Genomic DNA, 144179 nt, shown 5'->3' with positions numbered 1-144179 from the left:
ACTGTCGAGCAGACATACCGTAGCATCTCCCCTCCCATGCAGTGTTTCTCTGGCTCGAACGAGCTGTCAAAGCTCTTGAACTTCTTCTTATCATTGACTATGTGGGAAGAAGCCCCACAGTCCACAATCAATCCTGGTTTGAACTGTTGCCGTCGTCCTGGTCCTGCTGAGCTGGTCTCTCCAGCCTGCACTCTGAAGATGTAGTCCTCTTCTTTCGCAGCATTCCCCGGTCCCTGACCTCGACCTGCTCCGTGACCACCACCGCCGCCGCCACCTTGCTCGCGTGCACACCTGGCTCCATCAGCGCGGTCCTTCTTCTTGCACACTTTGCCCGTGTGACCCTTGACCCGGCAGAAGCTGCACCACACGCTGCGTGAACAGTCCGATTTCCGATGGCCTTTGTCACCGCATCGCCAGCACACCGTTTGTTCATCATCTCCCTCACAGCGTTTCACTGGCTTTTTCTTGGGCGCTGCGTGGGCCTTCATCACCCTCTCGGACGTCTCGTCCGATGCTGTAGCATTAGCTACATCTTCTGCCGCCTCAAAGTTTCTCAATTTGGCCTTAAATTGTCCCAATGTCAACTCACTGTCGCCATGTGTCACCATTAGAGTGAATGGCTTATATCTCTCAGGTAACCCCCTCATCACCATGGCCATCATTAGCCCCTCACTCGGTGCTTCTCCCGCCCCTTTGAGAGCCGTAATGATTTGTTCAGCTCGGATCATGTATTTGGTTATCGTCTCATTATCAGCTTTCTTTAGACCAGTCAATGTTACATACAGAGTGACAATCCGGGGTCTGCCCTTACCAATGTAATGTTCCCGCAACACCCGTAGACTCTCTCTACCGTTGTTCTTCGTTTCTCTGAAGATCAGTCCCAAGCTTGTGTTGTCCAATAAAGGCGCCAATGCGCAGTAGGCGTCCGCGTTCCGCTCCTCGTCTAGGGCCTGCTCTTCCGCTGTCAAAGGTCCCGCGGGCTCGGTAAGGATGGTGGTTTTCAGCCCCACACCATGCATGCAACAGAGCATTCGCTCTTCCCACAGTTCATACTCATCGGCCTGTCCGTTGAATGTGGGCCACCTGCTCTTCTTTAGCTCCATCTCCCTAGGTAGCGTTAGCTTAGCTTAGCGTTCCGTTAGCTTCCCGATAGCTTCTCTCGATGCTAACTAGCTTCACACTTGCTAACTTGCTACTCCGTGCTAACCTGCGCGCATCCCGCCATCCGAGGTTATCACACTTCGTGTACTTCTTTTATCAACTACTAAATAATCCAACGTTATCTGGACTCATAACCTGTTAGAAGACTAGACTAATACTTTATGTCTATCTCTGCGCAGATGAAGTGGATTATTAAACCGTTATAAAGAATCGTACTGACTACTGAACTTCTGCTTGAGGGAAAAAATGCAGCCTTCGTTTATTCGGTAGTTTGGGGAGAAGAAGAAAATGAACAGCGTCTCAGTGACGTAATCAATCCGCGCATGCAAGCGCAACACCGCCCACTTATGGACAAACAAAGTCGTAAACAAAATAATAGTACACAGTAACACATAGTCATACAAATACACTGGTGTCATATCTCAACAGAAGATCACGCCTGTCTCCGAAAAACACCACGCCTTGTTGTTTTAGTATTTAAGATTATGTTCTTCCACTATTTGGCAGACGACTCCCGGTTGCACCGAGGGTACGTCTCCAGCGTTGCAGCATTACCTGTGAACTATTTGTTGTGTGCCCAATAAAACATCACGAACCAGCAAGAAGCCGTCTGACTTCTTATTTGCCTATGTCGACCTGAATCAAAGAACCGGGTGAGCCTTTTGCAAAAGATAAGACTCAACAAGCCTTAGAAACCATGTGCAGGGGGGAGGCCCACGGGCTGTCCGAGCGGCGCACAATGCCGAGGCGTTCCATGATGGCAAACTCCTCCCTGGCGATCGCGAGCTTAGCAGAGTCGCGGCGCTGAGCACGTGCGTAGACCGGGGGGCCGTCGGTGGCAATATGGTGCCCCACGAGAGCGTAGGTGTGGTGAGGTCAGGGAACTCTGCGAGCACTCGTTGATACGTATCTCCGGCGGCGAGCATGTTTGACAGGCCGAGCGTCCCTGCACCTCCCAGTGTGCACGGGTATGTAGCGAAAGAGACAGCGTCGATCAAGCGACAGTTTGTAACATCCACCAGCAGCCTGAGGCGCACAGGAAGTCCGCGCCCAGGAGGGGAACCGACACCGCGGCCATAACGAAGTCCCAGCCGAAACGCCGCCCGCCGAAACACACCTCCACATACCTGAGGCCGTAGGTACGTATGGGCGTACCGTTCGCGGCATCTATCGGGGGGGCCTTGTCCGCCGGCCATGGTGTTCGCGGCCGATGCAGGCAGGATGCTACGCTGAGCGCCCGAATCGACCAGCAGCCGCCGGCCAGGTAAGGCGTCCTTGATAAACAATAGCCTGCTGTGAGCGCCGGCCCTGGCGTTTCCCTGGACGCTGAAGCTGCATGGCGCGCGACACTGCTTGGCCCTGGCCTGGGGCGGAGCGTGGGTCTCAGCACAAAGGGGGCGGAGCTTCTCGATGAGCCTTGTGATAGTCATTTTAAAATTCAAAACTGTAAACTAGCGGACATCTCATTCTATCCAGCAAACAACATAAATGGTCACTTATTGAGCCAAGCAGCCTACATGTCTAAGAAAGAATAGAAAAGCCACTTTTGTCAGACAAACCTGTTCAGAAGCTTGTTCTGAAGAACACAAAAAAGTGTTGCCAGTCACGCTCAAATATTTATGCAGAGGACAGCCCACAGACACCTCTTCGGTCACACACACACACACACACACACACACACACACACACACACACACACACACACACTGACAGCTGTCACTCAGTGACCGTCGCTGTCTATGGTGCTGAAAGCACATTAAAAATAGGATATATGTATATACAGCGGTCTATTACACAGGCTTATTCAAATAGAAAATAGACTCAGCGGTCTATCATAACAGGCATATTTAAAATCACAACAGACACGGTGGCCTATCACACAACGCATATTCAAATAGAAAATAGACTCGGCGGTCTATTACAGACAGTTTACAACAACACCAAGCATATTCAAATAGATAGGTGGTCAAGGCAACAACAACATTCTGACTTAATAAAGAGACCAGCACAATTGTGTTTGGGCGGGGTTGTTGCTGGTCCTCTGGTCTTTGATCAGTGACAGTGCTGCTAATGCTAACGTTACTGCTATTGCTAGCCTCGTCGTCAGTCGTCAGATCCACCCGATCTTCGCGGTTGTCCTGAGAGGTCGCGGCTGACTGAGATGAAAAATAATTTGGAAGAGGACGACACGACGCAATTAGCTTCTTCTTACTTTTTTGCTTCTTGCGTTTGAATGAGCCTGATTCATGTTTTTTCTTCTCCATTTTGAAGTTCCCTCAAATTCATTCATAAAACTGTCCAGTTCTGTCAAGTGTAAAAATGCTTACTCACTCCCCCTTCTGGCAGTGTGACGCAGTTATACCTCACAACCAATCACAGCTGGATCACAGCTCCGATGCATTCATGAATAGTCGTAAAAAAGGCCGTAGCCTTTATAGGGGCCGTTAATATCTATGTATAGGGGCCCCGTACTGCACTGTATTTTTTTATCATTAGCCGACTTTACGAGTGTGTCACTGAATGCGTTGGAGTCCCGAGACCCGGTGCGTTCACGGACGCTCGTAAACTCGGCAACAGAGCTCCAAACGGGGCCCCCCGACCTTGTGGGCCCTGGGGCGACCGCCCCCATGCCCCCGCTCTGGCTCCGCCACAGGCTCTGGCACCAAACCTGTTGTGGTAATAACACAACCCGCTGTCACGCTGGCGGAGGGCAGCCACCGCAGCCGCGGTGCCCGCTGCTGTTTCAGTAGGCTATCTTATAAAGAATGACACACACACGAGTTGCTCAGTGCAGCCAAGTATAATCAAAGTGATGTAACATGTTCCTGAGCGCGGGTCATGTGTGTCTAAGGTAAACTAGTGGATAGCCGATGGCATCGATCTATCTAGACCCGTAACATCCTCCTTTTCCAAGTATAAACACATACACATGAAGTTAGTGCAAAATAAAATTACTTTCATATACGAACAACCAATAACAGTGCAACAGCAGTAAATCTCTTCATATCTCATACCAGTGTAATAACCACAGTAGCGTATGATAACATTTCTCCTCTTTTCCCCCTCTCTCCCACATAGCAACCATCAACATTATTCAGATTACATAGTGAGTTTCAGTGGAGGTTTAGACAGCCGTCCAACCCTTGTGTAAGTGTGTCCATCCGAACGCGGAGCGCCAACAGGAGTAGATGGCGCCTTGGGCATGGACCTGATGGGGCTCGACTCGAACACAGCCTGAGGGGTCTCAATGACAGTTTCTGTAGCTGGATCCCCGTCCGGTGTGTGTGCCGCAGCGGGTTCAACAGGATCGTGCGCGGCTCGTGCAGCTGGCTCAGCCACTCTGAGATCGATCCTGTTACGACGGTACAGGGAGCCATCAATGTCCACAAGATAAGACCTCGGCGCAACCCTGCGGAGACAAGTTCCGACTCTCCAGCGGCCAGTGTTATCACCTGGCAGGGGCTTCATCCGTACGACTTCCCCAATTTCAAGTGCCGGCAATTCACGGGCAGATCTGTCATAGAAGGATTTGGCGAGTTGCTTCCTGTGGCGCAGCTTTTCAGTGACGCCCACGACAACAGCTGGTTCCAGGAGCTTGCTTGCCGCCGGGATGGACGTCTTCAACCGGCGGGACATGAGGCGTTGTGCTGGGCTGCTGCCCATGTTTTCCGTAGGTGTATTCCTCCAGTGAAGCACGGCTTTCCAGGGGTCTTCACCATCATGCGCGGCCTTACGCAGAAGATTTTTTACAATCTTCACGGCCGACTCGGCCTTGCCATTCGCTTTCGGGTGTCTGGGAGAGGAGGTCACGTGCTCAAATTCCCACTCAGAAGCGAACCGTGTGAACTGAGGGCCGTTGTCTGTAATAACCTTCTCTGGCTGACCATGTCGGGCGAACTGTGTCTTACATCGCTTGATGACTGTCTCTGCAGACATGTCGGGTAGAAGCTCAATCTCCCAAAAATCGGAATAGTGGTCGACTATTAGGAGATAGTCTTTCTGTCTGAAGCTGAATAGGTCCATGCTCAAGACCTGCCATGGCCTGGTTGGTACTTCGTGAGAGAGCATGGTCTCCTTTTGCTGATTGTGGGCGTACACATTGCAGGTCGAGCAGCTGCTTACAAAGTCCTTTATCTCTGACTGCATGTTGGGCCAGTACAATGTCTCTTGAGCGTGTCGGTAGCATGCATCACCCCCTATGTGACTTGAATGTATGCGCGTCAACATTTCTGGGCGGAGTGACTTTGGGATGATGACTTTTTGCCCCCGGAACAGAACTCCGTTCTGCACACTGATTTCATCCCTGAAGGGCCAGTACTCCCTAGCGATGAGGGGCGCTTCCTCCTTTACATCTGGCCAGCCCACGAGAACAGTGTTCTTCAGTGCCTGTAAGCATTCATCTCTGTCGGTGTGTCGTCTGATCTGTTCCAGCCGCTGGTTAGTCACATTCAGGTACTCTGCCTGGTTCACGTGCTGTATGTCTTCCTGCTCTTGTTGCAGAGAGCAGATAGCGTGTCGCTGATATGCAGTCCCTCTGCCGGAGCATCCAGCCGTAGCTCTGCTGAGCGTGTCGCTTATGAACATCTCTGGGCCTGGTTTGTAGATTACCCTCAGGTCGTAGTTCTGCAGAGTCATGAGCATGCTCTGGAGTCTCTTGGGCGCATTGAGAAGTGGCTTGCTGAAAATAGAGATCAGAGGCTTATGGTCCGTCTCTGCTGTGATTGGGTCGCGGCCATACAGGTAATGGTGAAACCTCTGGCAGGCGAAGACGATACTGAGACACTCCTTCTCAATTTGTGCATAGTTTTTTTCGGTGGGGGTAAGAGCCCTCGAGGCAAATGCGATGGGCTGACCTTCCTGCATGAGACAACAACCGAGACCGCTCTGGCTGGCGTCGCTCTGGATTGCGATTGGCTTAGTTACATCATAGTAGCGCAGGACGGGCATGGCTGTCGCCAGCGCCTTAAGCTCATGAACCGCCGCCTCGTGCTTAGGCAGCCAGTGCCAGGGTGTGTCCTTGTCCAACAGGCGTCGCAACGGCTCGCAGACAGTAGATAGATGAGGCATGAACTTGGCTAAATAGTTAGCGAAGCCAATGAGATGCTGCACACCCTTGGCATCTGTTGGGTTCGGCATGTCAATAATGGCTCTCACCTTCTCTGGATCGGGCTTCAGTCCAGCAGATGAGAGAATGTGGCCATGAAACTGCACCTCAGCCACCTTGAACTGCAACTTCTTCAGGCCGAGGCGAAGCTTGACCTCGCGGCAGCGTTCCATCAACGCCGCAAGCTTGACGTCGTGGTCGTCCCCAGCCTCCTTGTCTGTGTCCCCGCAGCCGACGACCAGGATATCGTCTGCAATGGGCTCAATGCCCTTCAGACCGGCCAGGAGCTCGTGCTGCTTGCGCTGATATACCTCGGGCGCCACCGATACTCCAAATGGTAGCTTGAGCCACCGCTTCCTCCCCCAGGGGGTCCAGAACGTGGTCATGAGGCTACTCTCATAGTCCAGTTTGCATTGCAGGAATGCATCCCGAGCGTCCACTAACGTGAAGACTCTGGCCTTGGGCAATTTATACAAAATGTCCTCCAAGGTAGGCATGATGTAGTGAGAGCGCTTTAGGGCTTTGTTCAATGGTTTAGGGTCAATGCATATTCTCAGCTTCTCCGGTTTTTTAACAATCACCATGTTGCTGATCCAATCTGTAGGATCTGTGACAGGCGCAAGGTGGCCGTCAGCCTCGTACTTGTCCAGCTGGGCTTTGACTGCTGCTTTCATTGCGATTGGGACATTGCGAGGGGCACTCTGTACTGCAGCAACACTAGGATCAAGGTCAAAATGGACCTCCCCAGGCACGGATTCCACAGGGGAGTTGAACACGTCACTGTATCTGTTGATAAGCTGTTCTTTCGTTAGGGCTCCTGGTTGTGTGTGTTCCATTTTGAGCACATCCTCTGGAATTGTGAAATGCATGAGCCCTAAGCGTTCACAGGTGGAGCCTGACAGAAGAGGATGTTGGCTGGTCCTCACTATTTCGAATGAGAGCTTGTGTGTTTGGCCTCTCACAGTACAGTCAGTCTCAAAGGTGCCCATAGAGCTCAGTGTTTCCCCCGAATACAGCTTCAGTCTGGTGTCACTCGGGCGGAGAGGTGTGTTTGGGGCCAGCCTTTTCTTGTCTTGAAAGCCCATTACATTGCAGGTGGCTCCAGAGTCCAGCTGACATTGTTGTGGCTTGTCGTGGAGTTTCAGAGTCACAAACCACTTCTTTCCTTTGGTGTGCACTGCGCCAATTGACTCAAACATGTACAGATCATCTGCATCATTACTATGCTCTGGGGGTTCTTCTGTGTATTCCACACAGTTTACCTTGCCCTCAGCATGCCCCTTTTTGCTCTTTAAGCACACTTTAGAAAAGTGATTAAGTGTCCCACATGACCTACATTGTTTCCCGAAGGCCGGGCAATGCTCTCTGCCCCTTGAATGCGAGCTGCCACAATATTTGCAATTGCCTGCATCTCCTGCTGTTCTGGGTGGATTGCTCTGTTTCCATTGGTTTTCTCTGGGTTGCCTAGCAACGGCATGCACTGCCTCCGGCTGCGGTGTTGTTGCAAACTCCATTGCTCTCATACGGATGTCATTTGCTCTGCTGTGCGACACATGTCAATAGCTGTGACCATGTTCAAATCCTTCTCTCTCAACAGCCTGCGCCTAACGGCCTCGCTTGCAACTCCCAGGACTATCTTATCACGGATCATTTCATCTTTCAACTGTCCATACTCACAGGTTGCTGCCCTCTCTCTCAGTCTCGTCACAAAGGTATCAAACGATTCTCCTTCCTCCTGCTTGCAACTCCCGAAAATGTACCTCTCGTATATTGTGTTTTTTGCTGGCTTGAAGTATTTCCCCAACTCTCTCAGTATGGCGTCAGGATCCCCTTGATCATCTTCTGAGAGGTTCAGATTGTGGCGGTAAATATGCCTGCATTCACTTCCCATCACACTCCTTAGAGTAGCCGCTTGTATTTTCTTGTCCTTGCCAAGTATGCCCGTGACGAGGACGTAGTCTTCATATTCGGCCCGAAAAATGTCCCAATTGACGCTCCAATCGCCTGTGAAGCTCATCGGGGACGGTGGTGGAATATTCACGTTAGCTGCCATTGTATGTGATGCTATCGGCGCCGGTAATGCTAGCGTTAGCTCCTCTGTGACAACGTCTTCAGCATTAGTACTTTGCTCTGAATCGGAATCCTCCGACATGTGACCTACTCAGGCCTACAAACTTAAACATGCGAGCTAGTAAAATAAGAAATAAGTTCTCCGACTTCTGGCACCATGTTTCAGTAGGCTATCTTATAAAGAATGACACACACACGAGTTGCTCAGTGCAGCCAAGTATAATCAAAGTGATGTAACATGTTCCTCAGCGCGGGTCATGTGTGTCTAAGGTAAACTAGTGGATAGCCGATGGCATCGATCTATCTAGACCCGTAACAGCTGCCTCCTCCAGCGGCGGGGGCGAGGTCTGGGTGGGGAGCATCGCATGAACGAACTACTGCCGGTTGGCAAGGAAAATCCTGTTCGCTTCCGCACCCAGAGCACGGTAGTCTTTGGTGGAGGAGAGGGGGGAGCTGGCTAGCGCTGTGCGCACATGTGCTGGGAGCTGCCGTAGAAAAATATGGGCGAAAATTAAGGAGGGGTCCGCCGAGCCCAAAACGGCCAACATCTTCTCCAGCAGCTTGGAAGGTTTGCTATCGACGAGTCCGTTGAGTGACAACAGGCGATTCGCCTTCTCCATCTCCGACAAGCTCGAAGAGCTGCAAAAGGAATGCCTTTGAGTGCGCCGTATTTTCCCACAGCCGGGGGGCTTCCAGTAGCCCCATAGCTCGGGCCCAGGGCTCTCAAGTCTCACGCACTGGGCGTGAGACACACGCATTTCAACTCGTTCACACGCTCAAACGCCACACCTTGTATTTCTCACGCAGAGAACCAGGGTAACGCCCACCAAGTTGCGCCGCTATTTTTTATAACAGTGCAACAGGTAGGAATCAAGTGGATTTCCCATAGCGCTGAGAAGGGCCTGCCACACACCAGCCAATCAAATTAAAGAATATAGCTGCCGAACAGCCAATCAAATAATAGCATTGGTGTATCCGGGTAAGATTTAGATATTCCCGCTACAACAACTTGACAGAAGAGGACAGCTATCTACTAACTTAGTCACAAATCCGAAGTAGGACGACAACGACGTGGGAGAAGACCATATCCTATGTGTACAGTAAGTTATCTCATCATTTGATTTCCGTTGCTGGGGAATATTGTCTCTTTTTACTCTCTATGAATATTGTGTCCAGGCAGTTGGAGTGTGTGATCTAGCCTAGCTAGCTTAGGGTGACCAAACGGCCTCTTTTCCCCGGACATGTCCTGGGGGGGGGGGGGGGGTGTGGTTATAAATTCATGAAAATGTCCGGTTTTCTGTGGTAGGTTTGCGTGTTGCTGAGCTGTTATATATTATATTTTTACCGATCTCAAGCAAGCCAGCTGCTTTATCAGCGATGTTAATGGCAAGACACTGCTACCTGTTGCCTAGCAACAGGTGCAGAGGAGTCTGTGAGGTGGAGAATCTGCAGCGGTCAGTATTTAAAGTTTAAATATTTCAAACGTCACAGAATTTAAAACGACTTCCCCTGAAGCTAAACTAAGATATTGATATTATATTAATTTCTGGCGTTAGGTGATGTTAGCTAATTTGCGATTGTTGCTCAGACATGTTGATAATTAAACAACTTTAGTGTTGGTGAAAATTCCTCTCAAAAGCAAATGAAGACATCTGATCCTTTTTAAAGAAGAACCAAAGTGTCAGTAACTGTTTACACATGATTAACTGAGAATGTTCAGTAATTAATCCAAATATTAATCTTTGAAATTAGTGTGAGAATTATTTACTATTTAATGCCAACCCTTCCTTTTCCATTAGTGGCTCAAGAGCAGAGTTATTATAGTATATGTGACATTAATGTGCTGCTACTTGTATTGTAGTAAGACATGAGTATTATTTATAAGCTAAACTAGTCACAGCTTGTCCAACTGATTTGCTTGACTATCAGGCATCATTTTATTCTGAAAAGCCTGTCAGCAGCAGCCTGAGCAGCACAGAGACACACAGACAGGTGAGCTGCAGCCTCTCAGGTGAGCTCTGATGTCATAGTGAAAGATCTGAGATCTTAGTTCAGGAGTTGAATGAAAGAAAAATGATACAAAGTTTTTGAGCTAGTGTGAGCATCACTGTGGGTCTGTGTCATGAAATACACAGACTGAAAGCCAGAATCTCAGGTGAGCTTATAAAAGCTCACAGCAGCTGTTACAGAGCAGCACATCACCTACAGGTTTCTATACATTTATGTTATTATAACATTTCATGTGACAGAAGTTATGTTATTTTTAAATATTAAGTGTGGTCTCAGATTTAAGTATTCTATCAAAATAAAATGTAAAAATCAGAGAAAGAGCCATGATAATAATTTAATATGCAGATCAGCACATGCATATTCATTAGTGAACATGTTGCAAGTGAGAATCTTTATGTGCCTGGAAGAGAAAAGAGACAGAGAACAGTTAAGTTAAAACCAAACCTACACCCACAGGACCATTAAGCATGTACTTGAATAATATAAATAATAATTTTCTATCCATACAGAGGAGGCCTACTTTAAATATATTCAAATTATAAGGTATCTTTGAGTAAACTCCGAGTATCATTGAAGTATATCTCGAGGCTGGAGGCAAAGTGTCCTCTTTTTTTTGGAACGCCAAATATGGTCACCCTACGCTAGCTAGTTGGATCCCTGCAAATTTCAGCAGCTATACTGACACTTGTTTTTTAGTCTTAGTTCAGGACCCATTATTCATAAATCTTTTCTCTTAGACCACCACTAAGAATACTTATACATTGCACTAAAAGTTTTTAGTTTTTTCTTAAGAGTAATTCACAAAGCATTTGAGACCAACTTCTAGGAGGACTTTACCAACTTAAGATGAGATAAAAGTTACGTTTTGTTTGACAGCTATTTTATGTGTCATTTATCAGGTCAGACCCCAGTCCCCACCCCAACCAAACCCCCACCACCGCCGCCGCCAAAATCTCACTCTGAACTCAGTTCAAAACTTGAGAGCCCTGCTCGGGCCGTCGTCTTGGCATCCAACGCCGCCACCACATGGAAATACTGCGTAACGTCCCGCGTTATTCCTCCCAACTCGAACTGGGTTTCAATGCGCAGAAACCATGGCCGGGGACTGTGCTGCCAAAAGTCGGGCAACTTCACCGTTGCTGCTGAGATGCTAGCGCTAACATGAGCGATTCCGTTAGCATCACTCAGAGCCGGAGCGGTGTCGTTATCGCTTTGGGTCGACATGTTCGTTGTCAACGTGCAGGGTCACCAATGTGGGAGTGCAGGAATGAGGAGACAGAGAGATCGAGTCGAGTCAATTCCGTTTACTCGCCACACAAAACAACACCGATACAGCACAATCTCTCGTGGCAACTAGCTAACCGCTAGGCTGCTGCAAACATGGCTCCTCCTCGGAAACTCTAAGCAGTGTATTGTATTTAGAAATCACGTCAGGACACAGCGCTGTCGCTCGACACAACCGCTACGTTGCATTCTTTATTTAGACTGACACAGCATCACAGGCAGACCCGATCAAACAACCCAGAGCCCGCAGGCATCACCAATCGATCCCAGCACAATAGAACAGCACCAAATCAAATGCAGCACTGTCGATGTGTGCAGACATAACGTCCCCCCCCCCCCCCACTGGCAGGATTTCAAACATGAAAGGTTGACACAAAGTCCTCTAGGTGGCCAGGGCGTAAACGTGTGCGAACAGGTCGCGGGGCGGCCTGAGGCTGGGCAGGCCGAGGTGGGGAGGGAGAAGGCAGGGGAAGCTGAGGCCCAGAAATGTCTGGGGCCCGTGTAGGAGCTGCATGAAGCCCCGGGGCGTCTCGCCATGCTGAGGGAATGGCTAAGGTTGTGTCACCAGCTGTGTGTGGCGGAGCTGACACCTTCCGTAGACGACTGGAGTGCCACCGAGTGCCATCGCTGAGGAGGTAAGTGGCTGGGCCCAGCTGACGGGTGACTTGGAGAGGAGAGGACCAGTATGAAGCCATTTTATTGTCCCTGTGGGGCCTGCGGACCCTGACCCAGTCTGACACATTTATGTCTGGCACCCTGGTTCGTTTTGACTGGTCAAACCGTTGCTTCATCCGCGTCTGCTGATGAGTGACTGAGGCTCTGACCCCAGAGGGAGGTGCCTGAGGTGTGGAGGGGCGGAGCCTGTCAAGGGGCATGCACAGTTCCCGGCCTAGCATGAGAGAGGCTGGGGAGACGCCTGTGGTCGAGTGCTGTGTGGCCCGATAGTGCAGCAGAGTGTGACGGATGGCCTGCGTGAAAGAGCACCCTTGGGCCATATGTGCCCTGAGGCCATTCTTCAGTGACTGGTGAAAACGTTCAACGCCGCCATTGGCCTGGGGGTGGTAGTACGCAGTGCGTATATGACGGATGCCCTTGCTTTCGAGATAAGCAGTGAACTCAGCAGAGACCAGCTGAGGGCCGTTGTCAGTGGTGATGGTCTTTGGGAGGCCCCAGCGAGAGAAAAGAGAGTCCAGGAAGTCGATGATGATCTGTGAGGTCACAGTGCCGGAAGTGGTGAGTTCAGTCCATTTTGAGTGTAGATCATAGGCGACCACCATGAAGCGTTGGTGGTGGGGAACTCCATGGATCTCACCACAAATGTCCAACTGCAGGTGTTCCCAGGGCTGAGAGGGCCAGGCGAGAGGTTGCAGGGGTGGGGGAGCCTGGTGGCCAGTCTTGCCACTCACAAGGCAGGCAGAACAGTCCTTCACCAGAGCCTCAATATCTCTGTCTATCCCCGGCCACCACACCAGGTCTCGGCAGCGCTGTTTCAGTTTCACAATGCCCAGGTGGCCTTCATGCGCCATATTCAAAACACGTGCACGGAGAGCAGCTGGGACCACTGTGCAAAACCCATGTGCCATGCAGGTGTCGTTCCAGCAGGAGAGCTCCTGTCTGACTCGGGCGAACACAGCCAGCTCCTCTGGGACCTTGTGAGGCCAGCCATTCTGGATGTAGGTGCGGAGCTGGGAGAGGACAGGGTCCTGTTCGGAGGCTGCCCTCAGCTTCTGCAGAGAGACAGTGGCCTGAAGGCGTGTGTGTAGCATTTGGACAATGTCCTTTTCCACACAGTCAGTGTCCGTCTGTGGAGCTGGGGTGGAGATAGAGCGAGAGAGCAGGTCGGCGACAACATTGTCTCTGCCAGGGGTGAACTGCAGGCTGAAGTTGTACTGGCGGAGGCAGTCAGACCAGCGGTGCAGCCTCAGGGGTTTGTGGCCTGTCCCAGATGTGGACAGCAGCGCTGTCAGGGCCTGGTGATCTGTCCTGAGGGTTAAGGAGCGGACATAGAGGTAGAGGTGCCACCTTTCACAAGCCCAGATACAGGCTAACGCCTCACGCTCACCCACGGAGTACCGCTGCTCGGTCAGGTTGAGGGCACGGGAGGCGAAGGCGATGGGCTTCTCCACACCGTTCTGGGTTTGAGACAGCACAGCCCCTTCGCTGTGGCTGATGCGTCACAGGTCACAAAGGTGGAGCTGGAGATGTCGAAGTGAGCCAACACTGGTGGTGAAGTCAATTGAGTCTTGAGATCACGCACAGCGTCACTGCATGCCTTTGACCACACCCATGGCTCGTCCTTACGCAGCAGCTGGCGCAGGGGGGCTGTGGTCGCAGAGTACTGGGGAAGAAACCTCAGGTAGTAGCCTGTCAGACCCAGGAAGGAGGCGACCTGGGCCGCCGAGCTGGGCTCAGGGATGGCCTGAATGGCGTCCACGTTGGATTGCAGTGGATTTACACCGCTCACTGACAGCCGGAACCCCACGAACTCGATGGCTGGCACAGAGAGGACACATTTCTCAGCATTGAGAGTTAGCTTGTGTTTGGACAGGGCTGCGAAGACCATGTTGAGGCGCTTGTCGTGGATTTCACTGGTGGGCCCGTGTACTATATCGTCCAGATAAATGGCCACGCCCAGTATGCCAGCCAGCATGGAGACCATGATTTTCTGGAAGCAGCTAGGGGCGGAGCTGAGACCGAAAGGCATCCTGGTGTAGCGAAACACTCCTGCATGTGTCACAAAGGCTGTGAGGTTTCGGCTGCTGGGGTGGAGGGACACCTGTAAGTACCCCTGTCTGAGGTCGAGCTTGGACAACACCTCAGAGCCATAGAACTGAGCAGTGAGTTCTTCTGAGGTGGGCAGTGGATACTTATGAGGGACCACTGCCTTATTTACTGCACGTAGATCGACGCAGACACGCAGGCCCCCCGACTTCTTCTTAGCCACCACGAGGTTTGAGACCCAAGGTGACGCGTCCACCGGTTCAATGATACCAGCTTCCAGCAGTTGTTGCAGCTCGGCGGAGACACCATCACGGAGAGCCAACGGGATGCGGCGCAGTAGTTGGATGACATATTTCACAGCAGGGTTGAGGAGAGGTTGACGGGCGAAGGCGGAGAGGCAGCCCAGCCCCATAAACAGCGATGGCCACTTCTGCTGCCAAGGTGTGGCAACAGTCAGGATTGCTGCCCCCTTGTGTCTAAGAGGGAGAACCCCAGAGCGGAGAACAGCTCCAGGCCCATCAGGTTGGCCCCACGGCGTGCCACATGAAAAACTGCATTGAGCACCAGCTTGGTTCCATAGCGGACAGTCACTTGAAGAGAGCCAACCAGATCGATTTTGGAGTCACCATACCCACAGAGGACAGCTGAGGGTGCGGACAGTGGCAGTGAACCGAAAAATTGACTGTAGGTATCAACATTCAGGAGAGACACACCTGCACCGGTGTCCAACAGCAGGGCGATGCACACATCATTGTGCATGATTTGAATGACACTGGCCCAGAGCTCACCTTGTGAATGACGGCGGTTGAAGACCGGGGGGTGTGGCCCTCTGACCCAGCCGGGGAAGATCGACAGACGTTGGCAAAGGGATTTTGCTTACCGCAGCTACGGCATGTCTGGCCACGGGCAGGGCAGTTCTGAGCCCTTGAAACATGAGACCGAGATCCACAGTTACCACAGGACTGTTGAGGGCGGGGCCGAAAACGCCGTCGTTGCAGTTGCAAGACGTCCCCAGTGGAGTCGGCGCCCGCCTCGCTCTGGCTGGGTTGCGTCATGAGGGGCAGCCGTGAGTAGAGGGAGGAGTCGTTGGCAGCTTGACTGGAGGTGGCCACTTGCTGTGTATTTAGCATTGCAGCACACTCAGCTGCTCCCTCAACCTGTAGTGCCATGGTAATTGCTCTGGACAGCAGCAGATCGTCTTTTTCCAGCAGGAGAGTCTCACGCACCTTTGCGTTGTTGGTGTGTTCGATTAGCTGGTCGAGAACCATCTCGTCCAGAAGCGCGCCAAACTTGCATGAGCTAGCTAGCCCTCGCAAATTAGCTACGTACTGCCACACAGACTCACCAGGCAGTTGGTGTCGCTGACGGAATATAAATCGCCGAAGGAGGGCACTCTGTGGAGCAGCGAAATGGGTGCTCATAAGTCCCACAGCTTCGTCAAAGTTTGTGACGTTCCCCAGAGTCCCGAGCACACGATGACCCTCTGCTCCCAAGCAGTGTAGCAACAGAGCCGTCTTCCTAGCCTGGCTCACGTCGTCGAGCCCTGAGGCGATGATGTAATTCTCAAAACTATGTAGCCAGCGAGTCCATGGTACCGGAGGCTCACCAGGTAATGCCAGTAAGGGGGCAGGTGGTGGGAGAGAGATATCAGCCATCCTCGTCGCCAGTATTGTATTTAGAAATCACGTCAGGACACAGCGCTGTCGCTCGACACAACCGCTACGTTGCATTCTTTATTTAGACTGACACAGCATCACAGGCAGACCCGATCAAACAACCCAGAGCCCGCAGGCGTCACCAATCGATCCCAGCACAATAGAACAGCACCAAATCAAATGCAGCACTGTCGATGTGTGCAGACATAACAGTCACGACTGGACAGTCTACCAACACATCGATGATTGTGCCCGTATGGGTGTCGTCCAAGAACAACTCAGGAACAGAAAAACTTGTCTACGCCCTGCTGGATACACAGAGTGACACCACATTCGTCGACCAGGAAGTGAGCAGCGCTCTAAAGGCAGAGTCCTGTCCAGTGAAACTGAAGTTAACGACAATGATAGGACGTGACACCATCGTCAAAAGCCAACGAGTCTCGGGGCTTCGTGTGTGCGGTTACAGATCTTCCCTCCACATCGACCTTCCTCCTGCCTATGCGAAGGACGGTATACCGGTGAACCGTCCCCACGTTCCTACAAGTGAAACAGCCAGACAATGGAATCATCTCTCCGCAGTCATAGACGAGATTCCGCCGCTGCAAGATTGTGATATTGGTCTTTTAATAGGATACAACTGTGCGAGGGCAATGGCACCAAGAGACGTAATAGCAGGAGGAAATGAAGAGCCTTACGCAATCCGAACCGACCTTGGATGGAGCATCGTGGGTTGCTCTTCACCGTGCCTTGACACTCCAAGCGTGGCGAGACAGTGTTTCCGGGTAGCTGTGAAGGAGCTCCCGCCAGTCACCCCTGCAGATGCTATTCGCATTCTGGAGTCCGACTTCAAAGATGCCAAGGAGGATGAAAAGACGGTGTCCCAGGAAGATATCTTGTTCCTGGACAAACTCAAAAACGGCATCCAGAAGAACAGTCAAGGTCACTACGAAATGCCCTTACCTTTTAAGGAGAGACCCAACCTACCTGACAACAAACAGCTTGCCATCGTTCGTCTCAGCCATCTGAAGCGGAAGCTGTCAAAGGATGAAAGATACAAAGAACAGTACATCAAGTTCATGGAGGATGTCATAGAAAAGGGTGACGCAGAGGAAGTACATGATGATGGGAAGGAAGGAGAAAAATGGTACATACCTCATCAGGGTGTCTACCACGCCAAGAAGCCAGACAAACTGCGCGTGGTATTCGACTGCTCTGCCAAATGCAAGGGAACCTGTTGTGGTTACACCACCCCGAGCTGCCTCCCCGGCACGTTCAAGCCACTCCCCCAGCTCGGACGTGCCGGAAACATCCGAGCGCTCGGCTCGCGCTCTGAGGAGACGAGCGCTGCACTGCACCAGGTGTTTGCCATCATCCATCAGGCACACCTGTGGCAATCAGGCAGCCTTCTACAAGAAGCCTCCCAGAACGTCTCTCAGTGCTTCGACGTACTGAACCCTGCGGTAAAGTTCTGACAAGCCCTCCAGCGTTCCTTGCATTCTGTTTATTCCCCAGTGTCTTATCTTCGTGTCTCTGTTTCCTCCCAAGACTCTCCCTCCGCGATTTCCACGGCTCCCCGCGTCTCCCTCGTCCCCAGCGACCTTCACGTTTCTCCCCGGACCTCTCCTGCGATCTCCCCCCTTGTCCCTCTATCTGGACCCCTCCTTTCGGACTCGACTTCCCGGATCTCGGACCTGGACTTTCTCGCCAGGTGCACGCACATTTTTTCAACACCTCCTGGTCATTTACATACCGCACCACACATTGGCTAAAAACACTCACACATAGTTATACACGCAAACCACGGGACACCACACATAGTTTATTCACACATCCCACTAACAGAACGCCTTTTTTTCACCATACATTTCCCTCCCACAATAAAACCTCCCTTTGTAGCTTTTGAAGTCATCTCGTGTCTATCTGTCTTGGGTTTCGCCACACCGGTCAGGTTCTGGTGCGCGAGCATAACAGAACCAGTCTAAACGATCATCTGCTCACCGGACCCGACTTGATGAACAATCTCAATGGTGTTCTCCTTCGCTTCCGACTGCATTCTACTGCGTTGATGTGCGACATAGAAAATATGTTTCACCAATTCCACGTGAGCGAGACGGATCAGGATTACCTGCGCTTCCTGTGGTGGAAGAAAGGAGATCTCAGCACGCAACCTCAAGAGTACCGAATGAGGGTGCATATCTTCAGTGCTGCCTCATCGCCTGGTTGCGCAAACTACGGCTTGAAGTACCTGGCTACTGAGAACAGAGACCTATACCCTCTAGGTTCACAGTTCATTCTGAGAGACTTTTATGTCGATGATGAAGTAATACTTGGGGTAGTATTGGTCGCGGATCAATGACCACACCGGGCTATAGAACTCAGGTTTAATCGTGGCTCAGTAGGCAGATGTAATAACCATACATGGTAGTAATGTAACCATAATAACAGTCAGGGTAGTACATAACAGTGTAGTTCCAGCGTATATACATGGCGTTATATCACTACAGATGACGGTGTCGCAAGTATGGACATTACAGAGAAGGCTATTCAGCTCGCTCGAGAAGCCAGAGAACTTTGTGCCCTGGGTGGCCTTAGACTCCACAAATTTGTGTCCAACGACAGAGCTGTAATAGAAAGCATACCGTCATCTGAACGTGCATCAGAAATCAAAGATCTTAACCTTACCTTGGATGACCTGCCTTCAGAAAGAGCGTTGGGGATCCAATGGCACATCGAGTCAGACTGCTTGAAGTTCAACGTCAATCTCAAGGCTCAACCTGCAACACGCCGTGGTATACTGTCTACAGTTGCCTCCTTGTATGACCCCCTAGGGTTTGTCGCCCCATTCTTGCTCATCGGAAAGGGAGTACTGCAGGAAATGTGCAGACATGGAACGGGTTGGGATGATCCTCTGACTGATGAACTTCGCCCACGGTGGGAGAGATGGAAAAATTACCTTACCAACATGGAGAAGATAGACAGTCCCCGGAGCTATGCACCTGCAAACTTTGGGAGGGTCACCAGACAGGAGTTACACCACTTCTCCGATGCAAGCACGACTGGCTACGGACAGTGTTCATATCTGAGACTCAGAAATGAATGGAGGTTGGGTAGAGTTTTAGAGACTGTAGTAGATAGAGATGGACTGGTTAGGAGGGTGAAGATCTGTCTAGGGGATAGAAACCTAGGCAAAAAAGGTGAAAAGCTCACCAAGCAGACAGTGCTTGAACGGCCAGTTCAAAAACTGGTCTTGTTACTAGATAGTGACTAGTTAGTTACTAACACATGCCTTGCATCTCTTGAGATGCGTTTTTTTTATTTTGTTTTAAAATACTTGACACTCCTTTCCCACGATACTTATGGCTTATGGTCATTTTGAGTTGAGAAATCATTTGTTTTTGCTTATGCTTGATTTTCTATATTCGAAACATTAATAATTTGGTGGGAGTGTAAATGACCCATATAATTTTGTCATAATATTTTTTATTATTATTGATTTGTATGGTGCTCATTATTGATTTGTATTTGGTGCCTAAAGTACAGTCCTGATTGATATTAACAGCGAATTACACTTCCTTTTGTTATGTGACCTTTATTTGAAAAACTCTGGTCTCCCATGATGCTGTGCGCTGCTGCGAGAAAACGGCAGGACAAAACTGAAAGTTGAAGACGATGGTCATGTTCGCTATGCACAGAACGAATTCACAACTTATAATTCACTGATCATCATTTATTTAGCACCTAGCTGGAAGGCGAACAGGTATGAGTGCCGACTGACTGTTTGATTCGAATTTCGTTATGTTTTTATTTACAATGTGTTCTTTGTGATTTGGAGGTCGCTAATGATAAGCTAATGCTAGCTAGTGCTATGCACCCCGTACTGGTGGCTAGCTATGGGGGAAACGTGGTTGCACATATAATTGAATGATTGTTTTATGTATATGCTTTCAGCTCTTACGGTGGTTCTATGGTGTGTCTACGGTGTGACTAGTAAAATGCTGCAATAAATGGTCTGATACCGCACCATGGACCCATCAGTCGTTATTGGAGTGCATCGTCTGAATAAAGTCCGGCTGGAATGCTACACTCCCAGGGCCCCAGGGGAGGGCAACCCCCTCCCCTACCCACATTCCGTGCGAGGCATGCAATATATTTTGTCTACATGAATGTGTCTTCTTCACCCTCTGTTCTGGTTACATACAGAGTAATACAAATACACTCGGGTTCTTTTTACTATCACTTAACAATTCCCCCTTTTGATCTCCACTAAGGAGATCACTAAAAGGCTTCTAATTTATGTTCTAAGGGGTTCAGGGCTAACAGGGGCATCATAGGGGGGCGGTAGTTCCCCGTCTTTACGCTCGATAGCCGTGATGATGAGCCGGTTTACCAGGGAACGCAGGCAGGGTATGAAACAACAACCGCAATTTGCTAGTGTAATATTTGCTAGTAATATTTGATTTGCTAATGTCCCTTACGGCTTTCCGTAGCGCAACAACAAAGTCACGTGATGTACGTAACAACGTCAGTCGGAATCCGGTCGGTGAATAAACACCCAGCACGAGAGAAGTCGTCCTTGCTTTATTAATGTTATAAGTTAACATAGCCAGAGGGCACAGATCATTACATGGTGTCAGAGTAGCGGAGTTTAAATACCCAATATGAATTCGTACGGCGTTCCAGCTCCACGGATGGACTGGGAATCGGCGAACTTACCTGAAGCATGGAGACGATTTCGACAAACAACGGAGCTAATGTTCAAGGGCCCCCTGCGCGGGAAGAACGAAGAGGAGAAATGCAGCTACCTCCTGCTCTGGATAGGGGGAAAAGGGCGCGATGTGCACAACACTTGGACACTCAGCGGAGAACCAGCCAAGAAGCTAGAAACGTACTACGATAAGTACACTGAGTACATCACCCCCAAAGCAAACGCGATTTATGCCAGATATAAATTTCATGAAAAGATGCAGGGAGAGAGTGAATCCTTCGAACAATTTGTAACTGAGCTAAAGCTCCTAGTCAAAGACTGTGGCCACCCAAATGCCGACGAGATGGTCAGGGACCGCATCGTGTTTGCCACCAACTCACCCAGAGTGAGAGAAAAGCTACTTAGCCAGGGAGCTGAGCTAACGCTAGAAAAAGCCATAGATGTAGCCCGCTCACACGAGCTAGCAAAGCAACAGCTAAAGTTTATGGGCCAGGGCAGCACACATGAAACGGTGCACGCAATAGGCAGAAAGACTTACAAACCGAACGCACCCAAAGCAGCTAACGCTAACTTCAGACAAAGGGAAGGTAACGTTAGCACCGCCGCTAGGGCGTGTAGCTATTGTGGAGGGCTACACGGCGCTAAAGCCACTTGCCCAGCTAAGGGTAAACAATGCATTAAATGCAAGAAGCTCAATCATTTTGCTAAAGTATGCAAGTCTAGCTCCCAGGGACAGACAAAGTACTACCGCGGCACAGTACATGCCGTCGGAGAGAACCCAGAAGAGTACACCACTGACAGAGAGCAGGAAGAACTGTACTTCGACAACATTACAGTGGAGAGCACCGCTGTGGGAGAACAGACAGAGCTGTACATAGACGGCATCTCAATAGAGAACAACGGAAAAAGCAACGAGCAGGCTTACGTAGAGGTTGGAATTGGCACACCTCCACAGAAGGTAAAGTTTAAACTAGACACTGGGGCACAGGCCAATACTATTCCCACCAACCTGTTCCAGGCGCTGTTCAAAAATGTGACACTGAAACCAGCAATACACAGACTCACTGAATATGGAGGAGGCGCGCTGAGCGTGAAAGGCACATGCAAACTCAAATGTAAGTACAGAGACAATGCAATGATGCTGGACTTTTACGTCATTGACACAAACGCCCCACCAGTCATGGCAATGAAAACATGCCGTGACCTAAACTTGGTAAAAATAGTGATGGCTGTGAGCGAGGAAAACAATGTCACATCACAGAGCATAATGGATGAGTATGCAGATGTTTTCCAGGGAAGAGGAGAGTTCCCAGGCGAGTGCACCTTCCGCGTCACACCAGATGCAACGCCGGTCGTCTGCCCGCCACGCAGAATCCCCATCGCCCTACGCAGCAAACTGAGGGACGAGCTTGACAGCATGGAGAAAGGCGGCATAATCTGTAAGGTAACAGAACCCACAGAATGGGTGAACGCACTCTGTTGTGGTTACACCGCCCCGAGCTGCCTCCCCGGCACGTTCAAGCCACTCCCCCAGCTCGGACGTGCCGGAAACATCCGAGCGCTCGGCTCGCGCTCTGAGGAGACGAGCGCTGCACTGCACCAGGTGTTTGCCATCATCCATCAGGCACACCTGTGGCAATCAGGCAGCCTTCTACAAGAAGCCTCCCAGAACGTCTCTCAGTGCTTCGACGTACTGAACCCTGCGGTAAAGTTCTGACAAGCCCTCCAGCGTTCCTTGCATTCTGTTTATTCCCCAGTGTCTTATCTTCGTGTCTCTGTTTCCTCCCAAGACTCTCCCTCCACGATTTCCACGGCTCCCCGCGTCTCCCTCGTCCCCAGCGACCTTCACGTTTCTCCCCGGACCTCTCCTGCGATCTCCCCCCTTGTCCCTCTATCTGGACCCCTCCTTTCGGACTCGACTTCCCGGATCTCGGACCTGGACTTTCTCGGACAACCCCTCTTGGATCACGGACTGGACTTTCTCGCCAGGTGCACGCACATTTTTTCAACACCTCCTGGTCATTTACATACCGCACCACACATTGGCTAAAAACACTCACACATAGTTATTCACGCAAACCACGGGACACCACACATAGTTTACTCACACATCCCACTAACAGAACGCCTTTTTTCACCATACATTTCCCTCCCACAATAAAACCTCCCTTTGCAGCTTTGGAAGTTATCTCGTGTCTGTCTGTCTTGGGTTTCGCCACACGGGTCAGGTTCTGGTGCGCGAGCATAACACACTCGTCATTGTTGAGAAGCCAAAGACAGGCAAACTTAGAGTGTGTTTAGACCCCAGAGCTCTTAACAAAGTGATACAACGACCTCACTACCCCCTCCCCACGCTGGAGGACGCCACCACAAAGCTCGCTGGAGTTGAGTACTTTAGCGTGTTAGACGCGCGGTCAGGCTATTGGGCCATCAAACTGAGCACTGAATCCTCAATGTTGACGACATTTAACACAGTGTTTGGCAGGTATCGTTTCCTCAGACTGCCATTCGGAATCGTGTCCGCTCAAGACGAGTTCCAGAGACGCGTGGATGAAACATATGAAGGATTGGACGGTGTGACGGCCATAGTGGACGACATACTAGTGTTCGGCAAGACTAAAGAGGAACATGACCAGCGTCTCAGAGCGATGCTGAAGCGCACAAGGGAGCGAGGGGTGAGGCTCAACCCCGACAAGTGTCACATATGCGAGTCCGAGGTAAGCTACTTCGGCCACACGCTCTCACACGAAGGCATCAAACCAGACCCACACAAGGTGAAGGCGGTCAAGGACATGCAACCCCCACAGAACAAAGCAGAGCTGGAGACAGTCCTCGGCATGATCAACTACCTCGCCAGATTCGCTCCACACCTCTCACAGATAAACTCACCCCTCAGACAGCTTCTGAAACAGGACAGTGAGTTTGTGTGGGATGCAGTCCACGACAAGGCGTTCCAAGAGATGAAGAATCTCATTACACAGCACCCAGGTCCAGTACTCTCATATTTCGACCCGCAGAAAGAGCTGCGACTCCAAGTGGATGCATCCAAAAGTGGCCTTGGGGCTGTCATGCTCCAAGATGGCAAACCAATTGCCTATGCGTCCAAGTCACTCAACAGCACTGAAGAAAACTACGCACAGATAGAGAAGGAGCTCTACGCTGTGGTCTTCGGCTGCAAGAGGTTCCACGAGTACATGTACGGACGAAAAGTGATTGTGGAGTCAGACCACAAGCCTCTGGAGGCAATACTAAAAAAGCCACTGGCAGCAGCACCACCCCGGCTGCAACGGATGATCCTGGCGCTCCAAAAATACGACATCCAAATCATCCACCGCCCCGGTAAGGACATACCGGTGGCCGACACACTGTCACGCAAGTCAATAGAACACCACGACAGTGACCTACAGGAAGGGATGGAGGCCCAAGTGCACACAGTCCTCAGCAACATCCCTGTGAGCGACACAAGACTCACAGAAATCAAGCAGGAAACAGCGCAAGATCCACAGCTCACCGCACTCAGACGAGCCACACTCACTGGCTGGCCAGACACAAAGAAAAAGTGCCCGCCCAGCATCCAGGAATACTGGAACCACAGAGCAGAAATCTCAGAAATGGACGGTATCCTGTTCAAAGGTGAGAGAATCATTGTCCCCCAAAAGCTTCGCAAGGACATGATACAGCGCATCCATGCCGGCCACCTCGGCGTGGAAAAAAGCAAATGCCGAGCAAGAGACTTACTGTTCTGGCCTGGCATGGGGAAACAGATCGAGGATGCGGTAGCAGACTGCAGCATATGCCAAGAACGGCGCAGCGCAAATGCAAAGGAACCAATGAGGTCACACGCCATACCCGAGCGGCCGTGGCAAGTGATAGGCACAGACCTATTCACATGGAACTCACAGGACTTCATAGTCACTGTGGACTACTACTCCAGATTCTTCGAGCTAGAGAGACTTTACAGCTGCACCTCATCTGCCGTCATCATGAAGCTGAAAGCAGCAATGGCTCGACACGGAATCCCCGAGACTATCATCAGCGACAACGGTCCGTGCTACAGCTCTGGTGAGTTCCGCAACTTCTCACAGACATGGGGTTTCTCACACACCACCACAAGCCCCCGCTACCCACAGAGCAACGGCCTCTCCGAGAAGACTGTCCAGACGGCCAAACGCATCCTGGACAAAGCCAAAGCTGAGAACAAAGACCCCTACATGAGCTTACTGGAGTATCGCAACACACCGGTGGACAACCTGAAATCACCGGCACAGCTACTGATGAGTCGGAGGCTGCGGTCCATTCTCCCATCAACAGCAAAACACCTGCAGCCACAGATCGCCAGTCAGGAGGATGTTCACAAAAGGAGAGAGGTATGTCAACAGCGCCAGCAGGCATACTACAACCGAACAGCCAAACCTCTGCCCCACCTGCCCACAGGCACACCAATCCGCTTCCGGCAGGAGGATGGATCCTGGAGACCTGCAACTGTGGAAAGACCAGCGAACACAGACAGGAGCTACCACATCCAAACCAAAGAAGGTCAGATCTACCAACGCAACCGTCAACACCTGCGACAAAGCAGAGTGAACACTCACACTACACACACACACACTTCACAGCAGACTGTTACCAGCGCTAACAACAACACACAAGCCCATCAGCAAGAGCATGCTGAACCTCCAGACACGAACAATCAGCGACAACCAGACACACAGCCTGGTTACACCACGAGGTCAGGTCGCACGATCAAACCAAGACAAATCCTTGACTTATGAATGTTAAAAAAAGAGAGAATTTTACACCAACCTGTACTATACCTGCTATGTTTTGAAAAGAAATATTTACAGCGTTCACTTACCTTGTGTACCTACCTGCTGTTTGCAGTTACCAGTAATGAAATGAAAAAAAGGATGACATTGTCGCGGGACTGGGTTTAGATGTTCTTATATTAAGTAGTTGGAGGCTGGGAATTATGGAGCGACAACACAGTCTCTGGCGTTAATTAGCCGGGCTAGGCTACGGGTTTAGCAACCCACCTTGCACTGCTCCTGCAGTCTGCAGACGATGACGGACGCTGGTTAGCCTGGCTGGGATGGTCTCACTCTGCAGACACTCGCACTGTCACTGGCTGCACACTCTGATCTCTCTCTGGGGGCTGGTAATCACTCTTACTGGTTCTATTATGGTCGTCGCTGGTTAGTCACTGTCTAGCGTCAGCTCAGTCGAGGTGTAGGAGTCAGGAATGTTACGTCTGATCGCTAACACGTTATGCTAAGCTAACACTGTGTGACAGTCTGTAAACCATTATAACAACTAACTCACGCTGTGCTGTGCAATGGATAACAATAGGCAGCACGCACGCATTCCTAAGTCTCTTCTCATTGGCTAACAGGGTCTCGCGTTACTTTAGTCAGACTGTCTGTCTGTCAGGGAGCTGTCCCGCAACACTACCCCCCCTTTAGATTGTTGAGTCCCTTCAACATAAAGATAAAATAACTCTGGGAACTAGAGTCGGAATTACACCCGGGACAAAACACCCGGCACACAACTAGGCCCGGAACTAAGGGCGTCAAAATAAACTGGTTGGGTGGTCACTATTAAAGTAGGACTCCTGTGACTAGCCTAGTAACCCCCTAAGTCAACTAGTCACGTCCGTCAAGATCAGTCTCGAACAGAGTCCCGGAGCCAGGCAGGCGGCCGGACTGGTCTGCCCCGTCTAGTGGTGGGGAGGGGCAGGGGCTCAGCAACGTCTGCTTCGGCTCCCTCTGGGTCAGGGGCGGAAGACTGCCCGCCTGGAACACGGGCTGCGGCCTCTCGGCGTCGAGTAGTGGTCGGCTCCCCTGGAGAACTGCTGGCAGCCAAGGGCGGAGACAAGGAGGGAGACACCTGGGCGCTCGTGGGGCTTTCATGGGGCTTTCGTGGGGCTTTCGTGGGGCTTTCATGGGGCTTGAGCTTGAGCCCGCTGGCTTGGACCCGCTCGAGGACGATGGCCAGGTTCTTCAACCCATCTTCAACACTGCGGCCAATGACGATGACGTCATCTAGGTACACGAGGAGGCTCTTCCACTGCAACCCGCGCAGGACAACCTCCATGGCCCTCTGGAAGGTGCCTGGCGCGTTGCAGAGTCCGAAAGGCATTCGGGCGTACTCGTACAGGCCATAGCGAGTAATGAAGGCCGTCTTGCATCGGTCAGCAGGATGGACTCCAATTTGCCAGTATCCACTCTGCATGTCTAACGTGGAGAACACGGTTGCGCCTTCCAGGGTGTCCAGACACTCTTCAATCCTTGGAAGCGGGTACGCGTCCTTCAGCGTCAGTTCATTGAGTCTTCGGTAGTCGATACACCATCGAATGCCTCCATCTTTCTTCCTCACCCGGACCACAGGTGAAGCCCACTCAGACGTCGATGGGGTTATCACTCCAGCCTTCAGCATTTCCTGGAGGTGCTGTTCCTCCTCTTGCTGGAACCCCAGCGGTGTGCGGCGGGTTGCCTGGCGTACTGGGCGTCCCTCTCCGGTGTCGATGCGGTGCTGGACAGCATCAAAACAGCCCAGGTCGTCGTTTGCTGCTGCAAAGACCTCCTTGTGCTTGACCAGAAGCTGCAGTAGGGCTCTCTGCTGCCCCTCTTCGAGCTCCTTACTGGCGGCTGCATACAGGGATGACAGATGGTCTGGTAGATCCAAGGCTGTTGCGGACTCCAGCCGTCGCACTGACACTTGTTCCTTCTCCGCCGGGTTCGTGGGGTTCGGCTCTAGGGACGGGGTTTCCTCTGCCTCAACCAACACGCCCAAGCAAACACCTCTCCTTAGGGTCACTTCGCGGGGCGACAAGTTGCATAGTCGCACAGGGACTCTCTTGGCAACGTCGACTACTACACTGCCTGAAGAGACTCCTTCTGCAAGGCCAGTGGGCTCCAGGACGGCAGAAATTCCTGGCTTTGGGCCTTCCACTAGACCCCAGACGTCGCGTTCGCTCTCCGCTGGTAAAGTCGAGGGGCACTCCAGCAGTACTCTGGAAACCGTGTACTCTCCTAGCGACCTGCCTATGACGACAGTGCCGATCGGTTCTCCATCAACGTGTACTTGTCCTCCGACCGAAACTGTGACTCTGGCGGCTAGCATAAAGTCCAGACCCAGGAGAAAGGGGTCGCGGATGGGTGCGACGTAGACGTCCCAGTCCTTGGTCTTACGGCCCAAGCGGATGGTGACTCTATACTTCGGAGTCTCGGTCATTTCTTTCCCCTCCTCCGCGTTCCTCAGGACGGCAGTCCCCACACTTGGCTGACCAGCTAGCTCCAGTTGACGGAAGGTGTCTTCAGACATGACGGTCGCCTCCGCGCCGGTGTCCACAACGCACTTGAGTTCCAGTTTGTTGACCGTGATGGGCACTACCAGACTAGGACCATCTCCTGCTGCTCGGTTTATGCGGGGTGCTGGCTGGCTATCGGCCTTTTCCTTGACGTGAGGGCTCGGTGAGCGGGAGGTGCAGTCTCGTTGGAAGTGGCCCTGGCCTCCACACTGGTAACAGGAGCCTCTAGGGGTGGCGCCCGGACTCGGTGATTGGTAACGCCGCTGCCCATTAGTGCTGCTCGCCGGCCGCTCTAGAGTTCTGCCCCGTTCCTCCTTCTTCTGTTCGGCTGTGTCGGATGTCAGCTGCGGGGGGGACGGTTTCCAGGAACGCCGCATTTCCTGCAGCAGCGCCGCTACCTCGGCTTTCAACTCCTTGATGTCAGCATTTAGGTCGGACTGCGTCGCGCCGGTGGCCGTCGATGTCGGGTTTGGCGCTCCCCCTTTACGCTCCGCTGGAGTACTGGTGACAAGGGGTTTGGGATGGTGACTTCTGTTGCGGCCATCCGCTACTGGGCCGACATTCTCCATTCCCGGGGGCAAAGCATATTCACGGGGTCTCACATCCGGTCCGTCTGGACGGGGGACCAGTGGAGTAGTTAACTCCATGTCCTGCACCTCCAATGTTGTAATGCTATGACTGGCTCCATGGCCACTATCAAAGCCCTCCTGATAGCCATTGAATGGCTGCGGGGAACTAGGGAGCGGGTGGAGTCCCGTGCTCAATTGCTGCACAGCGGGAGGTTGGGGATGTGGCTCAACTCGCCCGACAAGTACCCCTTTAAGCATGCACTTCACCTCCTCCATTGATTGTTCCTGCTTTTCTTGGTTAAGGAGGGACCGCTCAAACATTTGGGCTAGACGACACATCTGCTTTTCCATTTCGCTTTCCACAGCGCTATCCTCTCCCCCCCCTACAGCACCGTGCTCCACGTGCTCGATCTCCTCAGTAGGTTCCAACATCATCTAGATCACATGCAACGATGGCCTTGATAAAGTGCTACTGCACGTAATTAGCCGGTTGCTAGTTAGCAAGGACGCTAACGTAAATAGCAATAGCACCGCTATTCTGTATGGAGACAGAATGCAATCCAATTATCCCACTTCTGACACCACTTGTCGCGGGACTGGGTTTAGATGTTCTTATATTAAGTAGTTGGAGGCTGGGAATTATGGAGCGACAACACAGTCTCTGGCGTTAATTAGCCGGGCTAGGCTACGGGTTTAGCAACCCACCTTGCACTGCTCCTGCAGTCTGCAGACGATGACGGACGCTGGTTAGCCTGGCTGGGATGGTCTCACTCTGCAGACACTCGCACTGTCACTGGCTGCACACTCTGATCTCTCTCTGGGGGCTGGTAATCACTCTTACTGGTTCTATTATGGTCGTCGCTGGTTAGTCACTGTCTAGCGTCAGCTCAGTCGAGGTGTAGGAGTCAGGAATGTTACGTCTGATCGCTAACACGTTATGCTAAGCTAACACTGTGTGACAGTCTGTAAACCATTATAACAACTAACTCACGCTGTGCTGTGCAATGGATAACAATAGGCAGCACGCACGCATTCCTAAGTCTCTTCTCATTGGCTAACAGGGTCTCGCGTTACTTTAGTCAGACTGTCTGTCTGTCAGGGAGCTGTCCCGCAACAACATGTTATTACGGTGTCACATTTAGACAGTGAAGGAAATGTTTTACACTACTTTGTTGCAGTCCAGTTATATAAGAGTTCCACTTTCATATTCTTATTAAGATTGTATTCGCTTATAAACGTGCTCAACGTGGTCTGTATCTCTGCAGAGAAAGCAGCACTTTTCAGAAAAAGGGAGATGTAATATTTGCTAGTAATATTTGATTTGCTAATGTCCGTTACGGCTTTCCGTAGCGCCACAACAAAGTCACGTGATGTACGTAACAACGTCAGTCGGAATCCGGTCGGTGAATAAACACCCAGCACGAGAGAAGTCGTCCTTGCTTTATTAATGTTATAAGTTAACATAGCCAGAGGGCACAGATCATTACAGCTAGTATAGCCAGGAATATGGCGAGGGAAAGGAGGAGGGATATTACAATACCCTTCCACTTGCCAAATAAGGAAACGAGCCATCTTTCAAACGGGTTGGCAATCCCAGAGTGCTCATGCATGGTTTGCGATAATGCCCTCAGACCCTCGAGGGCTCGTGTAACAGATCCATCTGGGGCGGTGTTATTGGGAATGAAAGTACAACACTGGTCCCCAAACACAGAGCAAACACCCCCTTTTTACCTCGTCCCTCTTTGCCCGGCTCTGGGTTAAATTAAAAGCCCAGACACACATGGTCAGCCACATCACCATGGCCAGAGCCCCAACCGCAAGTCTAGTTTCTACATGATGGTGAATTCTTTTGACCGTCTTGGCGCAGGCTGCTGGGTCGCCGATCTGCTGGACCGTTCCTCCCGAATCAGCTTCTTCTAGCCGGGTATGTGATCGTCCAGCCGGGTTCCTCTATGACCTAGGGGAGAGGTTACCAGCACTTTCACCCTGTTCCAAGCTAACAGTGTGGTTTGGTGTTTCGCTGGAATCTGGTCTCTCTTCCTGGGGGGACGTTGCCTCCTGTAGGCCCTCTGGTATAGCGTCTAGGGTCCGTCCGGGCTCCTCCGTGACAGCACACTGACTCCAGTGGTACCAGACGTCTCCTTTCCCTTTCAGCCGGACTGCGTGAGACGTTCTCTCTACCACCTCGTAGGGTCCGATCCACCGGGGCTCCGCCCACTTCCGCTTAATGGCTCGCAACAGGATCCACCGCGCCTGGGGGAGGGTGGATTCCGGTGCCGGCATGCGTCTTTCGCCAACCTGTCGGGAGAAATCTGAAACCAAAGCCTATAATTCTTTAAAACATGTGCTTTTAGTTCCCCCCCCATTGACTCTAGTCCCTCCGTTGAGGCCGCCCCTGGCCCCGGAAACTGTCGCCCCGTCATTAATTCATATGGGGTGAACCCGGTCCCCTGATTGACCAATGACCTAATCGTCATTAATGCCAAGGGAAGGGCCTCAACCCAATTCATTTTAGTTTGAGCACAAATTTTAGCCAGTTTTTGTTTGAGGTTGTGATTCATTCTTTCTACCTTGCCCTGGGACTGTGGATGGTATACGGTCCCAAAGGTGTGTTTCAGTCCTAATAGGCCAGGGGTCCCCAATAGGCGGCCCGCGGGCCACGTCTGGCCCGTGACGGGTGATTTATGGTCCCCGATAATTTTTGGAGAAATGCCAGAATTTTTTTATTTCCCTACCCAAAAAAAAAATTCTTAGTAAAAGTAATACTGGTAATATATCGAAAAATAGATGAAAAATCTCTGTTTAAATTATAATACCTGCAACGTATCGATACCGAAACAAACTAACGAACAACATGCTGCTGGAGGTTGAGTGGCCCGTGGTTTTAAAAGTGGCCCTAAAAGTGGCCCGCTATGAACAGTAATTGGGGACCCCTGTAATAGGCTCTCGACCTTTCTGAGGTCGGCCCCCTTGAAATGAGATCCGTTGTCGGAGCGGATTTTGGAGGGGAATCCATGTCGAGGAATGTAGTGGTTAATCAAGCATTTTATAACAGTGGCGCTATCTTCCTTTTTTGCCGGCCATGCCTCCGGCCACCCTGTCAATTGATCCACACACACCAACAAATACTGGTATCCTTTCACCCTCTTGGCTTCCCCCATATCCGTATAATCCAATACCACCTCTTGTCCTGGACACGAGATCAGGGGAAATCCCCCCATCTCAGGTTTTATGGTGGGGCGTGGATTATACTGAATGCAAATGGGGCAACTCTTGACGTGGTATTTAGTCATGTCGGTCAAAAAAGGATGCCACCAATGGCAAAGATTTCAATTCATCTGAACAGCCCCTACATGCCCTATTCCGAGTCTGAGTATATGGTTACCCTTTTTTTTTCCTTGTTTTTTTCCCACTTAATCCTACCAGGTAACCATTCTCATTAGTGCGAGACCGAGGGTAAACAGCCGCATTATTGTCAGTGCACGACCTCATACGCGTTTTAAATGATCATTTTATCCTTTAAAGAATTCTGCTCACCCGTGCGATGAATCTCCCAGGGTTTTGCTGAGGAATCTCGGCGACACCGACCAAACGGACCACCCGCCTCTCCCTTTCTTCTTCTCAAACCTGGTGAGGTTATTGGGAGATCGGTAACTATGTTCTTGTCCCGAGATGATCAGTCCGCCGGTTGTCCGTTTGGCGAGCGACGTGAGATCCCACTTCTGACACCAATTTGTTGTGGATTTTCTTATCCTCTTAATGGGCTCTTGCCCCAGCAACCTCTGGGACGAATAATCATCGGACAAATATTGGAGCAAACAGAAAATCTCTAATGCATCTGCAGATGGAGAGTCATATAATCACAGAAATCAGTCTGTGAGGATATGCTCTGCCCCTATACTGGAGATAGGGGTTTTTATAGCACAGTCCGTCGTGTCATACCCTATGTTTCTTGCATTAACCAAGATGTTGTCTTACAAAGGAATGCAGGAAAACATCAATCATGTTCTGTAACTGGTGAGTGTCTGTAGATTTATTCTTTTACTGCCCCAGGCCGGAGTGGCCCTCATGTTTTAGTGACCCCTTGTTGTTATCTTTACTGCCCAAGGCTGGGGAGGCCCTCATGTGTTAGTGACCATTTGTTGTCCACAGTGTGTGGGATTTAGTGGCCATGTGTGTGTGTCTGCAGTGAGTGAGAAGTTTCATACACACAGAGAAGTGGAAAACTACAGAGTACATACGGAGTGCACATGGAGTACAATTTGTACTCCACAATTCCCCCCTTTTGTTCATCATTGAACACCCAGAGGTAACATAGAAATAATACCAATCAGCACACATAACATGCATATACAGAAATGAGAAACAGCCATGAGAACAACCGGAATCAAAAGGGTTAACCAGTGTTCGTCATAAAGTATCATTCAGACGGGGGAGTTGCTGTCATTGGAGGATGTGTAGGAGGATTCAGAACCGAAGTCCTTGTGGGGGGGCGGGGAAAATCAGTGGTGGAGAGGGGGAAGATGAAACAAGGTCCCCGTCCTGTTGGGCAAGGAGGTGATAATACACGAGCTGAGTAGCAATGAGGCCGTGTATCAAACGCCGAACTATGGGCATGATGCAGTAGGTGAGGAGTAGCAGGACACCCAGGAAAAGTGATGCTGCTTCGGCTAGGCGAGTAAAAGACATCAGGACCCATTATTTGCATCAGCATCTCCGACATGAACTGCACCGGATCTCTACCGGCCTCACTGCCTTCAAAAATGTTCAGTACATGGAGATTGGCCCTCCGAGATCGGTTCTCGAGGTCGTCGATTCGGTCCTGCAGAGACAGGTTTTGGGTTCGGACCATTTTGATGGTGGACTCAGCTGCAGTTAAACGTTCAAAGTTGTCACTGGTTACAGACTCCACACAGGCAAGGCAATTTCGGACTCTCAAAGCCAAACCCAATTCTATGGTCTCCAGAGCTAGCTAGTTGGTGCTAGTCTCATCTAGACAACCAGAGGGGTCTTCATGTGTGGGGGGATTGGCTGGGCCAGGAGCAGACCACCCTCACCTCCTCTCTCACCCGGAAGCTGACCGGGACACCATGGAGACCACCTTCACACAGACACAGCTCCTACAGCCGCGTTATGTGGCGGGTTGCTCTTAGTTCTGTCCAGCCGGGAGGTTGTCTTCCCGTGGAGCATACCCCGGGCCCCTGGACCCGGTACCACGGAAGTGGGGGTGTTACTCAGCCCGTCTGGAGGAGGGGGAGGAGCAGGTGGTGACAATATCTGGAGGGAAAAACTTTCAGAGAGAAACTGCAGAACACTGAAAACACTGTCATTCTAGGATTCTGAAGATTCGTAGTCAACTTGATTCAGTGTTCTTCAGATACTTCCGCTATGATCTAAGTTTGTATCCGTTTGTTTCTTATGAAGTAAAAAATCAAAGAAAACTGTACAGAAGAAGGCTCACAATCATTCTAAATTTCAATTCCTCATTCCCACTACCCCTCTTTTTACACAAGAACAGAACACATTGTGTCAACCCATTTAACCATGAAGGAGAAGAGAAAAAAATGAAAGTATGATATGATCAGTTTGTATGTTAGTTGTTAGTAAACCAAAAACAATTTCGTGCAGTCGAATGAATCGGACTTTCATTTCATCCAGGGGAGGGCAACCCCCTCCCCTACCCACATTCCGTGCGAGGCATGCAATATATTTCGTCTAAATGAATGTGTCTTCTTCACCCTCTGTTCTGGTTACATACATTGGTTACATACAGAGTAATACAAATACACTCGGGTTATTTTTAATATCACTTAACAGTACCATCCTGCAACTCCTATCAAAGAAGGGAAAGAGATAAATCCTTGACGTTTCACCGCTTCCCCAAACGCCTGCACACCCATAAGGCATGGGTGGTGAAAATTAAGAGGGATACAGGGCCACATTTTCAGGTAACTACCAATACCTTCACCTAGCAACGTTGTTAGCTAGCTTTCTGGTCTAACTACAACCATAACAGTTAACATGTTGCTGACAGTAATGTCAGATATCATTTGTCATAGATCACAGACAACACCAGGGTGTGCTCAAAGCACTTCACCGAGGACTGTTTTCGCAAGACGTTTCTTGGGTTGACAAAACTGAAACCCGGAACTCTACCGACCATTTTCCCGTGGTCAAAGCAACCTACACCGAGGAGGTAGCTAAGTTTACTAACTTTACTAGCAGACAGACATCATGGTAGGTCATGCAGAGCTATAATAACGTTAGCTGGATGTTGTCATGAAAATGATTTTAGGATGTTGATGAAATGAAACATAATACCTGCCATTAATAGCTTGTATTTTTAGGGTTCCTGTTTGTGGTGGTCAACCTGCTGGGGAGGTGACACCTGAGTCAGCAGATGAGTGAGTAACGTTTACAGTTGTGCATTCATGTTTACAACTAAATTCCACATTAAGATGCTGTATGGCTAAATGTTTACTCCTCCTACTAGTATTGCAACAGACATTATGTACATGTAGGCCTACTGCATGCATTGAGCTGCAGAGGTTGCATGTACATTTAACGTTACTGTATGCATTGAGCTGCAGAGGTTGCACCATGTACAGCCAGTTAAATAATATTGGGGTGACCAGTTTCACTGTGACTAAAACATTAGAAGGGAGACAGAAGTTTGACGTTGAAAAATGTTTGCTCCTGTTTGTAGTGGCATTGGGGACTTAATAGCAGAAGAAGATGAAGAGGAACATGAGGGAGATAGGTGAGTTGTTACTGTCAGTACAATACAATTTTTCAAACATGTACATTACTGCATTGTATAATATGTATATGTATATATATATATATTCAATAGTGGATAGCTCTGTTCTGACACATCATCTTGATAACAGGAAAATGTGTGGATTTATATTGCTTCCCACATGTATGACATATCCTCATGCGTCCAGTGAGGTTTGGGCGACTCTACCTGATCATGACTACGATGTGAAGCCCCTTTCTGTGGAAGACCAGCTTGACGCAGTAAAGAAACGCATCGCTTTCCTGGAGGACGAAAATAAAAAGCTGAAAAGTGAGCGTTTTGGTCTAGAACGCTTCCAGTGTGCGCCCAATCTGATCAGGTTTTACACTGGTTTTAAGGATTACCACACCCTCAAAGCACTCTTCCTAGCTTTACAGCCTACTGCAGAGTCCATGGTGCGATGGACTCAAATGCAAAGGAACAGCCATAACCTAGAACACATTTCTGTGTCTGGCTTCCATGCAGAGCACTTATCGCTGATTGATCAGTTTTTCCTGTTCTTGTGCCGTGGGCACAAGAACAGGAAAAACTGGCTTTTTTGCTCTGGATTTATCTGTACGATTCAATGTGTCGCCGGCCACAGTCAGCAGGAACTGTACGACGCGGGCCAACTATTTGCTCTTTATGTTAGGGACCCTCCCAATATGGCCTAGTAGAGCAGCAGTAGACGAGCTAATGCCACCAGTATTCAGGGAATTCTACCCAAACACAAGAGTGATACTAGACTGCACAGAGATCCGCATCGAGACAGCTAGTTCGAAGGTTTTGAACACCATGACATAATCCCATTATAAAAGTAAAACTACACTTAAATCCCTAATTGGGATCACTCCCTCAGGGTCAGTTAGCCTGGTAAGTAACCTATACACAGGATGTGTTTCTGATAAGGAGGTAACTAAGAGGTCAGGTGTTCTGGACCTCTTAGAGTCAGGTGATGAGGTCATGGCCGATAAGGGCTTCCTTATCAAAGACCTGCTCGATGAAATGTAAAACTTGTCATCCCTGCGTTTTTAGGCCCAAGTGGACAGTTTAGCTGTGATGAGCTCACAGACACACAGAGTATCGCTGGCTTGAGAATACACGTCGAACGGTCAATAAGACGCATAAAGGAGTACCATATTTTTGATGGAGTCATACCCCTTTCACTAAGTGGAACAGTCAACCAACTGTGGACTGTGTGTGCTCTCCTAACAAATTTTCAGGGACCACTGTTTTAAACCTTTGTTAAATTCAGCTGACAAGAAAATAGTGTACACAAACCTTAGATAGATTGAAACATATTTAACTTCATTTCAGTAGAGTCCCATTTTTTAGCCCACACCTTGAGATGAGCAATCACTATCTTAGTGTAGCGCTATCTATCCTTTTTAACTGTCAAGGACAACGCTCCTGAGTTCTCTATACAACTCGGTATCCAATAAGCTATTGAAGTACGTTAACTTCGCTTTTTATGTGTTTAAAGTACGTACTAAAGGCTCTAAATGTCTTACAGTGTCATCTGGTAACTCCAACTAAAAAGGTTGACTACCCCTTTAAGGCGCTCAAGTATGGCATATGACCCCTTTAAGGCAATCTAACATGGTCTAGACACCTCAATGTGTCACCGAGTAACTTATATTAAAATGGTGGACTAGCCCCTTAAGGTTGTCTCAACATGTCACTTACCATAGCCTAGACACCACAGGAATAAACACACATGAATAATCCACACTCACATAGGTACATAGAATTATATATACAAATGTATTATGAGTAATAATTATTAGAATGAATGAAAGTGATAAGCCTCAATGGCTAACAAGCATCTGCATTCAGATATACACAAATTAATCAGACTAACACATTAGCATACAGCTCAATAACCCTATAACTAAGCCGCTTAGGCAATAAAATAAAAGAAAGTCAACCCCCAGTTGCAGGCCTGTTTCTTTATCGGGTACGTTGGGACCCTAAACAGCCCTCTTCGCTCCCCTTGGAAGCCCGCACATCCAACTTGTACTCACAAAGAATGCTCCTCTTCGTCTCGCGCTTCTCGCCGCAGCACAGCAGCGAACGTCAGGCAGGCAGCCATCCTAGCTAACTGGCTAGTTAGCCGTTAGCACCATCTCACGGTCGAACCGTGCGCTCGCATCGGCAGCACAACACGGCAACAGACGACTCCTTCTGCGTTCCTCGATGGTCGCATGAACCCACCACCACACTGTACTGATAACGTTACTTCGCTAAACTAGAAGACGGCCCGACTCACTCTGGGGCAAGCCCCTTACCGCATCCAGTCCATTCGCCCGTCTTGCTGTGCTAGCAACGAACACCGACTGGCTAGGTCGCTCCGTAACGTCACTGGGTCCACATATGGGACTGACGAGTCGTCAGTTTGTCTCCACAGTTCACACAAACAGTTCCCGGGATGGGTCTCGGTCAGACACCCGCACACATCACTGTTCACTAAACTTCAATTACATTTCTCTCACCGCAAAATAGCATATAACAACTCGACATCAAACTGCTCCGTTTTGCTCACACAAAGGGACGAGAGACCTCCTTCTCCCCGTCCAGTCTGCTCGTCCTGACGTTTTCCGCTGCCCTCTCAACCAATCACATTCAAGGTAAGGTATTCTCTCCACAGCCAACCAATCACAACTATGGTAAGTTTCAACACGAAAGTAAATGCATTTCACATTGGTAAACAACTGTTTTGCAGAACAATATCAACAATATAATATATTCATATTCAAAAGGTATACAAAATAACAAACATAGGCCAAACTCTTATCTAATAGCGCAATGTAATATATCTAAGGCCTATAATTTAACCACAGGGTTACATTAGTTTAGTAAACAATTGATGATTTGAGTTGGTAGCGAGTTCCAGTTTATTGCTACAACAGTGACAGTTGACCGAACATATTTTAGTTTAAAATGAACCAACAGTTTTGTTAAAGTTAAAGGACAAAGAATGAAAATATTGAAGATGGGACAATCTAATGTATAAATATTGAATGTACAGTATAAAAATGAAATGTATCTTATTTTTTATTTTATTGTGGTTAAACAGCTTCTTTAAATACAGCCCTGTGTGTGTGTCTCTCCTCACTGGCACAGGAGAGGCAGAAAGTACTCGGAAAAGAAAAGATCCAGCTTAGTTTTCATATTGTGGTAAATGACGGTAGGTGCTCGAGGTTGGTAGTCCAAACCATGTTGCTGCTGGCCCCGGCTGCATTGATTTCCGATGAGTAAGAAGGGGGCGTGGCTAATTTCCCACCACTTGGTTTTTAAAAAAATCCAAGATGGCCGCGGCGTGAAATGGGCGTATGAGTGATTCATCCAGTCTCCAACACGGGGATCGCCGCTTCGAATCCCCGTGTTACCCCCGGCTTGGTCGGGCGTCCCTACAGACACAATTGGCCATGTCTGCGGGTGGGAAGCCGTATGTGGGTGTGTCTTGGTCGCTGCACTAGCGCCCCCTGTGGTCGCTCGGTGCGCCTGTTCGGGTGGGAGGGGGAACTGAGGGGAATTGACCCTTTGCACGTGACGTCACGTCCTACTCGCGGGGAATATTGTAACGTGCATGGATAAGAAGACACGCTGGCCGCTGGCTGGCGGGTCTGATTATTTAGTCGAGCGGTTAGCGATGCCTCCTGCGGTGCGGGCTACACGGGTTCGCTTCCCGGCCGCGGCAGTTCCTGTGGTTGCCCCCCGAATTCGCTACAATATGAACGCCATGACGGACGGCAGGAAGTGATAGACCGGGAAATTCAAAAGTGAACAACAAAAACAAACAAAATATTGCGACGGATGAGTAGCTATTATAGTTTAAATTTAAGTGATGGCTACCAATAGTCAGTAATGTTGTGGAGTTGTCCTGTGAAGTGAGTCACCTTGTAGGACGGCACAAAGAGCGATATGTGGAGAAGCTAGCGATAGCAGGGTTAGCTACCGACCCGTACCTTCTTCCTACCGATGTGTTCACGGATCTAGCAAAATCGTCCAGTCTGCCCGAGTTCAATCCACACGATCTGTACCACAATGTTACCAACGGAGTGTCCCCATACACAGGTGCTGACCTAAAAGCATACAAAAGTCTGGATGCTTACCAGTTCTTCATAGCTGGTTGGGTTACAGAATCGCGGTGCTACGCTCACAGCAGGGGGATGTACCTCATAAGGGCAAAGGTAAGACATAGCTAGCCAGCTGTGTATGTTTTTAACCTGTTTCCCCTAGGATGCCATCAAAACTCAAATCGACTGTTGTAGTCGTTATAGGGATAAATAATTCCCCTTATTGAGGTAGTAGGAACGTTTGTTTACAGCTGCTGTTTTCTCAGTTCGGGTTTACAGTGATACACTTCCGCTGCGCGGGTTTTTGTTGTTCTTGTTATGGTGAAGGAATAAATGGTGCGCGTTGTGTAGCCGAAAGAGAAAGTTGTCACGACTCCTGATTAAGCTCCTCTACACTGGTGACCCCGACGTTTGTCTCTTGGTAGTTATCAGAGACAATCTTTCAAACGAACATGATTGACGAAATCAACGTGGTTTCTCTCAAATTGCCAGAGTTCTGGGAGTCATCGGCAACGACATGGTTTGCCCAGGCGGAAGCGCAGTTTGCTATCCGCAAAATAACGGATGCTGCTACTAAATACTACTACGTGGTATTTGCGCTCGGATGTTCGACTGCAACTAGAGTGGTGAGTCTCCTTACAAGGGGCTCAAAGATCACCTCTTGAAGATTTTTGAACTTTCCGATGCCGAGAGGGCCCACCGTCTCTTTTCTCTGCAAGGCTTGGGTGACAGCAAGCCATCCGAGCTCATGGACAAAATGCTGAATCTGCTGGGACCGGCGCACACACCTGATTTCCTCTTTGTCCAACTGTTTCTGCGACAACTGCCTGCTCAGGTGCGGACCGCTTTTGCTAACGCCAGCATTACCGATTGCCGCAAGCTAGCTGAAGAAGCTGACAAGTTCTTCCTGGCCAGCCAACAGCAGCACTGCGCGTCCGCGCTCACCCCTCCCGTGGTTTCACATACCTGCTCACCATGGTCAACAGGACCACGCGATGGCCAGAGGCCGTTCCGCTTTCGTCCACGACAGCGCCTGAGGTTGCCCGAGCGTTCATCGGAACCTGGGTCGCCCGCTTTGGCACCCCATCCGCAATTTACGTCAGCGCTCTGGGAGGAGGTCGCCGCGGGTTTAGGGGTGAGGCTCCATCGCACCACAGCATATCACCCTCAGGCGAATGGATTGGTCGAGAGGTTCCATCGCTCGATGAAGGCCGCATTGCGGGCTACCCTCAAGGACAACCGCTGGGTCGACAAACTGCCTTGGGTCATGCCTGGGCTCAGGGCGGCACCCAAGGAGGACCTCCAGTCCTCATCCGCCGAGCTGGTCCACGGACAGCCACTTCGGGTCCCGGGGGATTTCCTTCCCACCGCCACAGCTCCCTGGTCCGCCAGCTGCCAAAGGACTGCGCTGCAGGAGGAAGCCAGGGCTTTTGCACCGGTCCCCACTTCTCAGCATGGCGGCTCTCAGTCCTATGTCCCCACGGAGCTGCGGTCGGCGGAGTATGTTTTCATCCGTCACGACGCGCACCTCGGTCCCCTGCAGCCACCCTACGACAGCCCATTTCGGGTACGGGACACTGGAGATAAGCACTTTGTGGTGGAGGTTGGCAGGAGGCTGGAGCGGGTTTCGGTGGACCGCCTCAAGCCTGCTCACCTGGACTTAGACCGCCCTGTTGGTCTGGCACTGCCCCCACGGCGGGGGCGGCCCGCCGGGGGAGGGGGGCAGGGCCGGGGGGCGCCCCCTGCTTCCCCAGCCCCTCCCTTTCCCCGGTCCAGCTGTGAGGACTCTGCTGCTTTGCCTGCGGTTAACCAGCCCCCAGCTCCTGTTCAGCTGAGCCGTTGGGGCAGAGAGATCCGCCCCCCTCGCCACACTGACTTTTCGTGTTAAGGCGAATTCTGGGGGGACGTGTGTAGTGGTTATAGGGATACATAATTCCCCTTATTGAGGTAGTAGGAACGTTTGTTTACAGCTGCTGTTTTCTCAGTTCGAGTTTACAGTGATACACTTCCGCTGCGCGGGTTTTTGTTGTTCTTGTTATGGTGAAGGAATAAATGTTGCACGTTGTGTAGCCGAAAGAGAAAGTTGTCACGACTCCTGATTGAGCTCCTCTACACTGTAACCAAAAGCAGCTCATACTTTCCTTGCAATTTCATAGTAGGTTACACAGCCTTGCCATCTAGCTAGCATTTGGGTCATTCCATAGAAAGTGTTAAGTTTGAGTCCACAACATTCAAAGGGGACAAGGAGGCATAATAAAACTGTCAGTAATGTTTTCAGTGTTTGAAGCCGCTGCTTCAAGTGTACTGGTTAGCATGAAGCAAAATACAATTAAATAATAAAATATACAATATTATATACAAATATATTTTTAGCTGTTTTTGTTAAATTACAATCATTTTCTCATGTCCACTCTGACCATTTCTCACATTCATGTAAGGTAACACTTAAAAAATATCACATACATCTCAGACTTTTATTGTTCATATGAGCAAAAATACTTCCCTCTTCATATGAAATGTGTTAATTAAATTAAAAATGCATAATTTTTGGTTAATATATATATATGTAGCCGGGTGGTAAATCTGTTAAATATGTTAAATGATTTTCCACTTAAATTTAGTATAGTTTAACTGTTAATATATGTAATTGTTATACTGTCAAGCCATGTAAAATGTCATTTGATGTATTTAAATTGTGAGGCAGATTGTGAGTGTATTTTTATAGTTTTGGTTGTCATTGCATGTTTTGACCAGTAAGTGGCAGTGGCGGACTTTTATTGTAACTCCGTGCAAGTTATCCAAGTGCATCTTGGGTATTCTTTCTTTTTTTTCTTGTGTGGAGCGCCTGAAGATTGCGGTGTGACAGTGCTCTGACTCCGTAGTAAGTAAGGGTAAATATCTTGTGAAATATACCTGTAACATTATTCCAAACAATATTGTATGTCGGTAATTTGACAAGATGGTTTGATTTAGACGCTACTGGAGTTGATGTTCGGTGATTTTGGGCGCGAGCCGTCGACCGCTGTTCGCCATTGCAGGCATGACAAGGTAATGTTGGCGTGAATAAAGCCACACCATGCCATTGCATTTGGGATGTAAAGGTTTTATATGCATTTTAATTCTGTTTAAAGGTAACTGACAGAGTGAGAAGTTGCGCGATCTTCAGGAAGTTCCACATGTCTTTGTTAAACCCTGTTTAACGTACATAGTCCACTGCCGTATTTTGCACCGTATTTTGTATTTATTATTTCCCTTTTAAAAATCTTTTCTGTTAAACTTGCCACATCTGTGAACATTTATGAGCTGTTTGCTCGAAAGACACAGGAATGTATGCACTCAGTAAAACGATCTGCATTCGAAGGTTCAAACAATAAAATTAAAGCTACAAGAACCCCGGAAGTAATTGTGTCCTGTGTGGTATTTAATTCCACGGGCTACATAATTTTGGTACCAGGAGTGGGGTGTAGCTAAAACATTTTTTTTTAAATTGGCAACAGAGCGGCTTATTTTTACTTAAAAAAAAAATACGGCAGTGGTGAAGATTGCTGGTGACGTCCGTTGGTGTTGAGTCTGAAGCCATCCTGCTGTGGAGGTGGTGACCAGCGAGAGACGACGTGAGGGCCTCTAAGAGGTTCTGGTGCTTCCTGTTTCACACGACTCAGCCGTACCAGCGCAGAGGACTCCAGCGCTAACTTCAGCTACAAAGACCAAGATCCAGCAAGGCTCCAAGTTAAAGACTGTCCTTGTAGTATCCTTGAACCAGGTTTTGAACTAAATATCCTCATTTATACTGGACTGAGTAAAGATTAATATATCATTATGTCTAGTGATTCTGGTGATGAAGGGAGTTCACGTAATGATAATGGCCACACCTCAGGTGGCATAATGGGTATAGGTGAAGGTGCTAAAAAAGAAATGCAGACCACCATGTAAGAGCTTGCCAGACTGCGAGATGAGCTCACCAGGTTAAATGGTGAAGCAAGGGCTCAGAGAGCAAGTGATAACAGTGCACCCACACGTTCATACATCTACTTTCCAAGAGAACGCCAGATCCAAGCATTTAGTGGGGAGTGTGGTACAGACAGGAGATCTGTCGAAGAGTTTATTGAAGAGGTTGAAAGGGTTTTAAGATACAGAGAGCAAACAACAGAAGAACAATGTGACTATATACTATCTCTATTGCGTGGCCCTGCATTGGAAGAGGTGCGACTATGCATGAGGGGTCAGTCAGTGGGGCCCAGTGATTTATACTCTTACCTGAGCAATGCATTTGGGGAAAAGCGCAGTTCCACACAGCTTTTGCCGACCTTTTACAACCGTAACCAAACTGATGGAGAAGACCTCCGTGACTACTCCCATGCACTATCCCAGATTTTGAGCTCTGTAGTGAAACAGTCCACAGATGTAATACCTAATGAGAAAACTGTGCTCAGAGACCGGTTTATTGAGGGTTTAAGAGAAGCAGCACTCAGGCGTGAACCCAGGAAAATGGTTAGGGACAAACCAGAGAGCAGTCTTCTAGATGTGAGGAACGAGGCCCTCCTGTGGGAGATGGAGGACAGCAGGTCTCATCGTCCCAGGGTCATAAAGAGCAACCAAGTTACATCAGAGGTTCCGGAAACCCAGTGCTCTATTATTAAAACAAACAATGACCAAGGTATTGCATTAAATGATGTTCGGAGAGTAGTAGCCCATCAAGAAAAACAGCTAGCAGAGTTAGGCAAAACACTCGCTGATCTAGCCTTTGCTGTAGGTGAACTGAGTAAGCGCAGCACTCAACAGACATTCCTAGAGCCCAAGCCACGACCTAGACCCCAGCCAAAGTTCACACCAGATGGTCAGCCTATCTGTTTCAAGTGTAGAGGCATAGGTCACATTGCAAGAAAATGCTCACAGGCCAGAGGGGGTCAAGGGGACGCAACACCTAGTTCTTATGTAGTGCAGGAAAACTCGCACCCTCAGTTGTCATGAGCCACACAACTCGAGGGGAGGAAGCTGGCTCACCAAAAGAGACTCCAGACAGAAGCAGGATCTTAGAGCGTGCAGTCAGAGAATCTAAAACTGTTGAGGTGAAACTACGAGGTGTTACAGTGTCCTGCTTACTTGACACTGGTAGCCAGGTCAGTACAATTTCTGAGAGTTTTTTCAGGGAACACCTGTCAGTGAAAGGTGAAGACATTCACCCGGCATTTGAGTGGTTAAAGATCACTGCAGCTAATGGATTAGACATACCCTATATGGGCTATGTGGAGCTTGATGTAGAAGCCATGGGTCTGACTATCCCAGAGCGAGGTTTTCTGATAGTTAAAGATTCTGAACACTCTTCCTCTGTTCCAGGTCTAATAGGGATGAACATTGTCAAAAAATGCAGAGAGCTAGTACACACTGAGTTTGACACCACACTGCAGGAGAGGTTTGACTCAAACTGGAGAGAGGCTTTTAATCATCTTCATGCAGTACATGCAACAGACAGACTCTCTTTCGCTAGGGTAGCTGGTAAGGATGTAGTCCATATACCTGCTTCATCTGCTGCTACAGTTATGGCTAGGGGACTCAGGACCGTGAGTGAGGATGGTTATTTTTTGTTGCTGGAGTCTGTGGGTGTCCCCGTTCCTGGAGGTTTGGTTGTTGTGCCTACTTTGGTTTCATCGGGCAATCACATTTTTCCAGTCCGAGTCATGAACATGTCTGATGAAGATATCTGGCTAGGGCCACGGACTAGGCTAGGGGTTTTGACTCAGGTAGACTGTGTGAAAAGTGATGAGCTTTGTGAGGTACAGTTCCAGAGAATCTCAGCAGACACTGAACAAGTGAGTATCAGTGAACACCCCGAAACACCGACAGATGTGCAGGAAATTCTCGGCAAGCTCAATTTTTGTGGTAGCCCAGAACAGCAAGCACAGCTGACTTTGTTACTGGAGAAGTACTCTTTTGTGTTTGCAACAGAAGATGAAGATCTAGGCCACACTGACAAAGTACAACATGAGATCCATCTGACAGATGACATACCTGTAACACAGCCATACAGACGAATCCCACCCACACAGTACAGTGAAGTCAGGGAACATATTGGCAAGCTGCTTAAAAAAGGGGTCATTCAAGAAAGCTCTAGTGCTTATGCTTCGCCCATAGTACTAGTGAGAAAGGCAGATGGTAGTCTGAGGCTATGTGTCGATTACAGGAAACTCAACTCAAAGACAAGACGTGATGCATTCCCGCTCCCGAGAATTGATGAGAGTTTTGATGCGCTGAGAGGGGCAAAGTTCTTTTCGACCATAGATCTGGCGAGCGGATACCACCAGGTAGCTATGCATGAGAGAGATCGGACTAAGACTGCATTTACTACACCGTTTGGTCTGTATGAGTACGTGAGAATGCCTTTTGGTGTTTGTAACGGTCCAGCTACATTTCAGAGACTTATGCAAGTTACTATGAATGATCTCATTTTTCAGATACTCCTGGTCTACCTAGATGACATCTTGGTTTTTTCAGAGACATTTGAGCAGCATTTGGAGAGACTTGAGACTGTGTTTAAGAGACTGGCAGAGACGGGCCTTAAGGTGAAGTTGCAGAAGTGTGCTTTTCTACAACAGTCAGTAAAGTTTTTGGGTCATCAGGTGTCAGCAGAAGGTATAGGAACTGACCCCTCCAAGGTCTCTGCTGTTAAGAACTGGAAGGTCCCAACCACTGACAAAGAGCTGCAGTCGTTCTTGGGTTTCTGTAGTTACTACAGGAGATTCATTCGAGGCTTCTCACAGATTGCCGGGCCACTGCATGACCTAGTCAACAAATGTTCAGGTGTGAAAAAAACAGGGAAAGTAGGTCACCAGTTTTGTAATATGTGGACACCAGAGTGTGACTCTTCCTTTGAGCAGTTAAAGGAAAAACTTACCTCTGCTCCCATTTTGGGTTTTGCCGATTTCACACAACCATTTGTAGTTGAGACAGATGCTAGTCAGCATGGATTAGGCGCTGTATTGTGTCAGCAGCAAGGTGACACCAGACGTGTCCTAGCATATGCTAGCCGCAGACTACGCCAGGCTGAGAAGAATGACCGAAATTATAGTAGCATGAAGTTGGAGTTGTTTGCCTTAAAATGGGCAGTTGCTGAAAAATTCAGGGGTTACTTGCTTGGTTCAAAGTTTGTTGTCCTGACTGATAACAATCCCCTCTGCCACCTCAAGACAGCCAAGTTAGGTGCTATAGAGCAGAGGTGGGTAGCGCAACTGTCTGTTTTTGATTTCGAGGTTAAGTACCGTCCTGGTTGCAGTAATGCCGCCGCAGATGCTCTCTCTAGGCAGGAGTTTGCAGGGGAGCCTGAAACAGACCCTGACTCGGATTTTGACGACTGTATCACTGTGTGTAACCTGATTGAGCGAGGAACAGTTCTGGATCCTGGTCTTGTCTCTAGAGGTCTGGAGTGTTACAAAGTGAGACAGATCCGTGCTGGGGAGTCGAGGTCTGGTGAGACAGGTACTAAACAGGGCAACACCCCCACACTGCCAGGTTATACCAGAGAGGAGCTGGTAGGTTTTCAGGCCGGTGACCCCACCCTAAAAGAGTTTAGGGCATTTTGGGATCGGGGGAGGAGGCCATGTCCCAGAGAGAGAGCAGCCCTGTCTAGTCAAGTGAAACGATTGTTGAAACAATGGAGATGCATACAACAACGAGAAGGGTTGTTGTACAGGGTTATCACAGACCCATGTCATGGAGAAGTGTGGCAGTTACTCGTGCCTAGTTGTTTGAGGGACCAAGTTCTAGAAAATGTACATAACAACATGGGACATCAGGGCATAGAGTGCACTGTAAACTTGCTAAGAGGGAGGTGTTTTTGGGTAGGGCTATGCGAGGATGTTGAGAGCTGGGTTAAAAACTGCGAGCGGTGCATTTTGACCAAGATGCCTCAGCCAAAAATCCATGCTCCAGTTCAGGCATTCCTGGCCTCCCGACCTCTAGAAGTGGTGGCTGTTGATTTTACAGTGTTGGAGGCAGCTTCAGATGGCCGTGAAAATGTCCTTGTTGTGACCGATGTGTTTACAAAGTTCACACAAGCGTATGCTACCAAAGACCAGAAGGCTGACACTACAGCTAAAGTTTTGCTCAGGGAGTGGTTAATGAAATATGGGGTCCCAGAGAGACTGCACTCAGACCAAGGTCGAAATTTCGAGAGTGAACTTATAGCAGAGCTGTGCAAACTCTATGGGGTTAAAAAGACACGGACAACTCCCTACAGGCGACAGGGAAACGGTCAGTGTGAAAGATACAATCGCACACTCCATGACTTGTTAAGGACACTCCCACCAGAGAAAAAAAAGCGTTGGCCAGAGCATCTGTCTGAAGTAGTATATGCCTATAATGTCACTCCTCATTCCACCACAGGGTACTCGCCTCATTATTTGCTTTTCGGGGTACAGCCACATCTCCCAGTAGATGCTTTATTAGGGCGTGAGTGTGTGTCAGACAGGAAACAGGATTGGTTGTCTGTTCATCGGGAGAGACTCCGACAGGCACATGAGAGAGCCAGAGAGTACTCAGAGCAGAAGGCAGCTGAGAGGATCTCACTGCAAAATGAGAAGGTGTATTGTCCTCCTGTGGACATTGGTCAGTTGGTTTTCCTACGTCACAGACCCCCAGGTAGACATAAGATTCAGGACACATGGACCTCAACAGTCTACAAGGTAGTTGACATCCAGGGTACCACACACACTGTTGAACCTTTTGAGGGAGGTCCCATTAAAAGAGTTCATAGGTCAGAGTTGCGACCTTGTGCGAAACCAGTTCCCAAACCAAGAACTAGAACTAGGTTACAGACCACTACACAGCCTGTAGCTGAGGATGAGCCTGAGTCACCTGAGGCTGATTTTGTTATTGTTGGGGAAGTCATCCCTCGCCGGCTTGTGCAAGTACCTAACCTGCCTCTTGCAGCAGAAAGTGTTAGTTTACCTGTGACAGCACCCACAGATGAGAGTGACGGTGAAGGACCTGAGGAAGGTTATTCAGATATGAGAAATTGTGGCACAGAAACAGAATGTGTTAATGATGTGCATCCAAACGTTAGCGACAGTGACTTGCCCATTATTGAAAACAGGGACAGGCCCGCACTAACAGAGGATGCTGGTGGAGCAGGACGTAGAACCTATGCACCTAAACCTGCCATTAGGAAAAGCAAGCGGGAAATGGCTGGATCTCATTCAAACCCATTTCATCTGCCAAAGTCAGCTTGTAATGCAGTCTCAGTCAGCACAGACATGGTCTCTAAGGTTTTGACAAGCCTGGGTGCTGCTCTCTTTGAAAAGGCCTTGCAGGGAGTATTTGAGTCGGTTCATGTTTCGTAGTCACCGAGGACGTTGACTATATTTGCAGGGGAGTATGTAGCCGGGTGGTAAATCTGTTAAATATGTTAAATGATTTTCCACTTAAATTTAGTATAGTTTAACTGTTAATATATGTAATTGTTACACTGTCAAGCCATGTAAAATGTCATTTGATGTATTTAAATTGTGAGGCAGATTGTGAGTGTATTTTTATAGTTTTGGTTGTCATTGCATGTTTTGACCAGTAAGTGGCAGTGGCGGACTTTTATTGTAACTCCGTGCAAGTTATCCAAGAGCATCTTGGGTAGTCTTTCTTTTTTTTTCTTGTGTGGAGCGCCTGAAGATTGCGGTGTGACAGTTCTCTGACTCCGTAGTAAGTAAGGGTAAATATCTTGTGAAATATACCTGTAACATTATTCCAAACAATATTGTATGTCGGTAATTTGACAAGATGGTTTGATTTAGACGCTACTGGAGTTGATGTTCGGTGATTTTGGGCGCGAGCCGTCGACCGCTGTTCGCCATTGCAGGCATGACAAGGTAATGTTGGCGTGAATAAAGCCACACCATGCCATTGTATTTGGGATGTAAAGGTTTTATATGCATTTTAATTCTGTTTAAAGGTAACTGAAAGAGTGAGAAGTTGCGCGATCTTCAGGAAGTTCCACATGTCTTTGTTAAACCCTGTTTAACGTACATAGTCCACTGCCGTATTTTGCACCGTATTTTGTATTTATTATTTCCCTTTTAAAAATCTTCTCTGTTAAACTTGCCACATCTGTGAACATTTATGAGCTGTTTGCTCGAAAGACACAGGAATGTATGCACTCAGTAAAACGATCTGCATTCGAAGGTTCAAACAATAAAATTAAAGCTACAAGAACCCCGGAAGTAATTGTGTCCTGTGTGGTATCTAATTCCACGGGCTATATATATATATATATATATCCCGGTCTATCATTTACTGCCGTCCGTCATGGCGCAGTCTCCCTCGTCACGTGATAATTGTGACGCGTCTGCAAAGGGCGAATAGCGTGATCCTCCCACGCGCTACGTCCCTCCGGCGAAACTCCTCACTGTCAAGTGAAAAGAAGCGACTGGTGACTCCGCATGTATCGGAGGAGACATGTGGTAGTCTGCAGCCCTCCCAGGATCAGTAGAGGGCGTGGAGCAGCGACCGGGACGGCTCGGGAGAGTGGGGTAATTGGCCAAGTACAATTGTGCAGAAAAAAAGGGGGAATTAAAAAAAAAACACCCAGTCTCCATAAACCTTGTGGAACGTTGTCTTATAGCCCGATGAGACCAAGATAGAACTCTTTGACCAGAAATCTAAAAGGTATGTTTGGCACAAAAACAACACAGCACATCACCAAAAGAACACCACAACCACGGTGAAACGTGGTGGTGGCAGCATCATGCTTTGGGGCTGCTTTTCTTCAGCCGGAACTGGGCTTTAGTCAAGGTGGAGGGGAAACCATGAATAGCTCCAAATACCAGTCGATTTTGGTGCAAAACATTCGGACGTCATCTAAAAAAGTGAAGATGGAATGGCTTCACCATAAGATGATCCGCGTTTTGGAATGACCCAGCCAGAGCCCAGACCTGTATCCAATAGAAAATATGTGGGGTGACCTGAAGAGAGCTGTGCACAGGAGATGCTCTCGCAATTTGACGGATCTAGAACATTTTTGCAAGGAAGAGTGGGAAAATATTGCGAAGTCAAGATGTGCCAAGCTCTCATCTCTACCCAGGAGAATCAAGAAGCCTAGCCTCAAAGAACAACAGTCGGTCACTAACGGCTCCAACGACTCTCATGACCACTGATAATGAAGTCGAAACCAACACCCCCAACGACCGTCGCTGCTAAACAAATGCAAATCAATAGCTCCGATGGCAGCGGGTGCGGCTGGACAACGGAGCACAGGAGAGCCACGCATATCAATAGCTCCGATAACGACGGGCGTTGGTAAACACCGGGACACAAAGAGCCATGGACATCTATAGCTCTGACAACGACTCCAAAGAGGATACATTCTAAGTCTCATCACCAGCCAGTCAGACTAGCTTGGTCTAGTCAGAAAGGCACGAACTGAGGAAGCCATTTGGATGAGAGGCGAAACGTCTTCACGGATATAGTATACCAAGTCCAGTTGCACTTGATTCAACTCCTTTGGAGTGCCAAGCTGATAGACTCTAACCCAAAAAACAAATCAGAAGGTGCTTCACCAAAGTATTTGTTTGGGGGTGTGCACACTTATGCAGCCAGATTATTGCAACTTCTGTTACCCCCCTAAAAAAGATTGTTTTTCAGTTTATTTTCATAGGTTGCAATTTAAAAAAAAGTGGGAAAATGTTCTGCCACGATTCAGCTTGGTTTCTTTTTCTTTTTTTCTGCACGGCAAAGACCCGCTATTTTAAAAAGGGTGTTTAGACTTTTTATATCCACTCTATATTTTATATCCTATCCGATGATATTTATATGCTGCACTTTACATGCTGCATGATGCGGCGACTGAATCCCTCCTAATAGCCTGATAAAGTCCCATGCATATACATAACTCGCTGTCATGGCGACCACATTTCCGCGGTTAAAAGTTTGCTAAAACGCGTGCAGAATTATGATAATATCCTGCGATTTCAATCATAAATCACTGACAAAATTTTAACGGCTGTTTATACTTCACAAACAGTACCCCCCTTGCTATCAGGACTCTGAATCCTTCCCTATAGTCCCCTCCTCACACCCCACTGACATGCACTCTACCGTTCACCTAATAGTTGTGCGTAATATGTTTGTTTCTGCTATTGTGTAGCTGTATGGTTCGTGATAATATGCATTGTGCTGCAGAGTTTAACGTGTACCGAAAACAATTTCCACCGGCCTCGGTCCTCTGGCTAATAAACAATCTAACAATCTGTTTTGCTAGACCTGCATCAATTTTATCACGTTAACTGTCAAAAGCGATAGATTAATTTTTTTTGTCGTCAAAAAAACGGAACTAGACCCCGCCCCACCCCACCCCTGCGCGCAACCGATGGGAGGCCAAGTGAACTGTCAAACATATCGGATAGTGAAGAGCGGATATCTTGACGACAGTGAACTGCCAGTTATAAGAAAACAAAACAAAAACAAAAACAAAACAGACAGACCAAATGACGAATGATTAAAAGAAAAAAACAAAACAAAACAACAAGGACAACAAAAGTGGTTGGGGGACGGAAACGGACTTGCCGGTCAGAGCTTCAAGCGGACTCTTTCCTTCAACTCCATTGGCAAAGCCCACTGCATCCAGCAATGTGCGTCTGACGGCGAGATAAGAGACACACACACACACACACACACACACTTCACTAGTCGTTTGTTAAATCATCGGTAGGTAGTATACCATTTGTGAACATATACATTTTTTTTACGTTCATTTGGCTTCCTTTCTCTTTTTCACCGGTCATTTTTATCTTATTTGTTTAACATAGATTTCGGTTTCCTAACTCGTTCTGTCTTAACGCTACTGGGATTGTTGAGTTGTACTGTAATGAGGTGTATCGTGGATTAATAAAGTAAATATAGAAAAGGGGGGGGCGTTTCTTGTGATTTCGTATAGCAAAATGCTCACGTAAAAGGGGATGGGGTGGGGGGACTGGTACGTTTTTCCACCATAGAGCGACTATATCAAGCACTGTGTGATTTAAATTGTTTCAATGTGTTTTTTCTAATTTAGTTTTCTTACGCAATTAAACACAAGATATGGAATACTTACAAAGTGTTTCTGGCATTCAAGACACAGAATAACTAAAAGAAAAAGGGGTTTACATCATCAATGAAAGAAAACACACAACCACTATACATAAGTGGGGCAATCAAAATCAAGGGACTCATACAAACGTTCATACATTTTTTGTTTACACTAATGGATTTACCTTTCATTCTTCTGAGAGACTTAGAACACAGTCCAACTGAATGTCTTGCTGCATGTATTGTGATTTTATGTATACCATTGCAAACATGATGCAGTAATTTCATGCTTTAACCAGTTGTGCAAATGTATATCATGGGTCCAAGAGTGTAAAGACTATTTTTGGTGTTAATTCATTAACCATGTTTGCCTTTCTTTTCTTTTGCACGGCTGTAAGATATGAGACTTTGTTTGATGAAACCTGTTTTGGCAATATCACAAACGTTTAAAAAAAGTTTGGCTTTAGAAAAAGAAATATAAGATACAACAAACCTCCAAGTGGAATGAATGGCTGAATTCCTTCTAACACAGTATTAAGACATCCCTGGCCACTGAGTCTTTTTTTCCCCTTCATATTCAAGAAACAAATAGGACCTGTTTAGCATGGTGAGGGACTTGATTTATTGTCCTTGGAACAATAAAATACATCGGAGACTGTGCGTGGAGGCTCTTGTCTAAGGTTAACTTGTCATTGAATTATAATTCTTATCATTCAAGTCACTGTGTCAAGAGCTTGTCACACACGTGGAAAAAGAGAAATTAGATATATACTTTATTGTACAGATGACCTGATTCAACTTTCTGGGATTTCCTTACCTGGTTATTGAGCATGCATCAAGACATATACACAATGATATGCAGAATAATCTTACAAATGTTATTGCCCTTCAATTGTACCTTTGCTAGCATACTGAAGCAGAAATTGGAAGGAAGAAGCCCTAGTTTCTAGGGCACATTATTATCACCAAAACTTTTGTTTAACTAAGGAGTTGGATGTGTTCTTTATTCCATTTCATCTTATCTGACTTTCAGGTTCCACAACAAACAACGGAATTACTTTTCACTAAGGAGGGATCTCAAGAAGAAATGCACTGAATTTCAACAAACATCCCTTCAGTTTGTACAATTGAATATTAAGAAACACCCCAGACCAGTTTGAGCAGTAGCTTTGAAATAACTTGTAAGTCTTTCCCCCACATTTTCAATGGGTCTTACTAGACGGCTGGTGAGACCACCTCAGCTCCTCTGTTGGATACTTGTTAGCTGCATTCTAGGATCACTTGTGATGCTTCTCTTGCTGGGTCCATCTGAAATGTATTGGGATCCAAGCTACAGTCGGAGCTACAGTTGGCTAGAGTACAAAGATACTGGTGAAGGTCCAGATGATGTTTTCAGCTGTTCAGCAGTTCTGCAGGGAGATCTTGAAACCTTAGAAAAGGTCAAGATAATGCGCATCATCAAGGACTTCCAGAAGCGTACCCTGATCTCTGATGAGTATTACATAAATATCACCCGGGACTGCAGGTGTGTTCCTCTATACTATACCATAGGTTTTGCTATTACTGCATCTGATCCTTATCAGGTCTACTGTCATTTCATAAATGAATGTTATTTACAGGAATTTCAAGCTGAGCAGGAAATACATAACATTTCCTCTTAGCCAGGAAGAGGAGGACTTTCCCCTGGCCTACTCAATTGTTGTCCACCATAAGGTATGTAGCTTTTGAACCTATGAATTTTAAGCAACCTAAAATACATTTTATTTTTTTATCACAAGAGTGACCAAATCTAGTTGATTAAGCACTCTAATGCGAAAAAAAATAAAAGAAATACAGTTAGAGAACATAAATATTTGCATTGCAAAAATATTCATTGTTTTATTTACATAGGTACAAAACTTTGAGCGCCTGCTGCGTGCCATTTATGCACCTCAGAATGTTTACTGTGTCCATGTGGATAAGAAGGCACCCGTTTCAGTCTTGGCTGCCATCATGAGCATTACCTCCTGTTTCCCCAACGTATTCATGGTCAGCCGACCAGTGAGTGTGGTCTACGCTGCCTGGCCACGTGTCCAGGCTGACCTCAACTGTATGGCTGATCTATATAATATTACTACACAATGGAAGTACTTCATCAACCTCTGTGGCCAGGATTTCCCCCTGAAAACCAATCTTGAGATCGTGAGGAGCCTGCGGTCACTGGGAGGAGGGAACAGTATGGAGTCCGAGCAAATGCCTGAAGGGAAGAAGTCGAGGGTGAAAAACTCTTATCAGATAGTGGATGGGACTATCCAGGTGTTGTTACTTTTACTTTATCTTTATCTCTGATGTTAAACTTTATGGCAGCAAAATATTTCTTTTGTTTATATTAAAAAAAAGTCCAGCACTGTTGCCATGTTTCAGGTTGTTTTTTTGTTTTGTTCATATCTCATCCTCATTTATTCCATCATCTCAGGCTACAGGTCAAACCAAGGAGCTGCCGCCCTTTAACCTGCCCATCCTATCAGGGAATGCCTACATCGTGGTTAACCGGGGCTACATCCGTAGTGTGTTGGAAGACCCTCGCATACAAGCACTGATTGCATGGGCAAAGGACACCTACAGTCCAGATGAGTTCCTCTGGGCCACCATCCAGCGGCTCCCAGGTGTTCCCGGCTCAACCTGGCCCAACTCCAAATATGACATGACAGACATCAACGCCATTGCGCGGATGGTGAAGTGGCAGTGGCATGAAGGCTCAAATGGTGTGCAGGGTGCCGTGTATCCCGAGTGTCATGGCAACCATGTCAGGGCAATATGTGTTTATGGTGCTGGGGATTTGCAATGGTTGATAGAGCAACACCACATCTTTGCAAATAAGTTTGACGCAGACACGAATCCGGTTGCCATCCGCTGCTTGGAGAAGTACCTCAGAACAAAGGCACTGGAAATACATTAGCTGTGTCCAGCGGCAGTGGCCTTACAGAGATATACACTACCGTTCAAAAGTTTGGGATCACATTGAAATGTCCATATTTCTGAAGGAAAAGCACTGTACTTTTCAATGACGATAACTTTAAACTAGTCTTAACGTTAAAGAAATACACTCTATACATTGCTAATGTGGTAAATGACTATTCTAGCTGCAAATGTCTGGTTTTTGGTGCAATATCTACATAGGCGTATAGAGGCCCATTTCAAGCAACTATCACTCCAGTGTTCTAATGGTACAATGTGTTTGCTCATTGGCTCAGAAGGCTAATTGATGATTAGAAAACCCTTGTGCAATCATGGTCACACATCTGAAAACAGTTTAGGTCGTTACAGAAGCTACAAAACTGACCTTCCTTTGAGCAGATTGAGTTTCTGGAGCATCACATTTGTGGGGTCAATTAAACGCTCAAAATGGCCAGAAAAAGAGAACTTTCATCTGAAACTCGACAGTCTATTCTTGTTCTTAGAAATGAAGGCTATTCCATGCGAGAAATTGCTAAGAAATTGAAGATTTCCTACACCGGTGTGTACTACTCCCTTCAGAGGACAGCACAAACAGGCTCTAACCAGAGTAGGCAAAGAAGTGGGAGGCCGCGTTGCACAACTGAGCAAGAAGATAAGTACATTAGAGTCTCTAGTTTGAGAAACAGACGCCTCACAGGTCCCCAACTGGCATCTTCATTAAATAGTACCCGCAAAACACCAGTGTCAACATCTACAGTGAAGAGGCGGCTGCGGGATTCTGGGCTTCAGGGCAGAGTGGCAAAGAAAAAGCCATATCTGAGACTGACCAATAAAAGAAAAAGATTAAGATGGGCAAAAGAACACAGACATTGGACAGAGGAAGACTGGAAAAAAGTGTTGTGGACGGATGAATCCAAGTTTGAGGTGTTTGGATCACAAAGAAGAACGTTTGTGAGACGCAGAACAAATGAAAAGATGCTGGAAGAATGCCTGACGCCATCTGTTAAGCATGGTGGAGGTAATGTGATGGTCTGAGGTTGCTTTGGTGCTGGTAAGGTGGGAGATTTGTACAGGGTAAAAGGGATTCTGAATAAGGAAGGCTATCACTCCATTTTGCAACGCCATGCCATACCCAGTGGACAGCGCTTGATTGGAGCCAATTTCATCCTACAACAGGACAATGACCCTAAACACACCTCCAAATTGTGCAAGAACTATTTAGAGCAGAAGCAGGCAGCTGGTATTCTATCGGTAATGGAGTGGCCAGCGCAGTCACCAGATCTGAACCCCATTGAGCTGTTGTGGGAGCAGCTTGACCGTATGGTACGCAAGAAGTGCCCATCCAACCAATCCAACTTGTGGGAGCTGCTTCTGGAAGCGTGGGGTGCAATTTCTCCAGATTACCTCAACAAATTAACAGCTAGAATGCCAAAGGTCTGCAATGCTGTAATTGCTGCAAATGGAGGATTCTTTGACGAAAGCAAAGTTTGATGTAAAAAAAATCTTATTTCAAATACAAATCATTATTTCTAACCTTGTCAATGTTTTGACTCTATTTTCTATTCATTTCACAACATATGGTGGTGAATAAGTGTGACTTTTCATGGAAAACACAAAATTGTTTGGGTGATCCCAAACTTTTGAACGGTAGTGTATGTTATGTGGTATCTAACTTGTTCCAAGCACCAAAAATTGGTTCATAGGGATAAACAAACAAAAAATGTGAAAGGAAACGTGTTTTTCCATTCTGTTATCAGATAAATTAGTAGTGTTAAAGTTTATTTATTTATTTCTATACATAAATAAAATTTAGAATCAGCTTTGTCCAGAAAGAAATATCATGGGGCTCATACAACCATCCCACCTTCAACACCAACAAAAGCATAAAGATAATTTATGACAAGCCAGCATATTTTTTTCATAAGATGCAAGGCATTTATGAACCTGATTAATTAGGATAAAGGAATTTAAGATGTAAAGATGGAAGATGTTGTCTATTGTTGTGTGCCATATCTGTTCTTCAGTGTGGGAATTTAAACTCCTTTGAAACGGTAACTTTGTGATTTAGGGCTACATATAATTATGACTTAAAATGGAGCCATCTGACATTCTCAGAGCAAACTCCAGCATTAAGTTGCGCTATAATGCTTGTTTTGACTTGTCCAACCTGATATTTCTAATCATATACACTACCGTTCAAAAGTTTGGGATCACCCAAACAATTTTGTGTTTTCCATGAAAAGTCACACTTATTCACCACCATATGTTGTGAAATGAATAGAAAATAGAGTCAAGACATTGACAAGGTTAGAAATAATGATTTGTATTTGAAATAAGATTTTTTTTACATCAAACTTTGCTTTCGTCAAAGAATCCTCCATTTGCAGCAATTACAGCATTGCAGACCTTTGGCATTCTAGCTGTTAATTTGTTGAGGTAATCTGGAGAAATTGCACCCCACGCTTCCAGAAGCAGCTCCCACAAGTTGGATTGGTTGGATGGGCACTTCTTTGAGCAGATTGAGTTTCTGGAGCATCACATTTGTGGGGTCAATTAAACGCTCAAAATGGCCAGAAAAAGAGAACTTTCATCTGAAACTCGACAGTCTATTCTTGTTCTTAGAAATGAAGGCTATTCCATGCGAGAAATTGCTAAGAAATTGAAGATTTCCTACACCGGTGTGTACTACTCCCTTCAGAGGACAGCACAAACAGGCTCTAACCAGAGTAGAAAAAGAAGTGGGAGGCCGCGTTGCACAACTGAGCAAGAAGATAAGTACATTAGAGTCTCTAGTTTGAGAAACAGACGCCTCACAGGTCCCCAACTGGCATCTTCATTAAATAGTACCTGTTAGAGCCTGTTTGTGCTGTCCTCTGAAGGGAGTAGTACACACCGGTGCAGGAAATCTTCAATTTCTTAGCAATTTCTCGCATGGAATAGCCTTCATTTCTAAGAACAAGAATAGACTGTCGAGTTTCAGATGAAAGTTCTCTTTTTCTGGCCATTTTGAGCGTTTAATTGACCCCACAAATGTGATGCTCCAGAAACTCAATCTGCTCAAAGAAGTGCCCATCCAACCAATCCAACTTGTGGGAGCTGCTTCTGGAAGCGTGGGGTGCAATTTCTCCAGATTACCTCAACAAATTAACAGCTAGAATGCCAAAGGTCTGCAATGCTGTAATTGCTGCAAATGGAGGATTCTTTGACGAAAGCAAAGTTTGATGTAAAAAAAATCTTATTTCAAATACAAATCATTATTTCTAACCTTGTCAATGTCTTGACTCTATTTTCTATTCATTTCACAACATATGGTGGTGAATAAGTGTGACTTTTCATGGAAAACACGAAATTGTTTGGGTGATCCCAAACTTTTGAACGGTAGTGTAGGTATGCTGTAGTTAAAAAGTACTCCCACTGTTATGGGATTTGTTGTCATTGTATATGAGCTGACATGCACAGAGCATTTCTGTTTAACAATTCAATAGTTGTGACACTTGGGTATTTCTCATTCATACTTTCTGGAGGTGTTGCCAACATTGAAGCCATTTTCAAAATGTGATAAAACAGGAATAGGTTTCAAACAGAGTCGGAGCAATCTTCTGTTCACCACAATCTAGCAATTCTGCATTTCATTGGCTCAGGAGTTATACTCTGTGTAGTGACAATGAAGTTGAATCTAATATGATCTAATTGTGAAGGCAATTTTGATTACACGCATGACCTGTGTGCTCAGATGATCACGTGTCTACCATATGATATTTGCTTACATTTAATCTTTAGCAATGTATATGACGTGTACCGTGTTTGACTTAGGTCTATATTGCTTAGATAGATGCTATATGGTGTAGAGTGAAGATAGTGTCATAAAGTGTCTTCTCCATGTGAACCAAAAAGGGTCATTTACCTGTTAGAAATTCACTGAATGTAGCAAAGTGTGTACAAAGTATTTGGAGAAGCGGCCTTGGTGAGATATGAGCTGAAAGACATGAGATAAGGAGAAGAAGAAACAACTGCCCTATGAATTCCTTGAACAATACGCTCTTGTGAGTAGAAACTCTGCTATCAATTAGGATGGTAGGCTGCAGTGGAGATGTATAAAGGGAGGGCTGCTGCTATGACCAGGGATTAGGGAGACAGGTACTGGGTGGCATACCACCATGAATGTAACTCAGACATGTTTACAATAAGCATGACTCAGTAGTTTTGCTGCATAGCAGGAGCTTAGTATTAAGGGGGGGGGGGCTCTTGGGAGAGGGCACACACTTGGGTAACTATGCTTTATGTGTGCCACACTTATAAGCATTGACAAATTGTGATAATACTGCGAAGAACTTTGTCTCTGAATCCTCTGTGTTTAGACAAAGAGAAGTCTGGTATAGTATTGCCCCGACATTAATCTTCCTCACCTTCCACTGACCGCAACACACATTCAGTGTCTGAGAGTTAAGACATGTACCTTTCTTTGTCATGATCACAAGTCTGGGTTTTTTTTTTCTTCGTTCTACACTCCCATTGAGGTGTTTTGGCGGATGGAAAAAAACAAGACCCGCGTAATGCAAATCTTGGTGTATGCTGGATATATTTGTGTATGTATAAGCATGTTTACATTTCCTTATTAGAGGATTTCAACCAAAAGTGTAATTTCAAGTGAATGTGTACTGTCCGATTCATATGCACTTTGATCTTTTCCCGAAAATGGGTGGGGGACCCTTTGAGCATAAGTCATAACATTAAAATATGTCCCCAAACTGTTCTAAAGTATCACTACCTTTGCTTACATTTCCAACTTTTATCAAATCTGTACACATTAAATAAAGCTTTTTATTAAAACAATTAAACTAGACATTGAAATTTTTTTGGCTTCACCTGCTCTATCATTGACATTTGTATTGAACTGTATAAACATGCAAGATCATTGCAAGCAAGAACAGGAAGTGATCTTTAATGAGGCAAAATGGTGTACATATTTTGCAACACATTGCTACTTTGTGAACTGCTTTCGCCATATAGAAATGTCAACAGTCACAATAGAATGTAAAATGCATATGTTTTTAAGTAGACTCTGAAACACACGTTTCCTTCTTGATCCCTTTGCCCAGCTCTTGTTTGCTGTCTCATACACCCACCCTGCATGTGACAGAGGCTATAAACTACACTGAGCAGACTGACTAGCATGTCTGTCAGTAAGCATGTCGGTTGGATATCATGGAAAGGGGGGTACAGAGTTAAGGGAATGTGTATGGAATCCGATTTGTTTAAAAAATCAACTAGATGCATAGAAACAATAAAGAGGTACAGGGAATATGATATAATTCCATAAATGTGCAATCCTCATTGTTATCTGCTTTCTCTACACTACCTTTGTGTATCCCCCTAGACAAAGTGGGCTGATTATGTGTATGTGCATCAAATTTCTGCCATTGAAAGAAGTCATGTAAGCACCACGTACATTTCAGGGAAGATAATTACACAACACACCTGTCTGAATGCTCCAGGAGAATTAAAATAGTTAAGACAGGATTGTTGAGTCTCACGCTGGCCAAAAATGTATCCCTAATTGGTAAAAAAAAAAAAAAACTTGCACCTTCAGTTGGCAGATGAAATAGTTGTTAGTGTGACCTCAACAAATTAACGATGCTGCTCAACATGAATAACCTGATTGCCTCCTGTGAGCAAATGTTAAGACTTGTCAAACAAATTTTGCGCCCGCTAAGATCCAAAGCATTGCTGCTATGATTCATATCAAAAGCCAAAACATTTAAATACCGTATGTCATTGAATGCCGAACACTGACAATACCAGTATAGTTCTAAAAACTTGGGTTATAAGATTATACTTTTGTATTGATGGTTAATTTAATTAAATCTGATGTCCCATTTTTTTTTTGAATTTTACAGTTTCTCTATTATACAAATAAAAATGTTCCTTCTGAGGAAATTACAGTCATGATTTATAGGAACAGCTTGAGCAAAAATTGCTTTAATTGCCAACAAAGTATAGAAAAAAATATTGTTTGGTATCAATATTGAATTCAAGTTACCAGTATTGAAAATGTTCACACAATACCCAGCCCGATACCTATGTACCCTCTTCACCTGCTGTGTACCATGTACTGCTGTGTACCATGTACTGCTGTGGAGCAGGCTGGCTTCTCTAGGCATGCTGCAGAGTATAGCACAATACGGATCAAACATGCTCAGCAGGCACGGACCACCCAGCTGTCAAAAAGCCAGTTTCCCATTTCTCTTATCTGCTAAGAGAAAGAAAAAGAGAAACAGATAGGGAAATACAGGCAGGCAGAGAGAGAGAGACAGAATATGAATTTACCTCACAATCACACAGGGCAATTCATAAAGTAAGGGAGAGGAATTATGAGTTGATATGAATGAAGAATATAAGTGCATAACATTTCTACAGCTGCACTATTTCTCTGCTGAACGTCGTACTTTCACAGAAGAGCCCCCTGCAGCATGGAGTGGAAGGACCTGATAAAGCTGTACTGAACATGCAGTGCCGAGGAAGTGTTTATCAATTTTACATCCGCAAACACTACTTCCTCCTGTTGGTGACATATGAAAACCAGCACCGCTCCAGTAACAACATATCAGTTATTGTATTGTAAAACACCTGTACTGATAGGAGACTTCGACAGCAACATTCAGATGATGCAACTTTCTCCCTCTTTTTTCTGTCACATACTTAAATGCAAACACACAGTTTCATGACCAGAGTGTGGTCGCTCACTGCTTACTTAGGTGTGGCCTCCTGCATTTCTTCATCCAGTCTGGATCACATTCGGGGTGGCAGGTAGAAGGTTAAAGACACAGATGAAAATGTTAGTATGGGAGATAATCATATCAAAGGGAGAAGGGCACACTGGCAGATCACATGCATCATATGAGGGTCAAAAAACTACAGTACGCCATTACATGGGTTAGTTACTACAGGGTAAACTGTGACCCCATTTACACTTGGTTTTAAAATGCATTTTTTTGCGATCAGATCACAAGTGGACAGTGCTAAATACAAGTGTAAATGACCACCAAAACGTTTTGTGGAACCGGTTACTCAAACCACTTGCCGAGGTGGTCTGGGATGCATTTGACTACATATCGTTTGTAGCGTAAATGCTAATGCGTCCTCGACAAGGACATAACAGGAAATCTTCTCCTTCAGAGCAACGAAATCTGATTACAAGTGGTCAGCAGGATGCATTTGGAGATGCATGATAGACACAGGTGTAAACAGCGATGTTTCTCCCTGTCCACTTGTAATCCGATCGTCCAAAACGCATTTTAAAACCAAGTGTAAACAGGGTCAGAGAGACCGGGAGCAGTCAAAGATCAAGTCTCTCTGCACCAGGAGTAGTAACAAAGGAGGAGGCATTGATTCAGATTGTGTGGAAAATTTCCCCTTGTCCCCTTTTATGGGACATTTCATGTTTATATTGCAAAGACAAATTAGGGGAAACCTGTCCACGATGACAAAAAGAAACCTAACTCATGAATTCTGATCGCAAGAGGGTATGTAACAGGGTTGAGTTGACTTCAGTTTTATGAAAAACATCTTATCCTTGCTAATGTGGTGTATTTAAGCAATTCCCAAACAGGGATGGCTGTGCACTCCTATGATCCGACACCTTCAGTATCGACTATTATACTATATATACTAAATATACTACATATACTATCTATAATCTGACTCCTTTGACATGCATATGTCAATTTGTCTTTTTTTTTAACAGACTATTGGAGAGTGGAGAACATTAAGTAGAAGAAGCCAAAATTAATGAACAAGACATCATATGCATTTTTTTTCATTCCATGGCATGTCACAAAAACCTGCAAATGTGTATGTTATATTTTACAGGTGATCCCTTTGGATTCCAGGCTGGCACTCTCCATGTCTTTTGATTTGCACCTAGCTGGCAGAGATCAGGGAAAGGAGAGATTCAGAGAGGAGGGGTACTGAATTGGCTCAACAGATATTAATTAGTCCCAATACAGAGGTCAAAAAGGTGAGGAAGAACTGATATGAATCAATCAAGGGACAGAACTAATCGTGGATTAAAAAAATGCAACAAATCAGCATCTGCCTTTCAATGGGAGTTTGCTCATGCAAGGAATCTTGAGAAGGAAAACGTTAGTCTTATTAAGCTGGGTACACACCAGAGGACTTTTGAAATCCTAACTGATTTGAAAAAGACAAAGGTAAAAATAGGGTATCACATAGTTAAAGGATGGGTTCACTGTCTTTTGATCCAAACCACATTAAAATGTTGTTGGGTATCATTTAGAATCATAAAGACAAAAACCTCAGCAATTGCTTCAGTATTGAGAAACTTCACCTCAGAATTGAGAAACTCCAGTGAGAGCACACATTACCCATCATGGTTCTCTCTCACGCAGCAAGACAAACCTACTCTGGGATTGGAGGCACTCGCTCACTACTCATGGCCGAGATGTCTCTTGTATGGCTTCCCTACCTGTTCCGTTTGAATGCAAGTAGAAAAGGACTAAAAAAAGACACCAATTATGGTGGTGTTTAAGTAAGTAAGGGTGCAATAGTACCAGCCAACACAAATGTGGATTCACTGCAAAGTGCCACCAGAGATCATTTTGGTGCCAGATGAGAGAAAAGTCTGGACCCAGAGTTTATTGCTTGAGTAGAGGAGACAGACAATAGCCTGCCAAAAATAGAACCAACTGGTTCAGTAGGCCTGTACATGTTATTAAAGGTTTGCCAGTTAGTCGATGCAGTCCTGGAACACCAACTGTAAAGTTTTTAACTTTATGTGGGCATCAACAGGGAGCTGGTGTAAGGACACAAAGAGAGGGGTGACATGCACATCAAGGCAGGTTGAAGCCCAAAACTGCAGCATCATTCTGGATCCTCCTCATCATATTATTCAATTCCATTATAATTCTATTATCCTCTTTCAATGTTGTATTCTGTAAATTGTGTACACACAACATCCATTGCATGTTGTCCGTCTTGGGAGAGAGAGCCCTCCTCTGTTGCTCTCCCTGAGGTTTCTTCCTATTTTTTCTACCTGTTAAAGGTTTTTTTTTTTTTTAGGGAGTTGCTCCTTATCCGATGCGAGGGACTAAGGAAAGGATGTTGTTTTGCTGTAAAGCCCCCTTAGGCAAATTTGTAATTTGTGATATTGGGCTATACAAATAAAACTGACTTGACTTGATCCTTTTTAGTAGTTGGTTTGCACAGGCTGGGAGACCAGTGAGAAGTGCATTAAAGTAGTCTAACTGTGAGAGGAGTAGAGCCTGGACCAGAAGCTGGGTAGTAGTGATGCGCGGGTCAGGTTTTTAAATACCCGTACCCACCCGACCCGTTACGAGAGCCAATCCGTCCCGCTAAAATATGCGTTAATAAACCACCCGAACCTGACCTGACCCACAAACCTCCAAATTTAACTTAGGCTACAGCAATGTGAGCAGCGTTGCACTATTTCGTTTTTGGGCTGTTTGCCCAGCATAATACACCAATTGCAATAGCCTATTTTCTATCAGAATTGCCAACTTTGGTAACCTGGCCGGAGTAAGATTTTGCACATGTATGCATACACATGCACTTTCATTCGCTGCTTTCATTCTCTCTGCCGTGCAGTTAACGTTAGACAGCTTATGTAAGCTAGCTGGCTGTTTACAGAGCATTTATTCAACTCAGAGATAAGCATCACGCACCAATCAAAGAGTAATTTAAGATGCATCTCCATGGAAACACCCACATAAAAGACCCAGTTTTCAAATACTCAGCTGTACTCTAGAGTCAAAGTCAGTCACCCGGTTTAACCATTATTATACCAGAAAGACTTTTACGTTTGCCTGTTTATCTCTGTCACTGTCGCAGTGTTTTGGCGGAGATTTGCCTTGGTGTCGTGAGACTCACACCAGATGTGTGAGAGAGTTAGCAACCCTGTGGACAATAGACCTAACAGCGTATGGGTCTAAGCTACTAAACAAACAGATACATTGTTCCAAAAGGGTATTCTTTATTGTTGAATAGCTGCAAAACAAGTAACCTATCATTAAAGACATGAACGCTGTCGCTCTCTCTCTCTCACACACACACACACACACACACACACACACACACACACTAGCCTCTTATTTCTGACCAAAAAAAAAAAAGCGTTTTGGCGGTGTAAACAAAAGCTACGGTTACCACTTAGGGAAAAAACTCACAGGTGAAGCCTCAAAACTCTAAAACACATGCACTGACCAAAACCACAAGCGCAAACTGATGAAAAAGCTGCTTGCATGCATTAGTGTTTGAAAGAGAGAGAAAGAGTGAGTGAGTGAGTGAGTGAGTGAGTGAGAGGGTGAAGGAGTGAAAGAGAGAGACAGAGAGAGGGAGAGAGAAGGAGATGGGGGGGGGGGGGAGGTGGACTAGTAATGCACAGCCTAGTCTATTGCACGTTTCTGTAAATTATTTGCCGCTTTGTCAACTCTCGACCCACCTGCCCGACCCCGTAATGTTTTCTAGTAAGCTTACCCGAACCCGCCCGTGGGTTGTGGGTCAATCCGTGCATCACTACTGGGTACCAAACAGTCTGATTTTGCAGAGTTTATACAAAGTAAAGTGGCAGGAGCAGCAGACAGCCGTAATGTGATCAGAGAAAGATAATCTGTAGTCAGTCATCGCCCCAAGGTTCCTTAGGGGACTAGCAAATTTTATTATTGATGTACCAAGACTGAATGTTATGTCCCTGGGGATAGAGGAGTGCAATGAATGTGAAATTACCTTGGAATACAAGGTAATACAAGAAATATTGGAATGCAATAAAATGGGGATTACAGCGTCACTGCATGACCCATCCATTGGTATCTGTGTGAGAGCCTCAGTTGGTCTGAGGGAGGTGTTAGAGCTCGTTCTAGTAATGCCCAGTCTTATTCAGGATCTGTTTCATCACAATGCCTGGCAATTTTGGCTATTTCAAAAGATATACTGTAATATTTAATGTTTGGTAAAACAAGGCCACCTCTACATTTTGGGAGACAAAGCTTTTCAGAGTCAATTCCAAAATGTTTCCCCTTCCAGAAGGGGAAATGAGTGGCTGTAAAAATGTTGAATGTCTACAAAATGTTGAATGTCTACAACCTAGCATAAGACAGTCAATAAGTCTATCAGGCTAGTCAAGACTGAATGTGTAAACAAGTCACACTAACAAGATGGTCTTCATTGACTGCTCGTCCTAACCAAGCCTCTGATCAGGATTTGCTTTCTGATTGTTGGGATGGACATTCTGGGGTTGACTGACCCTGTCATCCACTAGTGTATACCCAGCTTTTGTCATTTAAAAAGGGTAAAGTTTAGTGCACTGGTCAAAGATTTAACAGGAAAGTTTAATCTTAAAAAAGTGACCAACACAAGCAGGTTAGTTGATTTACCTTGTGCATGCACATTTGTGTATACCCCTCTCCTCTTCATACCTTGGAGGAGAGTGAAAGAGGCATCAACGTATCTAAGTTAGGGACTTGACATAGTAAATGTTACAATGCATTTGCCTCGTATTTTCCTAAAGAAAATCTGACTGACTGGGCAGTATTTCAATCCTAATACAAAACATACACTACACTAACATACATTACACTAAAGACTGCTTGTTCAGATAATAGCTCAGGAATCACCAACACTGATGGTCTGGTTCAAAGGCTCATTTACTTTCTCTATGTCTTAGATAAAGACTAAAGGAGGGATGCAAAAATAGGAATTGTGCAAATATTGACAGAGGTGTTGCATTTAGCTCCACTGTAGATTGTACTTTACATTATACAGATATCAGCAAGCAAATAATTTTGAATGTGTAAATAAATAGATATGCTTATTTTCTTATCAAATTAAAACACACTGGGCTTCGACTCACTTGACAATGCAAGGCGGGATGTGGATGTACTCCATGGGGATCATTCCATGAAGCTCTGCAAGACTGCTTACATACTTGATCTTACTGCTGAATTTGGAGCTGAAGGGTAAAGAAGTGGGAGAGAGAATCAGAATAGAAAAGGGCACAGGGGCAAAAAAATTGTCAGATTTGCAGTGAAAGAGATTCACAAAAAGACACAATATATAATCTTGCCATCTGTGCCAGTAGTCCCCCAAAAGTAGGCTGCATGGTATTCTCAGCCATAATACACACACTCAGTCACTATGGAGTCAGTTTGGTCCAGCTCATACTTTTCAGCTCCTGGTCTTGTTTACATTATACAGCATACTACCAATAACTGATTTCCATACCAGATCGGTCGAGGCCGGGGTTACCAATGACTGCCACCAGTACTGTTGGCCAGTAGGGTGCCGGTGGAAACTATACTACTGTTGTGCAAAGGAGAAGGAGATGGGGAAGGCATGTCCAGAGGCAGCAGGAGAGGAGGAAGGGTAGGAGTGTGGAAGTGAGAGTCGGAACCTTGAATGTTGGCACTATGACTCATAAAGGAAGAGAGCTGGCTGATATGACGGCAAGAAGAAAGGTAGGTATAATGTGTGTGCAAGAGACCAGATGGAAGGGTCGTAAGGTCAGAAGCATCGGAGATGGGTTCAACTCTTCTATCATGGTGAGAATGGGAGGAGAAATGGGGTAGGGATGATTCTGAAGGAGGAGTATGTCAAGAGTGTGTTGGAAGTGAAGCGAGTGTCAGACAGAGTGTTGAGTATGAAGCTGGAAATCGAAGGTGTATTGATGAATGTTATCAGCACATATGCCCCAAAAGTTGGGTGTGAGATGGAAGAGAAAGAATTCTGGAGTGAGTTGGATGATGTGGTGGAGCGTGTACCCAAGGGGGAGAGAGTGGTGATTGGAGCGGATTTCAATGGGCATGTTGGTGATGGAAATAGGTGATGAGGAGGTGATGGGCAGGTATGGTGTCATGGAGAGAAATGTGGAAGGACAGATGATGGTGAATTTTGCAAAAAGGACGGAAATGGCCGTGGTGAATACATATTTCAAGAAGAGGGAGGAACACAGGGTGACGTACAAGAGTGGAGGAAAGTGTACACAAGTGGACTATATCTTATGTAGAAGGCACAATCTAAAAGGGAATGGAGACTGCAAGGTGGTGACGTGAGAGAACGTAGCTGGGCAGCATCGGATGGTGGTATGTAGAATGACTTTGGAGACCAAGAAGACGAAGAGAGTGAAGGCAGAGCCAAGGAACAAGTGGTGGAAGTTGATGAAGGAAGACTGTTGTGTGGAGTTCAGGCAGGAGTTAAGACAGGCACTGGGTGGTAGTGAAGAGTTGCTGGATGGCTGGGCAACCACTGCAGAAATAGTAAGGGAGACAGCTAGGAAGGTACTTGGTGTGTCATCAGGACAGAGGAAGGAAGACAAGGAGACTTGGTGGTGGAATGAAGAAGTACAGCAAAGTATACAGAGGAAGAGGTTGGCAAAGAAGTGGGATAGGGAGAGAGATGAATAAAGTAGACAGGAGTACATGGAGATGCAGCGTAAAGTGAAGAGAGAGGTGGCAAAGACAAAGGAAAAGGCGTATTGTGAGTTGCATGACAGGTTAGACACTAAGGAAGGAGAAAAGGACTTGTACCGATTGGCTAGACAGAGGGATCGAGCTGGGAAGGATGTGCAGCATGTAAGGGCGATCAAGGATAGAGATGGAAATGTGCTGACAAGTGAGGAGAGTGTGTTGAGAAGGTGGAAGGAGTACTTTGAGGGGCTGATGAGTGAAGAAAATGAGAGAGAGAAAAAGTTGGATGATGTGGGGATAGTGAATCAGGAAGTGTGGGGGATTAGCAAGGAGGAAGTGAGGGCAGCTATGAAGAGGATGAAGAGTGGAAAGGCAGTTGGTTCAGATGACATACCTGTGGAGGCATGGAGATGTTTAGGAGAGATGTCAGTGGGGTTTTTAACTAGATTGTTTAACATGAGCTTGGAAAGTGAGAGGATGCCTGAAGAGTGGAGAAGCAGCCTACTGGTACCGATTTTCAAGAATAAGGGTGATGTGCAGAACTGTAGCAACTACAGAGGTATAAAATTGATCAGCCACAGCATGAAGATATGGGAAAGAGTAGTAGAAGCTAGGTTAAGAGGAGAGGTGACGATCAGCGAGCAGCAGTATGGTTTCATGCCACGAAAGAGCACCACAGATGCGGTTTGCTTTGGGAATGTTGATCAAGAAGTATAGAGAAGGCCAGAAGGAGTTACGTTGTGTCTTTGTAGATTTAGAGAAAGCATATGACAGGGTGCCCAGAGAGGAGGTGTGGTATTGTATGAGGAAGTCGGGAGTTGCGGAGAAGTATGTAGGAGTGGAGCAGGATATGTATGAGGGAAGAGTGACAGTGGTGAGGTGTGTGGTTGGAAAGACAGATGGGTTCAAGGTGGAGGTAGGATTACATCAAGGATCGGCTCTGAGCCCTTTCTTGTTTGCAATGGTGATGAGATGGACAGGTTGACAGACAAGATCAGGCAGGAGTCTCCATGGACTATGATGTTTGCGGATGACATTGTGATCTGTGGTGAGAGTAGGTTGCAGGTGGAGGAGAGCCTGGAGAGGTGGAGGTATGCACTGGAGAGAAGAGGAATGAAAGTCAGTAGGAGCAAGACGGAATACATATGTGTGAATGAGAGGGAGGACAGGGGAATGGTGAGGATGCAAGGAGTAGAGGTAACGAAGGCGTATGAGTTTAAATACTTGGGGTCAACTGTGCAAAGTAATAGGGAGTATAAGAGAGAAGTGAAGAAGAGAGTGCAGACAGGGTGGAGTGGGCGGAGAAGAGTGTCAGGAGTGATTTGCGACAGAAGAGTACCAGCAAGAGTTAAAGGGAAGGTTTACAAAATGGCTGTGAGACCAGCTGTGTTATATGGTCTGGAGACAGTGGCACTGACGAAAAGACAGTAGGTGGAGCTGGAGGTGGCAGAGTTGAAGATGCTAAGATTTTAATTGGGAGTGACGAAGGAGGACAGGATTAGGAATGAGTATATTAGAGGGACAGCTCAGGTTGGATGGTTTAGAGACAAAGCAAGAGTGGCAAGATTGAGATGGTTCAAACATGTGTGGAGAAGAGATGCTGGGTATATTGGGAGATGGATGCTGAATATGGAGCTGCCAGGGAAGATGAAAAGAGGAAGGCCAAAGAGGAGGTTTATGGATTGGTGAGACAGGACATGCAGGTGGCTGGTGTGACAGGGGAAGATTCAGAGGACAGAAAGAGATGGAAATGGATGATCTGCTGTGGCGACCCCTAATGGCAGCAGCCAAAAGTAGTAGTAGTAGTAGTATACTACCAACAACTGTCACTGAAAAACAGAAAAAAGATGTACATCTTCAGGGCATCCAGGTGGCGTGGTGGTCTATTCTGTTACCCACCAACACGAGGCTCACCGGTTCAAATCCCCGTGTTACCTCCAGCTTGGTCAGGCATCCCTACAGACATAATTGGCCATGTCGGCATGTGGGAAGCCGGATGTGACTATGTGTCCTGGTTGCTGCACTAGCGCCTCCTCTGGTCAGTCGGGGAGACTGTTCATGGGGGAAGGGGAACTGGGGGGGGGGTAGTGTGATCTTCCTACGCGCTACGTCCCCCTGGCGAAACTGTTCACTGTCAAGTGAAAAGAAGCGGCTGGCGACTCCACATGTATTGAAGGAGGCATGTGGTAGTCAGCAGCCCTCCCCGGAACGGCAGAGGGGGTGGACCAGCGACTGGGACGGCCCAGAAGAGTGTGGTAATTGGCCAAGTACTATTGGGGAAAAAAAGCCAAAAGAAAAAAAGAAAAAAGATGTACATCTTCTGAGCAAATAGTTAAGCTCATTACTCAGGTTCTTTAGTTTTTTCTGTACCTAAATTGCCAACAATTTCAGAGGGCACAGCCAATTGGGAGCTGCAATTTTTTATTCCACTGGCCAAATGTTCATTCATTCTTTTTTTTTAAACCTTTATTACAAGATCATACTTGATATAATGTAAGATATTTCATGACTGCAAGACCTTATGAAGGGTTTAGTGAGTCCCAGCACTGTTCGTATGAACCATGAAGGATGGACAATGATGAATAACTTGAGGTTTTTCTTCAACCTGTGGGGTCCAGAGAACAATTGGTGTGAAAAATTATGTGTAAATAATGACAATAACAAGTGTTAATAACAACTATGAAATTAACAAAAGTTTTACCTTCAGGATAAGTTGGGGTTCATTTCTGGTCCATATTTTAGAATTTACAAAGGGCAATATAATTTTGCAACAACAAAAGTAAACAGAATATTAGTTACAATTAAGGGATGAGTCACATTGCACAAAAGTTAGAAGACATTGGACATGTATCAGCAAAGAACTAAATTCATAATTTTGTCCGGAAAAAAGATGCTGAATTTAATAATTTGATTAGCGCCATAATTTAGGACTTGCTGACAAAATCTTAGTCATTTTGGCCAATGCCTCTGTACTTTGTAAGTTGAAAGCTTATTGATACAAGCAGAGACAACAACGTTAATTGTTTGAAACCAATGAATAAAAGACCATTTGGTGTTAGAGGGTTTGCAGCCAAACCACCTACATTGTTTATTTCAGATTTTGGCATTTGAGGCCCTTGTCTGCGATCAGCCCTGACACCACCCAAAGGGCCAGTGAGTGTCTGTGGATGAGGAGAAATCAGCTCAACTGGGGGGAAATGTTTAGATGTGCATGTATTGGGCATCCGGGGGGTGTCTATTCCGTTGCATACAAACACGGGGATCTTCGGTTCGAATTCCAGTGTTACCTCCGGCTTGGTTGGGCATCCCTACAGACACAATTGGTTGTGTCTGCGGGTAGGAAGCTGAATGTGGGTATGTGTCCTGGTCACCGCACTAGCGCCTCCTCTGGCTGGTTAGGGTGCCTGTTCGGGGGGGAGGGACTGGGGGGAATAGCATGAAGCGCTACGTCCCCCTGACGAAACTCCTCACTGTCAGGTGAAAAGAAGCGGCTGGCGACTCCATGTGTATCAGAGGAGGTATGTGGTAGTATGTAGCCCTCCCCGGATCAGCAGAAGGGGTGGAGCAGCGACCGGGACAGCTCCGAAGAGTGGGGTAATTGGCCAAGTACAATTGGGGAGAAAAAGGGGTAAAAAAAAAAAAGTAAAGAAAAAGATGAGCATGTATTCACGGTGCCAGTAGGGTAATTCACCATGCAGGCTTGTACAGTGCTGGTGGCCATATTTAGAGATGGCTGGTAGCCAGTTAGGAGGCCCATATGGAACCAGTGCCACTGAGCATATGTCAACAATGCCAGTGGGGTAAGTCACTGGGTAGGTCCATGTGATGCTGGTGCTGGTTGTTCAGATTAACTTGTAGATAAATGGTAGACGGAGGTTGTTGGACAACAGTATAGACCAGGTTTTGCCAAACTAAGCACGTTCACAAGATTCTTCACCACTATCTGCTACCGGTCCATCATTTTATCTCTCTCCATCCTGCTCCATTACAACATTAGCACTAAGGAAAAAAATACTGCCAATAGAACAACAGAATGTTTCTAAAAATGTTTATCATGTCACCCTCATATTGAAAGAAAACAACAACCATTTTATTATTAAAGAACTTTTTCACCCCTAGGAGAGGGGTGGCACAGTGGCACAGTGGTTAGCGTGGTTACCTCATAGCAAGAAGGTTCAAGCCCAGGGGTATGCCAACCTTGGGGGTTGTCTCGGATCATCCTTTGTGTGGAGTTTGCATGTTCTACCCGTGTCTGTGTGGGTTTTCTCCGAGAGCTCTGGTTATCTCCCACAGTCTAAATGTAGGTTAGGTGAATCGGCCACACTAAATTTTCCCTGGGTATGAATGTGTGCATGTGCGTGTGTATGTCGGCCCTATGAGATGGCCTGGCGGCCTGTCCAGGGTGTCTCCTCACCTGCCACCCAATGACTGATGGGATAGGCTCCAGCATCCCCGCGACCCTGAGAGCAGGATAAGCGCTTCGGATAATGGATGGATGGATTCTAAGAGAGGGCAAGTTGGGCCCATGCATCAATTTCTAGAGGGTCATTTATGATTTTTACGGGGTCAATGAAGCAATGGTGCAGTGATGGTCTAGATCAAACACTGTAGATATGCATGTTTTTAAGAGAGCCTCTTTGGATTTTTATGTAGTGTGTGTGTGTGTGCATTCATCAGATTTTTCTATCCTAATGGGGACAAAATGTCCCCATTAGCACAGAAAAACCTGAAACAACCGACCTTTGTGGGGACGTTTTATGGGTCCTCATGAGGAAAAGGGTCTATTTTAGGGTTAGGACTTGGTGTTAGGGTTAAGGTTAGAATTGGGATTAGATTAAGGTTAGGGTAAGGGTTAAGGTTAGGCATGTAGTTATGATGGTTAAGGTTAGGGTTAAGGGCTAGGGAATGAATGTAGTCAATGAGAGGTCCCCACAAGTATAGGGTGACATGGTATGCATGTGTGTGTGTGTGTGTGTTTGTGTGTGTCAGCACACAGGGCGTGTGTGACGCGTCAGTGCAGTGCTGCTAGCATTCAGTTTAAGACTCTGATGCTAGCCTACAGGGCAGTGAAGGGAACAGCTCCTTCCTATCTCCAGGCCATGGTTAAGCCCTACACCCCTGCCCGACCACTTCGCTCTGCTGCCTTGGGACGCCTGGTTGCCCCGTCGCTCAGAGGCCCTTGCTGCCGATCAACCCGGTCACGGCTCTTTTCTGTCCTGGCCCCACAGTGGTGGAATGAACTCCCCACTGATGTCAGGACAGCTGAGTCACTGCCCATCTTTCGGCGCAGGTTGATAACTCACCTCTTTAAGAACTACTACCCTGTTACTTGTTCTTAGGACTTATTGTATTCATTCAGTAAAAAAAAAAAACTCTTTCTTGCACTTTTACTTAAGCACTGGTTTTGCTCTTAGATGCTTGTTTAGATGCACTTATGACCTCTGATGACTAGTAGTTCTCCTGATTTCCTACGTTAAATGCACTTATTGTAAGTCGCTTTGGATAAAAGCGTCGGCTAAATGACTGTAATGTAATGCAGTACTGGGGTAGTAGTGCTTGTAGTTGGTACATGCTGCATGCTGCTTCTGCTTGCTACTTTCTAATTTCAGCTACTGCTGCCGGCTAGCACTCTTGTAGGGGGTGAAAAGAGGAGCTGAGTGTGCAAGTCTCCTCCTGCCGGTACATAGCCTCTCCGTTGCAAAGACTCCTGCAGTGCCTCCTCGTGGCCACACATGGTAACTGGGTACTTTGCGGTCCCAGTCCAAACTGTAGGGGATGTCGGAGCAGCAGTGGGCCCCAGAGAGAAGGCGCGCAGGCCCACTGGTGTGTGGACACGCCCTGGTGTCTCTCAACCACTGCCTCAGCCATGGGCTAATAGCAACCAAGTTGTCAACGGCGGTGCAGGCGGAAGATGGTGGCTGTGAGGAGCACCACAACAGCTGCAAAGACAGAAGGAGGCTGCAGCAAAGAAGGGTTCCCAGTTGTCTTGGTCTCCATGCCACTGGATCCCAGCCTTTCTATGCCAAGGACTGTGTGGAGGCTGCCTGTGCACCAGCCTCCCCACATTAAAAGATTCCACGCACAGGCGTCCTCCCGAAAGGTAATCAGACTATTTAACATCCCGGACAAAGTCCTGTGGTGATCAGGAAGTGGTGACGGGGGCAGGACCATGAAGTCTGGCAGCTCCTTGCCACAACCTGACACACAGTCGGTGGGTGTCTGATTCAGTCGTTAAGCTCTTGGGCTGAGGCAGAAAGAGCTTTTCGGCAGCTGCACTCACGACTGAGCAGCCCTATTTAGGATCCACTCTGCTCACCCCAGTAGGGGAAGGGGCTGGAAAAGGTGCCCTAAACATAGCCTGCCTCGAAAACTCCTGTCTGGGCTACCGCACACAGAGGGATCACCACTAAGTGGTCAGAAACATAAAAAGAAGCAAACTTATATTGGAACCTGGAACGTGCGGACCCTCGTGGCCAATAAACACAGTGATCGACCCAAAAGGCAAACTGCCATCATCGCAAGGGAGTTAAGAAGATTCCGGATTGATATTGCAGAACTCCCTAAAACCCAACTGGCTGATGAAGGGCAGCTGAAGGAGGAAAAAGGCGGATATATTTTCTTCTGGAAAGGACAACCTGCTGATGAGCCAAGGATCCATGGCGTGGGTTTTGCTATTAAGAACAGCTCCATCAACCACCTCTCCGAACTCCCTGTGGGCATCAATGAATGCCTAATGTCCATACGCCTGATGCTTGCAGGCGGCCAAAAGGTCACTGTTGTTAGTACCTACGCTCCAACACTTTATGCACAGGATGAAGTGAAGGAGGCCTTCTATGCTAACCTGGACAACATCTTAACCAAAGTCCCCAAGGAGGACAAGCTAATCCTGCTTGGAGATTTCAATGCCAGGGTGGGACAAAACCACAATCTATGGAGAGGCACAATAGAGAAGGAAGGAGTTGGCAACACAAACTCCAATGGCATATTACTGCTATCAAAGTGCTCAGAAAACAGCCTGGTCATCACTAACACACTTTTCCGCCAAAATAATTAACTCAAAACATCCTGGATGCATCCTTGCTCTAAGCTCTGGCACCTCATCGATTACGTAGTTGTCCGCGCCAAAGACCGCCATGATGTGCTCAACACCAGAGTGATTACCAGTGCGGATCACTGCTGGACAGACCACTGCCTCATCTGCTCCATCATGTCCATCAGTCTCACGTAGAAAAGAAGGGTGCAAAAAAGGTAGTGCCGGCCAAAGCTCAACATCAAACGGCTGGGTGACACCACCTTTCGAGAACAGCTCCAGGCTACTCTCAGCATTGCTCTGCCCAAGCAATACCCAGAAGATATTTATACACACTGGGACCTGCTTAAGTCTATCACCATGGATTCCTGCAAAAGCACCCTTGGCTACAAAACCCAGAAACATCAAGACTGGTACGATGAGAGTGACAATGAAATCCAACAGCTCATTGACATCAAGTGGCAAACCTTCATTGTTTAGCAAAATGACATCAACTGCAAGGCTAAAAGAGTAGTCCATGCCAAAGCAAAGGCAACTGTTCAATCTCGGGTTAGGCAACTGAAGAACCAGTGGTGGACAAGGAAGGCTCTGGAGATCCAGCAGCTTGCTGACTGTGGGGATAGCAGAGGTTTCTTCAATGCCACAAGAGTGGTATATAGCCCCAGCCAATGTTGCCTAGCCCCCCTTCACTCCAAAGATGGGCTAATGCTGCTGAAAGATAATAAGTCAATGACCAACAGATGAAAAGAGCATTATGAGGAGCTACTGAACAGGGACACCACTCCTGAGATGGAGGCCCTTGACCAACTCCCTCAACAACCCATCAACGAGAATATGGGAGCACCACCCAGACGGAACGAGGTGCAGGATGCCATAAGGAAGATGAAGAACAACAAGGCCGCTGGACCTGACTGCATCCCAGCAAAAATCCTGAAGGATGGTGGGCCAGTTCTCCTTATTCACATCCACGCCCTGCTCCTCAAAATATGGGAAAAGGAGGAAATCCCTGCATAACTTCAGGATGCCCTCATTGTCTCCATCTTTAAGAAGGGAGACAAGGCAGACTGCGGAAATTACAGTGGCATTTCCCTCCTGTCCACCACTGGAGAAACTCTCGCTCAGGTTTTGGCTAATAGACTCCTCCCCCTGTCAGAAAACATTCTCCCTGAGTCTCAGAGTGGATTTCGCCCAAATAGAGGTACCATGGACATGAATTTCATTGCTCGCTAACTACAAGAAAAATGCCGGGAACAAAATCCGCCACTATACATGGCCTCCATAGACCTCACCAAAGCCTTTGACTCTGTGAAACGTCAAGCTCTCTGGCTGGTTCTGGCAAAAATTGGCTGCGCAGACAAATACATCCGGATACTGAGACTATTGTATGACAATATGCCAGCCACAGCACTCAGTGGCAGTTGAGATGAAACGGAACCCTTCAGGGTTCACACTGGAGTCAAGCAGGGCTGTGTCATTGCTCCTACCCGGTTTTCCATTTTCATTTCTGCTATCCTCCATCATACGGGTAAACACCTGCCTCAAGGAGTCAGAATCATGTAAAGAACTGACAGAGAACTCCTGAACATCAACAGATTCAGGGATAAAAGCAAAACCACCACCATATCCATCAAGGAGCTGCAGTATGCTGACAACAATGCCCTCGTGGCCCATTCAGAAGAGGACCTACAGTGCATTCTGGATGCTTTTGCCAAGGCATACAAGCAGCTTGGTCTGGCCCTTAACATAAAAAAGACCCAGATCCCCTACCAGCCACCACCCAACACAAATAACCCTGCCCCACCCCCAACTATCTCTGTTGACAAAACCAGACTGGAAAATGTGGACCACTTTACCTAGTATTTCGGAAGCCTCCTATTCTCCAAAGCTAACATTGATAAGGAAATACACCACTGCCTCAGTTGTGCCAATGGGGTTTTCTCAAGACTGAGAAAAAGGGTCTTTGAAAAGCGTGACCTCCAGGCCAGGATGAAAATTCTGGTCTACAGAGTGGTAGTGTTACCCATCCTACTGTATGGATCAGAATCCTGGACAACATATGGGAGGCACCTGAAGGCACTAGAGGCACATCATTAGAGGTGCCTTCAAAAAATCCTCAAGATCATCTGGGAAGACAGACACACCAACACCAGCATCCTGGAGGAGGCTAACATTCCCGCTATCACTGCCAGCATCGCCCAATACCAGCTCAGATGGATCGGCCATGTCATCCGTATGCCTGACTCTCGCCTTCCAAAACAAGTCCTATACTCCCAGCTTCTCACAGGACAACGTGCCCCAGGAGGTCAAAAGAAAAGGTACAAGGATAACATCAAAGCAAACATAAAAAAATGCCACATAGACCGTAAGACCTGGGAGGACACAGCAACCAACAGGGCGACCTGGAGAAAACTTGTCCAAGAAGGAGCTGCACTATATAACAACGATCTCTGCCGTGCTGCAGAAGACAAGCGTAGACTCAGAAAGCAGGGAGTTTCCAGTAAAAAAGCCCAAACAAACCCCATGACTACCACCACCAACCCCTGCCCACAATGCACCAAAATATGCGGCTCCAGGATCGGCCTCTTCGCCCACCTGAAGACCCACAAGGACCAAGAAGGAGGACAGTCATAGTCGACCCTGAGTGACCGCCGATGTGTGTGTGTGTGTCTGGGCGGAGTGGGCAATGTGCATATAGTATTTATAAATGGGTTGTCCTTTATGCATATGTGTTTGGTTTCTGGGTGTACACTACCTCCTGTCTATCATTTGGTAACACTTTTTCATCCAGCCAAAGCCAGGCATCCTCCGACGAGGTGTGGCACCATTCAGGTAAACTATCATGTAATCTTCTGCCACCATCAGCTCCAGGGTACTGATGACATAACTACACACACACACACACACAATCATATATTAATAGACATGCACACACACACACACACACACACACACACACACACACACACACACACAGAGTAGCGCACAAACATATTAATAGACACACACATAAACACACATATAAACACACATATACACACACACAAAGGAGGAAGTGTAAAATTGACACATAGTTAAGATGGACACATACATCCAAGAGTGTTGAAAATAATAGAATACTGTTCAGGATTATTCAAATATGGTTTTGAAAGATACAGAAGAACAGTTACATAAATAATCACTGAGTGAAAAAGTTTTGAATTTGAGAGATTCAGAATCAATTTGACAAGTTCAATAAATGTGGTGGAATTCATCTTGCTGACATTAGTTCAGATACATATATTCACAAATTAACAAATGGCACAAAGACATGTCTTGGCACAGAGCTATACAACATGCTGCATATTGCATAGTACAAAAGACTATAAACGACAAGTTATAGTAAGTAGCTTGACTTACAAGAAAAGATTTTCCATCACATAATGGTAATTGTCACAGTCGCTGTCCGGTAGAAAACATGCTGCAAACACAATTATGGCATTGTGTTCATCGTAGTAACCTGGAAACATGGAAAAGAGGAAGAGAATGTGTGCGTGTGTGACAGTCACAGACAAAGTGCACAAGCAGTTTGTCATATTTTATCTAACGTTTGTTACTAGGTGTATATGATTTCGCATATTCAAGTGGACATGCGTCAGTCTCACAGCATTTCTTCTATATTGCTTGCTGGCTGGTGCAGTGAAAACTAGGGATGGGTATCGTTAGGATTTTATCGATACTACTACTCTTATCGGTACTGCTTATCGGTTCGGTACTTTATCGATACTCTTATCGGTTCTTTTTGATTATTATGCAAGAAAAAAAGACACTTAATTAAGAACAGAATCGACATTGCTTTATTATTCTATTATATAACTTTATATAAATAAAAACAAATATTATTTATTCAGCAGCAACAGCAGCAGCAATGTTTTAAATGCGTCTGAATTATAGACTTTATAATCAACATTCAACAACAACAAATAAGATAAAAAATAAAAGTAGATAAAGATAAAGAAAAAAAATTTATATATTAAAAATAAATTTTTACAGCAAAAGGCTAACGGAAGTTCAAACAAACAAGAACCTAGAACATTATCCTAACAGTTCTTCAGCAGAAAAATCAACATATCTGCCTTCTCCAGCAGGAGTTGTGATCTCTCCTGACTTATAGTGTCCCCGGCTATTAGCCTAGCTAACTCCGTATCTATGGCCCATACGGCTTACCTGCAGTGGACGTGGATGGAACACTACGAGCAAAGCAGTGGAAAACGCCGCATTTCTGCAGATTAATACCATGTTTCGACAAAAGATGTTTCGACAGATTGCTTGTATTGCCACCCTTACTGGCAAATGATTTGTTGCACTTGTGGCAACGAGCGTTGTTGTCCTCGACTTTTGAAAAATATACCCAAACTTTTGAACGTTTAGTTCTCTCCGCCATGATGAGCGCTTGAGCAGAGCTGTCTGTGCGTGTGTGAGCGAGTGTGCGGAGCACAGCACAGCCCCGCCCCTCGAGCAGTAAGAGAGAGAGACAGAGATGGAGAAAACGGCGAACAAGATTATGTTCGCGACGTTTAAATTCCTCGAAAAACACAATTACCACAATATAAATCTCACTCCATGATTTCCCGAGTACCTACCGACTACCGATAGCAGAACTGAAAACGTCGGATCTTAAAAATGCTCCGGTTTTTACTAATTTAGAACCGGTTCCCGTTTAGAACCGGGTTTCGGGGAGCATCCCTAGTGAAAACATTAACAAGCATACAGTAGTCTTAACTACTGGCCCTAGATTAATGAGTGTTTGATCAAGGCTTTTTTTTTTTGCTTAAAGATCAAGTAAAAACTTGTTGTTAGCCTGCCTCTGCTCACTCACATTTTGAAAAAGATTAAAAAAAAAAAAAACACAGCAAAATGACAGTGATGGCGGTGTGGTTGGTCGATCCCGCCGGGTCATCTTTCTACTCGCTTCCTATCTTACTGGTCTAACATACCGAATCACACGTGTGTCGGCCATGTCACGTGGGTCTCAATATCTTTGATGCGCCCATTAGGGGTGTACAATACTACAGAATTTGGTTTCGATCCGATACCAAGTAAATACAGGGCCAGTATCCCAATACCGATCTTTTTTTTTTAAAGCGGCTTATGTACTTTCATGTAGGGGGCAGCAATGTGTCATGATTTATGAGGTGAATGAATCATCAATAGGCTAAATCTGAATACATTTTCATGACCACTAAATGATTTTTTGATTTATGATTTGAAAGATTTTTTTTTGCTTTACACTTAATCACATGCATGTTAAAACACAGGACAGTTTTTAAAGGCAAATAACAAAAATATCTTTTATTACTGTAAGTTGAATGTGCAATCACGAAAAAAGTTTTTTGAATAAACAAAGTGCATACAATTATTTGTGGGGAACGAATGTTTTAAAACTTCCATTCTTCTTTCCTTTAGAGGTTTTTGTTCAGAAATAATAACATGTTTACATTTTTCCCTTTCACTGCACTTTTTCTCTGGCTTTCTTTTAAATAAACAAAGTGCAAACAATTATTTGAAATAAATAAACAAAGTGAAAATAACAAAATAAACGCACAAACCCTAAACAATTCTTCTTTCCTTCAGTTAGAGCAACATTCTCATACTTTTAGCCACCAAGACCCTCCTGTGTCCAGGGAAACAGTCCCTGTTGAGAACTACTGAGTTATGATGATCTGCTGTGGCGACCCCTAACGGGAGCAGCCGAAAGTAGTAGTAGTAGTGAGAACTACTGAGTTAGAGGTTTTTGTTCAGCAATAACGTTAACATTTTCCCTTTCCATTTTTTTTAACAATGTGCACACAATTATTTGAACAACAAACGTCTTAAAACTGTTGGTCCTGTTGTAAACAAGCAAAGTGCAAATAACCAAACAAAAGCACAAGCTACCTTAAACTATTATTATTTCCTTCAGTTACAGCAACATTCTCAACCTTTTTACCCCCAAGACCCTCCTGACCAAGGAGATATTCCCTGAGGCCCGTGTAGCACCTGTGTCACTATAAAGACATCTAGAAGCCACTGAACCAGTTCTAGGCTCGGAGGGAGTGGTATGTCAATTAAGTAGTAGACCAGAGACAGGGGATAAAGTATAAACAAGCCGGAAATTTTAATAAACAACAGCGCTGAATAACACACACACACACACACACACACACACACAAAAGGTATTGACAAGGTAGGCTACACAAAAAACAGGTGAGTTACCAGTTTCTTATTTAACCCTTTCTATAATTTAGAATAGGTTATTTCAAATTTTTAGGTTGATTTAATCAACATTAGTTCTTTTAAGTTTTAGACGTCTATTTATATCACTAATTTGAAGTTTAGATCTATTTATTTGATCTTGAGTTAACTCTATTTTGTTTTTCGGGTGTGGATGACCGGTAAGTATAATCTTTTTTTTCAGGTACGAGGTAAGTGTTACATTCTTTTTCCCTTCTAGGTAACTACAGGTAAGTATAATTTCACTTTAACCTTTAAATTCACTAATACCTTTTTTAGGTGACTAACCCTTTAACAGTTTTTTCACAGGAGAAACACCAATCAAGATCAACTTGAACAATCAGAATACACCAAAATAAAAATAAAGAAAGTAACCCTTTAAATCTTTGGATAGTCCTTGTGGTTCAAGTTCAAATGAATAATCAGTTCTGTAATCTCAGTATAGCTTCCTCACTGAGAATGAGAAATCCAAAGTTCCACAATCCTACCAGAAAGATGGAACAACAGTCTGTTCAGGTAGGTCAAACCATATGGAGGTGGTGTAGATGAGGTGATCCAGATGTCCTTTCAATAGGTAAGAGTTACTTGGTTGGGGCTTGCCATCTAGTGTCCGTGTGTGCGGAGTCCTCATGTGTACGCACAGAAGAAGAATCCGTCGTCGTCGTAGTCCTGAGAAGACTTTCCCGGAGGGAGAAAAAACCCTGGCCTGCATAACAGGCCATGCACAAAACAGTCCTCTCATCAACAGTCCATAACCAACAAATCAAAATAAACAATATTTTTACCACACAACGAAAATACATTTGGACTTTGTCCTTATAATTGTTCTGCTTGTGACGTTAGCTAGCTTACTGTACTTTTCCAGGCTAGAGCGGTTAGCTACTTTTACAGACTGGCACAGTTAGCTACTTTCACAGGCTAACACATGCAATGAAATTCGACATAAACTATAACACAACTCACCAAAACCGTTCTGTGGCTGTCCCACAGGCACAACTTCAGTTTTATAAGTATTTATCTTCACTTTTCAGATGTTTCTGAGAGATTTTTATCGAATGATCAGCAGATATCTTTTCTGTTTGCTTTCGGTCTAGCTAGTTCGTTCTGGGTTTTACTGAGCAGGGCTCATGCAGCTAGTTCGTTCTGGGGACTGAGCCAGGCGCACGCTGCACACGGCATCCTAAAGGGGCAGTGGGATTGGGATTGTCAAAACATTTTTAACTTCATATGAAATTAATATAAACCAAATGGTATGGATTTCAGTTGTTTTTAGGTACAATATTTATTACCATCAGTTATTTATGCATGTATCAATTGTTATTTATTTATTACTCTATGGCTATTTATTATATAATCTCAACCCTGGGTTACACCCGCTTTTGGGCCCAAGCCCCACTGTTGGGAACCACTGAGTTAGAGGTTTTTGTTCAGAAACAATAACATGTTTACATGTTTCCCTTCCATTGCACTTTTCTACCTTACTAACCGTCCTGCCTTAGAGAAAATCCTTTCTGCAGGTACAGAGGACACAATGACTCCCAGGTGTTTCTTGGCAAGCTTGCTTAGAGAGGAGAATGTTTGTTTTTGTTTTTTTCCACCAAAGTAGTGGGTCATGCTCCCATGGAATCGGTTTCTCTTCTGAGAACCGGCGCATTTAAATTAAGGTATCAGTGCCAGTTGTGCGATGCTGCTGGGATGCAAGCACTTGAGTGTCAAACTCTGTCCATATCCCACCTTTTGCTGCAGGTGGGAATGCAGTTGCCACTGCAGGGAAGGTTGAAGTAGTCGCAGTATCCATTGCCGAGGCAGAGCTTGAGGCAGATTCATGAGTTAACACTGAAGTGGCTGAGGTCTGGCTCAGTAACTGCCTTTCAGTGATGAGTCGCCCTTTTACAGGTTCAACATTTGCGTGGTCGCGGAACCCAAGGTTTTTAAATCTTGTGTCCAGGAAGGTGCTGACAGCGAGACCATAAAAGACTAGCTTCGTCTAGTCAGAAAGGCACAAACTGACAAAGCCTCTTGGATGAGAGTCGAAACGTCTTCACAGATATATACCAAGTCCAGTTGCACTTGATTCAACTCCTTTGGAGAGACCATAAAAGGTTTCAATACCTTTGAAACGACGTTGGCATTGAACTGGCAGCTCAGCAGCTAGCTTGCTACCGTTGTGCTCATAAGATGCAGTTGCTCTCATAAGGAGTGACATGAGAGGAATCACTTTTGAAAGTGAAACATGTTTTTCACTTGAAATCTCTCTTGTCACTTCCTCAAAGTGTCTCGGGGCATCAATGAAGAGACTGATCATGGCCCAGTCTTCCTCACTTAAGCAAAGTGTGCTCTTTCCAAGAATACAGAGGACTGTTTTAACAGCTTCCTTCTGCTCAGAGTCTCTCAAACATATAGAACACAGAGTTTCACCTCGTTTCCGCTGACTGTATCAGTTTGTGTTCTGGAAATTTCAGCTGTTTCTGAATTTCTTTGAGCCTCTCTGCTGCTCTTGTGCTGTGGTGAAAGAAAGCTACTATAGCACTGCATCTCTGCTGGATGTTATGTAGATCAGGAAGAGCCTTAATGGAGTCTTTTACCACTAAATTCAAAGTGTGTGCAAAACATGGATAATGCGCCAAGCCTGCTTTGTGCACTGCAACAACCATATTGGCTCCATTATGTGACTACAGCCTGAACTTTGTCAGTTATGCCCCATTCATCAGTGATTTGTTTTAATTCTGTGCAAATTGTCAGCACTGTGTTGTCCTGCAAAACTACAGGTTTCCAGGACATAGGCTTGCATTTGCCAGTTCTCATCCATGACATGGCATGAGACAGTCTCTGTGGCTCTTGATGTCCACATGTCTGTTGTGAGTACAACAGTGTTTGCACCATCCAGAGATTTTTTTTAAACTTTTGATCGGCATTCTTCATACATTTCTGGTATTTTCCCTTCCATTAAAGTTTTCCTACTTGGAATCTTATAGCGTGGCCCAAGTGTCTTGACAAAATTCCTAAAAACCTCATCTTCAACCACAGAGGGAGGTTGCATGCCCTTCACAATCATTTTGGCAAGGCTTATGGTTATATTGAGAGCTCTTGGGGAATCACCTAGATGAAATAACAAAATACTTAGGTCTATAGCCTATATAGACTACATACAGGAATTCTATAGTCTCCTTTTCACAGTTACACAGAAAGGTTACTATATTCAGCCATTTTTATATTTCAGTTTTGAGATATTTTTTTTTCAGTTCCATATAAATAATTTCGATGAGTTTCAATGGGCTGAACATATTTGATTGCCTGAATATAGTCTTTATTTAATCAGTCTTCTAAAGTAACAGCTAATGATGTACAATCACAGTTTGAAAATCTAACATTAACCAATGCTGAAGATCCGATTTGAGTAGAACTACACAGGCTACCTGAATACTCCTTGTCTCTCTGAAAGGACTCTGCCGAAGAACTCTGTCTCTGGGCTGGGCTGGGGGTCTGTCTGTGTCTGTCTGTCTGTGTGATTTCCCCTTCACCTCCCTTCATTTCTTTTGAAGCTCTGCGTTCTCTTTCTCATAGTTTATATAAATTGGTGGTGTTACCAAAGTGGCGAACAGCCTTCTTACACACAATGCATTTCGCAGGGTTTTCATTTACATGTGGAAAATAACTCGCTCCTCCTCCTCTCTGCTATCACTGCATGTGTTGGATTGGGGCCGGTAGTCAGGGTGCCTGCGCGTGTGCGCAACGCGTATGTTCATGTGACGACACAACAACAACAGCAGTGGCGGGTTTGGCTATAGTGAGAGGTGGCTATCCTGTGTTCTTTAAAACCTCTAATCAAATAAGTGGGGTTTCACTAATAAACATATCAGTGTTTAACTTGTATGGGTGTAATCACTACTTAGTAGGCTATATGCAATACTCTTTTTCTTAATTAACTTAAAATATCAAAAGTAATCATTCCACATCACTGTGTTATAAGAAGTTTAAAATATTTACTTATAAAATATTGTTCAGTATGTAAATGCTTCGTTTTCAAATATCTTTTGAAATCTCCCAGTCAAATGCATACACATACACATTGAAACATAAGGGCCCAAGAAAAAAAAAAGCCGGCAATAACCTAGCCTAATTTCAAATACCCAGTTCAAATGATGCAGGCCTGAGTGTAGCTTGTGAACGTTGTAGCCTTAAACCAAATGGCTGCTTCACCTCGCAGGCAAAAACAAAATGGCTGCTTCCCCACGCAGGCAAAAACAAAAGAACGGTACCTTTCCTCAATGAAATGTAGCCTTCAATACACAAGGTCCACGGCGGCGGCAGCAGGAGGAGATGTGACAAAAAGATTCACGATGCTGACGATCTCGGCAAAGTCCACCACTCGACAACGCTATCCGGCCCCGTCGGGGTCGTCGTTCGTCGTCCGTGTCGCAGTTTCACACAGGCTTTGCTAGTCGAGGTCGCTGGTCGCTAGCTTGTTAGCAAAGTCCATGCAAAAGCACTAGCCACTAAGTCAGCAGCTAACTTAAACTTCTTTCGGTCTTCTTGTGCTGAGTAGTTTACTCAAAACGGACAGAAATATCACCATTAAAGTTTAGTATAAGAGTCCTGGTTGAACACTTTCACTAAAAATGGTGTACACCTTAACATAACATTTCGTATTTTTCTTTTCAGCAGACCAGACGCTTCTTCCTACGTCGCTCTCTCTCAACTCCCTCCCTCGTTGACCTCCAATGTGATTGGCTCATTCACCAGAGTTTGAAAAAAAAAACTAACTTCACAAAACATTTGTGTACCTCTTTCTTCCTATTCTTACAGGCATTTTTAAAGCATTTTCACATATATTATTACACAACAAATATTTAAAATTTTTAGATGCTGTATTCAGTAAAACATGAACATTGCCCAATATGCATTTCTCTCATTGAGCAAAATCATAACTTCCTCGTTGGTCAATGAATCTTAACAATTTAACCGTAAATTCTATTCATTAAACTATGAAATTATTTATTCAAAATGATATCTTATAATAATGAATAAATTTCAACAGGGTTACACCTGCACAGACAGCTCTACTCCTTGTTGAAATGGGTGACTTATAAGAGAGAAACTGAAACTAGCACCGATCCCATTGTGCTAGAATCGATCTGGTATCGATAGTAATCGATATTTGGATCGATCTGCCCACCTCTAGCCTCCATACTACATGGGCAAATTGGTCAGGGTTGATGGTAATGGGCATTGTACCCAAAGCAGATTTTCTCTCCCAAAGCCGCAGTGTGATATGGTCTCTTTTTGTTGAATTTATCATGAAGGCAATCAATTCTACCATCCTAGACCCATACCAACATGTTCTGAGCTGTAAATGTAAAAAAATAAAATAAACCCCCCCCCCCAAAAAACCCCAGGTTTTACTACCACTGTTAGTATGTTTGCTTTGCTTGGGCAATAGTGTGTTGTAAGTGAACTTAACCTCCAGCTCAGGGAGGAGTGCCACATCACTAGATTATCCAAACACAATTTCCAGCTCCTTTGGTAAACCAGCAAAATTCCAGAAAGGTGATACATTTGACTGAGAATATAAAAGGATATTGGCTGAGCCAAAGGAGATATGCACAGCCTTTAATAAACAATTTGAGGCAGCGGGTGACTTATTTGACTCTGTACTCAGATAATCGCTCATCTCGGTAGTATTGGTTGGAAATTTATTCACTGTGAATGAGCATATATGCAAATTTTGATTAGAATATGCAGAGTGGTCCGATGTCATTCAGGTAATTTAAAGACTGTTTAGACACTTTAATCACACTGTTGCTTTCAATCAGAGCTTTCCCGACATGTTCCACAGTCTTGCAAATGACGTGGCCATGGCGTTTGGGTCAACTTATTGTTTACAGGGGTGTCCGGGTAGCATAGCAGCCTATTCCATTGCCTACCAACACGGGGATCTCCGTGTACGGCCCGACCAAGCCGTGTTACCTCCGGCTTGGTCGGGCATCCCTACAGACACAATTGGGTGTATCTACGGGTAGGAAGCCGGATGTGGGTATATGTCCTGGTGGCTGCGCTAGTGCCTTCTCTGGTCAGTCAGGGAGCCTGTTCAGGAGGGGGGTGGGGTGGGGGGAACTGGAGGGGATAGCGTGATCCTCCCACGCGCTACGTCCCCCTGGTGAAACTCTTCATTGTCAGGTGAAAAGAAGCGGCTGGCGACTTCACATGTATCTGAGGAGGCATGTGATAGCCAGCAGCCCTCCCCAGATCGGCAGAGGGGATGGAGCAACGACCGGAACGGCTTGGAACAGTGGGGTAATTGGCCGGATACATTTGACAATTGGGGAGAAAAAGGGGGAAACCCCCCCGCCAAAAAAAACATGCAGATTGGTCTGATGTCAATTGGGTAATTTAAAGACTGTTTAGACATATAAACCCTTTAATCACACTGTTGCTTTCAATCACAGCTTTCCCAACATATTCCACAGTCTTGCAAATGACGTGGCTATGGTGTTTGGGTCAACTTATTGTTTACATAGAAAATACAAAACGAGACCCACATGTAGATGCACATTATGGGCATGCTGCAAAGGGCATTTACAAATGAATCATGAAGTGTCTTGATGCATGCTCAATAATCCAGGGAAGAAAATCAAAGAAGCTTGAATCACTTCATCTGGATACGTTTATTAACAGATACATTTCATCACTCAGCTAAGTGACATCGTCAGTCTAAACTCACTGCAGGTGACCCCACCCCTTATAAAAAATACAGTACAATACAATTGCCTAACGATTGAAACTAACTGGAAACTGAAACTGGTCATTGGTTTCGGTCATTAGGTACTGTATTGTTCATAAGGGTGGGGATAGCTGCAATCAGTTTAGACTGAAGATGTCACTTAATTGAGTGATGAAACATATCTGTTAATAAACGTACCCAGATGAATTGGTTCAACCTTCTTTGAGGATTTGGGAATGTTTGCGATCACAGCATTTTAAGATGGCGACAGATGTACTCTTTGGCACCCCCTCGGTTCAGCGATGGTCATTTCCTCTTAACATAGATCGCCTCTTTTCGAGTGACAATGTCCCCACCGACACAGTGGCTGGGGAAAGGGAGAAATCCCACATTAAACAGGCCCTGGTTAAGTGTTAAGTTAACACAGAAGAGCTAACGCGTCAGGCCAGGACTCCGCAGTCTACACCAATCTACAGGCCAGTGGCCACTCTTTCAGGGATGAGGATGTGCACATCCTTGATAGGGAGGAATGATGGTTTGCACGAGGAGTCAAAGAGGCCAACTATGTGAAGAGGGAACGACCATCCCTGAACCGAGGGGGGCCTAAGAGTACATCTGTCACCATCTAACAATGCTGTGATTGTAAGCATTCCCATAGTACACATGGCCATTGAAACTCTAGTTGATGGTCACACCCGTATTTGCATATGAAACTGGTCATTGGTTTCGGTCATTAGGCAACTGTATTGTACTGTATTGTTTATAAGGGTGGTGATACCGGCGGTCAGTTTAAACTGAAGATATCATTTAGTTGAGTGATGAAACGTATCTGTCAATAAACATATCCAGATGAACTGATTCAACCGTCTTTGAATAAATCATGACATATTCAAACTATGCTTCGTTGCATGCAAACTGCAATATTAAGAGACTTTTCTTTTTATAACAGGCCACACAAACAACTGTGGACTTTGACCACATTATACCTTGGCTACGCCTGTATGGCACGGTGGGGCATGCAGAAAACCTTTGGAATGCTGCCATTCTAATCAATTACACAATGGCTGCATGGAGGATGTCATAAAGCGGTCAAATCCAGTAAATGACATTCCAAGTGAATGATTAAAACTGCATCAGTAAGGTAGACAGGAAAATCGTCCATTAGGTTGTAACCCGCCTCTTTTCGGTTACACAGTTGAGAAATCCTCAGGACTGTTCTTTTCCTACTCTGAAATGTCACTAAAAAAAATCTATCCTACAGATTGCTGCTGTCAAGACCCTTACTTGTGAGTTTGTTTCATCCAGACTTGATAATTACAATGCCATTTCCTCTCAAGCCTCTCTTCACTGAAATGTTATATAGGCCTACTGTGGTCTGTGGTGACTAAATATCTTAGGTCATCAGGCAAAGTTTTTAGTTTGCTTGAATATGTCAAAATTGGACCCCAGATGGAGAAAAATTTGTCACTGGACCCCCTAAGAGTGTACTTAATCTTCTCTAAGTGTATGAAATGCATCAGATGACTCAACCACATAGACACTTTAGGTGGGTGTTTTGATTTCCAATGTAATAAAATTCTTCTGTGAGCAAGCAGTGTCGTGAAAGCAATGATGGTTTTATGGTTTTTCTTTATTACAGAGTGTTCCCCATCTTTGATTCCAAATATAGCTGCTGCTGCATTGGGTTGGAAATCAATATCAAGTGCTTCCGATAGTGATTTAAAAACCATAGACCAGTAAGTTGTCAGAGCCGGGCATGACCAAAACATATGGGTTAAATTGGCAGGGGTGTTATGGCACCTGTCACAACTTGTGTCTGAATTAGGGTAAATCTTAGCTAGTCTTGCTTTAGAAAGATGAGCACGATGTAGGACTTTGAACTGTATTATACTTAATCTTTCACAGGAAGTATTATCATTCACTTTTTGTAAAGCACAGTTCCAGTCGTCCTCCTCCATGGCCTCTCCTAGCTCATCTGTCCAGTCTGCTCTAATCTTAGCAAGAGTTATGTTTTTAAGAGAAGCTATACAATCATGTATCCTTGAAATTAGTCCTTTAGAATTAAAAGTGATCGCTAGCATACCATCTAAACCTGAGACTGAAGATAAGTTTGGAAAGTTGGGGTCATGGCTCTGAAGGAAGTGGCAGACTTGAAAATATCGAAATAAGCTATTCCGAGGGAGCCCAAATTTGTGTGATAAGTCATCAAAGCTTGCAAATACATTGTCTATGTACATATCTTTAAATTTAGAAATACCTTGTCTTTGCCAAAAAGAGAATGCAGAGTCTAATTTAACTGGGGGGGAAAAGGTGATTATTGCATATAGGACTCATGCTAAGACAATGTTTGAACCCAAAGTTCCGTCTAAATTGAAACCATATCTTGAGGGGTACTGATGACGACTGCGTTGTTAGTAAAGTGTATAATAGAAAGAGGAGAGCCGGAAGTGACCAGGGCTGTGAGAGATGATGAGATACAAGATGTAGCCTCAAAGTCACACCAGTCTATATCTGGCGAGTGAAGCCAATACATAATTTTTTGAACATTTGCAGCCCAATAGTAATGGCAAAGATTTGGAAGAGCTAAGCCACCCTGTAATTTAGGCCTTTGTAGTAATTCTATACATATTCTAGGGATCTTATTGCTCCATATGAATGAAATGAAAGCCTTATCAATGGATTTAAAAAAGGATTTAGGAAGATAAAGTGGGATAAATTGAAACAAATAAAGGAACGTGGGGAGTACATTCATTTTAATACAATTCACTTTTCCCACCAAGGACAAGTGAAGTGACTCCCACTTTTTCAGGTCTAGTTTGACTTTCTCAAATAAAGGAGAAAAGTTTTCCTCATAAAGACTTTGCATGTCTCTCGTGATATTAATGGCCAAATATTTTTAAAGCTTTTCTAGACATTTGGAACGGTAAGGCATTATCTTGTATTTGAAGAGCCAAGTCATTAACAGGGTAACATTTACTTTTGCCAAAGTTTACTTTGTACCCAGAGAATGTACCAAAGCTCTCCAAAGCATGGATAATGTGAGGTGTGCTTAGAACTGGATCTGAAACATATAATAATAAATCATCAGCGTATAAAAACAACCTATGTTCTATTCCTCCTCTATGAATTCCACTTATAGATGGTAACGATTTAAGTGTAATGGATAAGGGCTCTATAGCTAAAGCAGGTCGCTAAAGCGGGTCGCTCGACAGCTGGAAGTATTGTGATTGTTTACCATTTGTAACAACTGGGGCTTTGGGTGAAGTATACAAAAGCTTAATCCATGAAATAAAATTAGGACCATACCCACATTTTTTTAAACAAGCGAACAAAAATTCCCATTCGACCCTGTGAAAAGCTTTCTCTGCATCCAGTGAGATGACCACCTCTGGTACCTCACTGGATGCAGGAGAGTGAATAATATTCAAAAGCTGACGGATATTTGTGAATGAATGTCGTCCTGAAATGAAGCCGGTTTGGTCAACAGATACCACTTTATGCATTGTGGTTTCTAAGCGTAGGGCAAGAACTTTGGCTAGGATTGTCACATCACAGTTTAGGAGAGAAATGGGTCTATATGAACCACATTCTGTGTTATCTTTACCTGGCTTAAGCAGGAGAGTAATTGAGGCTTCAGTCAGTGTTTGTGGCAGCGACCCACGAGACAGAGAATCATTAAACATATTGAGTAAAATTATAGACAATTTATTAGAAAACGTTTTAAAGAACTCTACTGGGTACCCATCCAGGTCAGGCGTTTTACCAGTTTGCATCACCATTATTGCGTTAATGATTTCTGTTTGTTGTAGTGGGAGTTCAGTCTCAGTCCTATGAATTGCATTGATAGAAGGAGCCTGGAGATTATCAAAAACATTTCCATATCAATACTGCTGTCACTTGTTGCTTCTGACATATATAGGTTTGAGTAATATGAGGCAAATGTTTCATGAATTTCTCCTGGGTTAATAGTTAACTCCCCATTTGGTTTCCTAATTTGTGGGACCTGTCGAGCAACCGCTTGGCACGTAAGGTGATGTGCTAAGAGATGACCAACCTTCCCACCATGCTCATAGACATATCCACGTGATTTCAGTAAGAGTCGTTCTGTCTTTCTAGTTGATAACAAGTTATATTAGGTTTGGAGGTCAAGCTTCCTTTTAAAGAGCTCAGGGGAAGGGGCAGTAGAGTACAGAGCAGCCACTGTATCTATAGATTTAATGAGCTGGTCCTGTTTAAGCCTTTGCTTCCTACTGAATCTAGCTGAATACCACATAATCTCACCCCTGATTACAGCTTTCAATGTTTCCCAAAGCAACGATGGGGAAACATTATTTTTTATTGAATTTGATAAAGTCATCAATTTTTTTAGATATCAATACACAAAAGGCTTTATCAGCCAATAAAGTATTGTCTAATTTCCAAGGAGAGGGTTCAAAATTGTTAAGAGGAAATGTGATATCTAGTAACACAAGGGCATGATCTGATTCAATTATAGTCATATATTCAGTTTTAGTGACATAGGGGAGAAGTGTTCTATCAGTGAAGAAATAGTCTATTCTGTAATATTTAAAAGGGTTGCCTCCTAACGGTCACTCTACAGTGTCTCGAATGAAGCAATGTCCACACATCAAATAACGTTTGGTGTTCCATGTCTCCAGACTCTCTTTCAGATTGTTGTGATGCATTACTGGCTTATGACATTTGTGTTTTTAACTCATCCATTCTTGCTTGTACATTTTCTTTCTTTCTGACCTCTTAAAGAAAAAGAAGAAAACTAATATGGTTAAAAACAATCCCAGACCATGCTTCATCACACAATACAGCCACTGTGCCTCCAGGATGAAACAAATAATCAGGTCAAATTGGAAAATGATTAATAGTGATCCACTTCTAAAGGAAATGTTCCCAAATCCACCTATGACAGTGTTCAGAAAAGCACCTTCTATAAAAGACAAACTTGTCAGGAGTTACCTGCCAGGCTCAAAAGAAAAAACATGGTTGCATAAAGACCTTTGGGGAACTTATAAGTGCGGGTCATGTAAACACTGTGCGGGTGTCATTCAGTGCAAGACATTCCTTGACCTGAAAACCCAAGAAGAATACAAAACCAATGGCTTTATCAATTGCAATTCTGAGTTTGTTGTATATCGCCTACAGTGCCCATGTGGGTGCTTTTACGTAAGTAGGACAAAGAGGAAATTAAAAGAACGTTTTTCTGAACACAAATATGCAATAAGGATCAACAATGAAGATTATCCCAAACACTATAGAGAAATGCACCATAGCGACCCTTCATCCTTAAGAGTCCAGGGTATTGAGATGATAAAGAAATCTGTATGTGGGGGGGATAGATTGAAAAAGTTGCTGCAGCAGGAAACTTTTTGGATCTGGAATTTTAAGGCAATGGAATATCCAGGTTTGAACAAGGAGATAGACTATAGGCCTTTTTTGTAAAAATGTCTAATTTATAGTCTACTGTTTTTCTGAGTCACTGTGAACATGTACTTTTATTGTGATATAGTTGTGGGTGTGTGTACACTTAATCTGTGTTTTTGTTTTCTTTTTACAATGAACTGTGTTTGGCATGTGATTGCTCTCTAGGATCTGTGTGAGGAGCGGGTCTTAGTAATCAGATCCAGTCAAGCAACTAACACCTGTGCCTGCACAAAAACCATTCACTCCTGCTTTGTCTCACTATGCGTTGAAGAAGGCCCAAGCTGCTACGCGTGGGCATTTTAGGTCCTTTTTGGATATGTCCAAGTTTCAATAAAGACATTTTTAATTACACGGAGTACCTTGGTCAGAGAGATTTGTTCTCTTTTTCTCAATTGAAAATGTCTATTTTGTTATTGATATATTTATGTTGACATTATAGCTTGCTGCACTTGCATACCACCAAGTATTTTTTTTAAAAGAAGGGGGATGTAATATCCATAGGTCAGGATATAATGGTATGATCCAGTAATGGTCTAGTCCAGCACGACGCTAGGTAATGTTCTCTTTTTCTCATCTGAAACTACTAACCTTGGACCAAAGAGCACCCAACAAATATATTACTTAACTACAGAGAGGACTGAGCACGCCACTGACTCCAAACATATGCAGACATTTTCAATTATTGCACCAATGAAATAAATCTGTAAATGAATCCTCAATGGCCCTGAGTAACATTCCGTAACATCATGAACAATAATACACATATTTCAGTGCAACATCAATTCACATTTCCAACAACATTTTTTTTGCAACACAATATCAACCATTCTGCTTTTTTAAAAAAAAAAAAATTTTTTTAGGTTGATTTCAAACAGTCACAGGTCAAAGATAACTTTTGGCTTAACCACACATCCTGATCTGGTAGTGACGTGTTGTGGTGACACTCTTGGGGAACCTGACACACTTTGCTGTACAATCTTAGATTCAGTGGTCTGGGGCTCCACCTGTATGTCGTGTGTCCTGACTTCCTGACCTGCATCACATTCGTTGGTCTGTAGAAGGTGTCGTCGATTGCGTCGAAGCGCTTGACCTTCATCTGTGATGATGTTGTAAGATCTTTGGATCTCAGCTGGTCCGACAACTGTAGCGGGTTTCCACGTTCCAGTCGGCTGTTGGACTCAGACTTTGGCTCCTGTCGGCAGTGCAGGTAGCGTTTTTGGCATTTCTGTCATAATACTGTTTTTGTCGTTTTTGGCACAGTTCTCTCCTGCCATGGACTGCACTGCGACAAGCAAGTTCTGGTTGTAGCTGTTTTGCAGTGGTTGGAAGGACTGAGTGCTCATTAACAGCTGTGCTGGGGAGTTGAGTCCATCCACTGGTGTGTTCCTGTATTCCAATAAGCTGAGGTACGGGTCTGACCTCTGTGTGTGTGCTTTGTCCATGAGGGCTTTGGTTGTTTGCACTGTCTTCTCAGCCAACCCGTTGCTCTGTGGGTACAGGGGGATGCTTGTGACATGCTCAAAGTCCCATGCCTGTGCAAAGCTCTTGAAATCCTGTGAGCTGTAGCAAGGACCATTATCACTCAATACAGACTGGGGTATTCCAAATCTTCCAAACATGGCCTTCAGCTTCCGGATGACAGTTGGGGATGTGAGGTTTGCGATTTTCTCTACCTCAAAGTACCTGCTATAATAGTCAACTGCAACTATATAGTCAGTGTTGTTCCATTTGAACAGGTCGGTGGCTATGACCTGCCAAGGTCGTTCAGGAATGGGGTGTGGCAGCACTGGCTCTTTGGGGACAGAGTGGCATCACTCTAAGCCAATGCTACAAGATCCAACTAGTGTCTCTATTTGTTTACCCGTCTCTGGCCAGAATAGAATCTCTCTCGCATGCTGCGTACACATCTCCATGCCGAGATTGCCTGTGTGTGTGCGCGCAAGCATGTCTGCTCTGAGTGATTTTGGCACAATGATTTTTTCTCCTTTTAACAGAATGCCATCTGTCTCGGTTATTTCATCCCTGTGATTCCAATATTCAGCGACAGCAGAACATTGTTTGACTGTCTCAGGCCACCCTGATTGGATAACCTGTCTCAAGGCTGAGAGTTGCTCATCCTTGGCTGTGGCAGACCTGATTTCTGCCATTTTCCGGTCACTTACTGGAGCACTGCTGATCACTGTGTGTATCTTGGAATCCATGCCTTCAATCAGGGAGTTGTCACTGTCACTCAATTGGCTTCATAGACAGCGTGTCCGCAACTGGTACTTGCTTTCCGGGCTTGTGAACAATGTTGACACTGTATCTTTGCAACTGTAGTGTCATGCACTGGAGCTGCGGCGATGCAGATGCCAAGGACTGTTCGCATGATTGACTCAAGCGGCTTGTGATCTGACTCCATGGTCACCTGATGTCCATACAGGTATTGGTGGAATCGTTTGCATCCAAAGAGCATGGCGTACAGCTCCTTTTCGATCTGAGCATAGTTGACTTCCGTCCCGTCTCATTCAGTGCCTTTGATGCATATGCAATTGGTTTCTCATCCTGCAACAGGACTGCTCCTAAACCATGTTTGGAGGCATCCACCTGCAGCTTCACATCCTTAGTGGGGTCAAAGTAGGCTAGTACAGGACCGGGCTCTTGTGTTAAGAGGCTTTTCACTTGCTGGAATGCAACATCCTGGTTTGAGTCCCATATAAAACTCACCACTCTCTTTCAACAGTTCTCGGAGTGGGGCTATTGCCTCCGAGAGTCTGGGGGCAAACTTAGACAGGTAAGTGATCATGCCCAATATTGTGTCTAGCTCCGCCTTGCTCTGCGGTGGGGGCATGTCTTTGATTGCTTTGACTTTGTTGGGGTCAGGCCGGACGCCCTCTCGTGTCAGTGTGTCCAAAATAGCTCACCTTGGGCACACAGATGATGCTCTTGTCTTTGTTCAATTTCATTCCTTTCTCTTGGGTTCTCTGCAGCATGGCACGCAGGCTGGCATCATGCTCCTCTTTGGTGTGGCCATATACGATGATATCATCGATAATGGCGGCGACGTTGTGGAGTCCTTCATAGGCCTCGTCCACCCGTCTCTGGAACTCATCTTGTGCAGATATGATTCCAGACGGGAGTCTCTTGAACCTGTATCTGCCATAGACAGTGTTAAATGTGGTTAGCATGGATGACTCTTCGCTGAGTTTTATGTTCCAGTAACCAGACCTGGAGTCTAATACGCTATAATACTGTGCCCCTGCCAGTCTTGCCGTAATGTCATCTAGAGTAGGGAGTGGATAGTGGGGTCTCTGGATGGCTTTGTTTAGGGGGTGAGGATCTAAACAAATCCTGAACGTTCCTGTTTTGGGCTTTTCCACTACCACCAGTGAGTTAACCCATTCTGTTGGTTCAGTGACCTTTTGGATTATGCCCATTTTCTCCATTTCATCTAACTCGTCTTTGAGTCGGCTGCGCAAAGCGTATGGGATGCGGCAAGGCGGGCACACCACTGGTGTTACTTCAGGTTTCAGGCGAAGACTACACTCTCCAGGAAACAGTGCAATGCCCTGAAAATCATCCGCATACTCATCCATCGGGCTCATGTTTGGCTCTGGCGGCGCATTGACCATACGCACTATTTTGACAATGTTCAGATCTAGACATGCTCTCATGCCTAGGACAGGGGGAGCGCTTTCTGCACAGACTATGTCAAAATCCAGCATTACTGTTTTCTTTTTGTACCTCCAGGTTAACTTACAGGCACCTTTCACATTGAGTGTGTTCCCACCATATCCTGAAAGCCTGGATGGTGGGCCTAGCACTACATTTCCAAACAGTTGTTGGAATGTGTTTGCTGGTATTATGTTGGCCTGGGCACCTGTGTCTATTTTAAACTTTAATTTGTGCCTCTGTTTGCCTATTTCCAATTCTGCAAAGGCCTGTTCCTTATTTGTGTTTTCATGCTGTTTAGTTATAGTGTCAATGTACAGTTCATCTTCTGATTGCTGTTCAGCACTCTGCAATAGCATGCACTTTCTTTGCTTTATATTGTGCTTGATTGTGCTGTGGTGGTGTCCTACACACCCTAGCATAGTGATTGTTTTTTTTGCATTTGTTACACTGGCGTCCCTTTGCTGGACATTCCTCAGTGCAGCTGTGCTCTCCTCCGCACGCACCACATCCTTTGTTTTGCATGGCACTGTTAGCGTCAGTTTTGTTTACAGTTTTGCGGTCATGACGTGCCTGTCCTCTTCTGAACGGCTTCTTGCTAACTGCATCTACAGACTGGTTCATTATGCCTGCTGTGGGGAAATCCATTGTTTTTAATTGCTGCTGTGATAGTTTGTGTGATCGTGCTATGTCAATAGCCCTTTCCAGTGTTAGCTCTGGACCTTCACAGAGAAGCTTTTCTCTCACTCTTGTTGAGTTTGTGGCGAACACAATTCTGTCCCTGACCATCTCATCACTGTTAGGATAATCACAGTCTTTCACTAGCAGTCTTAATTTAGTTACGAACTGGTCGAAATTTTCACCTTCGCCTTGCATCTTTTCTTGGAACTTATAACGTGCAAAGATGAGGTTAGCTTTGGGCATTACGTAGGCTTCAAAGATGTCATAATTGGTTTTCAATACCTTTTCCCAATCTGCAGTGAGAGTCCATGTATTGAAGAAGTCTCTGCCCTTCTCTCCAATCCATAACAGCAAGTAGCTGCATTTTTCCTCCTCTTTTTTGCACTTAGTGATCCGGCAAACATAAGCTCCACATGCTGGTGAAACTTTCTCCACGCATCGGGAAGGTTGGACGAGTCCCAATCCATCCGTGGCATCGGAACACCGGTAGCCTCCTCTCTCGTCGTCAGGTCGATATGAGCACTAGTGAGTTGATTCTGACACCATGTAATATTTAAAAGGGTTGCCTCCTAACAGTCACTCTACAGTGTCTCGAATGAAGCAATGTCCACACATCAAATAACGTTTGGTGTTCCGTGTTTACTGTGGTCTACCATGCATACACAATCATTTCCATCTGGTGCATTTCCTGAATTCAATTCAATTCAATTCAATTTTATTTGTATAGCCCAATATCACAAATTACAAATTTGCCTCAGTGGGCTTAACAGCAACACAACATCCTGTCCTTAGACCCTCTCATCAGATAAGGAACAACTCCCTAAAAAAACCCTTCAACAGCAAGAAAAAATAGGAAGAAACCTCAGGGAGAACAACAGAGGAGGGATCTCTCTCCCAAGACGGACAGCGTGCAATATATGTTGTGTTCACGCAATTTACATAATACAACATTGAAAGAGGATAACAGAATTATAATGAACATAACATTTATGAAGAATATGACGCACAGGATGCCAAGCAGTGTCCAGATGCCAACGGAACAGTCCAGGACCTCCAGGATAGGTCAGTGACGTCATCACCTAGCGTCGTGGTGGACTAGACCATTACTGGATCATACCATTATATCCTGACCTATGGATATTACATACTCTACTATATGATTGATGAACTGGGGAAAAGAAGGAGAAGGATTGATTTTGTGGAAATAAGGAACACCAAGGGTCGACACCTCCTATCTGATCCATAAAGAGTGACAGTTATTTGGCCATTTTTGAAGGGGCTGTGGATTTAGGATTAGGATGGTCTAGTACTGAATTAATTACACAGTTCAGATCCTCACCAAAGATCAATTTTTTTGAGTTCAAATCTGGTATTAATGAAGTGACTCTTTCTATAAATTTATCATCATCCCAATTTGGGGTGTAAACATTAACCAAAATGACAGGTTTGTGGAACAAGAGCCCAGAAACCATAACATAACGTCCCTGTGGATCTGAAATAACAGTGGATGCATTGAACTGATTTTTTTATGTATCAATATAGCTGTTCCACGTGTTCTGGAATTTAAATTTGAGTGAAACACATGGCCCACCCAACCTTTTCTTAGTCTGACTTGATCTTTAACCAACAGGTGAGTTTCTTGAAGAAATGCAATTTCACAATTTAAATATTTAAGGTGATTGAATAGTCTAGCTCTTTTTACAGGCCCGTTTAAAACTTTTACATTCCAGCTGATGAACCGTACACCAGCCTTACTAGTTCTATTTTCCATATTTAGCCAGGAACGGTAGAGTAACAGTGATGACAATGACAAGATAAGTAAGTGGTTGTAACAGAATGCACAGCCTCATGAATAACCTCTCTAAGGAAAACAAAAGAGAATACACATTGTAAAAAACTAGGGGGGCCCCTTCCCATAGCCCTATTATATTATATTATTAATATTAACCCATATTAAGAGCTTATCATACTCAAGGAAAAAATAAATGAAAGACTGAACCGAACAACATCTGTAGGCCAGGTGAACAATCAATATACGTATGAAGGCAAAGCCTATGATGGCAATACAAAAAAGAAAAGAAAAGAGAGAAAAAAGGGTAGGCGACATCTCAATAATGAGTAAGCTGAACATACATGAGTTAACGTAGCCCAGCAATAATACAACGAGAGCGACCATACCTTTAGTCCCAGGGCTGTTGAGAGGGTGAGTTCAAACGGTAAACATAGACCTACCCATTTTCAAATCAGTCCGTGTAATCAACAGTCTCCAACCAGTGTAGTTCAAAACAGCCGTTTTGCTAGCCTACTTTTTAAGCTATCTTCTGATCGTAAAACTTCTGCGCTTCATCAGGGGAGTCAAAGGTGTGCGAGTCGTCTCCGTACATCACGCGCAGCCGGCCGGGTACAGTAGTTGGAACTGCACGTTCTTTTGGTACAGAGCTTGTTTGATGCTGTTACATGTGGCTCACTTTTTAGCGAGTGCCATGCTGAGGTCTTGATAAACCCTTATTAGTGCTCCTTGGTACTTCAGCTCGTGGTTCCTGGCCCGGCGCAATGCAGCTTCCTTTTGCTGGAATCTGGAAAAGCAAATCAGGAACGTGCAGGGGGATGTCCCTCGGCCGGATTTTAAGGTCGGTGTCCAGTGTGCTCTCTCCAGCTCAGGCAGTGCAGAAACGACATCAGGACCCATTATTTGCATTAGTATCTCCGACATGAACTTCACCGGATCTTTACCGTCCTCACTGCCTTCAGGAATGTTCAGTACATGGAGACTGGCCCTCCATGATCGGTTCTCGAGGTCATCGATCCGGTCCTGCAGAGACAGGTTTTAGGTTCAGAGCGTTTTGATGATGGACTCGGCTGCAGTTAAACGTTCAAAGTTGGTTACAGACTCCACAGAGGTAAGGCACTTTTGGAACGAGTTCAGTGTTGCCTGCAAGGAGTCCAGTGAGGCTTGTAGGGGTTTAGTGGACTCTTGGATCAGGAAAGAACCATCATCCCTAAGTGACATCCTCTGCTTTTCGAATTCTGCAGACAGCTAATCCATGGAAATGAGCATATCAGCTGTGGTATCTCCGGTTTCTGTCGTTGTTGAAGGGTTGTTAGCAAATGCTGCTAGCTTCTTGGCTGCGTTCTTGGAAATGTTAGCATCTGCACGGTTAGCACTAGCTGGAGTTTTGTCGATGCTACTTGCTGGTTTGGCGCGTTTACAGTGGCTCATTTTGCAAGATATCGTAAAGTAAGTCTTACGAGGTCGTATTTGTCAAAATTGCAAAGGAAAAGCTAGGTAAAACAAGTTTTGTCAAAAAGTAGACTGGGAGCCCTCAGTCGTGCGTGCTCTACCTACATCACAAAACCGGAGTCCCACAATTTGCACTTGTTCTAATATTTTCTCTGGTGATAGAGGGGAAAAAATGAGGCACACACGCACACACAAACAAAATTGTATTTATTAAATGAAACAAGTTTAACAGGTTTGCCTCATTAATATTCCTGTCTGTACTTAGTTTTTTTTAAATCCTATTTATTAACTCTGTTCACAATATTCATAGTATATTCATTGTATCTACACTTGTCAGAGTTAATTTGCTGGGTTCAGTTTTTCCCCTGTACATTAACAAGGCCCTGTGATGGCCTGGAGGCCTGTCCAGGGTGTCTCCCTGCCTGCTGCCCAATGACTGCTGGGATAGTCTCCAGCATCCCCGCGACCCTGACAGCAGGATAAGTGGTTTGGATAATGGATGGATGGATGGATGGATGGACATGAACAAGCTAAACATGGAAGACATCAAATTGTTTCCCTAGGTAAATACCCACTAAATAGAAAACAACAACTTGTTGGTGTGGGCAGTAAAAAGCTCCAGCCTTTTCCACTCGTGGTACTTTGCTCTGCTCAGGTACAGTGTGGCTCACAAATTATTGTGCGCATGCAAATGTAGTCATTGATACACATATTCTCTCCAGAAATCTCCCTGTGCAAGACACTAAATCTCTACACAAAGCTAACAAATCATGAATATGTGTATTTGTGTGTGTGTGTGTGTGTATGTGTGTATGTGTGTGTGTGTGTGTGTGTGTGTGTGTGTGTGTGTGTGTGTGTGTGTGTGTGTGTGCGTGCTGGGGGAGGGGGGTCTATGTGCCTAAACATGGCTGTAGGCATGTACATACCTCCATGAGAGATGACTCTTTGGTACGCCTCAATACATTTCATGTCGATGCGATGCTCCTGTTCTCCAATCACTACACTCCTCCACAGTCGGCTGTCGCTGCGCTCCTCAGCCACACTGGATTCTAGGGTAGCATCAGTGGTCCCCTCTCCTGCTCCTTGGTCGGAAGGTGCTGAATCTCCTGGTGGTGGCGTGACAGAAAACTTACGTGAAACGTGAGTTCCAGTTTACAAATCAACATGTCATATATTAAAAGTTTATGCCAGCTTCTTTGGCTGGCAGTTGTTATCGACCGAAACCAGCGCTTGGTCGGTGCATTTTAACTTCTGGAGTGATTCTGAATTACTGGGTCATCTAGACTAGAGTAAGTATCATCTTTCTTCCTTAACAAATTGCTATTAGTCTTATTCCAACTGCTTGAGTATTAGTCCTTTTTTCTATAGATCTGCTGCTGGTTTCTAGTGGAACTAGTGGGATCTTATTCTAGCTGTAGCTGTTTTTCACCTAGTGTGTCCTTAAATAATTCGTGTTGCCTTGGTGTTTTGACTTAGTTATCTTTTTAGCTTATAAATATATTCCTTGGTAACTTGCTTTTTGCAGTTTCAATAGTTTTGTGTGAGGTTTGATGGAGTTTTACAGAGTTTTAAGTGACCAGTTTCTGAGCAATAGGCCTACTTTCATTTTAGCTCTTTGGCCAATTGGGTGTTAAGTGGTCAGGGTGTGACTGGAACATCACAGCGGCCTCTGTTTTTTCCACCAAAGGTTCGGCGGCAAGGCTAGGCGCTGCGTCCCTCCATGCACGTTTTAGGCGCCGGGAAACTCCAGGGCCAGCGCTCAGTAGCAGCTGTGGGCGCTGGCGGACGTAGTGAGCTGCTCTTCATTATGGACTCGATGTCAGGATGACGGTTTCGGGTGGACTCAGGCTCGCAAAAGAGCCTACTCCCTCCTGCTAAGACAGACAGGTCGGCCGAAGGCGGTGGCCCACAGTTGAGTGCAGCTAACGGTACGTCCATTGCAACGTTTGGCACAAGGTTGGTGACTGTTTGTTTCCGCGGGCGCCATTTCGAGTGGGACTTTGTAGTCACCGCCATTACTGTTCCTATTATCGGTGCGGATTTTCTGTGTGCTAATGGTCTGCTGGTTGATGTTGCAAACTGCCGTTTAATTGATACTGTGTCTTTCGCCACTTTTCCGTGCGAGACAGGGGGAACCGGGCCGTTAACACACGCTAACTTTTTAGCATTAGGGGATGTTTTTCAGTGTTTGCTGGCGGATTTTCCATCGGTGACTACACCTGCCTTTTCCACCGCGGTTACTAAACACGGGGTAGAACATTTCATTCCCACTCTGGGACCGCCAGTTTTTGCGCGGGCGCCTCAACACAGTAAAATTGGCTACAGCTAAGGAGGAGTTCGCCATCATGGAGCGTCTGGGTATAAGTGAGGTGTTCCAAGAGCCCGTGGGCCTCGCCGCTTCACATGGTGCCAAAGGTGGATGGGTCGTGGCGGCCTTGCAGCGACTTTCGCCACCTGAACAACGTCACCACCAATGACCACTATGCCATCCCACACATACAGGACTTTTCCATACGCCTGGCAGGTACCACTATTTTCTCTAAGGTGGACCTGGTGCGCGGCTATCATCAGGTTCCCGTGCGCGCAGAGGACGTGTCCAAGACCGCAGTGATCACCCCATTTGCGCTTTTTGAGTTCGTGCGCATGCCATTTGGCTTGAAGGGGGCAGCGCAAACCTTTCAGAGGCTGATGGACTCGGTGTTGCGTGACCTTGCTTTCGTGTTCGTTTATCTCGACGACATATTAGTGGCTAGTCCGTCAGCTGAAGAGCACCCGGCGCACCTGAAACAGGTTTTCCGTCGTCTGGACGAACACGGCCTGATAGTCAACCTGGCCAAGTGTCAGTTTGGACTGCCGGTGATTGACTTCTTGGGTCACCGCATTTCGCCGCAAGGTGCGGTCCCGTTGCCTTCTAAGGTGCAAGCGGTGCCGGAATTTCCCTGCCCAGTCTCTGTTTAGGCATTGCAGGAATTCTTGGGAATGGTGAATTTCTATAACCGTTTCTTCCCTTGCGCTGCCCACCTCCTTCAGCCACTTTACGAAGCCCTGCAGCTTAAGAAGGCTAACGACCCTGTCGACTGGACTCCCGAACAGGTCCAGGCCTTTGACGGTAAGTGCGCCCTGGCTAACGCTGCCCTCCTCGCCCATCCCACACCCACGGCGTCCATAGCTTTAACAATCGACGCGTCTGACATAGCCGTGGGGGCTGTGGTTGAACAGCGCGTGGCGAATGCGTGGCAGCCACCCGCATTTTTTAGCCTCAAACTGCGAGATAGCGAGCGCAAATACAGCGTTTTTGACTGGGAGTTGCTGACACTGCACCTTGCAACCCGTCATTTACGCTTCCTGCTGGAGGGTCGCTCATTCACAGCTTATGTGGATCATAAACCGCGGACTTTCGCCATGTCCAAGGTGACTGAGCCATGGTCTGCTCGTCAGCAGCGCCACCTAGCGGCCATCTCCGAGTTCACAACAGACATTCAGCATGTGGCCGGGAAGTCCAACCCTGTTGTTGATTTTCTGTCGCATGTGCTTGTGTGTCCTGTGCACCTCGGTGTGGATGTCTCCACTATGGCTGCCGACCAGCCCAGCGACCCGGACGTCCTTGCCCTTAGGTCAACGCGTACCGGTCTCAAGCTAGAGGATGCTGTGATGCAGGAAGGCGGTTCTGCCCTCCTCTGCGATGTCTCCACCGGCCGTCCCTGCCCCGTTGTTCCAGTGGCCTGACGCCGTCGATTTTTGAATCGATTCACTCCCTCTCGCATACTGGAGTTTGGATGTCAGTGAAGTTGGTCAGTTCCAAGTTCGTCTGGCCTGGCCTCCGCAAGGACGTCAAGGGGTGGGCGGCTGCATGTGTGGCGTGTCAGCGCGCTAAGGTCCACCAGCACACTAAATCGCCCCTCGAACCATTTCCGATCCCGGCCAGACGTTTCGACCACATGCATGTGGACCTGGTGGGCCCTGGGGTGAATTTCATTTAAGATGTTTTTCCAGTCCAGTTTTTCAGTCCTGCTTCCTTCAAATAGGACCCATCTCCAGAATTAAGATGATGCTCTCACACTTCGACCAGGAAAAGTCATCCACTCTATTTCCTCTACAGTTGACCACTGTAACTCCCTCCTTTCTGGCATAAACCAAAAGTCATGCTCTCGCCTCCAACTGGTTCGGAATGCAGCAGTTAGGCTTCCTACTGGTTTTAGTAGATGACATCACATCACGCCAGTCCTGGCCTCTCTCCATTGACTCCCTGTTTGATTGAGAATTGAATTAAGATTTTACTGATCACTTTTAAAGCACAACCGGGCCTCGCCCTAGGCTAAATGATAGAAATGTTGACCCCATATGAGACCGTTTGCAGCCTTAGATCCTCAGGCGGGGCCCTTCTGGTCGCTCCAAAGTCGTGGCTTAGCACTAAAGGTAACCCTGGTTTCACTGTCAGGGCTTTGGAACCACCTGGCTGAGAAGATAAGACTTGCAGAATCACTGACTTCTTTAAAATCACTTCTTTAAACCTATTTTTATAGACTTGCTTTTATGTGATGTTGTGGCCGACACTAGGGGCTATGCCTCTCACCCAGCAGGACTGTGAGCTGGGGGCGTGGTTTACGTTCCCGGGCTCGCCGGTGCAGGGTTGTTCCTGCTGCAGTTGGTTTTTGGAGTTGAGGAATAGACATCAAACTCGCCTTGGTCTCCTGTGTTTTTCCTCATTCCTGCCACATTGGTGACCCCGAATTGAACATGTTTGGAGCAGAAGAGTGTGAATCCACTTCGGCCACGCCGCCCCAACTCTCACAGCCGGCCGTTCTCGCCGCGGCTGTGAAACTCCCAGAGTTCTGGCAGAGCAACCCGGCCTCGTGGTTCCAGCATGTCGAGGCGCTGTTTCACCTGCGTGGAATCTCCGCGGACGACTCCAGATACTATTTGGTCGTCGCTGCGCTGGACCAGCAGTCCACACGCCGGGCCATGCAACTGTTGCGCGCCCCTCCAACCCCCATACGATGGCCCATTTCGGGTTTTTGAGACGGGTCCTAAGGGTTTTGTCCTAGATATGGGTGGGCGTAGGGAGCGTGTCACGCTTGATAGGCTTAAACCGGCGCACAGGGTGGCAGGCGAAGTTGTGTTTCCGGCCCAGGTTCCCCGTCGGGGTCGTCCTCCTTCCAGGACCCCGGCAGTGTCTTCACGGGTTCAGCGTTCTGCTTCTCAGCCGGCTTTGGACTGTGTTTCACCTACTGTTTCGGCTGAGTGACGGCGCAGCCGTTATGGCAGGCTGCTTAAGCCTCCAGTGAGACACTAATTTTCTTTCCAGGAGTCCCTTCTGGGTGTTCGGGGGGGGGGGGCTGTGTGGCGGACACTATGCCTCTCACCCAGCAGGACTGTGAGCTGGGGGCATGGTTTACGTTCCCGGGCTCGCCGGTGCAGGGTTGTTCCTGCTGCAGTTGGTTTTTGGAGTTGAGGAATAAACATCAAACTCGCCTTGGTCTCCTGTGTTTTTCCTCATTCCTGCCACAATGTCATCTTTTTATTGCTTTGGTTTTTTTAATTGTATTTATTTATTTATATTTACAACTTTTTTGTTTTTACTGCCTTTTAATCTCTTTTACCATCTTATTCTATCAACACACTTCTGTTTTCTCATCTTTTGTCTTCTTGTTTTAACGTTATCTTGACTTAACCTTAATTTTGTCTTTTGCTGTGTCTGTCAAAGCACTTTGTAAACTGTTTTTAATGATGCTATAGAAATAAAGTTTATTATCATTTGCAGGTGTTTGCGTATTTTGTATATTTGTGCATGTGTGTTCTTTTCATGTTTCCCTGTCCAGGTATAAGTGTTTGTGTGTGTGTGTGTGTGTGTGTGTGTGTGTGTGTGTGTGTGTGTGTGTGTGTGTGTGTGTGTGTGTGTGTGTGTGTGTGTGTGTGTGTCCTGTGGGCAGCTCCATGGATAAATCTAAAGGTATCTACCATGTCTGCTGAATTCCCCCGAGTCAGTCTCATCAGGTGTGTCCAAGTCGTCTATGTTGATGTCGTCCCCTGTGTCCAGGGCCTCGTCCCCCGTGTCCAGGGCATCATCTGAATGCAGGGACTCATCACTGTGGTCCAATGACACATTCATGGGTGGAGCCACCAGCTTCCTCCTTTGATTGTACCCTCCTGACAGATCCAGGGAGGAGGAAGGATCTGGGTGGAGAAACAAAAATATCAAATTTACTAAAACGACATCATTTCCTTATGGATGAGTACAAACAAAAGTGCCGTACACCTGTTGCTAGTGGAACCTACCTAGCAATGGTGCTATGGGATTGTGATGTTTTATCTCCCGAATTTTAACTTTTCATAAATGAAGGAAAAAAAACAGTTGAAACCATTTCACTTTTGAAAATCCGTACTTGGTTTTTGAACACGTTTCCATTTGAGCTGCTTGAGGACCATTCGAATTTCTAATTTAGGTAATGATGTTAAAGTCACCAATGCTGACGTTACAAGGTGTTTGTGAGATGGCAGCCTGGGTCCCACAACAGCTAAAGTAAATATCTGAAGCTCTGAAAATGTTGAAATCTCTGTGTTAAAGCAATTTAAACATGTTTTATACCATTCCCTCCATTGGGTTGGACCACCAATCCCAACTCCTAATCTCAACGCCCACCCCTTGAGACAGCTCTTGAAACAATGGCACATCTGCAAGAAATACGCTGTGAAAGTAAAGGATTGATACGCTTGCAGGTGTTTGAACTGATTATATTTATAAATAGATTTTTTATGCAAACATCTCATGATCATATAAGAAAATAGGTATCAGTAGTAACAATGTATGCAGATAAAAATGAATGCACTTCAGTAATGTTTTCTATATGATTAGTTTGTCTTTTTGGTTAAATAAGAGCCATTACTGCAAGCCGCTGTCAATATCCTCCACACTTCCTGAAAGTATAATCAAAACTGCTCCTTAAAACATCAAGAACTGAAAAAACAAATGGCCAAACTTTCAACAAACAACATGAAGCAACTCACTGCAAAAACAAATGGGTGTTGCACTTAACCTCTTATAAATACACATATATGACTGTGTAAATTATATTTAAGTGAATAAACTTGATACAAAAACACTAAAAGGTTTCAAGTACAGGCAAGGATATATCAGTCAAGCTAGTATCTCTTTACTAGCTATGTGTTCACCTTGTCCGTTTCCCGTCCGATCTGCACCTTCCTCACTAGAAGCAGTCTTCATCGTCGGCATCATCTTTGCTGCATCGTCTTGCTGTTGAGAGGGCCTGAGCAGAGGCATGGCGAGACAGTAGTGAGAAATCCCATAAACCAGCAACGCCACCAACACCACCACTATAGGTACAGCTAGACATAACACAGCGCCGAACAAACCCAAGAAAATCATCTACAAAAAAAATCACATTTTTCCAACGACACAGACAGAACAGTTTAATATCCGCAGACAAGTATTTGGAGATAAAGAATATTGCATTGAGAAACCGTGAGACACTCACTGTTTCATTTCGCAGGGCTGGCTGTGTAGGCTGCAGAGACAATACCCAGCAGTGTTAACACCCCACCCCAGCCAAAGCCCCTCTACCAGACCCTCATTAGCATAAAAGCGCTAACAATAGGGGAAGCAGCACAAAGAAATGTACACACACACACACACACACACACACACACACACACACACACACACACACACACACACAAACCATGTCCTACAAATGGCATCGTAAAACGGTTGTAAGTGGGACAGTAAAAATGTCAACTCTGTGGCACCTGGTGACATAATGCATTTAATCACCTTTCTAATTTTAGTAGTGTGCAATGGCTGACTTCTTCATGCCATACTTAGGTTTGACAGAAACTTTTGACAATGAGGAAATGATAGCGTTCACATCTTGCAATTAATCCAACAACACAACATCATAAAACGCTACAAGCCTTGAGTTTTAGTGTGAGTTAATAGACTCAATTGTTAATATGTTGCCTACTCACTCAAACTTCAGCCTCACATTTGGCTCTACCATATGCATAGATGTGGACAGGGGGACTGCAACCTCTCCAAAACATACATACAGTTGAAAGACGTTAACACACACTCACACATTATTATGGACTCTAATAAAAACACCCACAAATGAACATCTACACACACACCCACACCCACCCACACACACACACACACACACACAAACACACAATATACACACAAATGCAATTATCAGTTATTTGGCCACACTCTTAGGTCAAACCCCTTTATCTACCTTACTCAATCTTCTCTCACCATCACTTATGTTAGTCGTATAACAGTATCAAATCACCACCTGGATTTTACCCTGATAAGTGCCCCATATGTTTGTGTCTCACACACACACACACACACACGCACGCACGTACACACACACACACACACACACTTTCTCTTTCTCACACATATTGTGATTAGGGACTCTAATAAAAACAGTCACAAATACACATCTACACACACACACACACACACACACACACACACACACACACACACACACACACACACACACACACACAAATGCAATTATCAGTTATTTGGTCACTCTTATTTTAGTCATATAATAGCACTACTACCTGGATTTTACCCGGATAAGTGCCCAATATGTTTGCGTATGTGTCTCTCACACACACACACACACACACACACACACACACACACACACACACACACACACACACACAAAATGTGCACAAACAGTTACAGGGGTTGTCTATAATTTGGCACAAAAGGGGTGGGCTGTTACACTTGTAAAATGGAGCAAAACAAAATCCCACAATGTAAATATGGAAAAGAGGAACACACACACACACACACACACACACACACACACACACACACACACACACACACACACATACATGCATATGAGCACTTTCACATCAATAGGGCCATTGTTCTATATCAGAAATACCTGACTTGTGTAACAATGAATTTCTTGTTAGTGGGACAGACTCAGTCTGGGACATTTGAGTTGCACTGCAACTGGTTTAGATGTTGATTCTGGTTTATGAAAAAGTGTGAGAGAGAATTCAATTCAACTCAACTCAACTTTGTCATTAGACATAGTCAGATTATATGTGTAATGACACGAGGCTTGGACTTCCCGAGAAACAGTGCAAAAATAAAGGGGGAGGGGGCACACATTGGAATATAGCAATGTAAAAATGATGCCATAAAATCGGAATAAGGTATTAGATAAGAATAAGACATAAGATTTCTTTGCCACATTCAAGTCAATATCAGTCTCCCTAGTGTGTTGTAAAAGTGTTCCTCTGTAAAGTTTTCAACTACCTCAGTGACCAAGACTAGAGATGCTCCTGCATGTAAGCCGAGTGCCCCTTCCACCATCCAAACAGCATATATATATATAAAGATAGATGTAGGAAAAAAATCTTTAATACATTGCAGAACAAGCTTGTTTCGTGCGTGCATTCAGCAGCTGATCGGCAGCTGATGAGTGTATGACACCGCATGAAACAAGCTTGTCTCTCTCTCTCTCTCTCCCTCCCTATCTCTCTCACCACTATGGTTATCACACTCCTACATCACACAGCCTTTCTCTCACAAACACCTCCTTCTTTCGGCACGCACTTCTTTGCGGCACGCATTTCTTTGCAACACGCGCGCACACACACATATACATATATGCGTGTGCCACACACATATCATCCCATGTGCTCTCCTCCTTTCAGTGTACACACACACACACAGTATTTGCACAGCCTCGGTACCTCACATCACCTGTTGTCCCTTGATCATCATATTGCTTCTCAACTATTCATTGTAACTGATAAGTATTAGTCGTTTTTCTTTTTTTTTATTGATCGTTGTAATAAATTGTTTTCATTTAAGTAAGTCATTGTCGTGCCTGTTTTTTGACAGTACTCACTGAAGCTATCCTCTGCCAAGTAAAGTACTCCAATTGGTGCAACAGTGATTATTCCATCAACTTGAATGGCTCAACAATTATAACTATTGAATACCAAAATTAATGATTAATAATTTTATGAGACTGGTTTTACGAGACTGATTTGATAACCCTGTTGCAACCACAATGTAAGACAACAGCATATTGCTGTGGTTGGTCTGTTTAGCATTTCAAGAATCTAATTATTTAACAGTTCCAAGTGTGTGTGTGTGTGTGTGTGTGTGTGTGTGTGTGTGTGTGTGTGAGAGAGAGAGAGAGAGAGAGAGAGAGAGAGAGAGAGAGAGAGAGAGAGAGAGTGGGAGAGAGAGAGAGAACCGTCAGTTCCTTTACACACATGTCTGCCTATCTCTCACACACACACGTCATGTCAAATGAGAAATGCTGAGTGGTTTGCAATAATTACACAACTAAATACAACTTAAAGGTTACCTTGCAAGTCAAGCCACTTTTATTTGTATAGCCCATTATCAAGGACTGTTGTCCATTGTTGTCCAGTGGACAAGACCATTAAGTTCACAAGGGAAGATGTAAAGAACAACAGTTTGCCCTTCTTGAACTGTGACGTCCACATCGGGGAAGACAGGAGCCTCCACATTGGGGTTTACAGGAAACCTACACACACAGACCAATATCTACTTTTCGACTCACACCACCCTCTGGAACACAAACTGAGCCTCATCAGAACTTTGCAACACAGAGCTGACAATGTGCCCAGCAGCACTCAGGCCCAACAAGAAGAACACAAACACCTGAGGGGAGCTTTAAAAACCTGCGGCTACCCCACTTGGACCTTTGTGAAAACTGCAACACGTTCCAAAAAGACCAACCAGGTGAGCGACGAGGAGAAAAGGAACAGAAGGAAGAGCACAGTCCTCCCGTATGTTTCTGGGGTCTCCGAGAAACTCAGGAGAATTTTTAACAAACACCGCATCCCGGTATACTTCAAACCCAGCAACACACTCCGACAAAGACTGGTTCATCCCAAAGACCGTGTACCACACACCCGGAAAAGCAATCTGGTGTATGCTGTACAATGCAATGAGGATTGCACTGACCCATACATAGGAGAAACCAAACAACCACTACACAAACAGATGGCCCAACACAGAAGGCCAAACTCCTCAGGACAAGACTCAGCAGTCTATCTACACCTAAAGGAGAAGACACACTCCTTCGAGGACAGCAACGTACACATTTTGGACAGAGAAGATAGATGGTTTGAAAGAGGGGTGAAGGAAGCCATCTATGCGAAACTGGAAAAACCATCCCTCAACAGAGGAGGAGGTCTGCGACACCACCTATCTCCCACCTACAATGCCGTCCTTTCATCTCTACCCAGGAGACTCAAGAAGCCTAGCCTCAAAGAACAACAGTCAGTCACTAACGGCTCCAACGACTCTCATGACCACTGAATAACGAAGTCGAAACTAAAACCACCAACGACTGTCGCTGCTAAACAAATGCAAATCAATAGCTCCGATAACGACGGGCGCGGCCAAACATCGGTACACAAAAGAGCCACTCATATCTATGGCTCTGTTAGCGACGGGCGTTGGTAAACATCGGATCACAAAGAGCCACGCATATCAATAGCTCTGACGACGACTCCTAGAGGATAAATTCTGAGTCTCATCACCAGCCAGTCAGACTAGCTTGGTCTAGTCAGAAAGGCATGAACTGAGGAAGCCTCTTGGATGGGAGGCGAAACGTCTTCACGGATATAGACCAAGTCCAGTTGCACTTGATTCAACTCCTTTGGATAACCATGACCTGATGAATGAGAACATTCACAGACACTCTACAGTCAACTTTTGCAAGCCATAATTTTTACTTATCCACTTGTCATCCGTCCATTATACTGTCAACAAGATGGCTAGCTGACTGGCAGGAAAATTAGCCAGCAGAGGCACATGTGAACATGCTGAACTTTGTGGCATGTGAGACTGAACGATTTAATACCTGATTTATTAAGATTCACTGGTCAACACAATTTTTCTTGCATGGGGTTTTTCAACGGATTCTAGCTAACTTTTGGGTGCTGAATCTAAATCTGGCATTAGTTTTTGCCTATCACATCAGATTTTTGAACTATGAAAAATCATTATTTTGAGAAAACAGCAATTTTACACTTGAAGTTAAAAAACACTTGCATTAGAACATCGAAAGATGCAAAAATGATTACAATGAAAGGTACCTACTTCAATTACAATATTAAATCATACATTAATATTTAATCCATGCTGGCTTGCACATATTTTTACACATTTTCTCAATATTTTTAATGTATGAAAAGTTTACAAATTTCACTAAACTAATATATAGAAGGAAAAAGTTCCCCTTAACATGGTGTACATCACTTAAATACAAGGCATCACTCAAACTCAAAGCAGTTTTGTGACTTTTGACGACATTCAAAATGCAGCAATAAATGCAAAAATTTGCGAATATAAGAAAATAAGTACCGGTACTTGAAAGCGTAAGTATCCAAAGGCACAGGTGTAATCATATTACAACATGGTAAACTTCCTCTTTGTGGACAATCTCTTATATACAGCATCTGGGACATCCCTCATCAAACTCCAGCAGTAATCTGCCATCATATTTAAGTCTCAACGACCTTGATAACGTTCTTCCATCACTTTAATGTCTTGATGGAAACGTTCACCCTGTTCCTCACTTACATCTCCAAGGTTATCTGGAAACTTGCTCAGGTGACTGTGCAAGTAGTGCACCTTGATGCTCATTCTTCACCCCGGCGCTTGCAGACTAAGGAGTAGCTCCTCCACAATCTCTCGGTAGTTGTCATCTTTCTTGTTCCCAAGAAAATTCTGCACATTAGTGAATGCATTCCATGCTCGAGCTTCGACAGCGGTCATCGTCATAACGAAGTGTGGGTCCTTGAGTAATGTTCTGATCTGAGGTCCGTCGAATATCCCTGCTTTTTTCTTCTTGTCGCTAAGACTTGGAAAGGTTGAACACATGTAGCCAAAGCAGTTTCCTGTGTGATCAAGAGCTTTAATAAACTGCTTCATCAGACCGAGTTTGATGTGCAATGGTGGAAGGATGATATTTTTCCGATCAACCAGTGGTTCATTAATGATGTTCTTGTCACCAGATATCAAACTATTCCTTGATGGCCATTCCTTTCTCACCCAGTGCTCCTCCTTAGCCCTACTGTCCCAGTAGCATAGGAAACAAGGGTATTTGGTGTAACCTCCTTGTTGCCCCAAAAGGAAGTTCACCATTTTCAAATCCACACTAATCAACCATTCATGATCATGAATGGTTGATTTAGAATACATGTGATATTACATGACAAAATAAATGTATTTCAAAGATATGACAAATAAACACTCAGCCTAGCATGAAATTACTTAGGAAATGAATAGGGGTCATTTTTATCCCCACCAAGATTGCCAGACTAGATGGTCAACTTTTGTAAAGTCCTGAATAAGGAGCATACAGATAGCACAAAAACTTGATGTGATAAAGCAAATCTGAGCTCAGATTTGGATTCAGCAGCCCAAAATTAGCCAAAAACAGTTTCCAAAGTCCATGCAAGAAAAAAAAACTATATTTTTGTAGACCAGTGATGAGACTGGTTTTATGAGACTGATTTGATAACCCTGTTGCAACCACAATGTAAGACAACAGCATATTGCTGTGGTTGTTCTGTTTAGCGTTTAAAGAATCTAATTATTTAACAGTTCCAAGTGTGTGTGTGTGTGTGTGTGTGTGTGTGTGTGTGTGTGTGTGTGTGTGTGTGTGTGTGTGTGTGTGTGAGAGAGAGCGGGAGAGAGAGAGAGAACCGTCAGTTCCTTTACACACATATCTGCCTATCTCTCACACACATCTACCTATCTCTCACACACACACACACGTCATGTCAAATGAGAAATGCTGAGCGGTTTGCAATAATTAAACAACTAAATACAACTTAAAGGTTACCTTGCAAGTCAAGCCAGTTTTATTTGTATAGCCCATTATCAAGGAATGTTGTCCATTGCTACACCCAGCGTAATGACTCTTTATTCAAAAGTGATGCTGACAAGTTATCGAAATCCTACATAAGAGAAGTATATTAGGCTCAATCTATCGGTCATTTGTTGTTCTATAGCAAACGAAAACGCCAATGAAAAATGAAGAAGCAAATTTCAATGAAGGTAAGAGAGTAAATCATTTTTAGATTTCTAGATATTAAGAGGTCCTGTTCTGCCCCCCTATGGCAAGAGAGAGTACTGCAGCTCAAAACATTAAAAACGCTGTGTGTGGGGGGGGGGGGGCGGGTCAGTGTGGCTATATGTGTGTGTCAGTGTGGCTATGTGTGTGCTTACTTTGAGATACTTCTGAATTACTGTGTTTAGGAGTATTCATCTTAACAATTCTACTTTAAAGAAAAAACAGAATAACTCATACAGACAGAACCGAGAAAAAACCCCAGAAAAAAACCCATGATAAAATTAGTAGTAGTAGTAGTAGTAGTAGTAGTGGTGGTGGTGGTGGTAGTAGTAGTGGTGGTAGCAATAGTAGTAGTAGTAGTAGTATTGGTAGTAGTAGTAGTAGTAGTGGTGGTGGTAGAAGTTTTGGTAGTAGTAGTAGTAGTAGTAGTAGCAGTAGCAGTAGCAGTGGTGGAAGTAGTGATGGTAGTAGTAGTAGCAGCAGTGGTGGAAGTAGTGATGGTAGTAGTAGTAGTAGTAGTAGTAACAGTGGTAGTTCTTTAACAGTTCCAAGTAGTGGTAGCCGCAATGGTAGTAGCCGCAGTAGTAGTAGTAGTAGTAGTAGTAGTAGTAGTAGTAGTACGCTTCTCCTTGGATTGTCAACTTGTTGTGGTGGAGAAGCTTGCGTGGTCCTGAGATCCCGAGAGCAATGCCGTCTGGAGCTATGCTCTTGGTAGGGTCACCTATGGCAGTAAGGTCAAAGGGAAAGTCTCGGACAAAGAGCATTCCAACCAAGAACTCAACGGTAGAACAGGCTGGGAAGGTGGATGAAGGCTGCAGCAGAAATGGGCCCCAGTCATCTTTTTTTTTAAATTTTTTTCTGATTTTTCCCTTTTTTCTCCCAATTTTGTGGCCAATTGATCCCTATTTTAATTCAAACACCCACCCTCGTACTGCATGCGTTCACTAATTGCATCTCTCCGGCCGGCAGTCTCGAAGGAGACGCCTCCCCACTTTCGTGACAAGGCGACTCCAGGCCGAACCACTGTTTTTTCCGACATACAGAGACGAACTCACGTGACAAACACAAGCCGACTCCGCCCCCCTCACGAAGACAGCATTGCCAATGATTGCTGCTTCATCGAGTCCGGCCATAGTCGGATCTGACGAGACCGGGGCGCGAACCCCAGTCCCCAGTGGGCAACTGCATCGACACAAAGCCGATGCTTAGACCACTAAACGGGCCCCAGTCATCTTAGACTCCATGCCACTCTATCCTGACCCAGATCTGTCAAGGACCATGTGATGGGGGCGTCCAGGTAGCGCAGTGGTCTATTTCGTTGCCTACCAACACGGGGATTCCAGTTCAAATCCCCCATGTTGCCTCCGGCTTGGTCAGGTGTCCCTACAAACACAATTGGCCATGTCTGTGGGTGGGAAGCCAGTTGTGGGTATGTGCCCTGGTCGCTGCACTAGCACCTCCCCTGGTCAGTCAGGGTGCCTGTTTGGGGGGAGGGGGAACTGGGGGGAATGGCGTGATCCTCCCACACGCTACGTCTCCCTGGCAAAACTCCTCACTGTAAGGTGAAAAGAAGCGGCTGGCGACTCCACATGTATCGGAGGAGGTATGTGGTAGTCTGCGGCCCTCCCTGGATCAGCAGAGGGGTTGGAGCAGCAACCAGGAAGGCTCGGAAGAGTGGGGTAATTGGCCAGATACAATTGAGGAGAAAAAGGCGGGGGGGGGGACCATGTGGTAGCTGTCTGTGTGCCAGTTTCCCCACATTAAACAAAGTCACACATAGGTGTTCTCTATATAAAGGGTATCCACCCTAACATGCCAGATTAAGTCCTATAGTGACCGGCAAGTGGCGACGGGGGCAGGATTGTGAGATCTGGAAGCCCCTAGTCATGAGCCGGCACATCCGGCGGTGGGTGCTAGATTCAGTCGCTGGGCTCTTGGAAAGAGGTAAAAAGAGCCCTTCAGTAGTTGCACCTATAACTGAGCAGCCTTCTTTAGGATCCACTCCGCTCACCCCACCTGGGGAAGGGGCTAGAAATGGTGCCCTGAAAATGCCTTACCTCAAACCTCGTGCCTACCACATCCAGAGGGATCACTACATGTGGTCAGAAACATAGAAACATGATCTTTAGAGGGTGCACACACTGATGGATAGTGCAACCAGTGACAGACCGGAGAGGAGAACCGCGATCATTGCCAGAGACTGGGATGCCAGAATGACATAGCTGCCTTTTCTGAAACCCGACGGGCAGGAAAAGGAAAGGAAAGGAAAAGCTGCTGATGAGCCATGACATTGGACTTACCATCATGAACCAGATCATCAGCCACCGGTCTGAACTTCCTGTGGGGATCAGTGAGCGTCTCATGACCATCTGTCTGGTGCTCGCCAACAACCAGATGACAACAGTTGTGAGGGCCTATGCCCATACTTTAGACTCTGAAGAGGAAGTAAAAGAGACCTCTATGCCTGCTTAAACGAGACACTGTCAAGGAGCCCCAAGGAGGATAAGATTATTTTTCTAGGAGACTTAAATGCCAGGGTCTGCCGGGATCAATACCTCTGGAAGGGCACTATAGGAAAGGAAGGCATTGGAAACATCAACTCCAATGGAGTTCTGCTTATTAGTAAATGTGCTCAGTACGAGCTCACATCACTAACACTCTGTTTCACCAGAAAAACCAATTTAAGGCATCTTGGAGACACCCCCGCTCCAAACAGTGGCATCTCCTTGACTATGTCATTGTTTGAACCAGGGACTGCAATGGTGATGTGAACATCACGAGGGCCATGATCAATGCAGATGACTGCTGGAGAGATCATCACCTCATCTGCTCTACTATGTCCATCAAAATCAAGAGGAAGGGGAGGGTTCAAAAGAAGCAGATCCAACCAAGACTGAACCTTGAAAGCCTGAATTAAACTGCCACCCAGCAGTGGCTTCAGGCCTCTCTTGGGGAAACCCTTTAATAGGAATATCCTGATGACATTGCGAATCACTGGAGCCTGCTCAAATCCACCATCCTCGACACCTGCAAAACCAGCCTTGGGTACAAGTCCAGAAAACACCAGGACTGGTTTGATGACAATGACACAATAGAGCAGTTCATCTACAAGGAGAAGAAAACCTTTGGTGCCTGGCAAAATTATGTAACCTGCAAGGCTAAAAGAGTGGTCACTCTAGAGTCAAGGCGAACGCCCAGAGATGGGTGAGGAAGCTTAAGAACACTTGGTGGACAGAAAATGCCCTCGAAATCTAGCGACTGGCAGGCTCTGGTGACACCAGAGGCTTTTCAGCACTACTAAGGCCATCTATGGTCCTAGCAACTACAGCTCAAACCCCCTGCGCGCAAAGGACAGGCAGGAGCTGCTGAAGGACAATGAGTCCATTAATGCCCAATGGAAGGAGCACTTCCAGCAACTCCTCAACTGCAACAGCACAGCTGAACCAGACATTGCCAGCCACATTCCCCAGAGTCTCATCAGAGAAGACATTGGGGAACCTCCCACCATGACAGAGGTTCAAGATGCCATCAGGAGCCTTAAGAACAACAAGGCTGCCAGTCCGGATGGGATCCCAGCTGAGATCTTAAATGAAGATGAACCAGATTTCCTGTACCACATCCACACCCTCCTGCTCAAGGTCTGGGAAAAAGAAGAACTTCCCTCAGAGCTCAGGGATGCTCTAATAGTGGCTATATTCATGATAGGGGACAAGGCGCAATAAGGAAATTACAGGGGCATCTCACACCTGTCAACAACAGGCAAAGTCCTCGCTCGCGTCCTCGCAAACCAGCTGCTACCACTGGCTGAGAAGGTATTCTTCAGAATCTCAGTGTGGCTTCTGCCCATCCAGAGGTACAGCACATATGATATTTACAGCACACCAACTCCAGGAAAAATGCCGTGAACAAAGGCAGCCTTTGCACATGGCTTTCATAGACCTGCCAAAGGCCTTTGATTGCCAGGCTCTGTGGAGCATACTCTCAAAATATGGCTGCCCTGAAAAATACATCAGAATATTCAGGCTTCTACATGACAGCATGTCAGTCACAGTGCTCAGCAACAGCAGCTGTGTGTCAGGGCCCTTCACTGTGGAAACAGGGTTCAAAACAGGGATGCATCATTGCACCCACCCTGTTTGCCATCTTTACTGCTGCCATACTCCACCTCAATAGTGAAGAACTGCCACAGGGGATCCCAATCTTATACAGAACTGACGGCAGGCTTTTCAACCTTAATAGGTTCAAGGCCAAGAGCAAAGTCTGCAACACCACCATCATGGAGATTCAGTATGCAGATGACAACACCGTCGCAGCACACTCCGCAGAAGACCTACAGGACATCCTGAATGCTTTTGCCAAGACACACAGAACCCTGGGTCTAGCATTAAACATCAAGAAGTCCCAGGTCCTATATCAACCTCCATCCAACCAGCCATCTACCCAGCCCACCATAAAAGTGGACAACAAAATTCTTGAAAGTATTGATCACTTCCCTTACCTCGGCAGCCTTCTCTCCTCAAAAGCTGACATCGACTCTGAGGTCAACCATCACCTGAGTTGTGCCAGTGGCGCTTATGCCAGACTCAGGAAAAGAGTCTTTGAAGACTGAGACCTAAAGGCCCAAACAAAACTCCTGGTCTACAGAGTTGTTGTTCTCCCCACCCTGCTGTACGGAGCAGAGTCATGGACCACATACAGCAGGCACCTGAGAGCCCTGGAACAATACAACCAAAGATCCTTACAAAAGATCCTGAGGATCAACTGGAAGGACAGACACACCAACATCAGCAATCTGGAAGAAGCCAACATGACTAGCATCATCACCACAATAATGCAGCACCGACTCTAATGGACAGGTCATATCATCTGCATGTCCAACACACATCTCCCCAAACAGATCCTGTACTCCCAGCTGAAGGAAGGTCAGTGAGATCCTGGCGGGCAAAAGAAACATTTCAAGACCACATCGAGCAACTGGGAACACATAGCACTGAGTAGGTGCTCCTGGAAGAAATCCATGCAGGAAGGAGCTGCACGTCATGAAATGGAACTCCACCGTGCTGCAGAGAGAAAGCGACAGCACCGCAAGGACAGAGAGAAAATGGCTCAATCATCACCACTTTCCCCTGTCCACACTGCACCAAAGTATGTGGATCGCGGATCAGCCTCTACAACCATCTGAAGACCCACAAGTAGACAACCTAACAGATGGGACAGTCATACTCATTTCGAGTGACCGCTGATGATGATGAGTAGTGGTAGTCATCATCAACATCGGCAGTCACTCGGGTTCGAGTATGACCGTCCTGTGTCTGGGTCCCTCTGGTTCTTCAGGTGGGTGTAGAAGTTGATCCTGGAGCTGCAAAATGGGAGGATGCCTGCGTGTGACAGCTTTTTACGTGGAGTGGCTGATGTGTCTGCAGCCACCACACAGCTCTTGGCAGGAGGTGGCCAGAATCCAACAGCTTGGAGAACCGAGACCATTGGGGACCACCCTCTGTTGCAGCCTTTATCCGCCTTCACTGCTGTTGTGACCTGCAGACATCTTCCACCAGTTCCGCCGTTGAGGTCTTTGTTGGATCGTGCTTTGTTTGGAATCTTACCTTGGGTAACCCTACCAAGAGCGAAGCTCCAGACGGCATAGCTCTTGGGATCATTGATACATGCAAGCTTCTCTGTCATGGCAAGGTGGCGATCCAGGAGAAGAGTGGTAGTGGTAGTGGTAGTAGTAGTAGTAGTAGTAATAGTAGTGATGGTAGTTGTAGTGGTGATGGTAGTAGTAGTAGTAGTAGCAGTAGTAGTGCTGATGGTAGTAGTAATAGTATTTTTACTTGATCATTAATTTCTAAATGAGAATCAGAAATTAGCCCTGGGTTTCTAAAAAAAACTGCGAGAGAAGAATAGACATCTGAGACACTCCACAGTGCACTGGTGCTGAAGCAGATATCAAGAGTGGTTTAAATTTGTACCTCCTTCCTTTATTCAAGATTACTGAGGTGCTATGGTAAATCTTGAAATTACAGTCTACTCAAAAATGTGGAAATTACCAACAGCCTGTAACTTAATTCACAGGCCTTGGTAAGTGTTTTAGTAACTTATTATAAGTCTACCTCAGTCAGATAAAGAGGGACAGCTGACTCCTGAGGGAGATAATGGGCCGGGAGAGCACGGCAAAAACACAGTAGAAAAGGTCTACCGTGTGACATTGTATGAGCTTGCACAAGTTCAAACTCACCTTGAGAGCAGGAAGTGGGCATATCCCTCTGGCACATACCGGGCATGGTCTTCACTCTTACGACAGAAATGGGTGTAGCCTGACTCATGCTGACTCTGGTCCTTTACTAGATATTGATAGCAGTCATATTCAGAGTCATTTTTACTGTTGGAGTCATTTTCAAAATGACCTTTTATTATGTATTGGGTTTTTTCTGCTGTTCCACAATGCCTTTCATCATCATTGTTGTAATGAACATGGCCCTTGTATTGTCCTGGACCATCCGAGCTGTAATCAGCACTAACTCTGGTCTCATTCCCATCCTGCTCACTTGTAAAATCAGCATAGATACCCGTGGCATTCTGCTGGCCATCGTCTTTGGTTTCAACGTAGCCTTGGTGTTCGCTCTGGATTTCAGTTCTTTGGTCAGTCTGGTGGTAGTTGTAACCATACTGAGTGTGTCTCACAGCTGAGTCCAGAGCTCCTGTCCACTGGTAAAGGATGTTCTCATCGGCTGGCTGGCCCACAGGTTGAGATGTATCATCTTGGCTTCTTCATTTAAAGGGTCCAGGTAGAGGACAATGAAGAAAGAATGAGAAATTCAGATATAATTACAAACTATCAATGGGAAATTCTTACAATTCAGATATAATTACAAACTATCAAGGGTAAATTCTTACAAACTTATACTCGTCAAAGCCTGAACCTCTAAATTCTCAGGAAAGTGGACACTTTGAGGAGAATGAACCATTTAGGTTTCTGGAATGTATTCTTAACACTAGTTTGGTCAAAATCCCAAACATACAGTAAAGTGCTCTGAGCAGGCTAATTTGCAGTTCATATACTTGTAGTGATGTTTGACAGCAAGGAAAAACCCATAACAACAATTAATACTTTCAACAGAACATTTTCATTAGTGCACCATTACTCCTATGTTCTTGACTGATAGGCCAGCTAGTCTGGACATTTGACATTCAAAATTGCAATAGCTACAGAGAAAGAAATGAAAATAGCAGGGACCATATGGACATCAAAGTAAGTGCCATCCATTCAGATGGAGACAGTTTGTAATACTGATTCTAATTTGTCTGTAAAATATAAACACAGTACCACACCTTACCACACAGTACCACACCTTACCATACAGAACCACATCCTTATAAATCACATTAAAAACGATTCAAAACAATTTCAAAAACCAACAATATATGAAGAAATAAACACATTACGCACACTGTGCTCATGGAGAGTTAAGTAGTTAAATGGGCAAACTTTTTGTTCCTCTTGTAGACATGGGGTAAACACGCCTGCATAGTCACACACACACGCACACGCCTGCATAGACACATACACACACACACACACACACACACACACACACACACACACACACACACACACACACACACACACACACACACACACAAGCAGAGACAGATGTGGTACGCTTTCACAAAATGCATGCAGACACAAGTTCAGTGTACACAAACACACAGAGATAGGCTAATGCGCACACCGACACACACACAGGTACACAAACACCTTGTGAGAGAGCTAGGGGAGCTGTTTCTATTAGCTGTGGTGGGGCTTCAGCTGTAATGAGGCAGGTAATGCATATTTAATGAGGCGTAAACAGATTTATAAACACGCACATTGCTGCAGATCAAGGCTTGGCACCACAAAACACATCACACACAAACACACATGCATGAATGAGCGTGCACACACACACACACACACACACACACACACACACACACACACACACACACACACACTTACAGTTTCTTTCTCCCATTCACGTGCATCTGCACTCACATATGTACACACACAATTACCCACAATTCTCACACTCACTCACACCTTCACCTGCTCTCACCATCTCACTCATCTACTTACATACTCACTAAATTCCCTTGTCTCCCATCTCATAAACCTGCATTAATGCAGGTTCAGAGGAAGCATACTGCCAGGTCACATGGGTACAATTTTTACCATATGACCCTTTATATCCCCATTATTAAACACACACACTTCATTGTGCTTCCTCTTTACCCTCCTTGATTCTTTCTCTTACATATATGTACACACACTTGCTTGCACTCTCTCCTTCTTCACCCTCTCTCATCCAACACACATGCACTCACTCATACCGCAAACATCCCATCTCCCCACAGCAGGGCCTTAGTTCAGTTTTCACAGTCTGTTCAGCCACACTAGTATTCCTAAACCAGTATACAACCAACAGGGAGATCTGTATGTGCGCATTTGAGTGCATCTGTGTGGTGTTACCCAGATATTGTTCAAGATTTTTTTTTAATCAAAATTATATGCTCTTGCAAACTTTTCAATTTTCTCTTTTGAAGGATTTTCTTTAGTTTAGGCAATACAACATCATACAGTATATTTGGAGTCTGCAAAAAACAGGTCACCTTAAAGAATGTTCAAGCACAAGATCTTTGAGCTTACAGGGCCCTCTAAAGAGAACTACCACAGCATAATTGACATCTTACACTCAAAAGTTTTGCGACTATGTACTTGCTCAAACACACATAGAGGAATACATACACACAAATCTGACTTATCCATAAAAATCATAGAGTATTTTATCAAAAATATTGTCCAAAAAAATCAACAATAACTGGGAGTTATACCATGGAGGGACAACATTTTCATTTTCATACCCTTACCAGGTGCAACTTTAACAATGGTTACCATCCAACCAGACTTGTCTAGTGGACTTTACACTCACCACCAACTTAAAAAAAAATGTCAGGGTCTTGACTTAACTATAAACTACATATCTGAGTTAATTATTTTCCTAAAGACAACGACAACTTGACTCAAATTCTAATATTGTCTGTTAAAGCTGAACAATATATTGTTTCATCGTCAAAATTTCAAAATGAACGTGCAAAGGCCACATTGCAAAGGATTCACGGTAAGGCAAGTTGGGCCCATCAGTCATGTTAGACTAAATCACTTGTAGATACAGAAAACAAAATGTATATATAAGTGTGTGGTGAATACATATTTCAAGAAGAGGGAGGAACACAGGGTGACGCACAAGAGTGGAGGAAAGTGCACACAGGTGGACTATATCTTATGTAGAAGGTGCGATCTAAAAGGGATTGGCGACTGCAAGGTGGTGACATGAGAGAACGTAGCTAGGCAGCATCGGATGGTGGTCTGTAGGATGACTTTGGAGACCAAGAAGAGGAAGCGAGTGAAGGCAGAGCCAAAGATCAAATGGTGGAAGTTGAAAAAGGAAGACTGTTGCGTGGAGTTCAGGCAGGAGTTAAGACAGGCACTGGGTGGTAGTGAAGAGTTGCAGGATGGCTGGGCAGCCACTGCAGAAATAGTGAGGGAGACAGCTAGGAAGGTACTTGGTGTATCATCAGGACAGAGGAAGGAAGACAAGGAGACCTGGTGGTGGAATGAGGAAGTACAGCAAATTATACAGAGAAAGAGGTTGGCTAGAAGAAGTGGAATAGTCAGAGAGATGAAGAAAGTAGACAGAAGTACAAGGAGACACAGCGTGAAGCGAAAAGAGAGGTGGCAAAGGCAAAGGAAAGGGTGTATGGTGAGTTGTATGAGAGGTTAGACACTTAAGGAGGGAGAAAAGGACTTGTACCAATTGGCTAGACAGAGGGACCGAGCTGCAAAGGATGTGCAACAAGTTAGGGCGATCAAGGATAGAGATGGAAATGTGCTGACAAGCGAGGAGAGTGTGCTGAAAAGGTGGAAGGAGTACTTTGAGGGGCTGATGAATGAAGAAAATGAGAGAGAGAAGGTTGGATGATGTAGGGATAATGAATCAGGAAGTGCAGTGGATTAGCAAGGAGGAAGTGAGGGCAGCTATGAAGAGGATGAAGAGTGGAAAGGCAGTTGGTCCTGATGACATACCTGTGGAGGCATGGAGATGTTTAGGCAAGATGGCAGTGGGGTTTTTAACTGGATTGTTTAGCACGATAGTGGAAAGTGAGAGGATGCCTGAGGAGTGGAGAAGAAGCATACTGGTACCAATTTTCAAGAACATGGGCGATGTGCAGAACTGTAGCAACTACAGAGGTATAAAGTTGATCAGCCACAGCATGAAGATTTGGGAAAGAGTAATAGAAGCTAGATTAAGAGGAGAGGTGATGATTAGCGAGTAGCAAGTATGGTTTCATGCCACGAAAGAGCACCACAGATGCGATGTTTGCTTTGAGAATGTTGATTCAGAAGTATAGAGAAGGCCAGAAGGAGTTACACTGTGTCTTTGTAGATTTAGAGAAAGCATACGACAGGGTGCCGAGAGAGGAGATGTGGTATTGTATGAGGAAGTCGGGAGTTGCAGAGAAGTATGTAGGAGTGGTGCAGGATATGTATGAGGGAAGTGTGACAGTGGTGAGGTTGGAATGACAGATGGGTTCAAGGTGGAGGTGGGATTATATCAAGGGTCGGCTCTGAGCCCTTTCTTGTTTGCAATGGTGATGGACAGGTTGACAGACAATATCAGGCAGGAGTCTGCATGGACGATGACGTTCACGGATGATATTGTGATCTGTAGCGAGAGTAGGGTGCAGGTTGAGGACAGCCTGGAGAGGTGGAGGTATGCACTGGAGAGAAGAGGAATGGAATTCAGTAGGAGCAAGACGGAATACCTATGCATGAATGAGAGGGACAACAGTGGAATGGTCAGGATGCAAGGAGTGGGGGTGACGAAGGCGTATGAGTTTAAATACTTGGGGTCAACTGTCTTAAGTAACGGGGAGTGCAGGAGAGAGGTGAAGAAGAGAGTGCAGGCAGGGTGGAGTGGGTGGAGAAGAGTGTCAGGAGTGATTTGCAACAGAAGGGTACCAGCAAGAGTTAAAGGGAAGGTTTACAAGATGGTTGTGAGACCAGCTATGTTATATGGCACTGACGAAAAGACAGGAGGCGGAGCTGGAGGTGGCAGAGTTGAAGATGCTAAGATTTTCACTGGGAGTGACGAAGAAAGACAGGATTAGGAATGATTATATTACAGGGACCGCTCAAGTTGGACGGTTTGGAGACAAAGCAAGAGAGGCAAGATTGAGATGGCTTGGACATGTATGGAGGAGAGATGCTGGGTATACTGGGAGAAGGATGCTGAATATGGAGGTGCCAGGGAACAGGAAAAGAGGAAGGCCAAAGAGGAGGTTTATGGATGTGATGAGGGAAGACATGCAGGTGGCTGATGTGACAGAGGAAGATGCAGAAGACAGGAAGAAATGGAAACGGATGATCTGCTGTGGCGACCCCTAATGGGAGCGGCCAAAAGTAGTAGTAGATATACAGAAAACAAAATCCCATAAGTTTCACTTTGTTATGACTACTCTGGAAGAAAAACATTGTAGTGCATCTTGCAAATAATATAATTTAGTCTGATTTTAAGATTTCTTGGACAATTGCTGCATTTCCCCTTTTAATCACGCTAATCGTTGCTGGAGTGATGGATTCTTTGCAGAGCAAGCTTTAAAAGCTACACATACCTGTGCAGTCTCTGTAACTCCTTTTTATTTTTTATTATTGAAATACGTGTTGCAAAAGACAAAAAAATTGCAAAGTTGATTTTTTGAATATCGTTCAGTCCTAAAATGTTAATAAAAATGCCTAAACTGAAGTTTCATTAAAAACTTGAGCTGTAAACACGCTCAAAGATTGCCTAATGCTCTAATCTGACAGACAGGACTGTGTGGGATGGGTTTGATCACATGATAATTGACAGTGGAGTCTTGCTGGCAGTTTAAACAATGAACTTAACATTTTGGGATTCAGTGAAAGCTAGTTTATGCTCTAATAGCAATGGCAGCATCAGGTAGGATCAGGACTTCTAGTTAGGGATCAGCTAGACGTTTCACCATCAGAAAACAGACAACTTCATGCTATTCATCTGGTCGCTGAATGGTAAATTACAAGGTTGAAAGAACATGGGAACTAAACTTACATTAGCTATCTAAGATGCATGAATCTGTAAATTTTACTGTTTTTGCAGAGGCACTGTGCAGTCATGGTATGGAGCAAGCAAGTTTGCCCCATGTTGTGTTTTTTCTTTTGTGTCCATTGGGGCTTGCTATGTGTGTGTGGTGTCCCTGTTGATTGTTGTGTATGATGGAATTAAGTGTGTTTGGTGGCTGGTGAGACAGAGGAAGATGCAGAGGAGAGGAATAGATGGAAACGGATGATCTGCTGTGGCGACCCCTAACGGGAACAGCCGCATGTAGTAGTAGTAGGTTCACTTCCTCGCGTCGGTTGTCTATTTCTTTAATTTATCAAGTGTTAGGGTAGGCTCGGTTACAAGAACTTTGAGCCGTATGTTGGCTTTCATCTTTCCATATCTAATTCTGATAACCTTTTGCTTGTCATATTTCCTGTGTTCTATAATGTTTGCCTGTTAATTGCTGACTTACTTTGCAAATCAAAGATGCAAGTACAGGTAACAGCCTCACTCGAATGTAGTAAAGACGCAGCTGATGGAAGTGTCTCTCTAATTCTGACTAATTCAATAGATGACAGAATTACCTGAAGTCAGTAACATCCAAATAGGTCCCACCTAACTCAGATGAGCACAGAGAAAATGCAATACTTTTTCGGGGTCTTTAAGGCAAATACTGAATATTTAATGCGTTACTTACCCTTGAAAAGATGACTGCGTTTCTTGAAGAACTTTGTAGCCTTCAATTTGATGTTCAGCTGAGCATTCATCACAACTGAGGGATATTACCGATTCTTCATTTGAGTAACCCATTGTGTTCTGAGGGAACTTGTCCCTTACCAGCTCCAATGCCTGTTTATCATTAAGTGTAGATGAAAAACCTCCTGTCATGTCGGCGCTTGTCAGCAGATCAGTGGGTCCTGAGTATGACCTTTGAATGGAATCTATTCCTTCTGTCTCTCTAACTCCTCCTAGAGCCCTATTGAGCAAGGTAGGATGTTCCAGACCAACTTCCTCCTCTTGTTCTTCATCATCCTTTTCTTCCATCAGATCTCCTGCAAATGGTAACCCAACCTCTCTCTCACCAGAGTACCCTGATTCGCTTATTGGGGTACAAGTGAAAGAGCTATTGTGAGAGAAAGAACTATTGGTGAGTACAGGGGACTGTGGTTCAGGGGTGGGTAGGGGGATCTCCTGCCCCACCAACTGATCCCCCCAACCTTGGAGTCCACTCAAAGAAGAGGGACAAAGTGGAGGAGCAGAGGGAGACTGCCCGCCTTCGTCCGAATCTTCCATTGAGATTTGTGAACGAACATAAACTTCCTCTCTGGTTTTTAGGAAGTGATCCGATGGATATCTCAAAGAGGCAGAGACACTTCTCACCACAATGCTTGATTGGTCATCACAGTTTCCCTCCTCTATCTGTCGGTGGTTGTAACCTGCTGGTCTTGATTCTGATTGGTGGAAAGCTTCAGTTCCTATTTTTGACTGGTTGGGGCTTATAATTTCTGGTACAACGTGATCATGACTGGTATTCTCAACACTTGTTTGGTAAGGCCTGCTGCATACAATGGGCTGAGCTGAGCTGCACACATGTGTAGTCAATTTATCAGGGCTGGAAAGATGGGACATCCCTTTTTCTGAATAAGTCTGATTTGTGGAGTGTTCCCCATAGATGCCTTGGCGTGAATGTGTCATACCAAAGTTAGACTGGGTAGGACTACCTAATTTAGTTTGAAAAGACATAACTTGAAGGTCTGCAGAATCTTGTCTGAGAATACTGTCAGTATCTGTTTTCACTTGTATTTGCTTGCTCTGTTCTCTGCTCTCTTGGTGATTTTTATGGCTTTGGTTTTGCAGTTGTGCTGCAGCATGTGAGAGCATGCTATGTGTTTCCATGGACCTCTCCATTCTTCCAGTTTGTCTCTCACTATTACTCTCTCGAGGCCTAAAGACATCCCTCCCCTCCCTCTCACTCTCTTTCACTGTACCAGACACAATGATGTATTCCATCTCCAGTCCTGATGAGGAATCACCATCAGAATTGGACCTGAGGTCATCTTGACTCCCTGGGTGAAGGCTGTCGGAGCTGCATTTGAGCATGTCTCTCTCACCCCCAGAGCTTGAGTTAAGTGACATGGTATCAGTTATAGTTCCCTTCACAATTCCACTGGAGTTAAGGTGATCCCCGCTGCTTTCAATGGGATGCTCATCGACATTTTTTGTTGTCCAATCAAGTGATGACAATGCACTACTACATGTAGGTTCTGCACCATCATGTTTTCTGGTAGGGGATGGGAAGTTGCCCCCGTTTACCACTTGGTTTGGACTTTGAATGACAGCAGTGTCTCCTTGATTTAAATTATCGTTGGGTGAAATGGTCTGACTGAGAGAGGAGCTACCCACCAGGAAAAAAGGAGAATGTCCAGTGGAATGCTCTGTCAATTCAGGTCCTTCTGAAACCTCCTCTGACTCCTCCCCACCTTTGTTGTCATACTCACTATCAGCAGAACTTTGTTTACTCCTGGTTACATGACTAAAGTCACCAGTTCCCTCAAAACGGAACACCTGGCTTTCTGTTTGTATATTATCAGCAGGTTCTACTCTGTATTTGTCATTATTGAGACAATCATTCTCCTCACCTGTCTGCAACGGTTTGATCACAGTTACAAATGGGCTAGATTGTCCTTCTAGCTCTATCATGTCTAGCACAGGGATAGTATGGGTCTCAGGGGAGGGAGATGAGCTCCAAAGTCCTGCTCCCATGTTGTCATATTCTGAGGTGGAAGTCACCATGTTAGGGACAGGCATGGCCAAACTGTCAAGGTTCTGGTAAAGGGAAGTCTGATCTTGTGGATTTTCTGATGTCATATTCGGATTAATAGACTGATATCCATAAGCAATCTTACCATGATCATCATCATCATCATCATCATCAATTTTCTGAGTAAATTCACCCTCCTCTATGACTATTTTCACCCCCTTTTCTTGTTCTGCTTCATTTGTGTTTCTCTCATGCTCCATCTCTTTCTTTTCCTCCACATGTTGGCTCACATGTGTCTCAGGAGCCTCAGTTGAACCATCCCATGACCCCATAAGGCAGACATCCCTTGCTGCTCCTGGTCCTTCAGGACTTGTTACAGTCGAAGAGCTGTCTTCCTGTATGGTGGTATTCCACATCTCCATCCCACCATCAGAGAACCCCACAGGACTTTCCAATGAAGCAGCACCCTGAACCTTTGGGATCCGCCCATAGACTGTATCTGAGGGTTCTGATAAATGTTCAATGTCAGGGGTGGTGAGAGGTGATAGACTTTCATCTCGGATGGTCATATTCCACATATCTAATGACTCAGAGTAGGAAGTAGAGGATCCACTATCGGATTTAAGAAATCCCTTCTGAGCTGAGTATGTCCAGAAGTCTAGGAGCTCTGTCTGGTTTTCTTCTTTTCCTTCCAGTAGTCTGTCATCTTCTTCTTTAGACGTCTCTGGTGTTAGGGTGCTTAGGACCACTCTATTTGTTGATACAATAGATGTTTTTTCCTTAATGTCAATAACATGAGGTCTGCATTTTCCACTTACTTCATCCTCTGGTGGTGTCAGTTGCAAGTCAGCCAAAGTAGCAGTGTCCCATGTTTTCCTGAATCCAGAAGCAGGGTTCCAGCAGCCATCTATGTGCTCAGTGATAAGACTTAGTTGGGGTTTAAGGCCTATATCCTTCTGATGGTTTGTCTTTGATTTAATCATCTCTCTATCTCTCTCTCCTGCCCTTTGTTCACCACTCAGCTCCTTCTCAGTAACGCCTTGCTGAATGTTCTGCAAGCTCCCAGACCCATCGTTCTTGGTCAGGTTCCAACCATTCTCATCACCTGAATGGGAACCTCCTTGAGCGTCGAATCCCAATTCATCCCAGGCCTCAGATATTGAGGAGGAGGTACTCTCTTTGTGCTGCAAGCCTTTGATCCTTTCAGCTACATCCTCTGGGAAAAACTGAACATCACAACTGCTGGATGGACAACTAACCATCAAGCTGTTGACTGGAGTTTGAGGAACCACTGTGTTAATTCCCTCAGTCACATGGGTATCACCAGGATGCTGCTGCTGGTGATCTGATGGAGGCTGACCTTTAAGCCCAACCAATAAACTGGAGGCAGAGAAGTCCACCAGACTCAATTCCTCAAACTCTGACAGGCTGGAGCTCCCTGCTCTCTTTTCTCCTTCATCTCTTCTTCCTCCCGAGTGTACTAATGCCCCTCCAGCTGTTAGAGATTGGTTACTACTGTGAAGTGGGTCAAAGTTAAACAAGTCAAAATTGTCGCTCCTGTTTCTGCCAGATCGGTGCCTTCTCCTTTCAGGTGGGACAGGAGGTGAAAGGGAGGAGAACCCTAAGGGTGAGGGGTTTCTGAGGAAGAGTCCCCCTGGCAATGCTGCAGCTGCTCCTCCAGCTGTAATGTCACCAATGGGGCTGTCATCGCTAAGGAACACAGAACTCTCCTTTGAGGAGCGGCTACTGCGGATGGTGGCCATACCACTGTCTGGGCTCACTAGCTCCCCACCTACACCGATTCCAATTGCTCCCGGGTCCTCCTCACCATCTGCCATCATCCTAGGTGCAGAAAATAAGGGGGGGGGGTGTCAAGCACTGTTGGCAGGATTGTAAGAGATTACATTTTTGCAAGCAGTTTAAAAATCAAATTTGTAATTAACTGCTCTTGAATTAATTTGTTATTTCTAGTCCCTCTGAGTGGATGCCTATTGGACCAAACCTCTAGTAGTGAGGGATGCATTAAAACTTCGGATAATACTTTTATTCATTCAATTACCTTGCCATTGGCGCCACATCTCCACCATTTCCCTCAGTTCTCTCTGTGTCTGATCCATACATATCATTAATTCCTGATGATCCTTGGGAGAACTCCACGCTGCCAGCCACTCCCTCTGTGGAAGAGGTCCTGCTGCTTGGGTGGCAGGCCAGCACAGAGCTCCGACGATCGACAAATTCCTTCAGAAGGACCTGGATCTCTTCCTCCAGCAAAGAAGGAGTACCAGATGAGGAAGAGGCGTTCGTAGGTAGATGATAGACTTGGAAGCAACCCTGGTAGCATTCACCTGCCTCCAGGTCATCAGAAAGTGACCAATTAGAAGACTCCTCCAATTCGCAGCAAATCTGCAGTGAGACCAAATAGCACAGATGAATAGTTTTGCCTATATGAGCAAAGTAAATGTATTCAATGAATCCCTCACTTCACAGAGCTGATGGCTAAAATAAACAAATATGCAGGATAAGAATTACTTATAGTCAGCTTTAAAACACTTTCTATTTTATTGTGGATAGTCAGCTTTAAAACACTTTCTATTTTATTGTGGTCTTATGGTTTGTATAATTTAGCATTTGTTTGTGTCTCATGGCTCCCTTTCAATTTGTACTTTGATTTTAAAAGGGGAGAATTAATTATTTTTTCCCCTTCTGTTTACAGGGTGTATTTACCAGGAGGGATGACTTCATAAAACTACTACCAGTAAGCAGACAAGTAAGTACAAGTAAAACTGCAACTATTGACCACTGAGCAGTGAGCACACATAGTGTAGTGGTTGGGATCAAATGTCATGCATTTCGACAATTATAGAGCCACATCCAATCCCCCAACAACCCCCCCCATAGCTTTAGGCTACTTTAGCCATCTGTAAACAGAAGGATGCAATGTCAAGTGCATTGTGTTCATGTACATTAAACACCTTCACAATGCCTTTAAGCAATCATTTTATCAAGCTGATGAAACTTATGTAGATGATTCAGTCAACAACATACACTACTGAGGACCACGGTACCAACAAGCGATATATACCTGGTTTAGAATGTCTGTGTTGTCTGAAAAGACCGCCACCTGCTGGTGAGAACGGTGAGCTGAATCATTAACCACCACCAGGCTCTCGTAGCCACACTGATGACAGAACGACTTCAATTGTCCCACATAACCATAGTAGTCCTTGAGGGGGGTAGGATGGAGGGTAGAGGAAAGAAAGAAAGCGAGACTTCAGAGTACGGTAAGGAGAGAGAGAGAGAGAGCACAAAAGAGGCATAACTAAGCATCCGTGACACAGTTCTTGACAAATGTTCACAGTTGGTACATATTTAAAACAGTATTATTAATGAACAAATCCTGAAAAAAAACAATTATTTCAGCGAATTTTCAAAAGTTGTGTCGTTTTGAATAATCCTAAAACACTCAATCAATATTTCTGCCCTAGTTTATATGTAGCTATAGCTGGGTGGAAACTTTGATGGACCCCTGCCTTCTATTGTGCATACGTTTCAATTTTTTAGCAAATTTTAAGTGTTTCTAAGTGAGCGTTTGTAGAGATGAGAGACGAAGCTGTCAAAGCACAGAGAGGGGTAAAGAGACACTTTTGTGATTTATGGTTGGGAAATGAACTGTTTGCTCTTAACACAGCGACCATGGTCGGATTATGGAAATTCACTGACACAGACCGTGATCGATGGATAGAAAGTCACATTAATTAACTGCGTTGTTTGTCAACGCAAGTTTTTTTTTTCTCTGTTTCCATCCCAAATGATTAACAGCGATGTTACGGCAGCTATGAGTTTCTAGACAGTGTTAATGAGAAAGTGTGTAAATTGGGATTTTTGAAAACAAATTTCCTAGATTAATTTAGATTTTTTTTTTGTACGATGGCTGTTTGTTTTTGTTTCTTTTAGATTAAAAATGTTCTTCAAAATGGTATGCTAGATTTATTTAAACATTTTAAATGTAGGACAAATTTTGATGAAGTAAACTTAACTTTCCAGCACAATTATAATATTTCCTGTACATAGTAAATAGTCTTCATACAAATAAAGGAATCTTTCAATGAAAAGATGACACGTACAGATTCAATCTCTGGCAACGTTAGTTCGGCCTCCTTGAGTTTAACATTAAATGAACAATTTGTGTTTTAATGACTGCAGCAATGACTATGGACATTTATTGTATATGTCGCGCCACAAAGCCCAATACGATGCTCTTGTTTTTTGATGTCATCCAGTCTTCCCGTACTTCTGCCTGGGAGGGTGTGTGTTCTCCGCCAGTGTGTGTGTATGTGTGTGTGGGGGGGGGGTCCAGTGAAAGTGATTGATGGGCGCTGCAGGCATGTATCTGCCCAGGCTGTGTCAATATTAACCTGTGAGGATGAGAGCCACACTACCCGCCCCCCCATACGTCCGTTCTTGCCTCGCTCCACAATATGGCTGCTATCAAAGTCAGGCTCATCAATCCTCACATACACACACAACTGTCACCCCACAGACAGGGCCATTTTTCAACGCTGATGTACTGATGAGTGCAATGAAACCTCACAAGCTTTTATAAAACACACATACTCACTCACATATATGCAAAGACAGGAATTAAGGCAAACATGATCCCAACACATGCACGTACACACAAACACACCTACAGATGTGAGTCATTATTACTTGGCTATTTAACTCAGTATGAGTTGCTGTCTTTTAACTAGTCCTGTCTTTCTTGTGTTGTTTTATGGTTTTTGCTGTTGATTGTTGAGCACTTTGGTCAACCGTTGTTGTTTTTAAATGTGCTTTAGAAACAAGTTTGATTTGATTTGATTTGATAAGAGATGCCCTCAAACATTTACTAGTATGTGCCCTCATGAACATATGGTCATTGTAAAGTGATTGATAAAATCTCAGGGAAATTGAATACACATACAAACAAATGCTTAAAAAGTGGGCAAATGCTGCTGCACATGTGAACATGCACAGAGGCACACATGCGCACTCACATTAGCGCACACACACGCATGCACACACACACACACACACACACACACACACACACACACACATAGACACAGAGAGAGAGAAAGAGTGAGAAAGCGAGCAGAGCGCAAATCTGTGGGGTAACATGCAGGGCGACAGTCTGGATGCCATTTGGTTCTTAAGTGAGTAAATTACAACTCATATTGCCTGCCCCCCCCCCATTCTCTCTGCCACATCAGACACATGTTTTGTCTTTTCTTATAAACTTCCAACACAGTATACAAATCCACTTGCTAAATGGCTCCAAGAGCTGTAGCATCAGGGAACAAAAGCTATTACTCGTTTATTCTAGCTACACTTCAAGTCTAGATATCATCGATATAGTTGACGCTCACCATTCTAAACCTCCTTTCCACTCGGTGTTGGTCTATTCGCATTTGCTGAAAACAACGTGACAACATCCTTCACCACAGAATGCTTATCAAATGTAATTTTACACCCTTATTGGAATAAACTGCACTTAATGCATAAAACTATGAGGAAAGCTGAGGCTATATTATGATCCACTTGGGCTTAATGTGTCTGATGAACTTAAAGCCATTTTCTTCAGCTTTGACAACAGAAGAGCCGAGTGTGCTGAAGAAGAGTGGACAGTTTGATGACAACTATCTATGATTACAAAGACTGTGGCAATTTTATTTCATCTTGAATTGATTTTACACTTAGTCTATCTCTCTGTGTGTTTTTTTATAGCATTTATCTCCTCTTGTGGTTTCTTTTCCTATTCATTCCATCTTCATCCTCCTCATACTTTTTCCTTCCCTCCATCTGTCTCGCTTTCTCTGTCTCTCGCCATTCCCCTCTTCATCTCTCTCCCTCACTGGTTGTCTCCGCTCCACAGGTAGCAAGTCTTTAGCGGCTGCTTGCGGTTCTCCCAACCTGCTGTCATTATGCACAATAGCCTTAGGTGCAAAACTCGGGCCTCATAACTCACACCCCGCGCGCGCAAATTCCCATGCAAACACAGTCAAAGCAAAAACACATTTCCTGCTGTCGCAAACATCACTGGCAAAGAATTAATCAAGCGTTCATCCATTTAGGCTCTTTGCATACCCTTTCCGTCAGAATAGTGAACGCTAAGAGAGCTGCTAGTTCTTCTCAGGCGACTGTTTCACCGCCCCGAAGAATCCATCATGCAAGGTTTGATTTATACGTCTGTCTGTGATCACAGCAGTACAGCAACAGCAAATGGGGTGGCAAGGCACGAGCTGACACCAGCCCGCTCCAACATGCGTGTGCGCACATGCGAACTTGCACTCGTATGCAAACACACATATAAACACACACAGAGGCAGCTCACATGCACATGTATTCACAGTTTTCATCTTTCTCTCACACACACAGTCTTTCTCTCACTCTTGCACGCACGCACACGCACACACGCACACACACGTTTTACACTCTGGCTTTCCAAACTGGTATTCCTTGGTGTGTGTGTGTGTGTGTGTGTGTGTGTGTGTGTGTGTGTGTGTAAGAAAGTTTGCCAAAACATAAACCCAAATGACTGTCTTTCTATCGCTCATATTCCACTTCCCTACATGCTTCTTTTGCAGGTATTCTGGGGCTGTAATGCAAGCCCCGAGTCTATAAATGTTTTGTTTTGTTTTGTTTATTTGTTTGCCTTTGCTCTCAAAGCCCACGGAAGCCAATGGGGAGAAGAGGTAGGAGATAGAGTTGTTTTCCACAAGATGGAAAGCAGTAAACATCAGCCTAAGTTTCGGAGTAGATGTTGAGGACTGTGTATTCCAGCGGTTCTCAAGATTTTGTTCAGGTATACCTCATTTTCAAAAAAAATCTAATCCAAATCTGGTTTCATAGGCCATGGTTTGTCCTGATCTAACAAAAACTAACAGGTTTAGAGAGCTGCCCTAGCAGCCTTTAAGCCCTGTATAGATCCATTGGTCCTGACCCAGACTGCCCCAAGGCATGGCTATAGGGCTGAACTGTGAAAGGGCACGTCCATCCTCATCCTCACATTCAGAATGAAAACAGCACATTCTGACTATCAATATGGTGAGAAAATCAAAACAAGACAAGGTATAATATATACATTTGTGCAACACAGATACTGCCCTAGCTGATGTCGGGCTACTATTACCTACCCAGTCGCACGGACTTTCGTTAATCTATCAGATTGTGATACCATCACGATTATGACCTGATTTACGTGACGTGGTCACGACTCGACAACTAATGAGGTTAGGGTTAGGGTTCTATCAGATCGTGACCACATCACATAAATCAGGTCATAATCGTGATGGTATCACGATCTGATAGATTAAAGTCCGTGCGACTGGGTTGACTATTACATGGCGTGCACAGAACACTAACCAAAAACTTGGAAAAGCTAAATATTAATGGGATAACTGCTGTGCCTATGAAAACAATCTCAATGGGAAAAAGCAACAAAGGAGGAGAGAAAAAAAAAAGGAGTGGAGGAGGGTGGTGTGTGTGTGTGTGGGGGGGGGGGCACTCTGGCTTCCTGGTCTTCAATCTTAGTCCCTGGGAGGCCCACCCTGCACCTGCTATCCCCTAGCGCCTCTCATCAGAAAGGCATTTAGGGAGTGCTGTGGCTGCGGGCCCCTTCATTAATGAGTATAATTGTTTGTGCAAGTGGCGCAGGGGCGAGACTGGCCCAGCATAAACAAACAGGAGGGCCGCAGGACTACGAACAAACAACCCATCAGAGACAATCGACTTCAACTCAGTAAAACCTTGTTTTCGAAGATAGACAGGGAAACACACACACACACACACACATACACACACACACACACACACACACACACACACACACACACACACAACACAACACAATCTGAATCAACATTATAAAATATAAAAGTTAATAAAGAGATGAAAAAATACTTTGGAAACAATCAATAGCATCATCAAAGTTCATACAGACTTATACACACACACACACGCACACACACACACACACACACACACACACACCTAAGTATTTTTTTTCTCCTACATCTATCTTAATATTCCGTTCCTCATTTGTTGAGTACTTTTAGGAACACCATTGATGGTTTCTGAAAAAAAATGCTATATATATATATATATAGGTGTGTGTGTGTGTGTGTATGTATATGTGTGTAAATATATGTGCGTGTGTGTTTATATATATATATATATATATGTGTGTGTGTGTGTGTGTGTGTGTGTGTGTGTGTGTGTATGTATATATGTGTATATGTATGTATGTATGTATGTATGTATAGATAGATATATACGGACAGTATTGGGACACAGCCCTTAATCACTGAATTCAGGTGTTTCATTCAGACCCATTACCACTGGTGTATAAAATCAAGCAGCTAGCCATGCAGTCTGCCTTTACAAACATTTGTGAAAGAATGGGTCGTTCTGAAGAGCTCAGTGAATTCAAGCGTGGTACAGTCATAGGATGCCACCTTTGCAGTAAGTCAGTTCGTGAAATTTCTTCCCTGCTATATTCAAGTCAACTGTAAGTGGTATTATTGAAAAGTGGAAGCGTTTAGGAACAACAGCAACTCAGTCATGAAGTGGCAGACCATGTAAAGTCACACAGCGGGGTCAACGAGTGTTGAGGCGCATAGTGCGTCAAAGTCACCAACACTCTGTTGACTCAATAACTGCAGTTCCAAACTTCCTCTGGCATTAACATCAGCACAAAAACTGTGTGGCAGGAGCTTCATGGAATGGGTTCCCATGGCCGAGCAGCTGCATGCAAGCCTTACATCACCAAGCGCAGTGCCAAACGTCAGATAAAGTGGTGTAAAGCATGCTGCCACTGGACTCTGGAGCAGTGGAAACGTGTTCTGTGGAGTGACGAATCACACTTCTCTGTCTGGCAGTCTGATGGATGAGTCTGGGTTTGGCGGATGCCAGGAGAACGTTACCTGCCTGACTGCACTGTGCCAACTGTAAAGTTTGGTGGAGGGGGGATAATGGTTTGGGATTGTTTTTCAGGGGTTGGGCTAGGCCCCTTAGTTCCAGTGAAGGGAAATCTTAATACTTCAGCATACCAAGACATTTTGGACAATTCTATGCTTCCAAATTTGTGGGAACAGTTTGGGGAGGGCCCTTTTCTATTCCAACATGACTGTTCCCCAGTGCACAAAGCAAGGTCCATTAAGACATGGTTGGGTGAGTTTGGTGTGGAAGAACTTGACTGGCCCGCAGAGCCCTGACCCCAACCCCATCAAACACCTTTGGGATGAACTAGAACGGAGATTGTGAGCCAGATCTTGTTGTCCAACATCAGTGCCTGACCTCACAAATGCTCTTCTGATGAATGGAAAAAAAATCCCACAGACGCACTCCAAAATCTTGTGGAAAGCCTTCCCAGAAGAGTGGAAGCTGTTATAGCTGCGAAGGGGGGACCAACTCCATATTAATGCCTATGGATTTAGAAAAAGCTCCTGTAGGTGTAATGGCCAGGTGTCCCAATACTTTTGTACATATAGTGTGTGTGTGTGTGTGTGTGTGTGTGTATATATATATATAAATCCAGTGAGTCAAGTAAATTCTTTATGAGCCAGTACAAGCCTGTTTCATGCCATAAGCAATTATCAGCTGTCAATAAAGCTACGCGACAAAGAACAAGATCACTGGATTATTTTGCTCCTTATTTGTAGAGCACTGTTATGTCGTGGGGGGCATTTCCCTGGCATGGTTTGGGTCCACTTGTCCCCTTAGAGGGATGGGTCACTGCAAATCAATATGAAGTGATTGAGTGATCACCTTTATCCTATGATGCAACATTTCTATCCTGATGGAAGTGGTCTCTTCCAGGATGACAATGCCCCCATCCACAAGGCACGAGGGGTCACTGAACGGTTTGATGAGGATGAACATGATGTAAATCATATGCTATGGCCTTCACAGTCACCAGATCTCAACCCAGTTGAACACCTATGGGAGATTTTGGACCGGCGTGTTAGACAGCGCTCTCCACCACCATCATCAAAACACCAAATGAGGGAATATCTCCTGGAAGAATGGTGTTAATCCCTCCAGTAGAGTTCAGAGACTTATAGAATCTATGACAAGGAGCATTGAAGCTGTTCTGGAGGCTCGTGGTGGCCCAACACCTTACTAAGACAGTTTATGTTGGTTTTTCCTTTCAATTGTCACCCGTCTGCACATACACACACATTACAACTACATAACAAATGATCAATGATATTGATTAAAACACCATAGGCACATGAAAACAACAAATACATGAAATAATGGGGTATATTGCTGGATCAGTGAATTTTTGTACACATCTTTTTTGTGTAATACTGTGAGTCTGAATTTTACTTGTATCTCGTGCCTTCTCTGCCATATTTCCTGTCTGTCTTTCAGAACTACAGAACCAAAGTGTCATAAAAACAATTAAATAGAAAATAAACTTCCACACATAACTGGAAGAACACATTAACAGTTACAAGACTGATATTATTACAAAATACCAACAAAAACGGTTTCAAATCACTGTCAAAAGGACATTTATAACATGACTTACCAATGCCATACACTCATAACACACACACACACACACACACACACACACACACACACACACACACTCATTCATTCATACACATGCACGCAAACACATACAAACACACAATGCACAACCCTTTGACCATCCACACACACACACACACACACACACTGCTCTCATCATTTCATCATTATATATATTATATGTTATTATTGTTATTATTATCATTCACTTCCTCACAAATGCCTCTGTGTGTGTGTGTGTTTTTGTGTGTGAGTGTGTGTGTGTGGGAGTGGCGCCAGGTTTTATAACAGCTCATCAACTCCACAGCATGACAACTCCTCATTCACTAATACCTTTTCTGCCAAAGCTAATTATTGGGCCATGAAAACTTCCTATGCATACACATTCAACAACCCACACTACACCACCCTTCTACAAACCCCAATTCAAATGAAGTTGGGATGTTGTGTAAAACGTGAATAAAAACAGAATACAATGATTTGAAAATCCTTTTCGACCTATATTCAATTGAATACACTACAAAGACTAGATATCTAATGTTCAAACTGATAAACTTTATTGTTTTTTGCAAATATTCACTCATTTTGAATTTGATGCCTGCAATACGTTCCAAAGAAGCTGGGACAGGGGCAACAAAAGACTGGGAAAGTTGAGGAATGCTCAAAAAACACCTGTTTGGAGCATTCCACAGGTGAACAGGTTAATTGGAAACAGGTGAGTGTCATGATTGGGTATAAAAGGAGCATCCCTGAAAGGCTCAGTTGTTCACAAGCAAGGATGGGGCGAGGTTCACCACTTTGTGAACAACTGCATGAGCAAATAGTCCAACAGTTTAAGAACAACGTTTCTCAACGTACAATTGCAAGGAATTTAGGGATTTCATCATCTACAGTCCATAATATGATCAAAGATTCAGAGAATCTGGAGAAATCTCTGCACGTAAGTGGCAAGGCCGAAAACCAACATTGAATGTCCGTGACCTTCGATCCCTCAGGCGGCACTGCATTAAAAACCGACCCTCATTCTGTAAAGGATATTACTACGTGGGCTCAGGAACACTTCGGAAAACCATTGTCAGTTAACACAGTTCGCCACTACATCTACACTCACTGGCCACTTTATTAGGTACACCTTGCTAGTACCGGGTTGATCCCCCTTTTGCCTTCAGAACTGCCTTAATCCTTCGTGGCATAGATTCAACAAGGTACTGGAAACATTCCTCAGAGAGTTTGGTCCATATTGACATGATAGCATCACGCAGTTGCTGCAGATTTGTCAGCTGCACATCCATGATGCAAATCTCCCAGTCCACCACATCCCAAAGGTGCTCTATTGGATTGAGATCTGGTGACTTTGGAGGCCATTTGAGTACAGTGAACTCATGGTCATGTTCAAGAAACCAGTCTGAGATGATTCGAGCTTTATGACATGGCGCGTTATCCTGCTGGAAGTAGCCATCAGAAGATGGGAACACTGTGGTCATAAAGGGATGGACATGGTCAGCAACAATACTCAGGTAGGCTGTGGCGTTGACACGATGCTCAATTGGTACTAAGGGGCCCAAAGTGTGCCAAGAAAATATCCCCCACACCATTACACCACCACCACCAGCCTGAACCGTTGATACAAGGCAGGATGGATCCATGCTTTCATGTTGTTGACGCCAAATTCTGACCCTCCCATCCGAATGTCGCAGCAGAAATCGAGACTCATCAGACCAGGCAACGTTTTTCCAATCTTCTATTGTCCAATTTTGGTGAGCCTGTGCGAATTGTAGCCTCAATTTCCTGTTCTTAGCTGACAGGAGTGGCACCCGGTGTGGTCTTCTGCTGCTGTAGCCCATCTGCCTCAAGGTTCGACGTGTTGTGCATTCAGAGATGCTCTTCTGCATACCTCGGTTGTAATGAGTGGTTATTTGAGTTACTGTTGCCTTTCTATCAACTCGAACCAGTCTGGCCATTCTCCTCTGACCTCTGGCATCAACAAGGCATTTTCGCCCACAGAACTGCCGCTCACTGGATATTTTCTCTTTTTCGGACCATTCTCTGTAAACCCTAGAGATGGTTGTGCGTGAAAATCCCAGTAGATCAGCAGTTTCTGAAATACTCAGACCAGCCCGTCTGGCACCAACAACCATGCCACGTTCAAAGTCACTTAAATCACCTTTCTTCCCCATTCTGATGCTCGGTTTGAACTGCAGCAGATCGTCTTGACCATGTCTACATGCCTAAATGCATTGAGTTGCTGCCATGTGATTGGCTGATTAGAAATTTGCATTAATGAGCAGCTGGACAGGTGTGCCTAATAAAGTGGCCGGTGAGTGTATAAGTGCAAGTTAAAACTCTACCATGCAAAGCGAAAGCCATATATCAACAACACCCAGAAACACCGCCGGCTTCTCTGGGCCTGAGCTCATCTGAGATGGACTGACCCAAAGTGGAAAAGCTTGCTGTGGTCTGACGGGTCCACATTTCAAATTGTTTTTGGAAATCATGGATGTCGTGTCCTCCGGGCTAAAGAGGAAAAGGACCATGCAGATTATTATCAGCGCAAAGTTCAAAAGCTAGCATCTGTGATGGTATGGGGGTGTGTTAGTGCCCATGGCATGGGTAACTTGCACATCTGTGAAGGCACCATTAATGCTGAAAGGTACATACAGGTTTTGGAGCAACATATGCTGCCAT

At 45.4% G+C, this 144179-nt stretch overlaps 2 protein-coding genes across 4 annotated transcripts; one reads left to right on the top strand and one right to left on the bottom strand.

The window, feature by feature from the left end:
• Positions 1–53694: 53694 nt before the first annotated feature.
• On the top strand, positions 53695–55427 carry LOC130111997 (beta-1,3-galactosyl-O-glycosyl-glycoprotein beta-1,6-N-acetylglucosaminyltransferase-like). The gene is made up of 4 exons (XM_056279309.1): positions 53695–54014; positions 54109–54202; positions 54380–54784; positions 54945–55427. The coding sequence occupies exons 1-4, from the start codon at positions 53695–53697 to the stop codon at positions 55425–55427; spliced, it is 1302 nt and encodes a 433-aa protein (XP_056135284.1).
• Positions 55428–60361: 4934 nt separating this feature from the next.
• On the bottom strand, positions 60362–122253 carry LOC130119043 (protein prune homolog 2-like). 3 transcript variants are annotated; one of them, XM_056287435.1, is made up of 11 exons: positions 122233–122253; positions 109042–109136; positions 107830–108045; positions 102798–102977; positions 79289–79388; positions 78645–78776; positions 71381–71467; positions 67311–67409; positions 66835–66876; positions 62178–62210; positions 61661–61679 (listed from the first exon to the last, which is right to left on the bottom strand). In XM_056287435.1, the coding sequence occupies exons 2-11, from the start codon at positions 109103–109105 to the stop codon at positions 61673–61675; spliced, it is 960 nt and encodes a 319-aa protein (XP_056143410.1). In that variant the 5' UTR covers positions 109106–109136; positions 122233–122253; the 3' UTR covers positions 61661–61672. The 3 variants fall into 3 exon arrangements, with proteins under 3 accessions (XP_056143400.1, XP_056143389.1, XP_056143410.1); XM_056287425.1 differs by lacking the exons at positions 62178–62210; positions 122233–122253 and having other exon boundaries at positions 60362–61676; positions 109042–109298; XM_056287414.1 differs by lacking the exons at positions 62178–62210; positions 122233–122253 and having other exon boundaries at positions 60362–61679; positions 109042–109296.
• Between the last annotated feature and the right edge of the window lie 21926 nt (positions 122254–144179).

The sequence above is a fragment of the Lampris incognitus genome, chromosome 1 (assembly GCF_029633865.1).
Source record: "Lampris incognitus isolate fLamInc1 chromosome 1, fLamInc1.hap2, whole genome shotgun sequence".
NCBI classification, from domain to species: domain Eukaryota; kingdom Metazoa; phylum Chordata; class Actinopteri; order Lampriformes; family Lampridae; genus Lampris; species Lampris incognitus.
This window is presented reverse-complemented; position numbering and strand designations above follow the sequence as displayed.

Excerpts from the sequence above, each read along its gene's own strand:
- LOC130111997 (XM_056279309.1), top strand. The coding sequence starts at position 53,695 with ATGGGTCTTACTAGACGGCTGGTGAGACCACCTCAGCTCCTCTGTTGG. Across the intron at positions 54,203-54,379 it reads CAATTGTTGTCCACCATAAG|GTACAAAACTTTGAGCGCCT; the intron begins GTATGTAGCTTT and ends TTATTTACATAG. Across the intron at positions 54,785-54,944 it reads TAGTGGATGGGACTATCCAG|GCTACAGGTCAAACCAAGGA; the intron begins GTGTTGTTACTT and ends CCATCATCTCAG.
- LOC130119043 (XM_056287414.1), bottom strand. The coding sequence starts at position 109,255 with ATGATTTTCTTGGGTTTGTTCGGCGCTGTGTTATGTCTAGCTGTACCT. Across the intron at positions 71,468-78,644 it reads TACCAAATGATAGACAGGAG|GTTGAAGAAAAACCTCAAGT; the intron begins GTAGTGTACACC and ends TGGACCCCACAG. Across the intron at positions 67,410-71,380 it reads CTCACTAAACCCTTCATAAG|CTCCAAATTCAGCAGTAAGA; the intron begins GTCTTGCAGTCA and ends TTTACCCTTCAG.